Raw genomic sequence first — 124,890 nt, forward strand, 5'->3', positions numbered from 1 at the left:
GAACGTAAGCTTTGTAATTGGACTAGATTGGTCCAAGTTTCTCCTAGCAACCCGTTTGCTGGGAGAGAAGCCAGAGAGGCCAGGAGGAGACAGGGGAAGGGTTAGTTAGGAAAGCGGCTGCCTGGAGCCATTTAGCCCAAGTTCAGGTAGCAAACCTCCCAGGACCTGCGAGCCTCACTGGGGCACAGAGAGCAACGCCCATTTCGCAGGCATGTCCCACGCTCTAGAACTGACATGGCAGAAAAGGCACTGGAAAGGCCGAACACAGACACGGAGAGCAGACCAGTGGTTGCCAGAGAAGGGGCGGGTGGGTTGCACGAAGGTGGCCATAACTTCTAGTTATAAGAAAAATAAGTCCTGGGAATATAATACACAGACGGCATGGTGACTTTCGCTCACAACACTATAGTGTATACAGCAGTCCCCCCCCCCCATCTGTTGTTTGCTTTCCACAGTTTCAGTTACCTCTAGTCAACCGCCATCTGAAATATTAAATGGAAGATTCGTACATTTTAAATTGTGAGCCATTCTGAGTAGCACAATGAGATCTTGCGCTGTCCCGCTCCATCTCGGCCTGGGATGTGAATCATCCCTTTGACAGCATGTCCGTATTGCAGATACTCCCTGCCTGCCCATTCGTCACTTAGTCGCCGTCTGGTTATCAGATCGACTATCTTGGTATCGCAGTGCTTGTGTTCAAGTAATTTTTCTTTTACTTAATAACAGTATCAAAGTATAAGAGCTGTGATACTGGCAATTTAGACATGCCAAAGAGAAGTGTAAACTTTATCATAGCATAGGTATGTATGTGTAGGGAAAAACAGAAAACGTAGGATTCAGTGCTATCTAGGGTTTCAGGCATACACTGGGGGTCTTGGAACGTATGCTCTGCAGATTAGAGGGGACTACTGCATTTTCAAGTTGCTGAGAGAGTAGATATTTTGTTTTATGTAAATCCTCATCTGAGGATATGTTTTCATTGATTTGAGAGAGAGGAAGGGAGAAAGAGAGACAGAGAGAGGGAGGGAGAAAGGGAGGGAGAGAAACATTGATGTGAGAAAGAAACATCAATTGGTGAGAGTAGATCTTAAAAACTCTTATCACAAAAAAAAATTTGTAAGTATATATGGTGACAGATGTTAACTAGACTTATTGTGGTGATCCTTTCAATCCTATATAATAAAAGCCTAATATGCAAATCAATCAAACCATGGAACAACCGGTTGCTGTGGTGCACACTGACCACCAGGGGGCAGATGCTCAATGCAGGAGCTTCCCCCTGGTGGTCAGTGTGCTCCCACAGGGGGAGCACCGCTCAGCCAGAAGCCAGGCTCAGGGCTGGTGAGTGCAGCAGCGGTGGCAGGAGCCTCTCCCGCCTCTGAGGCAGCACTAAGGAGCAGCAAGTAGGCAGGCGGTAAGGAGCGAGGGCTCCTGGACTGCGAGAGGGGTGTCTGACTGGTGACTTAGCCCTGCGGGGAGTGGGCCTAAGCCAGCAGTCGGACATCCCCCAAGGGGTCCCGGACTGCAAGAGGGTGCAGGCGGGCTGAGGGCCCCCTCCTCCCCAGAGTGCATGAATTTTCATGCACTGGGCCTCTAGTATATATATAATCATTATGCTATACACCTAAAACTAATGCAATGTTATATGTCAATTATGTCTCAATTTAAAAAAAACATTAAGAGTGGGGGAAAAAGCCCGGCCAGCTTGGCTCAGTGGTTGAGCATTGACCTATAAACCAAGAGGTCACTGGTTTGATTCCAGGTCAGGGCACATGCCCGAGTTGTGGGTTTGATTCCCAGTGGGGGGCATGCAGGAGGCAGCCAATCAATGGTTCTCTCTCATCATTGATATTTCTCTCTCTTCCTCTCCCTTCTTCCCTGAAATCAATAATAATATATATTTTAAAAAGTAGGGGAGGGGAAAGAGAAGAGGCGTTGTAGTTCCTTGGAATAAGAGTGGGGATGAGAAGTCAATGATGCCATTGTTAACCACTTCATACTGCAGAACCCTCCTCCCCATTGTGTTTGCTGGCTTGTCTGTTTGATACCAGACATGTGGCATTGTTGTCAGTAGAGACGGAGTGCAGGTTCCAGGGTCAGTCTACATCTACATTACTAGTCACGCTTAAGACATACTTAAAATACTTATAAATAGTTGAAGGGGAATATAGTCAATAAAACTGTGATAAGTTTGTAGGGTGACAGATGATTATTAGACTTAGCGTGGAGATCGTATATAAATGTCGAATCATTCTATTGTACACCCGAAACTAACACAACGTATCAACTCTACTTAAATAAAAAAGATAATTGTAAATATACATTCCAATATTTCCTCTCCCTAATGGAGCCTTGGGTGCCTCCCCGCCCACCCCCACCCCCCCCAACACACACACTTTGGAGACCATGGAGCTAAGACATTCACTTACCCAGCACCACTTTGCACGGTGGCAGATAACACGAGAATTGGCTCTGATGGCAGTCCCCACCTGACATTCACTTCATGCTCTTTTAAATCCAAATGGGCACTTTCACACCTGCTGCAAAGCTGAGTGATAAAACATCTGTGTTCTTGGTCTTTTTCTCTTGATTGATGAGGTGGGTTTAACGCGGGATTTTCTCTTAGCTTTTCCTGCATGATATACCTGGTGATGGTCTCTCCCACCAGCCCTGTGAGAGGACAGGCGCTTCCTCAGGGGCATCTGGAATTTGGCCATGGTTGGCCACCGATTCCTTTTCTCTCTCCTGTTGCATTAATTAAGAACAAAGGAGAAGGAAACCCACCCGAATCTGGCTTAAGCAGGAGAGGGAATTTGTTAGCTCCTGTAGCTAAGTAGTTTGAGGGTCTGGGTGTGTCCAGGTAGCTCAAAACGATGTCACGGAGATTTATCATCTCTCCGACTGCCTTTTCCAGCTTGGTTTTCCTCTGTTGGCAGTGTCTCTGTGAGTGGTGGTTCCCAGAAGCTCTAGGCTTATTTTATCCTTGAAGCAAACAATTCCAGAAGAATGCTTCTTGTTCTCATCAATTCCAACAGAAGCTCAGGGATGGGCTTTTATTGGGTTCCCTCGGGTGTCCATCTCCGAACCATTGGCTATGGTCAGGTAAATGTAATGCTTGGATTGGCCAGGTCTTGGTCACATGACCACATCTAGCACTGGGGCTGAAGCACTGTCCCATCACAATGAATGAGAATCCAGGGGAAGGGGCCGTACCTAAAGGGGAGGAGTGTGAAAGCATGAGCTACACCGGCCTTCCACACCTTTGAATGAGGACTTCCCTGATGGAGGCTCAACCACAGGGCTGGAACAGCAGAGCCTTCTGTCTGGTTGGCAGCTTTCTCCTTGCAATGCAATTGTGATGCTAACTATCCAGAGTTAGGTCAGATTTCACAGCTTAAGGGCACAGTCCCCAACAAGAATGCCCTAAGTAAGCGGTTCTCAACCTGTGGGTCGCGACCCCTTTGGGGCTCGAACGACTCTTTCACAGGAGTTGCCTAAGACCATCGGAAAACACATATATAATTACATATTGTTTTTGTGATGAATCACTATGCTTTAATTATGTTCAATTTGTAACAATGAAATTGGGGGTCACCACAACATGAGGAATTGTATTAAAGGGTTGTGGCATTAGGATGGTTGAGAACCACTGCCCTAAGTTAAGATAGCCTTAAGTTCAGGAGTCTCCAGGCCACCTACATTTCTGACCAACTGGCTCCAATTTGGGGGTTACCTGTAGCCCCTTGGTCCAATAATTCATTAGACAATTTAGGGGTTACCAATAGCCCCTTAGGTCCAATAATTCAATAGAACAACTCACAGAACCCAAGGCAGTGTGACACCTATGGTTACAATTTTATTATAAAGAGTGTAAATCAGTGGTTCTCAACCTTCTGGCCCTTTAAATACAGTTCCTCATGTTGTGACCCAACCATAAAATTATTTTCGTTGCTACTTCATAACTGTAATGTTGCTACTGTTATGAATCGTAATGTAAATATCTGATATGCAGGATGGTCTTAGGCGCCCTGTGAAAGGGTCGTTCGACCGCCAAAGGGGTCGAGACCCACAGGTTGAGAACCGCTGGTGTAAATAAAGACCATTGGAATGAAGAGTTACACAGGAAGAGGGCTGGGAGGGTTCCAAACTTTGAAGCTTCCATTTCCTCAAGATTATCACCCTTCTGGTGCGTCGTATATGGTTAGCAACCAGGGAAGCTCGCTGATGCTCCTGGCATTCAGAGTTTTTATTAGGGTTTCATTATGTGGGCGTGACTGATTGAATCATTAGCCCTGTGACTGAACTTGATCTCCCTTCTTTCCCTGACCTTCAGGAGGGACAAACTGACATCACATGACTCAGAGCACCAACCTTCTAATCACATGATTGATCTTTCTAGTATGGCTAGCCCCCAATCTAAAACTATCCAGGTGCCCACTGTAGTCACTTTATTAGCATAAATTCAGGTGTGGCCTGAGGGCCCCACCATGAATAACAAAGGTGCTTCTATTATTTGAAAACTTCCAAGGATTTAGAGGCTCTGTCCCAGGAATTGGGCATAAAAACCCAGACAATTTCTTTATTATAACTAGAGGTCTGATGCATGAAATTCGTGCGTGGGTAGGGTTCCTAGACCTGGCCAGCAATCAGGCCCATCAGGTTCCCCACCTCCCAGCCTCCCTGCTTCCTCCTTCCCTCACTCCCTCAGTGCCCCATGGGCCACTGCTAGTCATCTGCCATGTTCCGTGCCGCCCCCTGGTGGTCAGTACATGTCATAGCAAGTGATTGAACTCCCAGTTGAACTCCCTAGGGACAATTTGCATATTAGCCTTTTATTATATAGGATAGATAGTCTTCTATGCTGGATTCCAACTTCTTCCCAGGCTTGGATATTAACCACGGTCCCCTATTCTTCTCTGCTGCCACCACTTCTAGACCCAACATCAACTTCTGGCTGAGATTTCTAGCATCTTCCTCCCACAGCCTCATCAGAGGACCCTTCTGGGTCTCCTCCTGAACCCCACTGCTCCCTCTTTCCAGCCCCATTCTCTCTTCCTCCCAAAGCCGTAGCCTTGGAGGAGTCCACCTGTCTGTCCCGTCTCATTGGTAACATATGGGATGTAGATAATTTTGACTCAGCTAAGCTGGTACTTATCCCAGGAAGCTTTCTCTAGAGGACACTTTGGCTTATTTTCTTGTGGCTCATGTCTGAACTTCTTTCCTTTTTTTTGAGGAATCTTGCACTTTATGATATGAATCGTCCTCCTCTTATAAAAGTTGAAAAAGTCAGAATCTGCTTTCTCAGCTTTCATGCAGCTTGGATGTGGTCATGTGACTGAGGCTTTGGCAATCAGACCTTCATGTCCTCAGAGGTAGTGATGTAGAGACTCGGTGAAATGAGCCAGGATCAGATTTCATTGCATGTGTCTAAGGACAGTGTTGTGCCTTCCTCGACTTGCCAGGGTGGGGGGCCGGGGGGGGTGGCTTTCTGTGTGCTCCATCTTCACCACTTTGCCTGTCGCCACCTCCATCGTTATGACATGTATTGAGTCTTATTGTGAGTTGTATGCTTTACCCATGCTCTCGCATTGATTCCGTAGTGTTATACCCATTTTATTTTATTTTTAATATATTTTATTGATTTTTTACAGAGAGGAAGGGAGAGGAATAGTTAGAAACATTGATGAGAGAGAAATATCCATCATCTGCCTCCTGCACACCCACTACTGGGGATGTGCTCGCAACCAAAGTACATGCCCATTGACCGGAATTGAACCTGGGACCCTTCAGTCCACAGGCTGACGCTTTATCCAACGAGCCAAACAGGTTAGGGCTCTTATACCCATTTTAAAGATGAGGTATGTGGAAGTGAAGACACCTTCCAAAGTAATGTAGCTTGTGAGAGAGCACAGTTAGGATCTGGATTTTCCCAATCTGACACCAGAAACTTTTCTCTTAACCATCATGCTATAGGACCACTGTCCAAACCTCCTGCATAATCCTGGAGCATAGGGCCTACGTGTCTTTTTACACCTGTGGTCTCTCTCACATACTCAAGCTCAAGCAGATGACAAGGTCTCACCTGGCTCCAACACTCCATGACCATCATGAGCTGCCCTCCCACCTCCCACCCACCAAGTGGCACCCCTTCCTCCCTCAACTCCATTCACCCAGTTGCCACCTCAGGACTTGTTTCCCACTTAACAGGAGTCATTCTCCTCCTTCACACACCTATTCCCATGAACACCTTCAAGTCCACGTCAAGTGGAAAGTTTGTTCCAATAGTCAGCGTTTTGTTTTTTTCCATCTCTGTTTCGCTTTTGGGACTTTGGATGTGAATGTGCCTCATGAAGCGCCTTAGGATGGCTCATTGTCCTCCAACCTCCCCATTTTTTGGTGAGAAGAATTTTACATCTTTGGGAAGGTGTTGGCATAGTTAATTTTGCCATTTGGAAGATTTACATGGTTTAAAAAATGTATTATGACTGAATAACTGGCTCTGACCTCCACCAAAAGATGACCAATTTAAGTCCCAAGACAAAAGCCTCTAAAATAAGTATTTCTCCCTGCGGCTCTTCTTTGAGGCTGGGATCTGGGAGGTGATGTAGTGCCTCCCCCTAGTCCCTAATCTACTTTAGTCGTAGAAGAGCCTCTGTTTGAATAAACGTTCCTTGCCTACCCAAAGTAGGTCTTGTTGCTGCTGGTAATGCTTGCTGCCTGCCTTTTCAGTAGAAGGTTATATTTTGCAGGCAAGCATGATGGAAGCATAATACTAACATAAACCACTAGGTGGTGCTGCAGCTCTGAGAAATAGCCTTGGAAAGTGGCAAGCAGGAGGGTGGAGTAAGTCCTGTGATTTCAGCATCTCCCCTGTGCTAGACAGACAGACACCCATTCTAGACTTGGCTCTGCCACTTACTGCCTGTGTGACTGTTGGCAGATGACCTTAGGTTTTGGTGTCCTTCCTTGTGAAATGGCGATGATAACAAAGCCTACCTCAGAGGGATGTTCTGAGCGTCGCATATGATGCTGCTGGAGTATTATCTAATTTGCAAACTGCGGATTGCTGTGCAAATCGAAGTTAATATGGTGCCAGGAAGCCCTGACATTAGAGCGATCTCTTGGGAATGATTCCAAAAGCAAGATAGCTTTTGTGACCTCCTTGTCGCATGCAGTGAGGGCTGGGGGTCAGTAGGGGTAGGGAGGGAATGCAGAGGCAGCTGAACATGATTGTAAATGATATTATGAGGCCATAATATACCCAGCATGGAGCCCATTGAATAGCAAAAGCTCATTAGTATCTGAATACCACACCCAGATTCCAGCTCCAACTCTTCCCCAGCTAGACATCAAACATTCAGCTCAATTTTATTATCTGGAATTTGAGGATGCAGTGCAGGAATCTGGAGAAGGGAGTGGTAGAGTCAGGCTGGGCCAGTGAGGAACAGAGACTGGGAAGTTGGACTGGGGTGTGAGGGTAAGAGGAGTTACTTGGGAGTAGCTCCCTTTCTGTTGCCAGAAGTCAGTCTCCAGGTGGCCCTACTAGATGATGAGCATCCAGAACAGGCAGAAGCAGGAGCACAGTGTAGACTAGCCTCCTCCACCGGGAGAGCTGGCCGGCCCGGCCCACACTATGTCCGGGCAGTCTGGGGCCGGACGGGGATGCTGATCCGGTTCCGCAGCCAGTTGATGTAATCCTCTTGAGGCATGTGGATAATGTGTTCTCGCACAAACTGCAGGGCGAATACAGCGGCAGCCTCAGATTTGGTCTGAAAGCTAGATTCCTTGGCCTCCCCTCCCCCCAAGATCCTGAAATATTTGTGATTGAGGGTGGTGGTCCAGGATGCCTCCAACCATTCAGCCATTCGGAATGCCTGCAGCATCGTGCTGGGTGGTTCCTTCTAGAAAAAGATCCCTTTCTAGGGTCCTGGTTCAGCAGGCTCATTTTAAGCCTTTTCTGTTGACCCTGAGAAATTTAGGGAGATCAGGAAAACTCAGCTGTCTACATGTTTCTTTCTTTTCTATTCCTTGATATCTTTTTAAAAAGGTAATGTGCCCTTAAACTTATTTTGGTTCATAAACCCCTTTGAGAATTGATGACAGCTGTGGGCTTGCTTCCAGGAAAGGGTTAAGACACAGAATTAGTTTCAAATAGATTCTAGGATAAGACACCCACATCCAGGTTACTGGAAGTTCTGTGAGGTTCTCCCTGGGAGAGGAACATGCTGAGTTTCACTAGCTGGGGCCATGCACTCGCCTCGGAGAATGGGGGAGCCTCCACATCCCCCCTCCTCTTGCCCATTCGGAGATGGCCCCATAACTGGCAGGTTAAAGGTAGATCCCATAACTGGCAAGCGGAGGTTGGACAGTTGCTCTGGAGTTGGTTTTGGATTAGCAGCCTTTCCTGCAGGGCCCCTTGCTTGCTTTTACCCCCACTGACTGCCTGCAAGTTCCTCCAACAGTTGACGTTCTGCGCTGGGGTCTTTGCACGTGGTCTTCCCTCTGCCTGACCTGTCCATTCCCCTACTCTTCTTAGTGCTGTCGTTTCATCATTCAAGTCTTGGCTTAAAACTCACCTTCCCCAGTTGCTCTGATAGGCTAAGATAGGTCCTCTCTACCTTGACCTTGAATGAGTGCTCCTCAAACTTTAAAAAATCACCCAGGGACTCATTGAAATGCAGACTCTGAATTGGCAGATGTGGTTTGGCTAAGATTGTGCATTGCTGAGAAGCTCCCAGGCGAGGTCCATGCTGTTGGTTTGTGGGCCACAGTTTTAGTAGCCAGATCTAGAGGGCTCCTCGTTATGACCGCCAGGTATTTTATTCCCTTGTCCATTTATTTCTGTTTCTCCAGTTTCTCCGGGACGGGGGGGCGGGGGGCGGCATTTACAAAGAACATAATGTCCCCTGGAGTCGAACCACCAAGGTCATGTGACAACCCCTCTTCTACTAGATCAATGGTTGGCAAACTCATTAGTCAACAGAGCCAAATATCAACAGTACTTCTTCAAAATAGACTCGCCAGGCCGAAAACCAACTTCTGCGCATGGCCCACGAAGTTTCAGTCGCACTGTACGCGCGCCTGCACGTGGTATTTTGTGGAAGAGCCACACTCAAGGGGCCAAAGAGCCACATGTGGCTCGCGAGCCGCAGTTTGCCAACCACAGTTGATGATAAGCTCCCAGAAGGCAGAGATCTCTGTCCTTTACGTTGTGTTCCCAGCACTCACATGGTGCCTGGGTGTTGAGAGGTGGTGGGATGAGGGCCCCGGGCGCATGGGGAGGGGAAAGGATGTGGCAGTTACCTCAATAGCCACAGCGACGTCTGGGGAGCACAGTTCCCAGGTCCTCAGATCCTGTAGCACTTTCAGGAGGACGTGGGGCCTGATCCTCAGGTCCAGGTTTTCCCCGAACTTCTGCAGTTTTGCCAGGATCTTTTTGGCGGGGCGGAAATTCTTCAGATCTTCGGGGAGTTTGGACAGAAGATCAAAGTACCTTGGATTTCAAGAAGAGAGGGCACCTCAGGTCCTCCATCTCTCTCTGCCTGTCATGCGATGCCTCCAGGGCAGCATTAGTCTTTATCTGCGGGACTTTCCTCCACCCTAAATGTAAGGGGCCTGCAGATCGGGCACATCTTTAATTTTTAAGGGCAGTAAAAGCTGGAGCACGATCTGCATCTCATTAGAAAAACAAATTAGGGATATACTTTAAAGAGATGCATTTATTATTTTTCTAGAAAAGCTGGCAAGAAAAGAAAGGTAACTGAGGTTTTGAAGTGTCAGAGAGTTAATGGGGCCAGGGAGGACATGGACTCATCTGTGGGGTAGTCTCCAGAGTGCAGGAGGCTCTCACACACCAGCTGGAGGAGGAGGAGGAAAGACAGGGGTGTGGGGAGGAGGGGGGAAGAGGGGAGGGAGATAAAGAGGGGAGGAAGTGTGTGCATGTCCCATGTCTCTGTATGGCGAAGCCTGGCCACAGCTCTGTGTATTTCAGTGGGTTTTGTGAACCTTTCTGATGCCACTGTGGAGTACAAGGCTCCTTTGCTAATCCGTGGTGGAAGCAAGGTGGATTCTAGCCCCGAGGGGGGTCAGGTGTGATCAGGGTTTAAGAGGGTCTTTTTAAAAGAGGGCAGTGGTGGCATCTCTTTCAAAAGTCCCCCGCCCTGATATATAGGTATCCATTGTGGAAAAATTTTAAGAAGAAATTGATCACCGTACATTTTGGGCTCCTGTACGTCCTGTTATATATTTTATGATATATATTTATATATATTTATGCCTCTTTGTAAGCTCCCGTTCCACATTATTAAAATCATGGAAGGGATTCCGGGTACCTTTTTAGACTTTTCTCATCTTACTCTTAGAGCTTGATTTACTCGTCCTGCCAGGATTAGGTTCATAAAATCACAGTTCATCCAACTCCAATTCTGTGCTGTAGATGAGCATAGAGCAGTGATGGCGAACCTATGACACACGTGTCAGAGGTGACACGCGAGCTCATTTTTTTGGTTGATTTTTCTTTGTTAAATGGCATTTAAATATATAAAATAAATATCAAAAATATGTCTTTGTTTTACTGTGGTTGCAAATATCAAAAAATTTCTGTATGTGACACGGCACCAGAGTTAAGTTAGGGTTTTTCAAAATGCTGACACGCCGAGCTCAAAAGGTTCGCCATCACTGGCCTAGAGACTGGGGTCAGGCAGGGGTTTAAATCCTAACACTTCCTTGTTCGTACAGTGGGGATTGATGTGCACCCCTCAGCATTTTTGTGGGGGATACAATAGATAATATACGAACATTGCTCAGGGTGGTGTCCGCCATCCAGTCATCACTCAATTCCTGTGGCTTTTTGTTATACCTATCACCCCTGGGCACAGCGTTCCTGGGACATGCCTGCCTGGTTCTGTAGCTGTAAGGGGTTAAGTTACTTGGGGAACATAGTGATCACCCCGAAGACCTCTGACGCTGTGGAAGTTTTCAGGTTGGTTTGCCTCATCTGCCGCTCCCATAGGGCCGGTGAGTTGGTCCCTGTTTGCAAGTCTGAATCAAACAGAAGATAAACGTGGAGAACAGAGCTGGTCGGAGTGTCTGTGCTTCGGGAACTGAAGGGTTCTTGCCTGACTGCTCTGGAGACAGCCTGTTGGGGGGCCCTGTTGCTGGCCAAGGGCAGCTTTGGGGTGATGCCTCTCCATGATGGGAGAGCTAATGGGATCAAATGGGATTTTGTAACAGCGGCCCTCCCTTCACCCCCTTCAAGGACCGTCTTAGCCGGCTCTCAGGGTATTTACCAGTGGTCTGCAATTTCTTCTGCGTCCCCTTTTACCATGGACACTTTATGTCTCATTTTTGCTATGTCCTTTTGAAAATTCGAGACGAGGACAAAAGAATGGAACTTCTGGAGACCTCTCTCTTCCTGGCGCCTGCATCACAGGTTGTGTGAGAAAGAGGAAGAAGAGTTAGCGCCCTGCCTCCTCCAACCATCCTCGCTGCCCTTTGAGGTCGGACTCAGACACTTTTTCCTGCGTGAGGTTCTTAACCCTCCCAGCCACTATCGGATTTACGATCTGGCATTGGCTACAAGATGACACACCTCTCTCCAAGGTCCTGAAATGCTCTTTTCTTGCTACAGTCAGTAATTTTTTTTTTTTTAAAAATCAGCCTTCATTCTCTCCCTACTTTTGATTGTATTTGCACAGCTTTCTCATCTGTAAAATGAAGGATAATAATGGTTCCTAGCTCTCAGAGGCGAGGATTACAGACTACAATGTGTGTAAAGTGCTGAACTTGGTGCCTGCCAGTCACACAGTGGGCGTTTAACTCATGCTGTTTTCTCTCTTATCCACACTCCTTATCATTTTGTGCATAGGTCCTATCTCTCCAAAGAGACTTTATAAATATAACCATGCCATTCACCTTATATGCATTTGGGTAGCTTCCCATTTTACTCAGAATAAAGTCCTCTGAGTAACTTGCTCTCTGAGGCTCTGGATTCTTCAGCCCCTACAACATTTTCCAACTTTATCCCTACCCTTCCGATCTCTTCTCTCCCAGAATTTTATGCTTTGGCTCATGATCAGAGACTGAGATAAAGTTCAACCTCCACAGCTGAACTGGTAAGGCCTTTTATGATCTGGCCTCTGTTTTTCTCTGATGACCTTTTAGGCAACCACAACCAAGTCCCAGCCACACCTGGCTACTGGTAGTTCCTGACCCACTGGGCCCTCTAGCTTCTGGGACTTTGCTGTTCTTTCTCTGGAATTCCCTGCCTTCCTCCTTTTCCTGTGTGTCTCTCTGGGTTTGAATGCCACCTTTACTGCTTAACTCCTGGGTGGCCTTTGACAAGAGACATCTCTGAGCCCACTTTTCTCATCTACAAAATGGGTCTAATAATAGTACCTACCCCATAGGATTGTTGTGAGGACTTATTGTTGTGAGATAAATACACACAAGGCTCTTACACCATGACTGCTACACAGTAAGTGCCCTGGAAATATTACCTGACTTTATTAAGCTGAAAATAGTGTTTCCTCCAGGACGACCTTGCTGATTGCTGTTGCAGGCTAGGAAGGACGCCCTCTTCCCGTGTTCCCTTAGCCCCCTGCTCTCTTCCCTGTTGGCCCTCCTCACTCTGTGTGGTAATTGCCTGTTTACTTTTCTGTCTCCCTCATTAGAGTGGGGCTCCCAGAAGGCAGGAACCAATCGCCTCTAATCCCGTGGCCCAGAGCAGCCAGTCCATCCAGGCGGAGAGGGCAAAGGGTCACCATGCAACCTTTGTTGGATGGACAAGTTCATTGGAGTGAATGGTCACGGCGGTCAAGGAGTAGGCTGGGGTGGGAGGCAGTTACTGGGTTGTCGGAATAAAAAAGTTTCCAGTGGCCTCCTGGTGCTCTTAAAATCCAGTTCCAAGTTTTAATGATGACATTTGTGGCTGGCTCTGCATGATGCAGCCGTCACCTGCCGCTTCCCTGTCCTCTTCAAACTTTCTATGTCCCTTTCAGCGTCAGGACTTTGTATGCACCTTCCTGCTGCCTGGAATGTCCATCTATCCTCTCACCACCCCGCCAGCTCTTCCTTATCCTGAGTGAGGTCTTCCTGGATTACCTGACCTCAATTAAGTCCCCACGGTTTCTCCCTCTCTCAAAGCACCTGTCCTTTTCCTGTATAGCGATGATTATAATTTGTACCTATATGTTTATTAATTCAGTTAGTTTGTTTCTGCCCATATTTCCCAGGAGAGATGATAAGCTCTCTGAGGGCAGAGAGCGCATCCCTCCTGTACCCTGCTGTAGCCTCAGCACCAGCACACAGCATCGTGTGGGCACATAGTAGGTGTCAGAAGAATGTCCTTTGCGTGAGTGCATCTGCATGTGCCCTTACTTCATGAGGATTTCTATCTTGTCCTGCAGACAGAAGCCGGCCTCCTGGGCCACGTTGTAGAACTTGGCCCTCATGGTGGTACACACACTGGTCGTGCAGTGGATGAGGTCATGGTAGGTGCGGCTGTGGACACAGACAAGAGGGGTTTGGGGGATCAGGGCCAAGAGACAGACCCATGAGGCTGGCCTCTCTGAGACCCACAGTGCTTTGCAGCGGGGATTCCATGCACCCACCGGGGCTCTCCACCCGCCCCTGGAGCCTCCCCAGCATCACCGTGGATGTAGGAAGGACAGATCTTCCCGACAGTATCAGGCTGGTGGTGGCTGCCTCATGAAATGAGCCCACAGCGAGACATCTGGCCACTTGAGCCCAGCAATGTTAAGGACCTTGAGATGAGGATGGAATTTGGAGCTGGGAGATCCAGGTTCAAACTCCAGTGCCACACTTCTTAGCTGCGTGGGTTGGGCAGGACATTTCATGGGCCAGGTGCCAGTCTGCTTCTCTGTAGTATGGGATAATGTTGCCACCTCATAGGATTGCTTTTGAGGAATAAGCAAGATAGTGAATACGGGATGCTTTCCCCAGGGCCTGGCACAGGGGACGAATTTGATGCCATTGCTTGTGTTGCTTGGCATCTTGACCTTGAGCCCCTTGCCCTGGGAGCCCCTGGTCCTTCAGCCGTGTCTGGCTTCCGGGGGCCTGGCCCACACTGGGTTATTTCCCCGGGGAAGATGGAGGGTGTGGTCACCACAGTCCCTCTGGCCCACCTGGCTTACCTTTTGGACTTCTTCTGGATCGGTTGGCTGTGGGTTTCTCCACTTGTACTGCTGGACCTGTCACTGAAACACAGAGGGATGCTTTCAAGTTGCCTGGAGCCAGCTTTTTACGCGAAGGGACGTTTCGGGTCCCCTTGACACCTGCTGGCCTCCAGGATTCAGGTCAGGGACTGGTTCCAGTCACGACACAGGCTATCAAACTCAGTGCGTGTTTTCCCCACCTCTTTGCCTTTGCTCATCCCATACCCTGCCTGGAGCGTCCTTGTTTCTTCTCTCCCTACTCAACTCCCGCAGTGTTTCATGGTCTCCAGCAGGCTCTGCTTGCTCTGACTCCCCTGGTCCCACGTTGGCCGTCTGTCTGCCTGGTGGCAGGATGATGTATTTTCTGGATCCCAGTTTCTTTTGAATAAAATGGGTCTCCAACTTCAGGATAAGTTCATTGTGGACCCTTCCGTCCTCCCGTCTACACCCATGAGCTCTTAAGCTGGGGCCGAGGGCAGACTTGGTGAAGGGATGGTTGAGTCCTCCTCGTCATGTTGTCCTGGGTGTTCCTGACCTGAGACCGCCTCTTCATTTAAGGATTCTCTCCTCTAAATTGGTCCCTTGAACCGAATATCCTCTTCACTTGACTTTGGAGGCAGACAGAACTGGGTGCAGAGCCCAGCTCTGGTCTGTGGGCAAGCAACTCGCTCCGGAATGTCAGTTTCCTCATCTGTACCCAGTCAACTCCTCGTACCATTTTCCCCTTTTTTACGTGGGGGCTGGTTTAATTCTTTGAGTGGCTGCGTCTTCCTGTGACTTTGCCTGGCTGGGGCTCCTGGGGGGTGGGAGCAGCTCCCTTGCTCAAGCCCATCCCTCCTCTGTGCCTTCTCCCAGGTCCTCCTTTGGCGACCCAGGTCTTCAGCTCCAGGGTCTAGCACAGTGATGGCGAACCTATGACACGCATGTCAGAGGTGACACGTGAACTCATTTTTTTGGTTGATTTTTCTTTGTTAAATGGCATTTAAATATATAAAATAAATACCAAAAATATAAGTCTTTGCTTTACTATGGTTGCAAATATCAAAAAATTTCTATATGTGACACGGCACCAGAGTTAAGTTAGGGTTTTTCAAAATGCTGACACGCCGAGCTCAAAAGGTTCACCATCACTGGTCTAGTACCTTCTCTCTCAGCTTGTCTTCCTTTGTTTATTCCAAACGCCTCAAAAATGGACTTGACTGCTCTGTCTGTGTGGTTCTAGAGGGCAAGAATTTCTCATGTCCCTCTGATATGTGACTAATCCTTTCCTTTCGGCCTTGTGACCGCGGGGACTCCTTTAAGGAGGCAGGCCTGGCGTTCTCCCAGACCCCTCTCCATAGGAAAGGTCCTGGCCTTTTCTGCTTTTCCCAGAGGCTCATGGGACTGGGCCTAGAGGTCTTAGGCCTGGCAGGTGGTGGAGCAAATGCTCCACTCAACGAAGGCAGAGCCCCAGTAACAGTACCCAGAAGGCCCTGTGTAGGATTCCACCAGCTGCCTCAACCCTCCAGATGAATTATTTGGGGAAACGTGTTGGCTGTGACCTTCCTCTTGTAGATGACTTTCTTCTTTTCTAGCAGTGTTATTAGCTGTGACAAACAAAGAAACACACAGAAACACAAGCAACAAAAGATCCTTTCGCTTGCCTCGGTCTCCTTCCCCTTGTCTCTCACCGAGTTTCAGCCATCCTGGTCTTCGCTCAATGCCTCTAAGTTGCTCCCTGTCTCAGGCCCTTTGCACATGCTTTTCCCTCTGCTTGGAACACCATCCCCACCTTTCCCAGCCACTCAAGCATAACAAGCTCAAGCATGTTAAATGAGGCATGTGGCCCATCGCCACAACTTTGACATGCTTGTATAGTTCTGATCTCAGCTTAAATGTCAAAGTCCATCTTGGTTAAGACCCTGGTGCTCAACATTCAGCCATAGTCATGATTACAGGGCTGACTCTGGGGGGTTATTTGATAAATGCACGACTGTCCCGTTTATCAGATGGGACCAGCGATTCTTATCCATGGACAGGATGCAAAGAGTCCATAAATGCGGATGGAAAAAAAGTCACACCTTTATTTTAACTAGCCGTGCGCAGGAATGGAAATCACAGGCATTTGCACATCCTATGGCAATTGTGGAGGCTGTTTTGAAAAATCATTTACCCTCGACACTAATCCAAAATTACGGTCATTCCTAGAGCGGCCCCTTGGCCTTGTTACATGGTGCGTTTGCTGAAGAAGCTCACCGATTTACTACGTCCCAGATGCGGCTGTAATATCATAGTCCATCTATGATCTCAGTATAGATTTCTTTGTAAACCTTGGTGATTTATCACTTGCATCTGGAAGGATCCATAGGCTTCCTCCGACTGCTTCTGGCACAGAAAAGTGGCGACCACAGTCCAGACCATGAGATCCACGAGGACAGACTGCAGTTGTCTTGTTTGCTGCGGAATCCCCCCAAAACCTAGCACAGTTCCTGGCCCAGAGTGGGTTCAATGAATATTCTTGAGATGAATGAATGAGATGGGGCAGATCTCCCCTCTCCCATTATAACTCACCTGATTAAGAGGGAAGGACTAGCTCTGTAACACATCCTCCCTACTCCATCCCTCTGTTCTGGGGTCTGTGAACCGTGTGGCTACTTAGTATGCGGTTGTTGGGGAGAAATGCCTGGGTACTCAACCCGGGCAGGGAGTTGAGGGGATTATTTCTAGTGAAGGAGAAGAAAGCTGACCCTCCCTGCCCCCCATTCCATGGTCTGGTGAGGAGCCGCTGTACAATCGCCCCTGTCACTGAGGGGTGCCTCCTGACCACCTGCTGTGGGCCCCAGGCCTTCCTACCTGGATTTGAGGGTGGTCTGCATCTCTTTATAGGCAGAATCACTCTTGGTTTGCTTCAACATTGACGAGATACTGCAAAGCAAGAAGAATCTCTTAATGAGGCGCCAGACCTATGGTGCTCCTGAGGCGGGCATGGTCTGTGGGAGGACAAAGATTCTCTTTCTGGAGCAGGGCTCCTTAGACTACCGGGCACAGGAGTCACCTGGAGAGACTGCCAAGAATACGGATCCCTGGGCCATGCTCCCGGGGATTTGCATATATTAGGCCTGGAGCGGGGCCCTCCCCCGGAAGCTGCATTTAAAACCACACGTGTGCACACACAGACACATGCACCCTCACTTCTGATACGTACGTGCAGGGAGCACATTTGAAACCTGAGAGTTTGTCAGCATACTGTGATGTAATGCCACCGGAAGTGCTTATTAAAAAACATGGTTTCCGCCCAGCCAGCATGCCTCACTGGTTGAGTGTCGACCTATGAACCAGAAGATCATGGTTCGATTCCTGGTCAGGGCACATGCCCAGATTATGGGCTCGATCCTCAGTGTGGGGAGTGCAGGAGGCAGCTGATCAATGATTCTCTCTCATCATTGATGTTTCTGTCTCTCTCTACCTCTCCCCGAAATCAATAAAAACATATTTTTAAAAAATACGGTTTCCTCTGGAGATTCTGATCCAGTGGATCTGGGGTGAAGACCAGAAATTTGCATTTTTCACAAACATCCCAGCTGATTCTGATCTTTGGGGACCTTTGGAAAACACAGCTAGAGGAATTTAAGAAAAGGCTATCGTGCCCTGACTGGTTTGGCTCAGTGGATAGAGCGTCGGCCTGCGGACTGAAAGGTCCCAGGTTCGATTCCGGTCAAGGGCATGTACCTTGGTTGCGGTCACATCCCCAGTAGGGAGTGTGCAGGAGGCAGCTGATCGATGTTTCTCTCCCATTGATGTTTCCAACTCTCTATCCCTCTCCCTTCCTCTCTGTAAAATCAATAAAATATATTAAAAAAAAGAAGAAGAAAAAAAAGGCCGTCTTCCTGGACAATGTTATGATCTGAGTGAGTCTTCTTGCCTCCCAATTGATACAATGAAATCCTAGCCTCCCCCCCAAGTGATGGTTAGGAGTCAGGGCCTTTGGGAAGCCATGAGATTATGAGGGTGGGGCCCTCATGAATGGGATAGTGTCCTTCATAAGAGACCTAGGGAGCTAGCTTGTCCCTCTGCCATGTGAGGTCACAGTGAGAGGACAGCGGTCGGTGAGGCAGAGGGCCCTTACCGGACACCAGATCTGCCCGCACCTCGATCTTGGCTTTCCAGCCTCCAGACTGTGAGATAGAAATGTCTGTTGTTTATGAACCACTCAGTGCATGGCATTCTGTGATAACGGCCCAGATGGACTAAAGACAGAAGACAGAGGGCGCTCCGGCCTTGAGGCTGGGGCCTGGCTAGGTTGGAGCCCCCGGATTCCATGTCAGCCTTGATGGGAGCCAATTTGATGTCTAAAGTGAGGAGGGAATCCTGATTGTAGAGTGAGGAGAAGCCCTCACTGCCTGCGGCCCCGGGAGAGATGGGGAGATTGTCCTCCCGGAGGAAGGAGGAGGACGGGACATTTCAGTGGTTCTTGCTCTGCAGCCATAGTTATGTTATCATTAAAGCGGACACAGAGGCCACGTGATGAGTTTTGTGCGGACCAGATTCTTGTCTGGTTTTGTCTTTGGCGACCTTATGCAAGTCACTCACCACCATTCTTCTATGACTGTGAGGCGGAGCGGTGGTAATGGTTAATAAGTGTGTCTCGTCAAGGTGCAGCGAGGACGGTGGGACACCATGTGTGTGAAATAAAAGTCATGGCCATCACCACCAGCCCGAGCACCGCTGCCACCTGTTGCCTGCTTGCAGTATGCCAGGCACATGCTAATATGTGAAATGCATAAAAACGACTCATTGGAGTAGACATTACATCCATAACAACAATAATAACAATACTTTACCAGGCTGGTATCATTGAATTCTTACTGCAACCCTGTGGGATAGGTTGTCACTGAGCCTCATTTTACGGAATGGGAGTCAGGCTCAGAGCGGTGAAACAACTTGCTCAGCATCACACGGCAGTGAAATGATGAGGACGGAGATGAACCTTCGTCTGTTTGGTCCCAAGGCCAATGCTTTGATGCTGCCCGATCTCATTTGATTAGACGAGGAAACAGAGGTTTGGAGAAAGGCTGAGGGACTTGTTCCAGAGCCTCAGGGTTTGCACCCGTGCAGTCGACTCCAAGCCAGTGTTCGCACGAGGTTACGAGGAGTTCTTACAAAGGGAGGAGGGGCCTTGTAGAGCTAACGGTCATCGTTGTTGTCTCTCTTTAATGCTGAGGAACCAGGCAGACAGGGCCTTGGGGGCCAATGCTGCCTCTAAGCCCTGATGCGAATTGAGGCAGCAGCTGAGAAATTCATCATTGCAAGCAGAGGTGAAGGTGCTTGGTGAACGGTAATTACGGTGACAACAATAACCAATAAGTCATAGCCAGCATCTCAGGGGGCTGAAGGCGATGATGAACCTCTTCTGGTGCCTCATTTACTTTCAGCAAGTAATTTGCTTATTGGGAGGGATCTACACTTGGGAAGGGAACTCCAGCTCTAGCCCGCGTGCTCTCCGAGGCTTTCAGAGGCCAGAAGCTCCGTGGACAATGCTTCCCACCGGAAGGAAGACGCTTCAGGTTCAAGTCTGACCCTCTGAACCAACGCCGCTGGTCGCCGGCTTGAAACTTCCAGGATTCCTGTGACTCCTGGGATAGACACGAGACTCGGTGAGGCGGCCTCCAGGGTCCCAGGTAGGCGCATGCCTCTTCCCATCCATTTTTGCTGCATTTCAGTTCTTTGAAGGTGCATGGTCCCTTGACCAGGTTCGCATATGTGTATGTGTTGCCTAAGGTGTTCTCCCTTGCCACTCCCCAACTCTGCCTGCTAGCTCCTTTTCATGCTGCATTCAAAAATCTCGGCTTAATGTTTATTCTTGGAGGAACCTTCCCTGATCACCATTCCAGACAAGCTCAGATACCCGTATTATTTACTCTCACAGGTCTGAGCTTTCCTGCCAGAACACCACCCTCTGTAATTAGCACACAGCCCATACACTTTCTGAAATATTCACTAACAGAATGAACGAATAACCTTATAGAGAATGGTTTCTGGAATCAGAAAGTTCTGGATTCAAGTTGTGGTCTTACATTCATTCGCTGGGTGACCTCCAGCACGTTCCTTCACCTCTCTGAGCCGCATTCCCTTATTTGTAAAATAAAGATAATAGTACCTGCCTTGTAGGGTGCATGTCAGAACGTGGGGAGATGATACCCATGCGAAAAGCACAGAGCTCTGTGCTGTCGCAGAGAAAACGCTCAGGAACTGGGAATGTTACCGTTCTTACTCTGGTACCCTCTCTGTGCCCAGGGGTCGCGAGAACATACCTGGGTGCTGTTTTTTGCACCTCGGAATCCATCATGATCGTCCTCCGGGCCTCCTCCCGAACCATCTCCAGGAGCTTCTGCAGATCTGACGGGAACATGAGCGCTCACTGTCTGGAGGGCTCCCTTGAGACCGGACTGTGCAGGACAGGCCCCACCCCCAGCCTGATATCGCCTCTGCTTCTCGGGCTGGGGAGCTGCAGAGGGATTGGAGCGGGTCCAGAAGAGGTGGCCACGCACAGCGTTTTGGGAACTAAGTGATGTGTGGAGCTTTAGACACGACTTTCTGGTTACAGGTTTAAAGGATAATGTTCTGTGTAAACTGGGCTAAATGAAATGTATTGTTAACATTGTAAACAGAGACGCTGATGACCACCGGCTGTCTCCCACGGAGGAATAGCTCAGAGTCGCCCAGGTTAGAGGGTGTATTTCTGATCTCCACTGGGGTAAAGCGGAGGGTTCCAGGGGACAGAACAGGACCAGGGAACCCCTGTGTCTCTCTTCATCGAGTCGGGGCAGAAGTGGAGCAGGAGGAACTCTTGACATCTGGCTTCTAGGCAAAGCGTCAGGGCGGATCGGTCAGCTCTCAGGCAGGACTTACTGATGTGGAGGTCCTCGTCTGGCTTGGTGGAGGACGATTCCGTGTCCTCGATGTCCTTGTTGCCTGCTGGCTGGACAGTCACGCTCGGGGGCTCATCCGAGCCGGGGTTCACGGAGATCATGCTGCTCAGCGGGGAGGACCCTGCACTAGCCCGGGACAGGCTGAGTATGGAGCCTCGCCGGCTTGGTTTGCGGCTCGTGGCGCGCTGTGTAGGAGTTTTGAATTTCTTGATCTGAAGGAAAGAGGGAAGAGAGAGGGATTTTAGAAAGGGAGGAAGGCTTGGCCCGTGCGACTCAGCGGTTGAGCGTTGACCCATGAACCAGGAGGTCATGGCTGGATTCCCGGTCAGGGCATGTTCCCTCCTTGGATAAAGTAGGAGTGTGATACAGTGTCCTCTTTGTCTTGACATTGGCCAAGAGCTGGCTGGCCTGACAGAAAGCCCCTCTGCTCCCTGCCACCCTAGGAGAGAGGATGTCCAAGCTCAAGGATAACGCCTCTTGCTGTTTCCCCCTGGCACAAGGCGAGTTCCTGACTGTAGAAACCAGGTGTTTTTAGATCAACGTCATTTTTGAAGACTAGACAGGTTGTGTCCTGGGGGCAGCCTGGGGTCGTGCAGTGAGCACTGGACTCAGAGCCTGGGGACTTCAGGGGGACCTTGAGCAAGTCACTCGGCCTTGCCTCAGTTTCCTCATCTGTGAAACAAAGAGGAGGGACTGGGATGATCTGAGAAGAGCTTTTCATATCTTCCGTGGGTAGGATTTCATTTTGTGCTTCTGAAGTTGCCATTAATTAAAATTCAATTAATAATCCCAATCAGGAAATCCAAAGTGAAGGGCTGACACTCCTGATTAATTGAGAGTCGGGGAATGTGACAGGCAGGCTCAGCATCTCCCTTGCCCTTTATTGAGCTCACTCTCTCTGAATTGACTTTAACCCCAATGCTTCCTCTCTGTTGTTTGTATTCCACTCAAGAGCTGTGTTAGCTCTGACCGGTTTGGCTCAGTTGATAGAGCGTCGGCCTGCGGACTGAAGGGTCCCAGGTTCAATTCCAGTCAAGGGCATGTACCTTGGTTGTGGGCACATCCCCAGTGGGGAGTGTGCAGGAGGCAGCTGAATCGATGTTTTCCTCTCATCGATGTTTCTAACTCTCTGTCCCTCTCCCTTCCTCTCTGTAAAAAAATCAATAAAAAATACATATATTTTAAAGAAGAGCTGTGTTAACCAGCTGCTGTGTCACACCTCAGTAGGGACTGCAGGGATTCCTTATACTTCCTGAGAAGTAGGGGTTCCGCACTGATGGCTCATGGGGGAAACATGTTTAGCTGCCCAAGATTTTACAAATTGGGGAGATTTTTATAAAAAAACTGAGGCTATTGGTCTCTCTTAAAAATGAGAAGCCCTTGGCTTCCATCCTCACGTGGCGAAATGAGCTAATGCTGAGCAGAGGTTCTTCCTGTAGCTGGGCCGGAGGATTCCTGTTGGCCACAGACCTCACCCCCAGCTGTGCTTTCCTCAGCCTTGTTTATTTACTTAGTTTGCCAGGCTCTCATGCACGCTGCCGTCGCACCATAAGCTCTACACAGAGCGAAGAGCATCTCTGGCTGTGTGCGCTGACTACAGCCTCTCTCTCAGTGCTCATCAGACAGGTGGAGAAACCGAGGTCAGGAGAGAAGAAAGGACGTGTCCACTGCCACACAGCGAACTGAGTCCCGGGGTGGAGCGCGGTCTCCTGATTCCCAATTTTGCACTCCCCCACCCCCAGAGTGGACCACGTTGTGGCCTAGGGCTTGACCCACAGACTTGCCCCGGGGAATTCAATTTTGTGAGAGTTCACGTGTGGTGATTCATTCTCTCCTCCTCCAATTTCCCTTGTGTATGTTCCCGAAGGGTATTTGTTAAAGGTTTGTGGTTCCTGCTGCTTTTTCTGTGCAACTCTGGAGACAGATGCACACGCCATCTCCATAGCAACTTTCTGTGATAAAAACCAGCATTCTGACTTCTCAGAGCTATGAACACTCTGATGAAAGAGCAAGAAAATGTCGAGACTCTTTATGAGGACCAATTATAATCAGGTTACCATGGAGAATATGCATTCTGAGACTCAGCATTTCATAAACAGTGCTTAATAAACAGGCTAGGATTAACTCCTGGCTCTGCCGTTACCCAGCTGTGTGACCTCATGCAAGTCACTTAACCTCTCTGAGCCCCTATTTTCTGCTCTTCCATCTGGATCAGAATAGTGCCTCATGGGATTATTACGAGGACAGACTAGCTTCCTTAGCACAGAGCCTGGTCCATTGCAATGATGTTAAAAAGTGGCTTCTAAAAGTTGTATAGCCACAATAATGCTCAGCACTTGAACATTTTTTTAAAAATATATTTTTTATTGATTTCAGAGAGGAAGGGAGAGGGAGAGAGAGATAGAAACGTCAATAATGAGAGAGAACCATTGATGGGCTGCCTCCTGCATGCCCCCCACTGGGGATTGAGCCCACAACCTGGCATGTGCCCCTGACCGGAATCAAACCCGGGACCCTTGAGTCCGCAGGCCGATGCTCTATCCACTGAGCCAAACCGGTTAGGGCGGCACTTGAACATTTTCAAGGTGAGTGTGTGTATTGCTTCCTGGGATCCTTTACTAATGGGAAGTAGACAGGGATGAGCATCATACCCATTTTGCAGGTGAAAGGAAAGGTTCAGCAAACCCTCTAGTTGTATGCTCTCTCAACGACCTTTACATACCTAGTACCATCTGTCATTATTATTGTTTTGGTGCTTTGTTGAGTGGATGAGTTTGGGAGATTTTGGGGTTAAGATTAGTTTTTGGTGAAAAGAACAGACCTCTTGATATTCTCTTAATAAACACATGTTCTGGTTTATAGAAAACCCTGTCTGTTGAATCATTCACTTATTTTCTGTGTGTGTGTGTGTGTGTGTGTGTGTGTGTGTGTTAGAGATAGAGAAGGAAGAGAGAGAGAGAGAGAGAGCTGACTATTATTGAGTGAGTCCATTTCCTTCTGGTGACACCCTATTGAGCAGCGCCATGGCCACCCCTTCCCTTCTCTGTGATATGGTGTCCAGCCAAATGTCATTTCTCCTCTAATCTCCAGATGACTATCTAGGCAGCGGTTCTCAACCTGTGGGTCGCGACCCTTTTGGCAGTCAAACAACCCTTTCACAGGGGTCGCCTAAGACCATCCTGCATATTAGATATTTACATTACTATTCATAACAGTAGCAACATTACAGTTATGAAGTAGCAACGAAAATAATTTTATGGTTGGGTCACAACATGAGGAACTGTATTTAAGGTTGAGAACCAATGAATGTGGTTCTGACTTTCCCTCACTCAGAGAACCAGCTAGAAGAGAAGAACCCAGTGAGAGAGAAGACTGGAGAGAATGCCTCCAGCACAAGGAGGGGCTGGTCACCAGATGGCAGAGTCGCACGCGCCGTCTGTTACCTTGGGTGCCGTGAGGAAGTGCTCCCACCGCTGTACCATGGACTTGTCCTTAATGACTTTCTTTATTGTGCTCTTGCTTCCACCTGGGTCCCTAAGTGAGAAACAGAAACAGCTTAGTGAGTTTTCCAGTTCCAGAGTCTCGGTTTATTTTTTTTTAAATATATTTTATTGATTTTTTACAGAGAGGAAGGGAGAGGGATAGAGAGTTAGAAACATCAATGAGAGAGAAGCATCGATCAGCTGCCTCCTGCACACCCCCTACTGGGGATGTGCCAGCAACCAAGGTACATGCCCTTGACCGGAATTGAACCCGGGACTCTTCATCTGCAGGCCCACGCTCTATCCACTGAGCAAAACCGGCTAGGGCGAGTCTCGGTTTATTATGAGTTCTTTTAAGAAATGCAGTGAACAGATGATGATTGGTGGTTGGTCTCAGTGATTATCCCCACCCACCCTGCCCCCTCCATCCTGTACTTGTGAAGAAGTGGGAGGGACAGTTCTCCATAACTGGTCTTGCGAGTGAAAATCAAAGTTAGGGAATCTGCTGCTTACTCTATCCATCCATCCATCCATCCATCCATCCATCCATCCATCCATCCAGTCCATCTAGTCCATTCCATCCAGTCCATTCAATCCATCCATCCATCCATCCATCCACCCACTCACCCACCCACTCACCCACCCATCCCTCCAATCCATCCATCCAGTCCATTCCATCCAGTCCATTCAATCCATCCACCCACCCACCCATCCCTCCAATCCATCCATCTAGTCCATCCAACCCATTCCATTCATCCAATCTATCCATTCCGTTCATCCAATCCATCCATCCATCCATCCATCCATCCATCCATCCACCCACCCATCTCTTTCTCTATTCCTCTTTTCTCTGCAGAAAGGACTTTAGATGGCTGGGATCCTTTCAGTCATTTGGCTGGCTGTCACCTGGCGTAGACGAGGGCCTTGAGGGAATGAGATGGTTAGACCAGTTTGATGGGGAGAGGCACTGACAGAGGTCTAGAGTTATCAGGGGCTGCAGAGGGCCAGTGGTGGGAGGAGAAGCTCAGATATTGGAGGCAAAAGGTGATCAAGACCAACCTTACTTAAGACTGGCTTCTCATGGCATGGGGAGAGGACCAAAGGCCTTGACCAGCCTAAAGCGGGGGGTGCACTCCTCGCTAGCAGGACCTTGCTGGGCACCTGCCAGCTCATGGCTACGGTGCATGGAATGTGCCCAGACACCGAGGTGGAAGTCAGCTGGGGAGCGGGGTGAGGCTGTGCCTCAAGCTTTTTGTAAGACCTTATGTTTGATTACACAATAAAAAGCCCTCTGAATAATTAACAGTAAAGCTCATTTAACATTGGTTCTGCCTGCCTCTCCCCCGAGTAATCAAATTAGGGAATATTTAAAATCCAGCCAGAGAAAGGAGCAGCAATGCCTCAGTCTTATAAACAGTATTTAAACTGGTGGCACTTCTGAAATCTGATTTAAGGCTCACCAACTGGAAGCGGGGCTTCCTCCTTGGAGCATTTTTACATTATGATCGGAGATATTTACATTACAATTCATACGCCCTTTCCACAGGGCGTTTTGCCTGTTCCCTTTGCTAACACAGCCCCCCACTGGGCCTCTAGCCTTCTTGAAGTTCAAAAGCAACCCCTTCCCCTTTTAAAATTAAATCCGGTCCAAGCCAAGCTTTCAAAATTTTAAATATTCCGGCCGATTGGGGAAGATGGAGGTTTTCTGTTAACACCGACTTCCAAGGCGACCTGAAATCTATTGCAACTTCAGGCAGTGGGCTAAATGAGCTAACAGCAAGCTTCCCAGTGATCTTAATTCCCGGTGCCAGCTCCTGCAAAGCCACTGATGAAGAAAGGGCATGGTTCGACAGAAGCAGCCTCTCTGTTTCATGTTCAGAAGCAAATAAACCAAAAGGGAAGATCAATAGGGGGAGGAAAAGAAAAGAAATAAACCGTCCGAGCTTTGTCGTCCACCGTGGGCTGACTACCCACCTTTCGGGAAAGGGCAAAGCCATTGCTGCCCGTTGTGGTAGCTGGGTGGGTTGATCGTTATGTGGTTCACCAAACAGTCCCAGGTCTTCAGGCTCCTAGAAGTCAGGTGTCGCACCGTGACTTGCTTAGCTCAAGAATGCATGTGCACTTAGGGTGCCAGGCCTCAAGGCGGAGCCCCTTTTCTGGTGAGTGGATGGCGGAAGCTTGCATTGAGATGGAGCTCCTACCAGCCTGGGCCTTTGAGCGACTCTAATGAGCAGAGAGCCCCATGTTGATGACATGCAGGGTGAGCAAGGAATAAACTTGCGTTGTGTGACGCCACCGAGATTTTGGGGTTGTTCATTATGGCAGCGTAACCCTGTTTACCTAATTGATGTCCCTGATTTACTGTCTGTGACCTCAGGCAAGTCTCTCCGAGTGCCAGAACCAGGAAAGTGGTATTACCTTGGTGGTTTAAGAGTCAGGCAGACTGGCTGCCCCCACTGCTTCCTACACGTGTGTTTGTGTAAGTTATTGAGCCTCTCTGAGCCTCAGTTTCCTCATCTGTAAAATGGGGTGGTATTAGCTATGTGGTGAAGGTGCAATGGAATGAGGCTTGCTAAGAACTTGGTGAAGTTCCTTGTACAGAGAACTGCATACAGTTAAACTATTAAGAGCAATATCCCTTTTTCAACAGAGATCTTACTGTGGCTTGGAGGAGGGGCTGTGGGGTGGGGGACGAGATACCAAGGCAGGTCCACTGGGGGAGAGATGGCTATGATTTCTGGACCATAATTTCCACCTGCTGACACTTTGTGGGAGATTCTGTTTGCTGGGAATCCAGGGACAAGGGCACCCAGCACTCTCCCATCTCTTTCCAGCACATTTTGTTCCTAACGTTCACTTGAAGATGTCTGTCCACCGTGGCAATCAGAGTAATTTTTCTCAGATACTTCGCTCTCTTCTGAACCAAGTTTCACCTTCTTCTCTGAGTGGGAAGCCTGTCGTCTGCTTTAGGAGACGTCGTGTGTCTGTGACCCAGATGGAAAGTGGAGGTAACTGCTGATTTTGCACCGGGAAGAGGACAGAGGTCAAAGCTCTTGGGATCACCACGCAGGTCGCCCTGTGCTGCCTCCTGAGTGAGGGGTGCATGCTGATTACCTTGCCCTGCCCCCCACTCCTTAGAGATGCCACTTGGGTAAAGGACTGGGGGGATGTGCAGAGAGGAGGGCAGAGAGGAGGGCAGAGAGGGGGGCAGAGAGTTCACTCAGATGTCACCTCTTGAGCCTTCCCCACCCCACCCCTTCGTCACTGTCACATCACTCTCTCGGCTTCTTCATGACACTCAATATCCCAGAGTATCTTGATTATTACATGTTTGTCTGTGGCCCCTCCCACCTCCCCTAGAACAGAACCTGGAGAGCAGGGATGTTGCCTCTTCTTCCAGTGGCGCCTGAAAACAGCAGGTTTGAGGGGAATGAGGCTTTTCGGGGTGGGGGCGCCTAGCAGCGGAGAACCACTTCAGTGTAATAATTGCTGTTGTGTGTGTTGTTCAGAACAGGCTACACTGCCTTTTTGTAAGAGCGACAGCCTGGCAAACACTGGAAGTTTTATTTCTTTTCTCGCCTTAAGTCTCACAGAGCGAACTGCTCTTCAAACAGGGATTTTAATCTTGAGCAGCTGTCCTACAGGGAGCACGCATGGTGCTCCCAGACCTCGGACTGAATGCTCTATGCACGTTCTCTCAATCCTCACAGCTCTTCTCGGCCAGGAACCCATTTGGTAGGTGAAGAAACAGCGGCCCAGGCATGCTAAGTGACTTGCCCAAGGTCGCATTACAAGGCAGGGCCTGGGCTCATCCAGGTCTGTCTGATGCCAACGTCCTGATCTTCATCCCTCCAATCCATCTAGGCTTTAACACGTGAAGTTGAAGATTTGGGGACATTCTCATGATGACATGAGGATGGAACGTCACAAGTAGGGATTAAGTGTTAAAGAGAAGAGAGATGCCCTTCACCTTTCTTGCTAAGTAAAAAGGTACTTTCTGGCACTTTCTAGGGAACTTAACCGCTCTCCCCACCCCCCTCCACTGATTTGCTAAATTTTAAAAAAATCAGTCTCAGGCAGCGCTGTGCTGGAGCTGGCCTCTTCCCAGCTGCGAGTTCAGTGACACCATGCTGCTCAGTCTGGACGCAGCCGCAGCAGGACTATTTCCACCGCAGACACGGACACGGTCTGACTGTCAGTCATGGCTGCTCCCGCTGGGAGAACCGGTTATTATCCCTTTACCTGCAGACACTGACCCCGAAATGAAACCACCATCAGGAGCAAGTCGATCACTAGAAAACACAACCCCACAAGTACCCTGACTGCCTTTGGGAATCTCTGCTGTCAGGTGTGGCTGAGGTTCTGCCCTGAGGAGTCACAGTAGAACCTGTGTGGCCTTGCAATGTGACCACAGGTAACAGTTCTTTTGGTCACAGTCTGGGCACATTCCCAAAGCCAATCAAAGGAGATAAAGACGGTTCTTTCTGTTTTCTTAGACCCAATTCTGCATGATGTTCTCACCTCAGTTTGGGAGAACGGGCGCTCAGCTGTCAGAGGCAACACATTGCCGCTGGAAGCTGGCTTGGGGAGATGAAATGCTATTAGAAGTCCATTGGCCGAGGGCCCTTTTCTTAGAATCTAAGCAGTCAACTGTGAAAAAATTAGATGTTGCTTTGACCTGGAAATTCGATTTCTCAGAATCTAGCCAACAGAAATATTGCCAACAGGGTTTAAAGTGTGTGCACGGGGATGCTCCGTGCAGCCCTATTTGAAACGCAAAAATTTAAGAGCCATCAATAGAGAAATGGATATCTAAATTATGGCCCATTTGTACCATAGAATACAAGTATCCACTTAAAGGAATGTGGAAAGTCTTTAAAAATGTGAAAACTTGGGCCCGGCTGGTGTGGCTCAATGGTTGAGCGTTGACCTATGAATAAGGAGGTCACGGTTTGATTCCAGGTCAGGGCACATGCCCAGGTTTCGGACTCGATCCCCAGTAGGGGGCGTGCAGGAGGAAGCGACCAATGATCCTCTCTCATCAATGATGTTTCTATCTCTCTCTTCCTCTGCCTTCCTCTCTGAAATCAATAAAAATATATTTTTTTAAAAATGTGAAAACTTTGTAGATACCATCATGAAAAGATGTCCAAAGATGTTGTAAAAGGCGGGTGGGGGAGGCATGTGGAAAGCAATGTGTAATATGATCCCATTTCTGTAAAAATGCATTTCTGTTGTATTTATAAGGGGAAGACAGTGGAAGGACTCACCGCAGATCTTCAGAAGGAATTTCTTCTAAGGAGGAAAATGAATTGAAGATTGGGGGGCGGAATAAAGGCTTTCATATTTTATATACTGCTGATTTTTTGGGAAAAGTTTAATAGGAATAAATTATATTTATTACTTTAGCAGCTTTGTTTAAAGAAAATATTGTGGGAATTGTTTCAAGGCTGTGATTTTCATGAGCCACAAAGATATTTTGGAAATAACTAGGGTGTCTTGGTGGGAGTGGGAGCAGACTCAGGTCTCCCAGACCCCCAAGCCTCCGTTTCATTAGAAGCTCCATTTTGAAAAATTTGCTTTACATTCTTGGGGTTTCCATTTCTTTTAAAAAAGGATTTCTGCTACTTAAAAAGGGGTGGTGGTGGTATAAACCACTACATCAAAGGAAACGACAGTTTTAAATTTATCCCAACCGAGAACAGGGAATCCACTGGAGTCACTGGTCTATCAGTAGATGCATGGCTTGTGTTTCTTGTTGCACCTGAGGTTAGTTTATCTGGGCTTTGGTGCAAGAGATGAAGAGGGTGTGGGTGGGGTGGGGATCTGAGGATAGGGTGGGGAGATGGGTGGTAAATATCCTCAGGGGGAAGGGGTGAATTGACTTCAGAATTTTGTAAGAGAAGACTGGGGCCAATGCAGAATTGGGACCAAGAAGACAGAGAGGACCGCCTTTATCTCCTTTGATTGGTTTAAGCTTATTCGGGTGGGAGTGTGGAGTTCCCACTAGGGGGCATTATTTTATTTAACTCAGCCTTGGATTTCACACAGCACATCCAGTTCCCCAAGTCGGGATTCCTTTTTTGCTCCATTCTTGCAGGGAGCATGATTCTCCTTAAAGGACCAGTGCTTTCCATGCCTGCCTGCCCTTTGTTCTGCCTGTGTGCAGAGCAGTCCTGCAGCAGTGGCCTCCAGGCTTTTGCATGAGCCCACCCTGCTAGTGGGGACACACCCAATACTTTTCTTGGCCTAGACAATATGTGCTGGAGCTTGTGCCTGAGCAAACCCAGCTGCTCCAGGGACCAGAACAACAATTCCCTTGGGTCTAAATGGAGAAATAGCCATCCTATATAATAAAAGGGTAATATGCAAATTGACCCTAACAGCTGAATGACTGGGAATGAGTGGTCACTGTGACACACACTGATCACCAGGGGGCAGATGCTTAATGCAGGAGCTGCCCCCTGGTGGTCAGTGGCTCCCACAGGGGAAGCTCTGCTCAGCCACAAGCCAGGCTGATGGCTGCCAGCACAGCAGTGGTGGTGGGAGCGTCTCCCGCCTCCTCAGCAGCACTAAGGATGTCCAACTGCAGCTTAGGTCTGCTCCCTGCTGGTAAGTGGACATCCCCCGAGGGCTCTCGGGCTGCCAGAGGGATGTCTGACTGCCAGCTTAGGCCCGATCCCCCCAGGAAGCGGGCCTAAGCCAGCAGGTGGACATCCCCTGAGGGATCCCAGACTGCAAGAGGGCACAGGCCAGGCTGAGGGACCCCCTGAGTGCATGAATTTTTGTGCACCGGGCCCTATACACACACACACACACACACACACACACACACACACACATTAGAGGCCCAGTACATGAAAATCATGCACTGGTTGGGGGGTGGGTTCCTCAGCCCAGCCTGCACTCTCTTGCAGTCTGGGAGCCCTCAGGGGATGTTTGAATGATGAACATCCTTAGCACTGCCATGGAGGTGGGAGAGGCTCCCGCCACCACTGCCGCGCTCACCAGCTTCTGGCTGAGCAACACTCCCCCTGTGGGAGCACACTGACCACCAGGGGGCAGCCCCTTCCCCCTGAGGATATTTACCACCCATCTCCCCACCCCATCCTCACATCCCCACCCCACCCCACACCCTCTTCATCTCTTGCACCAGAGCCCAGATAAACTAACCTCAGGTGCAACAAGAAACACAAGCCATGCATCTACTGATAGACCAGTGACTCCAGTGGATTCCCTGTTCTCAGTTGGGATAAATTTAAAATTGTCGTTTCCTTTGATGTAGTGGTTTATACCACCACCACCCCTTTTTTAAGCAGCAGAAATCCTTTTTTAAAAGAAATGACTTCAGAATTTTGCAAGAGAAGACTTGAGAGAAAGGAGACTTGAGAGAAAGGAGAAATACAAGGGCAAAGGGAAAGGAAAGAGTAAAAGGTAGGGAAGAGGAGGAAAAGAAAGAAGAGCAAATAATAAAATATTGTTGGGGAGACATGGTCCAAGAAGAGAAGCGGAGAGCAGAGCTTGGCTGTGCATCCGGTGGGGTGCCCGTCTAGCTGGCCAATGGCCATGGTGTGAGTACTCCCACCAGGCCTGATTGATCTTAAGCTCCCAGTGTGACATCACCAAATGTGGAGCTGGGGGAGATGCACACAGTAGTCTGCCACAGCTGTATGCCCTGGGGCTCCAACCTACCCCTGTTTGGATCTCCCAGAACACACAGGAAAGAAAACTCCTAAAGCAGCCCACCCACCAAAAAACAGACAGGCAGGGGAAGAACGAAGGGGCGTTTCCTCCCCCGCTGCCCAGTCCGTTACTGGTGCAGCCGGTGGAAGGGTTGAGACCTACTTTGTGTTCCAGCAGGTGATCAAGGGCTTCATGGTGTGGTGGGTGTGGTCGATAGTCAGGGCCTCCAGAAGCCAGTGGAGGGCACACAGCTGGCGGAAGAGGGGTTCCCTTCAAAGACGGAGAGAGGAAGCACAGTGAGAGCCCGTCAGAATAACATTCTTCACAGCTGTGCTGGCTCCCGGTTGGAGATGTTGTCCTGCTCATGCCTGTGTACTCCCCATCCATCCGCTCATCAAACCTTTGCAGTGGCCCCAGATGAGGAGCCTGAGGCTCAGAGGAGTTAAGGAACCTGTGCCACGTCACTGGGCTGGTAGGTGGCAGAGCCATGATTTGACATAAGATACCCTATGCCAGTGACTGGGGAGTTGTGTGTGAGAAAAGGAGAGATGATGAAGGGCTACCACGGCTGGAGTTCTTGACTTGGGCAATGAGGGGATTGAAGGAAATTAATATCCGACAGGTATCCAATCGTTCACCTGATGAGAGTACAATAAATACATTAAGAGTGTTGAAGAAGTCTGGAAATCCAGGGAAACTAGTGTATTCACTGTACTTCTCCACCACCCCCAGATTAACAGTTGGACCCATTGCTTTAAATGTATAAATCTTTTGAACACTGAAGGAAAATATATTGATTATTTGAAAATCCAACTAAATCCTGTTTAAAATATGTCTAACCTGTATTTGCTGATTTTGGGGGGCATCTTGTGTTACAATGAGCCAGGCGCTGACTAGGCCCCTTTACATGTGTTATTAATTCTCCCAGCGGTCTGTGGGGGCATGAATCATTACCCACACGTGAGAGAAGAGGAAACGGCTCAGAGAGGCACAGTCATCTTGCTCTAGGTCACACATCTTGTTGGTGACAGAGATGGGATGTGACTAGCTCACTTCATGTCCCCAACATCCCTGTAGGGAGGGGACTGCCATTATGTTCTCCTTGTGGACCAGGGCCTCGAGGCTCAGAGAGGTGAAGCGAGTTGCCCGAGGTCACGCTCGGATTTGACCTCGAGGATTAGTGAGGATTTGAACCCGAGTCTGTTTAACCCCAGAAACTGTGCTTCCCTGGGCCTGGCCTCTGATTATTCGAGGCTCCGACAAAGCCAACGCAGTGGCCACCTGAGAGGGAGGTCAGCAGAGGGTTAACCTGCTGCAGGTTTCCTGGGAAGAGGTGGAGTCCTCACGAGCACCCCCTCCCTCACGGTTTCACCTCTTAAGCTAATGGGCACGCTGCCTCCATTATCAACCCGTGTGGTCGCTCTTCTCTGAAGCTGTGCCCAGCCTTCACCGATGCCCCCAGGGCCCCTGCACCTGCTGCTCAGGGGCAGGAAGGAGTCCACCTGCCCTGCTTCCAGGAAAGCCCCACCGCAGAGGCTGACACCCGCGCCCGGCTCACGTCCCAAGCTGACCCAGGGCCATCCTGGAAATCCCTTCCGGAGGCGATGGTTTCACTCAGCCTGAAGGGGCACGGCCCCCACGCACCCACACATCCCACCTCCCATCCCACGTCCCATCCCAAGGGACTGGGGCGATCGTACCACCAGGCCTTAGGAAGAAACCCAGGGCCAGCAGCTCTTTTTTCTCCTCTGGAGCCCCCTCCTGCCTCCTTTCCTTCCTTCCACAGATTATTTACTGAGCACCCACTATTCCTTCTCTTTTAATATAAAGGACCCGTCAGCCCGCAGCCCTTCCCATTTTCTCTCTCTTCCCCCTTAACGCCACCTTGGCCCCCACCTCCTTTTCGCAGCTCTGGGCACTGGGCCATGCCCAGCACTTCACCAAGAGCAGCAAGCAGCGAGCTGGGTTGTGTGCCTGGCCCTGTGCCTAACACCGCACGTCACCCTCACAGTGTCCCCAGGAGGCTGTAAAAGGCCCTGGAGATCCCCCCTCTTCTGTTTACAACTCAGAGCCCCTGCGGGCTTGGCTTTGGGTTGGGTGAGGTGGGTACAGGGAACGGGGGGGGGGTGAGTAAAGGGAGGTCATTGGGGATGTGGGGTCTGCTTGGTCGCAGGGGGACGTGGGGATGTGAGCATCAGATTCAATTCCGCAGGTAATAGGCACAGGTGCATACCCGACCCTGTCCCTCCCTGTGAAATGCAGGGCATAATGGATGAGAATGCTGACCAGCGTGCACACGCATGCTTCCGAAACCCCTGTGCACAGAACTCCGGAGGGCACCCTGTGGTCAGCGGGCCTGGAGAGCCCGCTTTGTTGAAACCGCCACGCCAGCCAGAGTACGTGTGGGTGTAAGCATCCCCGAACAGAAAACAATGTTTCCCCATTTAGTGAGAGAAATCGGAAGATGCCTGCCAAGGCCTTCCAGGCCCCCACGCTGACTGCCAAGGGCAAACCTGACGCAGGTCACGGGCACTGCCCTCCCCACACAGTCGCTTCCAAGAAAGGCTGCGAGGGACAGGCCAGTCATCTCAGAGCTGTTTCTCATCCCTGGAGACTATTCTCTCTCACCCCTTCAAAGATCAAAGTCAAGCCCGGCCAGCATGGCTCAGTGTTGAGCATCAACCTATGAACCAGGAGGTCACGGTTCGATTCTCGGTCAGGGCACATGCCTGGGTTGCAGGCTTGATCCCCAGTAAGGGGGCGTACAGGAGGCAGCCAATCAATGATTCTCTCTCATCGTTGATGTTTCTATCTCTCTCTCCCTCTCTCTTCCTCTCTGAAATCAATAAAAATAATTTTTAAAAAATAAAGATCAAAGTCAAGTCTCCATTGACATGATTGAACTGATCCTCACAAAGTTAGCTGAGAATTTTCAGCTGGTTTGGGGATCAGTTGCATCGGGATTGAAGGGACTAAGCAGCTCAGTCCACCTGGTTGACATGCTGACTGAGGATGTGAGAACTGACCGCATGCCCTGCCTTTGGCAGACTGATTACAGAATTCCTCGATGCACCACCCCTCCCTGACTTTGCAGTTCCCCCAGCAAGAGGTGGAGCATTTTTCCCTATTCCGTGTATCTGGGCTGGACTGATGCCTTGCTGTGGCCAGTGAAGGTGGTAGAAGGATCACTGTGTCCATTCTGAGCTTAAGCCTCAAGAGACTAGATGCTTTGGCTCTTGTTCTTGGAACCTTCATGCCCATCATGTGAACAGCCTGAGCTGGGATGATGAGAGACGCGGGGCTCAGTCACTCCTGTTACCCTAGCCAACAACCCATCACCAACAGCCTGAGAATGAGGCCATCCTAGATGGGCCGACCTCCAGCTCGCCCATCCGCAGGGTGCACACACATACACTAGCACAGCCAGGGTCAGCCAAGCTGGCCTGGACCAGAAGAGCCACCCAGCTAACCTGTAGACTTAGGAGCAGTAACAAGTGGTTGCTGTCTTAAGCCACCCATTCTGAGGCGGGTCTGTAACACAGCAATAGACTACGGATATAGTCATCAAATGCAGCAGAGCCTTTTGGCAGCCAAGGAGAAGAAAGTGCAGCTTCAGTCGGGGCAGGAGTTAGCAGACTGCTGCCAGTGGGCCTACTGCCTGTGTTGGCAAATAAAACTTTTTTTGGAACACGGCCACATCCATTCATTGTAGCTTTCATACTGCCACGGCAAAGCTAAATAGTTTCAAGAGAGACCATCTGCTCTGCAAAAGCGAAATTATTTATTGTCTGTCCCTTTAAGAAAAAGTTTGCTGATTCCTGGTCTGGGGCATAACAGATGATGATGATGATGATGATGATGATGATGATGATGATAAATATAATGGTAGTAGCCCACCTAACAAACCTGATACAAGATCTAACTTAGGAGCTAGGAGATCAGGATTCCTGTTGAGATAACTTAGATAGGGTTTCCCCCCTCTCTGAGCTTCAGTTTCCCCATCTGTCATTGAAGGAAGATGAGCAAGAACCTTTCCAGTTACTTCCAGTTGATTTGAGCCTCAGTTTGCTCACACCAAATGAATGGAGGGTAGGGCATACATTTTTTCCAGGCTTTCCACCCCCACCCGCTACTCCCCACCTCCCATCCCCGGATGACTGGGATGCAAGTGAAAGCGAGACCCACTGATCTTCACCATTTGGTTTCAGAGGCTCATCCATGGCAGAGACAGGCAGAAGTACAAGGGCTTCCAAGAGACATTAGGAGAAATGGCAAGGCCTGTCGATGTTTTAAGAACATCAGCCTTCAGCTGCCAGTTGGAATGTCCCTGAACAAATAAGTCTATCTAGAAGCCAATCACAATATCTACCAGAGGGAAGTATGTAGGAGGAAAGTGGGGAGTGAGGTGTCAAAAGCTAGAATATTAGGGAAGGGTAGGGATGTGTCCAAACACATGGTAGTGGTGGTGATGGTGATGATGATAGTGATGGTGATGATGATAGTGATGGTGATGATGATGGTAGTGGTGGTGATGGTGATGATGATAGTGATGGATGGTGATGATGATGATAGTGATGGTGATGGTGACGATGGTAGTGGTGGTGATGGTGATGATGATACTGATGGTAGTGGTGGTGATGGTGGTGATGATAGTGATGGATGGTGATGATGATGGTAGTGGTGGTGATGGTGATGATGATAGTGATGGTAGTGGTGGTGATGGTGGTGATGATAGTGATGGATGGTGATGATGATGGTAGTGGTGGTGATGGTGATGATGATAGTGATGGTAGTGGTGGTGATGGTGGTGATGATAGTGATGGATGGTGATGATGATGGTAGTGATGGTGATGATGATGATAGTGATGGTGACGGTGACGATGGTAGTGGTGGTGATGGTGATGATGATGATGGTGATGATGGTGGTGGTAGTGATGGTGATGATGATGGCAGTGGTGGTGATGGTGATGATGGCAGTGGTGGTGATGGTGATGATGATGATGGCAGTGGTGGTGATGGTGATGATGATAGTGATGGTGATGATGGTAGTGGTGGTGATGGTGATGATGATAGTGATGGTGATGATGGTAGTGGTGGTGATGGTGATGATGATGGTGATGGTAGTTGTGGTGATGGTGATGATGATGATGGTGATGGTGGTGGTAGTGATGGTGATGATGATGATGGCAGTGGTGGTGATGGTGATGATGATAGTGATGGTGATGATGGTAGTGGTGGTGATGGTGATGATGGTAGTGATGGTGATGATGGTAGTGGTGGTGATGGTGATGATGATAGTGATGGTGATGATGGTAGTGGTGGTGATGGTGATGATGGTGATGGTAGTTGTGGTGATGGTGATGATGGTGATGGTGATGATGGTGGTGGTTAGTGATGGTGATGATGATGATGGCAGTGGTGGTGATGGTGATGATGATAGTGATGGTGATGATGGTAGTGGTGGTGATGGTGATGATGATGATAGTGATGGTGATGATGATGGTGGTGATGATGGTAGTGGTGGTGATGGTGATGATGATGATAGTGATGGTGATGGTGATGATGATGATGATGGTAGTGGTGGTGATGGTGATGATGATGGCAGTGGTGGTGATGGTGATGATGATGATGGCAGTGGTGGTGATGGTGATGATAGTGATGGTGATGATGGTAGTGGTGATGGTGATGGTGATGATGGTAGTGGTGGTGATGGTGATGATAGTGATGGTGATGGTGATGATGGTGGTGGTGATGGTGATGATGATGGTGATGGTGGTGGTGGTGATGGTGATGATGATGATGGCAGTGGTGGTGATGGTGATGATGATAGTGATGGTGATGGTAGTGGTGGTGATGGTGATGGTGATGATGGTAGTGGTGGTGATGGTGATGATGGTGGTGGTGGTGATGGTGATGATGATGATAGTGATGGTGATGATGATGGTGGTGATGATGGTAGTGGTGGTGATGGTGATGATGATGATGATAGTGATGGTGATGGTGATGATGATGATGGTAGTGGTGGTGATGGTGATGATGATGGCAGTGGTGGTGATGGTGGTGATGATGATGGCAGTGGTGGTGATGGTGATGATAGTGATGGTGATGATGGTAGTGGTGGTGATGGTGATGGTGATGATGGTAGTGGTGGTGATGGTGATGATAGTGATGGTGATGGTGATGATGGTGGTGGTGATGGTGATGGTGATGGTGGTGGTGGTGATGGTGATGATGATGATGGCAGTGGTGGTGATGGTGGTGATGATAGTGATGGTGATGATGGTAGTGGTGGTGATGGTGATGATGGTAGTGGTGGTGATGGTGATGGTGATGATGATGATAGTGATGGTGATGATGATGGTGGTGATGATGGTGATTGTGATGATGATGGCATCTTCCACACATGAACTAAGTGCTCGTATTAATGATCTGCATTTGTCTGCCATCTCATTCTCTGATTTCACTTTTACAATATTTTTCTCTTCAAGTGCACATATCGTGAGCTCCTCACAGGCACTGGGTTATACTTTCTGTGCAGTGTGTGGTGGTGACAGTGTAGGCTCTGAAGTTGGGCAGACTTGCCTTCAGACCTCAGCACAGCAACACACTGGGCTCTATGGCCTTGGGCTTCTGCTCTCTCCCTGCAGAGAGGGGACAGCAATGTGCCTACAGAAGAGGACTGGATGAGGTAACTCCTGTGGAGCAGGCCGTGCGCTGTTATTACTGTGCATACCGTGGGGGCCTAATGCTGTTTGTCAAATCAGTGGACAGTGGACAGTGGACAGAGAAGTCTAGAATTCATTGCATCATGTTCTTTTGCCCCTGGGTATGATTTTGCACCCAGGGGACATTTGTCAATGTCTGGAGACAGTTTTGGTTGTCACAACCAGGGGTTGGGTGCTACTCGCCCCTAATGGGTAGAGGCCATGGATGCTGCCAAACACCCTACAACACCCAGGACAGTCCTTCACAATAAGGAATTACTCGTCCCAAAATGTCAGCAGTGCCAAGGTTGAGAAACCCTGCCTGCCCTACTGTCAAAAGCTTCTATCTCTGTGCCTGAAATCTTCCCACTGAAAAGTGCTAACTAGCAAAAGAGAAAAAGTTGGACTTGAAATTCTTTGGCGTAGACCCAAGGGGAAAAGATGTCAAGGTTTTGGAAAGCCAGAGTGTCCTTCAGAGGGTTGATTAGCCCAGTACACCCTGCAATGATGAGTTCACGCCTGGGGTCAGAAGACGCAGGGCTTCTCTGGGAAACAGCTCTGCGAGTCTTGGGGAAAACCTGTCCCCTGAGCCCTGGTAAGATGTTATCGCACACGCTCTGTGAGGCTGTAGACAGATTCTATCAGGCTTTGCAAACGATTTGACATTTAAAGCGTCTGGCTCCGTAAGGAAAGGAGTGACTCCGTCCCAGCTGATTTGCCACTTAGCTCTAAACCACCCTGTCTGCTTTCTGTTATTTTTATACGCCAATAGTGCTGTCGGCTCTAGGCTCCATGGCCCTTTCAGGAGGACAAAGGGACAGCTGGGTGAGTCATTTCATTTCACTTCGGTTTCGCTTGAGAAGCTAGCGAGGCAGACGAGCCAGAGGGGAGACTGTACTTACACGTGGGACTCAGGTAGCAAGGGTGAAATGATGCAGCTGTACTTGGGGGTGAAAGGGCGGGATATGAGTTCAGCCCCTGCCTTCTTCATCTTCTCATCATCATAGGTGCTGAAGGACAGGCAGAAAGAGAAACAGCCAACAGTGAGCAGCAGTTTTAAACACCTCCCGCCAGGGGTTATTTGGCAAATACGACTCGGCACCAACTTTACGCTGGGCAATAAGTATGGCTTGAGAGATGAGGGTTCTAGATGCAGAAAGTGAACAGAGCATAGGAAAACCTCTCTGCTGCCAGCTGGTGTGGGTCAGTGGTTAGAGTGTCGGCCCACACACCAAAGGGTCATGGTTTGATTCCCAGTCAAGGGCACATATCTGGATTGTAGGTCCGATCCCCAGCCCCTATTGGGGCACGTGAGGGAGGCAGGCAACCAATCAACATGTCTCTCTCACAAAGATGTTTCTCTCTCTTTCCCACACCCCCCCACTCTGTCTTTCTCCTTCCCTCCCTTTCACTCTCTAAAAATCAATGGGAAAAATATCCTTGCGTGAGGATTAACAAGAACAACAAAAAAACACACCAACAAAACAAAGAATCTCTGCTCTCGTGGAGCGCATAGTCTAGTGGAGGAGCGAAGAGAATGAGCAGGATGAATAGGTAAATTGTGTGGTGTTCTAGCATACAGTTGGATATATTTTCTTAAAGGGCCAGACAAGTCTTTCTGACTTTGTAGGACATAGGTTATATGTCACAACTACTTTTGGCATGAAAACAGCCAATGACGGTATGTAAACAACATGTAACGGCAGTGTTCCAATAAAACTTTATTTACAAAATCAGCCTTGGGGGCTGGATTTGGCCAGCATGGCCTCCCCACCCTATTCTAGATAGTGATAAATGCTAGGGGTAGCAAAAAGCAGAGCAGGAATTTGTAAGGGCTGGGAGCACTGGGAGTTGCAATTTTAAGTAGGATGATTGGGAAGGTGTCATGGAGAAGGTGACATGTGATAAAAATCTGCAGAGCATAAAGGAGGGATCTGTTGAGATGTCTGGGGCACAGCATTCTGGAGAGAGGGAACAACATGTGCAAATGTCCTGAGGTGCACCTGGGTTGTAGAGACAGCAAGGAGGCCATTGTGGCTGGAGTGGAGTGAGCAATAGAGAGAGAAGGGGGGGGGGTGGAGAGAGAACAGGCCTTGGGGACCACTGCAAGGACTTTGGCCTTTGCTCTGAATGAGTGAGTGTAAAGGATTTTGAGCTGAGAGAATACATGCTCTGACCTGCATCTGAGAAAGATCCCTTTGGCTGCTGTTTTGAGAATTGCCTATGGTGGGGGCAGAGGAGGCTAAGGGAGGCGGGGGGCACTTATTAGGAATTGTCCTTCCTCCGGGGAATTTGAGGACAATCCTGGGGTCACAGAGTAAACTGAAAAAATGGGACCAGAATCTTGGTCGCCTGATTTCCATTTCGATGGGCTTTTATTTCAACGCCAGAGCTGAGGAAGCCACAAGCAAATACCTTGGCAGGGTCTAATTTTTTGTTTTTTGTTTTTGTTTTTGTTTTTGGATGTCTTCCCATTTATTCAGGTCTTTGTTAATTTCTTTCAGTGTTGTTTTGTAGTTTTCAGTGGACAGGTCTTACACTTTTTTGTTGACTTTATTGGGATGACATTGGTTAATAAAATTATGTAGGTTTCAGGTGTACAATTCTGTAATATGTCATCTGTATATTGTATTATATATTCACCCCCACAAGTAAAGTCTCCTTCTGGCACCATTTTTATGGCAGTGCCCTTTCTTACTGGCTCAACTCTTACCCCCAGTGGTTTAGAATATGCAGAAATTAACCCAGCTTTTACCCACCTTAATCTCTGGTTTTAAGTCTTCTCTCAACCATGATAGTAAGAAAAATTTTACCTCTTGTTCCCCCACCCCCCACCTTTTCAGCTGAAAAATGAGCTTGAGCACAGTGGGAAAGACTGTGGGCAGGCAGACATCTTTGGGGACATGCTTGATTTTCTTTTTTCCCTGCATAGTTTATCAGACTTAAAACTTTTGTCTGACAGAGCTTATCCTGTGGTCTTAGATCCAGAAGGGAGAAAAATAATCCCCTTTGCTTGTATAATACGCAGGATCAAATGCCTTGTTTAAAAATGAACACTTGTACTTCTGTGACTAGAATTATAGAAGCATAGTTCTTAGATGTAAGATGCTTTCAAGTGTGCCTGGAAGTTAAGATTTTTAGCCATGGCCCTGGCCGGTGCAGCTCAGTTGGTTGAGCCTTGTCCTATGCATCGAGAGGTCTCTCTGGTTTGATTCCTGGTCAGGGCACATACCCAGGTTGCAGGCTCAATCCTTAGTAGGCTGGGGATACAGGAGGCAGCCAATCAATGTTTTTCTCTCTCTCTCTGTCTCCCTTCCTCTCTCTCTAAAATCAATAAAAGCATCAAAAATAGTTTTAGCTATAAATCTGAGGATTTTAGGTAATTGAGGCCCAAAGAGATCAAATTCCTTTTATTGAATAATAGGAGCCAACAACCACTGAGAACTTTTCATATGCCAGACTCTGTGCTCAGCATTGTTTCATTTAATCCTCACAATAAACATGGGAATTTGGTATCAATTGTGTGGATGAAGAGAAAGGAGGTTCAGAGAATCACAGTGACTTGCCCAATGGTAATCAGCTGTATGGGGGAAGGCAGAACTTGAACCCAGTCCTGTGCTTAACCACTATTCTGTACTGGTCAGGATGACCTATCTATGTTATTCAATAACCCTTGCCTCCCAATGGCTACATTTAATGGCAGTGATAGCTTCTGGTCATCCTATCTAATAAAAGAGAAACATGGTAATTAGTGTACGTCCGCTACCCTTCCCATTGGCTAATCAGCGAGATATGCAAATTAACTGCCAGCCAAGATGGCGGCCGGCAGCCAGGCTGCTTGAAGGAAACATGAGGCTTGCTTGCTTCAGCGGCTGAGGAAACCAACGTTCCCCACCTGCCTTGCCAGCCTCTGAGCTTGCAGTTTGAAACATTGTTACAAATATAGAAGCTAAACAAAACCCCAGAAACCTGCTTTCAGCCCTCCAGGATCTCAGAGCTGGAGTTGATACAGTGTTTCGATTATAGAACCCAAACAAACCAGATACCTGCTTTCAGCAGCAGAGGCCTCAGAGCTGGAGCCAGAGCTAAAGCTGGCCCAGAATAAAAAAAAAAAAAGAAAAGAAGGAGCAGTTGGGAGCTTCAGTCACCCGCGAGCCTGAAAACAGCTCTCATCCCCTCACCCACACTGGCCAGGCACCCCAGTGGGGACCCCCACCCTGAAGGGTGTGTGACCAGCTGCAAACAGCCATCATCCACTCACCCAGGCTGGCCAGGCACCCCAGTGGGGACCCCCACCCTGATCCAGGACACCCTTCAGGGCAAACCAGCCAGCCCCCACCCATGCACCAGGCCTCTATCCTATATAGTAAAAGGGTAATATGCCTCCCAGCACTGGGATCAGCGGAGCCGCAAGGCCTCCCAGCACCAGGATCAGCGGAGCTGAGAGGCCTCCCGGCACCGGGATCAGTGTGACAGGGGGCAGTGCCCAAACCCCCTAATCGCCCTGCGGCTCTGTGTGTGACAGGGGGCGGGGCCACAACCTCCCTATCCACCCTGCTCTGTTCCTGACAGGGGAAGGCGTCCCAACCCCCTGATCAGCCCTGCTCTGTGCCTGATAGGGGGGAGCTCCCCAACCCCCTGATCGCCCTGTGGCTCTGTGTGTGACAGGGTGCGGCGCCCCAACCCTGCCCCCCCCACGGGCCCTGCTCCGTGTGTGATGGGGTAGAGCCATAACCTCCCCATTGGCCCTGCCCTGAGTGTGACAGTGGCGGCGCCCCAACCCCCTGATCCGCCCTGCTCTGTGAGTGCCCGGGGGGGAGCTCCCCAACTCCCTGATGGGCCCTGCTCTGTGCGTGACAGGAGGCAGCGCCCCAACCCCCTGATGGGCCCTGCTCTGTGCATGACAGGGTACGGAGCCCCAACCCCCCTGATGGGCCCTGCTCTGTGCGTGACAGGGGGTGGTGCCGCAACCTCCCCATCGACCCTGCCTTGAGTGTGACAGGGGGTGGTGCCCCAACCCCCAAATCAGCCCTACCCTGAGCATGACTGAGGGTCGCATCACAACCTCCCGATCTGCCCTGCTCTGTGCATGACAGGGGGTGGTGCCCCAACTCCCCAATCAGCCCTGCTCTGAGCCCGACCAGGGGCTGCACCTAGGGATTGGGCCTGCCCTCTGCCACCCGGGAGCAGGCCTAAGCCAGCAGGTCGTTATCTCCCGAGGGGTCCCAGACTGCGAGAGGGCACAGGCTGGGCTGAGGGACCCCCCCACCCTCCCGAGCGCACAAATTTTTGTGCACCGGGCCTCTAGTCCTATATAATAAAACCCTAATATGCAAATTGACTGGACAGTGGAATCACCGGTCGCTATGATGCTCACTGACCATGATGCAGATGCTCAAGGCAGGAGCTGCCCCCTGGTGGTCAGTGTGCTCCCACAGGGGGAGTGCCGTTCAGCCAGAAGCAGAGCTCATGGCCGGCAAGTGCAGCAGTGGTGGTGGGAGCTTCTCCCACCACCACTGCAGGCAGGCGGTAAGGAGCGAGGGATCCTAGACTGCGAGAGCCCTGGACTATGGCAGGGGGTGTCTGATTGATGGCTTAGGCCTGATCCCCAGGCTTATGCATATGTCTAAGCCGGCAGGTGGACATCACCCAAGGGCTCCTGGACTACGAGAGGGCACAGGCCGGGTTGAGGGGACCCCCTCTCCAGTGCATGAATGTTGTGCACCAAGCCTCTAGTATTTTAATAATTGGCCTTGTACAGCTCATAGAATTCACCAGGTAAGACATAACCAGACTAGTGTCTACAAGAGGGGCGACCTCATGCATATTTAAACCTATTAAACTTTAAGTAAACCATGTCTCTCACCCAGAAACATGGATTGGAGAGGGGAGAATGATGTGTTGTGACCGTGGATTAAAAACCCCATCCAAACGAGGGGAACGTTACAACTGAACAATTGAACAGTCACCCGAGGATCTTTAACAGACGCCGCCCCTCCCAGCCCCTGTTCACTTGCCTGTTACCCTGAGCACAGCTCCTGCACAAAAGAGCGGGTTTATTCCTTCTCTTTATTGCAGGAAAGGCAGCCAGCTGGCCAGTGACTTGGGAGCAGCAGGCCGTGGGCACCGCCGGCTGAGGGGGCGGGGGGCAGAGTTTGTTTGCTCTGAGCGCCTGAGACCCTCATGGAGAGGGTACCCCTCTCGGCCCCACCCCCAATCATTGAGTGCCCTTCTCTGCATCACCTGCCCCTTCAGGGTTCCATGAGGGCACTTCATGGTGGCCGTTGAGTGGCTGGATGGAAGAAGCTCAGGTCGTGATGTGCTTGCTTTTTTTGTTTGTGTTTAATGTTTCTGGCGTTAGGCAAAAAATACCATCACAGCCTCCCTTTTCAGCCCTGGCCTTCCTACCCAGAAACACTGGCTGTAAGAATTTCTCGTGGGCTGATTGATAGGCATATGTCTAACAGCGCCTATTTTTGTCATCCAATGAAGTCCCACTCAGCATTAAAGATCCTGCTCAAAAGCCCTGCCTCTGAGATTCTTGCCAGATTCCCTAAACTGGAGGGAAAGGGCATTGTGAAATAATAGAAAAATACTTGTATCAGTCTCTTCCTCTGGTTTTTGGCACAGAGCTCGCAAGACTCTTGTAATGTCCTAGCACTAGGACCATCTTTTGTTCTAATATTTGGTCTTAGACCTTGGTTTCTGACACACAATTCCTAAATTCATTGGAATTTCCTGGATGACAGGATTGTCTGTTGTTCTAATAAGGCAACTCTTGGTGGGTTCCTGGATGGCGTCCAAAAGCCATGATTAGAAGCTTGGAACTGCCCCAGCGGGTAGCTCAGTTGGTCGGAGCAGCATCCTGTGCACCAAAAAGGTTGTGAGTTCTGTCTCCGGTCAGGGTGCCTGCAAAGGGCAACCAATGGGCGATTCTCACATCAATGTTTCTCTCTCTCTCTCTTTTGCTGGGTCCCTCAACACCTCCTTTCTATCCGTGATCTGTGCCCCATTCTGTCTGCATGAGCTAAGGATCCCAGGATTTTGTTCATGCTGAGTGGCACCGTCCACGGATTCGGGTGTCATTCATTTGGGGTCTCAGGATGCTTTTAACAGATGACCTGAGTCCTAAGGGGAATTATGGTCTCAGCCTTATCCCTAACCTCCAAAATGGGGCTAATAATTACACCTAGTTCATAGGACTGTTTTAAAATTTAGACAGAAAGATGAGCATAAAGCACACAGTAGACCCATTATAATTATTGTTGTGGTTGTTATTGTTAGCTGCTGCTGCTATAGGAGGAACAAGTCATAATGGGTTAGTCTGAATGTGGTCCTCTCTTGCCTAGAGGGAAGACCTTTACCCCCCAAAGAGGGGCGGCTACTTTATTAAATAAACCAACAGACATTTTTTGTCCACCTGCTGGACACTGAGCTTGGACCTAGAGCGGCGGTTCTCAACCAGTGGGTCACGACCCCTTTGGCGGTTGAACGACCCTTTCACAGGGGTCGCCTAAGACCATCCTGCATATCAGATATTTACATGACGATTCATAACAGTAGCAATATTACAGTTATGAAGTAGCAACGAAAATAATTTTATGGTTGGGGGTCACAACATGAGGAGCTGTATTTAAAGGGCCAGAAGGTTGAGAACCACTGACCTAGAGTTTCAGGCAAAGGCCTAGAGCATTGGTGTGGACTAAAGTGAACTAGCATACAGACACATTATGGGAACCCAAAGTCCAAATGGGTTGTGGGAGGTGTTTGGGTTGAAACCCAAGAAAACGGGAGAGGAAAGCATTTAAGCTGGGCTTTTAAAGATAATTAGAACCTTAGTTGGACAAGGATGTAGGGAAGAGCAATGGAAGGCCCAAGGAACAGCATGGGAAAAGGCCTAGAGGCAGGGACAAGCCTGGGAAGGAGAGGGAAAGAGGCACATTTGGGGACCAGCAAGATTTCCTGTGTAGCTCTTGGTGTTGGATATGAGGACAGACACATGTAGCAGAAAATATTCCACTGAATTCCAGAAGGTGAGGGTGGCAGGGTAGGCTGGACCAGACGAAACTAGTCATTAGACACTAGCTGGAGAAGGGTCCCCACGCTGAGATAGCTGCCATCCCTCAGCCCAGCCAGGCAGCGTTCGCTGTCCCAGGTCCTTCCCAAGACCACTACGCCACAGCTACTCTGTCGACTTACTCCAAAACAGTTTCCCTGGATTGGATTTCTGAGATCTTTTTGGCTGGTTGGAACTTGTGTTCCTCTTCCTCTTTCAGTTTCTGAAGTTGCTGTTGCTTCTTTTTCAGTGTATTCTCCTCCCTCAGCATGGCAAAATACCCGCGGCCTATCTTCACAGACCGAATCAGGAAGCTAGAGAGATGGAGACAGAGGAGTTGACTATTAAGAAAGACTGTCTTGCCCTGGCCGGTGTGGCTTGGGTGGGCGTCATCCTGGGCACTGGAAGGTTGTTAGTTCGATTCCCTGTAGGGGACATGCAGGAGGCAGAGCGTGGGGCCAGCGCAGAGGACACCCATCATGTGTGGTCGTCGCGCATGGCCGTGGGAGGGCTCCAGGGACGCTGGCAGACCCAGCCAGCTCGGTGAGCTTTGGGCTCCGATTTCAGTGTGTAACTGGACCAAAGCCTCCACCTTCCCCTGCAGAACTTGTGGCCAATTAGATGTTGAAATGTCTGTGTTATAGATGGAATTGTGTTCCCCCAAAACTCATAGCTGGAAGTCTTAACCCCCGGTACGTCCGAATGGGACCTATTTGGAAATAGGGTCATTGCAGGTGTAATTAGTTAGGGTGAGGTCATGTTGGCGTAGGGCTGACCCCTCATTCAATATGACAGGCAGCCTTATTAAAGGGAGAAATTTGGACAAAGACACGCATGCAAAAAGAATGCCACGTGAAGATGAGGCAGAGATGGGGCGATGCTGCCATAGGCCAAGAGATGCCAAAGATCACCAACAAGCCACCAGGAGCTAGGGGAGAGTCGTGGAGCAAATTCCCACAGTCCTCAGGAGAAACCAACCCTCCTGACACCTTGATCTTGGACTTCTAGCATCCAAACATGTGAGGCAATGCATTTCTGTTGCTTAAGCCACCTGACTGGCAGTATGTTAGGGCGGCCGTAGGACAAGAATGCAGTATGAGCGAACATCTAGTCCTCCGCTCATGGAACAGCCTAACTCTTTTTATTTTCTTTGATGTTAATAACGTCTTGATTAATCAATTTTATAATAAGTGACAGGCGGATGGTCCATGGTGCAGTGAGTCAGAGGGCTTGAATATTATGTTCCAGGCCCTGGGCTGGACACCTGTTATGTATCAGATTCTATGCTGGGCACTTATTCGGTTTCAAGTTCTGTTTAAGGCACTGGCATTGCAAAGGTGACCATATCCTCCAAGAATTCGCATCTTAGTTATCTATTTTTTTTGGGGGGGGGGTCACAATTAGGAGGTTGGTAATAGATTTATTTACTTGACTTATTTTTGTCCTTATTCCAAAAAGTATTAGAGGCAGAAAAGAAAAATAAAAAGGCAGGAAAAACAACAAAATAAAATCAGGCGAGACAAGTATCAAAATCCATGCCACATGATCTAGTGCACAGATTTGGCCCTGAGCATCCTAGTGGCCAATGCAAAGAGGGAAACACAATCCCTCACGTGATTTCTAATGCCCATAAGTTTTTTAAAAAGCTGTTCAGGTGTTGCTTAGCTATTCCTTGTCCTGAACTAGGAAGAGATTTCTCTCAAGGACCTGCACAGGGAGGACACTGTGAAAAGTCAAGCCTGCAACACACCCGGAAATGCAGAGTGATGAATGCTTGTCTTGTCAATAACTCCCAGAAAGAGATAGGGGAGTCGGTGTTGGCCAATTGGAGGAAATCTAGCAAGTTTTCTGGTGGAATTGCAGCCCCTCTTCACCCAAGACAGCCAGACTCCCACCTGCCAGACCTCTGGAAAGACCTATGTGAGAGATGAACAGAGTTGGGGGGAGGGTCTGGACCCTCATGCCAGACACACCAGTCTATTCTGGGAACTTCGGGCTGCAGGATGTCCATTCAGGGAGCTTGAAATGCTCCCCTGGCATGTGTAGGCCCATTTAAAAAATGCTTAATATTTTAGCAAATTCCCATTTAATTCCCTACATTTTCTTCATCTTATTGCTGATTACCAGGCTATTTGTGTGAAGGGAGCTATTTGTAGGGAAGAGCAGTTTTTGCCTTTAAATCCACTCACTCGAGCCTCTTGCTCACTGCTTTTCGCAATGGAAAACTCCCCTGGCTAACATCGCGGGAGGAATGATGGGGAGTGAAACAATTAACTGCGTCAGGCAAGCGGAGGGAAGAAGCGGATTAGAAAATGAAAAGTTTCCTCTACCCAATGCAACTTCCTCTTAACCAGTGCATGAGGGTGGCTTTTATTTTTAAGGGACATCTGTCCTCTGCAGGGGAGTCTGTGTGAGCTGATGAATGAGGAATGTGCCTGTGGCCAATCGGGACACACTCAGCAGGGATTAGCTGAGACGGACAGAGGGCAGGAGTGGGCACCCAGGCTTCACTCCTGGCACCTTCAGGCCTGAGGGCAGGTGTCTGCAGAGGTAAGGCGCGGGCAGCAGCCCCGGATGGGATCTCTACTCTGCTAATCCCTTAGGCAGGTTGTCAACCTCTTCACCTTCACATGGGGAAAGTATTAGTTCTTGCCTCAGAGGGCTGTTGGGAGGGTTAGATGAAACGGACTGTGACATCAAGAGCTCAATTTGGTGCCGAGTACACAGGATTCAGTGACTGGGAGCTATTGCTATTGTCAGTTTACCCAAGAGTCCTGAGAGGTTGGTGTGACTTACAGATGAGGAAACAGGGAAAGGTTAAGTAGATGACGAGGGTCATACAGCCGGAAAGGAGCCAAGCAGGGATTGGGAGCCCGTGGGGCGATTTCACACCGTATCTCTCCACCTGCATGCGGCAAGCACATTCAGAGGAAGCTTTAAAGCTCTAGTAGAGTTTGTGTGTCTCTGGGCCATTGTGCAGAGTTCACCTCTAGGCTTCTAGAAGGAAAATGGTGGCTTACCCTTCCTCTCTGGACCATGCTTTACCTGGTCTAAGGCACTACCTGTGGCACATTAAGTCACCGTTCAGCAAATACTCATATCCGCCCCCCCCCCCCCCCCCCGCCTTTCTTTAGGCTCTGCCAATGTGACTTCTTTGGCCAATGGGATGTTAGTAGATGTGACTTAAAGAGAAGCTTGACATAAGCTTGCTCATTTAGGTCCATGACAAGGAAAGAAACCTCACTATTTCACTAAATCCAGAAGAATGAGAAAGGCATGGGCCCTGACTGGTTTGGCTCAGTGGATAGAGCATCGGCCTGTGGATTGAAAGGTCCCAGGTTCGATTCCAGTCAAGGGCACATACCTTGGTTGTGGGCACATTCCCAGGAGGGGGTTGTGCAGGAGGTAGCTAATCGATGTTTCTCTCTCATCGATGTTTCTAACTCTCTATCCCTCTCCCTTCCTCTCTGTAAAAAATCAATAAAATATATATATATATGGAAAGGCATGGAATAGACCTGAACCAAGCGAATGTTAGCCTAGACCAGTAAAACCCCAGTTACCCTACAGACACATGAGCAAGGAAGAAATACTAAAAATTACAGAGTTTTGGGGACATCTTGTTACACAGCATATTATGGTGAAAATAGCTGACCAATACATCATCCCTTATAAGACATACCATTATTTCATGAACCACGAAGAAGAAAAAAACCCATGCCAGTTACATTAAGTCAGGATTATACATTGCATCTCCAGTTCAGAGATGTTGAAAAGTGCCTCTTAAATATGATAAAATATGGTATTAAGGAAGAAATTGCCTCAGGCCCAAGAAAAGATGGTCTGGAACAGAACTTGGATCATAGAGTAATTAACAGCCCCTTCTGAGAAGCATCTAGCATATCTGGTAAAATATTTGGGCAATTTTCTGATATCCTCTAATCATTAGAGTCTAATGAAATTACGAATTCTTTCTGGGGTGTTAGATTGAACCACATAGGGGGCCCTTCAGACTTGTAACAAAGCTGTTGACCTTTATCTATCCATTTCTCCCTTGAGTGATGCTATGTGGCTCCTTGCTACTCAAAGTGTGGTCCCTGGACCAGTAGCATCCTCATCGCCTGAGATCTTGTTAGAGGCACAGAATCTTGGGCCCCAGGAAGGCCTCCTGAGTAAGAATCTGCATTTTAACGGGACCCCCAAGTAATTCCTATGCACCTTGAAATTTGAGTCGTACTGGTCCAGCCACCCTTTTCCTTCTATTAAAAAAACGACTCCAGAAAGAAATCTTCAAATGGGCTTTAGCAGAAGTCCAATTCCCTTGCTACAAGTTTGAAATAAAACTTGGGGCACATGCTAGGAGTCACCTCATCTCAGAAAGTTCTTTAAGTGTGTCTGCAGGAGACAGTCACCCTTGAGGGCACTCTGCTTGCAATAACTGTCCCACTGCCTGAGTCAGCCTCCATCCTCAGGCTCCTAGACTAGGACTGGAGGTCGTCTAAAACAGTCCCAGTTGTCTTCACGGGGGGCCATGCAAGAAGCTGCGGAGTGCTGGACAGTTTGGAGGCCATGAAGGGAACTTAAGTTCAACCTTTCTATTATGGGGGCATGGGATTAACCACTGCAAATCACTTTGTCAAAAAACAACAGCCCAAATGTCACACACACACACACACACACACACACACACACACACACACACACGCACACATGCGCGCGCACACACCCCTTTGAATGGTATTAAAGCTTTGCATCCAGCTGGTTTTCACTCACATTTTCCGTCTCTGCCTGAAGAAATATGGGGCTATAAAGCCAGGAGTGCTTCCGCGGAGAAGGAGTGACTTTTAGATGAATAAACACTCCTAGCACCCGGTTTCAGGGATGTCCTGCTCTTACAGAAGGGAATTGCCTACATGGGAAACTTTCACTGAACACATTTTACTGTTTTCAAATCATAGCCAATAATTCAGTTTCTCTCCAGTTTGTGGAGGCTGGCGGCTTGGAGAGCCGACTTCATCTGGCTGGCTCCCCCACCTTGCTTGGTCAGCCCACCCAGATATATTGATTTCAGAAGAGAGAGGGCAAGTAGGATGGCCAGAAGGGACCTAAACTGCTATCCTTAAATTCTTGAATTTTCAGGCAACCCAAACAACAGGCAAATTAGTAACGCAGTCCCAGTTCAAATGCACACCGAGCAAATATTTTCGCATTTGAATTCCCGCATTAGAATGCCCTGTTCATACAATAACTTAATAAATCTAGCCCGGCTGCCAAATTGACAAGAAGGTGAGAATCATTCATTAAAATGCAAATGCAATTGAGATGAAGTTTGGAATACATTTATTACAGTAATTGAACTTCAGTCAACTGTAGTCACAACACCGATTTTGAACTGCCTTTCTGACAAAAGGATGCGTTGTATTGTTCACTACCCGCCCCCCACCCCCAAGTTAATATCTTTGTCAGCATCCAAATTAGTCATTCCCCGAGTGCTAACGATTTGCAGTGGAGATCTCACTCTTCTTTATAGGACAAGATTGCTGAGATAAAGGTCAACTGAAAACACAAAAGATGGCACTGGTAGCATATTGTGTATACAGCAAATTAATTGCAAACATATTCTGAGTGCTCAGTGCAGCCATGTTCTTATTAAATCACATTGGAACATCTCTCTCTAACCCGAGGTCATTTGCTAATGGTAACACCCAACAATGGGAGCTTTGCGGAGTCCGATCAAGAGTTCAGGATGGATTTCTCTCCTTTCTGAATGGCTCAGCCCAAACAGAAGAGGGCCTGTTCACGGTTTCCTTTTGGGCCATAAGTCAGGTGGAAGGAAGGAAGGAAGGAAGGAAGATGCGGTGGGACTGTGATAGAGGCTTAGGAGACTTGACTCTCGGTGGGAAAGTCACTTAACTGCTTCACTCGTATTCTTTCTGGCTCCTTTGCAAAACTCGTGTGGCATCTCTGAGTTCTGGGCGAACGTGCACCCAGCAGATGCTGTCTGCGTCGGAAGAAGGCGCAACCTAGAGAGTGGCTTCAGCTGCGGATGCCGCTCTAGGGCGGCCAAAATGATTTATTTTGCCTGTAAAATGGAGACCTTACCAGTACGTTTGTTCCCTTTACCCCCTTCCTACTCACCCCCTTCCTATTTGGCTGCTGAGCAAACTAAGGCTGGGAGAGGTCCGGTTGTCTGACCATAGGGTTCATAGCTGGTGGAGCTGGAACCTAAACCCAGGTGGCCTGGTCCCAGGGTGCTGCACCAGGAAAATGCACGGGCTTGGCGAAGGTCTGCTCTAGCTTTAACTGGTCATCGTTTCCTTGTCTCTCAGTGTCCGTGACTTTGGGTGAGTCACTTTCACCTGTTTGAGATGCACTCCCCTCCTCTGTAAAATTGGGAAATAAATGCCCAGCTCAGGATATTGTGGAAATCACGTATGAGAGGCACTTAGCCTGGTGCCTGGCCCGTTGGAGGTAGTCAGTAAATGGCAGCAGTTATTGTCACAGGCATCGTCCCCCCCACCACCATCCAAGCCACGAATGACTGCGGTTGCAACTCTCTGGCTGTGTCCACAGCCAGGACAGGGGTTCGGCTCTGAGCCCCGCAGGCTTCTGGGAAGGGACACTTGGTTCAAGTGGTGAGCTTAGGAGATTCTCTTCTCTAAGGTGGCGGCCAAAACAGCCCAACTGGACCGCAGTTATTTTGGGATTTGGTAAATGGCCTTACTCGGTAATTCATAAAGGTTTGTGAACCCACTGTCCATGGTGGGTAGGAGAAACGCTTGGTTATCAGGTACGTAATGAAATTTATTAAACTGAAGGGCCAGGGAATTAACCTCTGGTCTGCTGACTAAGAAATTACATGCAGAAAATGTCTAATTACAAGTGGTTTTCTTTTCTGGGTTCTTTATTTAATCTCTAGCTCAGACTTTCACTAAAGAAAATGAAGAAAGAGGAAAAGAAGGAGGAGGAAAAAGAGAGGGAGGAAAAGAGGGGAAGAAGAATTGAAGGAACCCACATCACAGCCTGGTGATGTTTCACAGGGAGACACTGGGAAATGAATATGGGTGTAGGCAAAGTGGGGTGTACATTAATGCCAGACCGCCGGGTTCTAACTCCGACTCCACCAACAGCTGGCTGTGTGAGTTAGGCAGAATAGTTAACCTCTCTGTTCCAGTCAGCAGGAATAACTGTCACCACCACCACCACAGCTAGGAGAAGAGTGATACCATGTGGCAGTGACTGTGAAAAAGCTTGATGGCTACTGATCTCTTCTGCTTCTTAGGATAATCCTCCCAGGCAGCTCTGAGTCTGCCTATGAGCCATTTCACAGTGAGGCCATGGAAGTACAGAGAGGTTCAGGCATGAACCCCGCCCTGGACTGGAAGTCGCCTCTGCTTTTCCCAGGTTGGGTTCAGCACCCTCGATCTGTGCGATCCTGAGCTACTGGTTGACTTGCCTGTCCATGAACTCCCTCCTCCCACCTCCACCCAATCTGAGCTCCTTGAGGGTCAGAATAATTTCTAAATCTTTCCTCTGTCCTTAGAACTGGCACATAGGGAGTCCTCAGAAAATATGTATTGCACGAATAACTAAACCATTAGAAACCCTTGCATTTCCAGCCCTAATTAAATGCATGCGACTTTGGAGCGTGTAACAATGACACCGCCACCCAACTTCGATGTTGTCTTGGGTGGAGTAGGTGTATAGAACCATCTGCGCAGACACTGAATCATCCAAACAGGCTGGAGATGAGTGGTTGCCTTTGAAACATGCATTTTTTTCAGCTGGGAGCGGGACTAGCTGTGTTCTGGAAGAAGTGATCAAATGAAATAGGCTCCCCATGGGCCTCTCAGGAAAGTTATTTCTTTAGCTCATAATGCGGTCTCTCACCCGCCTTATGCCAAAAGGCTACAAGTGGTGTCTAAACCCCCGAAGAGAACGGAGATCCAGCGTTTGCTATCAGGTGACACAGTAGGCACATCTCATGCTCTGGTTGATGGTTCAACCTCCGGGACTTGGCAAGTTTACGTAACCGCACTGTTCACACACACTCTCCCTCATTCACACACCGTCCTGCCTCCGCCAACCTTGTCAACATCCTCAAGTGCCAACATAGTGAGCATGACCCAACGCGGCCGTTTTGTCAGAGGATGCTGACAAGGCTGCCGTCAGCACTGGCTCCCGGGTGCCGCGGCCCATGGCTACGCCTTAACTAATGTGAGTCCGCATTCGTAGGAGGGGCCCGCATCTCTGACGGAAGAACAAGGAGAAAAACCTGCCAAGTGACAACAAACAGCTCTGCATGCATCCCAATTAGGGGGACTTCTGGGAGGCAGCAGCAGCCCAGCACAGCTCCGGTTTCTAGGCAACTGCTCTCAGGAGTTCTGAGCCTCCTTGGAAAGGGAACGTTGGCAGGTCTGCCTTGCAAAGGAGTCTAATGCTCCCCTCACCACCCCCCTCTGGCCTGTTTACCCCATCTGACTTCGCAGCAAATGATGGCTCCGCGGGATGCAGAGCAGCTAGATATCCTGAGGCGAAAGCCTTGGGGAGGACACGGGCCTACAAGTTCGTCCTAATGACAGTCTCTCCTCACGGAGCCCTTTATCCCTGTTATCAGGGCCCTAACACCCCGCACGCGTTATTTCACTTAATCCCTACAGGAGACTCACAAGGCGGCATTACCGTTTCCAAGGTGGGGAAACTGAGACTCACGCAATTGCAGCCACTCTCCTAAAGTCACCAGATAAGATGGTGGGGAGGCCAGCGTCTGCACCCCGGTCTGCCTGACCACTGCCACCCGTCAGCTCGCAGACAGATGGGCCTGGGAGGACGGAGGTGCAGGGTAGCATTCAGAGGCAGCTCAGTGTCAGTTTTCAGTTCGGAGATAAACTGACTTTTTTTTTTTTTAAAGAAGGCAAACCCCACCTCCCTGCAATACCCATCATTACCTGTTGTGCTTAATGGCTAAATGGCATGAATGGGAGGATTCTTCCTCATGGACCCGCCAGTGTGGACATAAAAAATGCATGAGCAGAAAGCGAGGCTTTTGCTGGAGTGCACCGATGATTTGCAGAGCAGACAACAGGCAGCGGAATGCGGCACAAGACCACCAGCCCGTGCTTTTTACCCATGTTCTTCTGCTGGAGCGATGGCAGGGAGGACTTGCGGGAGGCCCAGACGCCTCAGGAGTTTGCAAAGGCGTTCCCACTAATTGTCAGCACCAGGGGCATCCCCGGGGGCTGAGATGCAGAGCCGTGGGAGGGGGTGTGCGGTCCACGGCTTCCTTTCTGACTTCACAGCTTGGTCTTGCCTGTCATCGTGAGAAGATGCTTCTGGTGGCCTCTTGAACATGGGGTGGGGTGATCATCTGCTACTGTTTGTCCTTGTCAGGGCGCATTCAGACAGACCCTAGAAGACGCAAAACCTCTGCCCAGGACCGCAGGCCAGCTCCCTCCTTGCCCCCTCCCCCCAGGGTCTGCTAAGCTGTATCAGTTGGAAACTAGCCTCTTAACTGTCTGGTCCCCCAAATTAGGCAACCTTCTCTCACCTTCCTCTCCCATTGGAGACGTCCTTACCTCATTTCCTAGGTCAGTGCCTGACAGAGAGCAGGAGCTTGGTAAAAGGTGTCTGTAGTCACCTCGCCTTCCAGGTCCCCTCTGACTGTGAGCCTCATGTGTAGATGGTTTTCTCTGCCTGGGACACCTCCTCCCACTCCCTGTATGCCTCTCCTTTGGTCCTTTCCTGTTCGCTCTTCTAGACCAAATAGGCGCAAACGTAGAGATGTAGAGGGTGTAGCTAGTAAAAGGCAAACGAGCCTGAACACACACCTTTTAAGGCTGCGTCTAGTTTGCGAACCACTGTAGACACTCTTACTAGTAACTTGCCTGGGACTTTTCTCTCCCCCTCCCCTCCTCCCAGAGGCTTTAAGATCTTACTTTCATGTGTGTGTGACCACCACTAAAGGGCTGCTTGAGTGTACAACCCAGGGTGCTGTTAACATTGTATTGTACAAGTTGCATTTTGGGGTTACCATTCACCCTGGAGTGTCCATTGTGAAGCGTGGCCTCTGGAATCGTGCAAAGGGGCAGCCCTGCTCTGAACATACACCACCCCCACCCGAGCCTTGCACATGGGTGATGATAGGAGACCTTCAGGAATAGTTCACGGGGTCTCAGGGGCGCTTGGCAGCTAATATGCACTTTGAGCCGTCTCAGGGCAGAGATGGAGGTCAGATTCCCGCTGTAACTAGCTGTTTGGATCTGGCTCTATTGAATGGGTCCCTGCATAAGCGCTTCTGGCTTAAAGAGCGTCTTGCAAAAACAAGGTTCTAGCTGGTTTCTTTACCTTTGCACCCACCTTCTGCCAGGAAGCTCTTGTTTGACGCTTATCCGACTCTTATCGGGATGATTCCTAAAGCTAACCCCCCAGTCAGATGCGCTGAAGGGCAAGGCCATGCCTTTTCTTTAAGTGGGGCCCACAGGCCCCACATAGCAGCACCAAGGCATTCAGAATTTCCTGGCCCCCAAACTCTGTCTGCCCCTGATGTCACTTCAGGGAACACTCTGAAGCATCGTTTGCGACACTCCTCAGGCTGACTGACTCAGGCTGTCTGGTTTGGCTGTCTTGCACTTTTTAGCTCAGGCAGGAGAGCACTGTGAGCATTCTTGCTGAATGTGTTCTCCTTGGTGCGGGAAGTGTAGGGAGGATGAAGCCCAAGGAGGTTTGTAGGGGTCCCTCGCGTCCAGTGGGGTATGGCAAGGCCAGGCTGTGGTGAGGGTTGACTCTGGGGAAACATTCCACTCCGTGTCATTGTCCGTCTAGTGAAGTGATCTATGTAACATATCTGAGTTTCTACAAAACAAAACAAAAACCAAGTATGCTGTCCCTACAAGTTTCTCGGTAAGAAAAGGACCAGAAGACCGTTTGGTTAGACCCCAGCTCCCACAGATGGAGCATGGAGAGGGCACTCCGGAGCCCGAAGGCAACTGCCGTGTGCAGATAGCCTGAGTGTCCGGGAGCCATCTGGTCAAGCCCTGCCTGCCGTATAGAGATTTGAACATTTTCACACTAAAAGGTCTTAAAAGTGAAGCTGTTGACATGGAGGATGTTCATAATCTATTGCTAAATAAAAATCAGGTTACCAAATGGTACACACAGAATGGGGTTTTTATTTGTTAAAAAAAATTACACGTGTCCATATAGAAAAACACTGAAAGGTGTTATGCCAAAATGTGAATAAGAGCTATTCCTGGGTGATGTAATTGTGGGTGGTTCTCCATCACTGATTTATGTAGACTTATCTATATTTTCTAGTTTTTTAAGATTGGTTTATTTATGTATTTTTTAAAAGTTCTTTAAAATATAGGGTTTGTTTGCTAGTTTGGAAACTGAGCATATGCAAACTCTGTGAGCCAACAATTCCACTTTTAGGTATATTTTCACCAGAAGTGCATACATATGTTCAGCAACAACACACACATACGTGCACATGCACACACACACATGCACACGCACACACGCGCGCACACAAACACATGTGCAAGAATGCTCACAGCAGCTCTATTAATAATAACCCCAACGTGGAAACGGCCCAAGTGTCCATCAGTACTAGAACGGACATGTTGTGCTGTCTTCACACAGTGTAACTATTAAAAAACTGAGCGAGAACGGCAGTGTGGTAACTCTCAGAGACACAGCATTGAGTGGGGAAAAAAGGCCAGCTGTACAATTTCACTTATTTTAAGTTCAAAACAGGACAAACTAACCTAAGTTTAGAAATCAGGACAGTGATTTTCTTTGGGGGTGGGGTAGTGACTGGGAGGGGACGTGAGGAGGGTTTTGGGGGGATCTTGGTTATGTTGCCTTTCTTGATGTTGGGTGTGCTCATTTTGTGAAAGTCTGTTGAGCTGTATGCTGAATGATTTGTGTGCTTTCCTGTATTATGTTATATTTCAATAGAAAGTTTAAAAAATTACAGGGCTTAATGCATGCAGCATCTACGCTAAGTGGTGGATTAGTGCTTTATTGTTTAGCCTGTGGTTGCATCCATTAGAGTAATGGCTTGTTGAACAATCCCAATAGGAAGAGATTTAAAATTAATGTGGAAATCCAGCACTCACAGCTGCATTTGCACAGCCTCCACTTATGAACTTGACTTTGCCTCCCCTCCCCCCATCCTGTTGGCTCCAGCTGTGCCGAAAACATAGCCTTCCCAGGTTCAGAATCTGGGATTGGGTGTGACATGCTGGCTGCAGCCCCATGACTGGGGACAGGGAGACATCCATGTAAAATAGTCACTCGGGAACGTGAATGATGTAATGCACACAGCTACCATTTACTGAGCACTGACCGTGGCCAGGCACTCTTCTGAGTGCTTTATGTGTATTCATTTAATCCTCACAACGGCCCTGTGAGGGGGAGAAAGTGTTTTTATAATTCTCCGTTTTGGGGATCAGAGAAACTAGGCAGGTCGTTCATCAGTACGTGGCTTGTAAGTGGTGGAGCTGGGATTTGAACCCAAGAAGTCTGGCTCAAAGCCTGTGTGGGCTCATGGGACAGAAGCCGGCCCTGTGCCTGCTGCCCTGAAGTAGGTTCCTTCCCGGCCCAGCCTACCACATGATCTTTTTAAGGATGCATCTAGTCACCCATCTTCTTCCCTCCGCTCCCCTGAGCCTGATGCCTAGGAAATGCCAGGGGAATTCCGAAGCATGCCTGCGTTCGTTCGTTCAACGGTATTTCTTAATCACCCACTATGCCGTATCCCATATCACAGAAGAAGAAACTGAGGTCTACAGAAGTGAATGGATTTGCTCCATGGCCACCCAGCTAATAACTGGTAGAGCGGGGACTTGACCCCACAGCTGCCTCCAAAGCCAGTGAGTTCTCAACCGTGCTATGTGAGCCCTCCAAGCCCGGCTGGAAGACTGAGCACACTACCTGTTATCTGGGGAAGAATTTCAGAAAACAACATTTTGAGTAGACCCTTATGTGACAAAAGGCTCAAGGGTTCAAGATATTTTGATGCTCAACTTTGATCTTCTAGTTAAATTCCTTATGATGTGGAATCCTCTGAGGCAGCCCTGGCCACAAGGAAAGGGAATAAAAGGACATTCGCCTTCAGTGGAGAGTGGTGCAGGAAAAGCAGAGAAGAAATCTTGCCCTAGAACTATGGCTAACTAGAGGCGTCAAAGACACAGGAAGACACCAGAAACAGAGAAAAAAAATGGGCAGGAAACCCAGGTCACATTCAAGATGATAAAAATGCAATTAACTTGAGCCAGGTCCTCCAGCCCTCTGCAGTGACCTACCCTTTGGGCGTGTGGCTGTGTTTATCGGCTCTGGGCTAAGGACATGGGGCCAAGCATTTGCCTTTATTAATGTCTGCCTGCTGGCTGCAGGGCATGAGGTTGATGTGATGGGGTGGCGGAGGGAGGTGCACTAAGGTCTTCTTTGAATGATTTATAAAGTGCAATTCAGAAGCCTTCACTTTGCCTGCATCCAGGGTATTGGCCAGTATATAAATCCATGATCTTAAATGCTCTGGGGCTTTGGGGCAAGTCTCAAATCCAGGGGAGGGGGCTGTGGGAAGAACCAGGCTCGAACTTCTAAATGGGGACCTTCTGGGTTACAGGCTATGGATGTGGAGGTCCTGGGTGTTGAATGATGAGATGTAGAAGCTACTGAGAACTGTCGATAAACGCCTGAGGTCAACGACATTTTTTCCAGCTATTTACATTCACTAATTAAAACCAGCCTCATTCATAAAGGGATTTGGGTGAGGTTAGTATCCCCCATTATAACACACATCGTTGTCTCCCATTCACAGGAATCTTGTCTGTTTTGTTCCTCGCCCTGCCTCCAGCTTTTTCAAGGATGCCCGCGTCGTACAGCTGGCGATACCTGGTACTCAATAAATATTTGTCGAAGAAAATGAATGTGCACATAAAACAAAGGAGGAGCCATGTCACCCTCAGACAAAGAAAAGAGCTTCTCCCTTGGCCAAAACCCACCCTTGCTCTTTTAATTGCCTGATTTCAATTGTCCACCAAAGGCAGCTAGAAAGCCAAGTCTCAGACCCCATGAGCACGTGCATAATGCGTGCCCTGCCCGGCTTGCTCATCCCTGTGTATTTGCTATTGCCTGGCCCTAAGGAAACATGACCACGGGGAGATCATGGCTTCAAGGTCCAACGTTTCAGTTGTTCGAGTCGCGGAGGTGTTTCTTTTCCTGAAAACACTCGCAATGCAAAGCACCGCAGCGTCGGGGGAAGGGACGTGGTTGGCGTCCGCAGTCAACCGGGTGGAGAACTGGGCATGCGCAGATGCCCCTGTGTGGACCGGCGCAGGAGAAACGGGGCAAGTGAGGGCATAGCGGGCTGCTCGGCCGCCGAACATCTGGCGGAGCCGGCAAAGAGGACAGCAGTTAGGTTTTTATTCTTTTTAGCATCGTGTTCAATTGGCCATGAAGCCAGGGATGGTGCGATTGAATTATAAGGGGGCCGAAGTATTAAATAACATAGTCAAGGTGTTTGGCTGGATTCTAATAGGCGAAGCAGACTTGGAAAACATTACGTGGAAAAGACATCCTCCTCTGTGCTAGTATTTCGCCTCATTTAACCCTGGGAGATGGGACCATGGGGTTTGCAGCTCTTTTCGAAGAGGTGATTCCCCTGGAAAACAGGGTGTTTCCTCTGGAAGGGAAATCGTCGCTTCCTGAAATGTCAGTGGGATCCAGAGAGTGGCCAGCTGGAACGTTTTATTGTCGATTCTTGTTTTCTTGCTTGTGGCTTTTCTGTCTGGCTTTCCCCACGTTCTCCTCCACGTCCAGACCTTGGCCAGGCTAGCCTGTTCCATGAGGATGTTACATTCGAGCTAGTTTCAGGGCCACGGTAAATGCATCTGGCAGGAGAAAGAGACTCAGCTTGCCAACTCAAGGGTGGCAGAAAAGCCACTTCTATATCACCCTTTAGTCAAGCCCCTCTGTTATACTGGGTGAGTGGGAAGTTCAACCCTGGTTATTTTGGGGGCCATGTTCCCAGGAGAGTTTAACTCGGAGTGGACAAGCCAGCCCTGATTTGTAGCGTTTGCTGGTTCCTGTGACATAAATATACCCTTCGTGGCTGATTTTGAGCTACCAGTGTGATGTGAGTGAATGCGGAGCTGGGAAGAAATTTGCGGTAGCCCCATTTATACTCTTCCCATCAGACAGAAATAACCTCAAGAGCATAGATAGCAACAGGGAAATGTATGAAATCATTAGGAAATGATGAGCTTCGAGTTTCTATTGCCTTTGTTTTAATATCAGGTATTTAATTGTAAGTTCACACAATTTAATTTTTAACAATAGCTGTGTCTGATAATTGGCTTGCAAATTTCCTGAAAATTTAGCAGTTGGTTCTGGTTACAAGCGGGCTCACCCCTGCTTGTTGCCCTCCTTGGGCTGGGTCGGGTGAGGCTTGGTGTCTGTCTGGGACTTAACACAGCTCAAAGCATCTCTTGGTACTTCTCCTCTCGGCTCTTGTCTACTCTAACGATTATTGTGGAAATTCTCAGTTCTCAGGCTCTAGAGATTCTGGTCTGTAGCTGGGATCTGGGTTAGAATCATCCACCGCAAGGCTGGTAATATTCAGCTGCTAAGAACTGACATGGTCTTCATGGCTGGGTATGGCCAGGGTCTGTTCCTAGTGATGGATGCCACGGCATGCAGATGGTTCTGTATTCTGGACCTCACCTCCGATCCAGGTTCCCTCGGCACCATTCCTTCTGAAGCCTGGGATATCCTCCAAGCACAGCCATGGGGCTGAGCACAAATCCCGTTGGAGGTTCATCTTCAGCCAGGATGCTGTCCCCACTCAGATAACTCTTGGCCTCCCGACCCTACGTCTTCCCTGTCCCTGGGGCGTAAGGCTTCCCAAGGCATCAGCCCCAAAAGCCCTCCAGCCTGTTTTCAAACACTGTGGAGGCCAGTATGTCCACAACTAACAGAAGAGTCTGAGGGTCCTAGCTCTCAATTCTCCCAGCCACAAACCCTCGAGTTTGGCTTCATGTGAGACTCTGAGACTGAGGCCCATCAGCCCCCTTGAGCCGGGAACGTTCTCTGCAGCATTATCTCGACCTTGGCTATTACGTGTGTGTGGCCAGGCTGTCGTAGAATTCCTCAGACTGACTGGCTTAAACAACAGACATTTTCTCCCCGTTTGGGAGGCTGGAAGCCCAAGATCAAGGTGTCAGTAGGGTTGGTTTCTCCTGAGGCTTCTCTCTCCTTGATCTGCAGAGGGCACCTTCTCGCTGTGTCCTGGCATGGCCTTTTCTTGTGAATTTATATTCCTGGTATCTCTTCTTCTTCTTATAAGGAGATCACTTATATTGGTTAGGGCCCTAACATTATGACCTCATTTAATCTTAATTACCTCTTTAATAGTCTTGCCTTTACAGTCACATTTTAAAATTTATTTTAAAATTCAAGATAAGAATTTTAAAAGGAACACAATTCAATTCGTAACAACTATTGAGTACTTGGAATATGTTTGGCCCAAATTGATACGTTCTCTAAGGGTAAATTATAAAATACACTTGGGTTTTTCATCATCATTTTTCATCACTTTTCATCATGTGTTCAAAGCAGAATGTAAAGTGTCTCATTAATACTTTTTTCTTACTGATTACAGGTTGAATGATAGTACCTCGGGTATATTGGATTAAGTAAAACATATTATTAGAATTACTTTCACCAGATTCACTTTACTTTTTGAGTGCAGCTACCCATGGCTTGCATTATGTCTCTGCTGGACAGCAGGTGCCAGAGACCCCCAGAGCTGACACGGCCATTCCTCCCGTGGTCAGTGGCGAGATGTCATTCTCTGGGGTCCTGTCTTGACCCCGCCCTAGTCCCTTTCACCCTTCCCTTCTCCCCGCCCTCTTTGCCTGCACCTTCCCTCCTCCTGTGGGACTCAGTCCTCCAGTTCCATCAAGTTGTGCTGCGGGACAGGTCAAGGGTGGGGGGCGGCTGGGCCGTGGAGCAGGAGGAGCTTCCGGATGGTGGAGGTGAAGAAAGGAAGCGTCTCGCTGTGGTTTGCGCTGTGGTCTGGCCCGAGTGGGAGACGCTTAGATAAATGGACCTTGCACGCTGCCTGCAGTACCTCCTGAGCATGGCCTTGTGCAGTTTTTGCTAAGAGAGCCTCCATCTCTTTCTCTGCCTTGAGTTGCTTGGCCCAGGGCCCCATAAATGATCCCACCTTGGATCCTTCCAGCTCCCAGGGAGGAGGTAAGGGGAGAGGAAACGAATCCCCTCTCACCCCCTGGGGATGAATATGGCCCTAGATCTGAGTTTCCTCACACTGTCATGGAGGGAAGGGAGTGGTGGGCCGGGGAAGGGCACTGTGTTAAGGCCATACAGGGGGCATTCACCCGGTGCTTCTAACAGCCTCACATTATATTCATTTCACAGGTGAGGACCCAGAGACTCAGGGAGGTTAAATGAGTCCTCCAGTGTCACCGGTGGGCAGGTTGCAGGGCCAGTACTGAGACCGAGCCTACCCAACTCCCAGCTACCAAGCTGTAGACCTGGAGCGAAAAGAAAAGACTTGGAGAGTACAGGGACTCTCTTGAATTGGACTCAGGTCCAGGCGGGAAAGCAGAGGGAATGCTAGGCAGGGGACTGGCACGCACGAGTGGGGACAGAAGTCTGGTACAGGTACTCTTTGGAAAAGTCCAACCAGGAAATGCATCCTTACAGGGTTGCCCTCCTGTCAGTCAGGGTGGGGGCGGGGCACTGGGACTTGGCAAGGACCTGTGGCCGCCACCCCGGAGCCTGATCATCCCTGTCAGGCTGTGTCTGGGTTATTCCACGCTGGGCTCACCCACCGGCTGCGCATCAGGTCTTTTTTGAGGTTCATTACTTCCTTCTCCATATACTTGATGTTCTTCAGTGACTTCTCTGGGACCTGATGGGAAGCCAAGAAGTGAAAGAAAAACACGTTAGTACAACTGCTACAAGTGGATCCAGGCTGCAGGAGGCTCACGTGTTCATCTGAGGTGTCTGATCAGGTTGGAGGGGGTCTGGGCAGCCCAGCGTCCTTTCTACACCAACGAGGGGCCATGTGGGACAGTGGAAACAGCAAGGGCTTTGGAGACAGGCAGACCTGAGCTCTGATCCTCGTTCTGTCCGGTGACTGGCTGTGTGATTTGGACAAATTACTTCACCTCTCTGGGCCTCGGGTGCATCGGCAGAACCGGGGACTAATTCCTACCGTGTTCTGACAATGAAATTAATTGCCAAATTCCCGACTCACAGCAAGCATTTGAAAAAGGAGGCTTCTCTTATCAGTACTATCTTCAAAGAAGAAGTGACCTCAGGATGCCTTGTTGAACTGGTCAGGCTTCACGAGGACCGGGACTTTGTAACATGTCCTTTATTATTTAAACCAGTTTGAGTTGGCTTTTCTGTTTCCTGCAACCATAAAACTGCTCTTTAAAGTACGCTTCCCTGCGTGCCAAGGCAGACTAGTCCTCTTACCCCCTCTCACTTCCCCTCTTGAGACCTCCAAATCAGATGCCCCCTGTCCTGGTGCGTTTTGCAGTGAAGGCAGTGGGATTGGCCATGTTGAGCTCAAGCAGGGAAATCAGGTTGCCTCTTCCTCATCCTTCTCTTACGCACCCCACTCACTCTTTCCTTCAGGACCAGAGTGACTTTCTTAAAATATATTGTGAATGAAATATACTTATGACCAAACACACACACACACACACACACACTCACACTCACACACACTCAAATTTCCTCACCAGATAATTTGAAAATATGTGATCAAAACCCTGCTTGATGTCATCGCCATGTACCCATCCCTCTCATAAACGTCTCGTTTCACCCTCCTCAGGAAGAAACGACAACACTGTCCACATTTCAGGCATCACCCCCCGCCCCCAAATCCTAATTTCAGTTGCCTGGGCACCAGGAATTCACACTGTTGGAATGGAGTGAATCTGCATTGACCTAATGGGTGCCGAGCAATCTAGAGCAGCAAAGCGAATTGTGTCCTCAACTTGACACAACACTTTAGCAGGACAAGAGCCTCCCACACGCCCCGCAATCATGTCAGCATTTCAGTGGATTCTCAGGAAACCGTCTTCATTATGACCATGGTTCAACTGCAGTGTAATAAGCTGGCAGTAATAATTGGCTGACTGAGGGCAGTCTGCTTGTCAGGGCGTTTACAAACACCATTCGATATGGACACAAGTCAGAATTTACAGAGCCTCCAAGAATCCCTTCTCATGGCACTACCACCACATGGACGACAAACAAGCCTTGGAATACATTTCCTTTCACCTGGCAGCTCCAGATCTAGCCAAGGAAACCATGTGTAGGGATGAAAAGGCGCCTGTGAGGATGTCTATAGCAGCCGGGGAGCAATAGTGAACATCTCCGTGTGAGCAGTAGGCACTGGGGGGATAAATGGCAGTCTCTCCAGACAGTGGTATGTGATGCATTTGAATTTGGTGCTAGTATTTATTTATTGTGGCTATCGACGGACATGATACAAAATATGAAATACTTAGATTAGCCGTGGGCAAACTACGGCCCGCGGGCCGGAATGAATGAATAAAATGGATAAATGACTAAAACTAAAAAAAAAAAATGAATAAAACTAAAAAAAAAAAGACCGTACCCTTTTATGTAATGATGTTTACTTTGAATTTATATTAGTTCACACAAACACTCCATCCATGCTTTTGTTCCGGCCCTCCGGTCCAGTTTAAGAACCCATTGTGGCTCTCGAGTCAAAAAGTTTGCCCACCCCTGACTTAGATCATGGAGAGTTTTAAGACTTATATTTATAAAAATTGATAGAAATTTCTAAAACTTTGTATAACCTGACATAAATTATGTTTTAAAACATCGATATATGGCAAAGTTTATGCTTAATTATACAACAAGCTGGAAGGAAATATAACAAGCTGTCAATAGCAATATTATCTCAGGGCATTTGAATTATACATAAATAATAATTTTCAACATGGGGTTATCTTTTTCCCTTAATTTTAAACTAATTTACATATATTACTTCTGTAGTAAAATAATAGTGTTTTTCATGTTTATAAAGCAATTCTGACTAATTCTACCAATATAAGCAAAATGTGATTTTTCAATGCTATTTTAAGTTGAGTAATCTAAATGTCAGAAATGATGAAAGTTAATAGTTTATTGTAATGCACGGTATTAAGCACACTGCTGTGTCTAGGCAGGAAATCGGAGCTCATGCGGGTAGTTCAATTCGGGGAATTTAACTTAGGGGAGCAGGTCCAAAGGAGTTGCAAGAGCTGAAAAGCCAAGTTAGTGATGGCCAGGTAAGCTCGAGATTAGCCAAGAAAGAAGGTTCCATCCACCCCCTCCCCGGAAGCCAGCTGGAAAGAGTGCTGGGAAATGCAGTTCACAGGGACCAGCACCCTGTGGGGAGCAGGAAATGGAAATGAAGGTAAAAAAAAATGATTATAGTTATAGTTTATGCAAATACTTGGCTTCAGGTGCCCACCAGCTATTTTGGGACTCTCAAGCTGGTTTCCCCTTTGCAGATAGTAACTTTGCATATTCCTTATCTTTTGATCCTAAGCCTGAGACCCCCAGAATTTTCCACGGCTTAGACGCATATCCAGAGTTCTTCCTCCCCACTCCGTCACCTCAAAATCACTAACGAAACCCACGTGTCTAGGGAATCCAGGACCCTCCTACTTCTGCCTGCTTCTTTCCCGAGAAGTGTTGTGTGGACCACCTCCTGTTGCATCAGAACTTGTGTGTTCTGTGCCTCACGCCCTTCAGGTCCTTATCGTCGATAAACAACCTGGTGCTAAGTATTTCCTCCCTGACACTGATGAATGTGTCTCCCTACCCAAGTAACACATTTGCAGTTCAACTCTACATTTAAGATTGTATTTTGGTTATGAAACTAACTAATGAACATAGTAGAAAAATCAGGAAAAGATAAAAATTTACGAGAAAATAAATGCCGAGTATAACCCCATCACCATCTCTTTGGATGTCCCTGATCTTGCTCTCTCTGACTGCTCCCGGCCAGCCGGGTGTCATAGAAGCCATCGTAATGCAGCTGACTTCAGTGTTCTGTCCTTGCATCTCCTGAGAGCGCCACTGGCCCTAAGAGCTTCCTGTTTTTCCAATGCTTTGCAAAGCGTGGGGGATGCCTCCATGTTTTGTTTCCTGGAAAACAGAGTTGAATCTCTGGCCTGTCTGCCTTTTTTCTGCAGCAGATGGCCTTTCTCTGACCCATCTGTTAAGGGGTCTTGGGAGCAGGACTGTGAGAAATACCAGGTAAACACTGATATATGTGTGTGTAGGGGGTGGGGGTGCGGGGGGGAGGAGAGAACTCAGACAGACTCATAGTGAAGACTTAGGTCGGGATGATTTTGGGGGGCAGGTATATTCACATTAATATTCATGTGCTGGGCCCTAAGGTGGCTCCGTAGTTAAAGTGTCAGGCCGAGCACCCAGGGACATGGGTTCAATTCCCAGTCAAGGGCACATACCTGGGTTGCATGTTTGATCCCCAGCCTTGGTCAGGGCATGTGCAGGAGGCAACCAATTGGTGTGTCCAATGTTTCTCTCTCTCTTCATCCCTCTTTCCCACTCTCTCTAAAAATCATTGTAAAAAATAACCTGGGTGAGGATTAACAACAACAACAAAATTCATGTGCTGGAAGCGACTTGGTGGAAGGTGACAGCTGAGAAGTGGGAGGTGCAGGAATACAGGGAGAGAGCTTGCTTTGTTGTCTGAAAGGCTCAGGTTGGCACCCTGGCTCTGCACGTAGGTGTTGCATCATCGCAGGCAAGTTACCTACACACCTCCCTGAGTCTGTTTGCCCATCTGTGAAATGGCGCTAAGGCTGTCCTACCAGTAACATTATTGTTCGTCTGTCTGTGTGCTCTACAGGATCCCAAGTGCAGGAGTCCTGGCCGTATTATTCTTCCCATTTCAGAGAGGAGCCACCTGAGGCTTCAAATGGTGAAAACACCACGCTATTAGTAAGAGGCTGAGTCTGGATTTGAACTCAAATTCAAGTGACATCAAAGCACGTGTTCGTAATTCTACCTCATTCTGCCCCCGCCGTAGTGGGGGCAAAATAAGGGAGAGCAGTTGCCAGTTATTAATGTACAGATATTACCTCTAAAGCATGCCCACTGAATTGTGTTAGATTTTAGTCACAAACATTTTTATACGACAAAATCAAGATGATTTGCCGAAGGCCATGGCCGGAAAGCCAATCTTTTAAATAACTGTGGTTCTCTTTTCTTTTATGAAAGACTGTTTCCAACTCATCTTTGTTATTTCTTATAATATGATCTACTTCCTAGAATCAGATTGAGATGGAAATGAATTCCTGCTAAATGTACTTGGGCTGATACAGACATCAGGGGAACAGCTGGGATGTTCTTTCGAGCGGTGACGGGGGAGGGAGGAGCAGGCAGTAGGACGAACACATTTCAGACGCATTATGGAGAGGCTGTAAGGCACAAGGTAGAGAGTTGGTAGACTCCATGGTGAGCCCAGGGATCTTGGCTTGCACACTGATACTTAAGCCTTTGTTGGTGCCATGGCAGTGATGGGCACTTTCCTTCAGGGAGAGTGAAGTGTCTTTGTCATAAAGATAAGGCAGGTACCTACCTATTCCCATGCAGACCCTCCAAGCTGAAATATGATGAAGTATGCTATTGAATTCTTTAAAAAATTTTTAATCCTCACCTGAGGGTATGGTTTTATTGATTTGAGAGAAGAAGGGAAAGGGCTGGGGCGAGATAGAGAGAAACATCCATTAGTTGCCTCCTGTTAGTTGCCCTGACCGGGGGTTGACTGGGATTGAACCCGAGATCCTATCATCTACCTGAGTGTCAGTGTGGTGTATCCCACCATCAAAGGGACCTTTAACTCTTATAAAACACTTCCCATATCTGTCACCAGCAGCATCCACTCTGGCGGAGAACGCCTCGCCTCGTGTGGGGTGGGGAGACTGGGGAAGGGAGCATTGTTTCCATTGTTTCACTTAATCCTCATGCCAACCACGAGCTAGCCTCACTCCTATTTTATTGAAAAGGAAATCCAGGCTCTGAGAGATTAAGCCACTTCTTCAAGGTCACACAGGTAGGAAGAGGTGGGGCTCATTAGCTTGTGTTCCTCGACACCCTCCCCCACCCTATCTAATCCAGGGGCCAGCAGACGGCCTGTTGCTGGTTTTTGTAAAGGGGAGTTTTACTGGAATGGGTTCACTCCCATTCATTTACTGTTGTAAACACGGGAGATTCAGTTTCCCATCTATAAGTGAGGGGAGTGGACTAGAGACAGATGTCAGTCTGGTGGCCTCCATGACCTGTCCAGTCTATGCCGTATTTATACTTATTGGCAGTTCACTTCTACTTTGGAAATCATGATCTTTCACATACACACCCAGCCTTCTAGCTGTGCAACATAAAAAGTTTCAGAAAATGTGGAGCGTGCCGGCTTCTTTGTGAATGGGGTGGGCTGTGGAACGAGGGAATGCCTGTCTCCTAAATTGACAAGTTGTGGAATTGCTACACATCAACATTGTGCTGAGCATTTTGTGCCACCAGCCTCAGTTGCCTCTTTCAGACAGTGACTAACAGACCCATTTGACGGAAGGAGAAATGGAGGCAGCACAGAGGATGTTACCCTAGTCCAGCCGTGGGCAAACTACGGCCCGCGGGCCGGATCCGGCCCGTTTGAAATGAATAAAACTAAAAAAAAAAGACCGTACCCTTTTATGTAATGATGTTTACTTTGAATTTATATTAGTTCACACAAACACTCCATCCATGCTTTTGTTCCGGCCCTCCGGTCCAGTTTAAGAACCCATTGTGGCCCTCGAGTCAAAAAGTTTGCCCACCCCTGCCCTAGTCCCATAGCTGGTCACCTGTCAGAGCCAAGACTAGAATGCTGTTGTGATGGTTAATTTTGAGTTTCAACTTGACTGAGACACAGAGCAGTCATGTATTTTGGCCAATTTGGTGTTTCTTTGAGTGTGTTTTTGGAGGAGTTTAACATTTAAGTTGATAGACTGAGTAGAGCAGATTGTCCTCGCTGATGTGGGTGGGCCTCATCCCATCAGTTGAAGGGCTGAGTAGAGCAAAAGGCTCCTCCCAATAAGAGGGAAGCTGTCTTGCCTGAAGGCCTTTGCGCTAGGGCAGTGGTCGGCAAACCGTGGCTCGAGAGCCACATGCGGCTCTTTGGTCTCTTGAGTGTGGCTCTTCCACAAAATACCATGTGTAGGCGCGCACGTACAGTGTGATTGAAACTTCGTGGCCCATGCGCAGAAGTCGGTTTTCGGCCTGGGCGAGTCTATTTTGAAGAAGTGGCGGGTGTCGGTTGGTTGGGCGAAGGGAGACGTGGCGCAAGCGGGGCCCCGGGATACGCAAGGCGGGGGGAGGCGTGGGCGATGCATGCACGAGTTGAGTGAGCCAGTCAGTCAGCAATCTCATGTGCAGTGGTTAGTGCTAGTCGCGTCTGCAAACCGTGCGCGGGTGACAAAAGTACCTACTCAAAGCATAAAGTTACCTGTATTTTTCCAACCAGCTGCAAATCCTACAGGTATTTTTGTCATCAATTTAAGAATTGTAATTCTTTTGTGTTGGTGGCTTTATTATTATAAAATGAAACATTTTTTAGATGCCCTGTTTGAGATGGCTACAAAGAAGAAGCAAAGAAAAACGGAAGACGAAAACCGTGAATTTAAAGTTGAATTTAAAGTTGAATGTACCTACCTACATAGTTTAAGTTTAAAAAATTTGGCTCTCAAAAGAAATTTCAATCGTTGTACTGTGGATATTTGGCTCTGTTGACTAATGAGTTTGCCGAATACTGGTCTAGGGCATCAGTTTTCCCCCTGCCTTCAGACTCGACTGAAACATTGACTCTTCCTGGGTCTTGAGCCCGCCAGCCTTCAGACCGGAACTTACACTGCCCGCTCTCCCGCTCTCCAGTTCGACAGCGACAGACCTTGGGACTTGTGAGCCTTCGGAATCACATGCACCAATTCCTCATAATACTAGTACATCTCTTTATGTCTGTGTCATATGCATCCTGCTGGTTCTGTTTCTCTGAAGGACTCTAACACATCCAGTCTCCTTGTATTTAGAACTTGGGTCCTCATCTATTAAGCCTCCCAGAAAACACAGTCTTGCTCACGTATCAGAAGGAAAGGTACTATTCTATCGTGTTTTTTTCTTTTCTTTTCTTAAATCCTCCCTGTTTTCTAAGGTGGTGATTGGTTTGTGGAGAGGGAAGATGAGTGTGAAGGCCGGGCACTGGAGAAGCACAGAGAGAGGATGAATGGTCCCAATTAGTAAAGGCGACTCGTATATTACGCAGGGTGTGCAGGGAGCCTTGGGGCGCGGGGCGGGGGGCGGTAAACAAGTTTAAAGGACTGTTTTATTGGTTTTTCTTCCATGGGAGGCAGTGTGACCCCCCCCTCTGTCTCTTCCCAGAAACTTGCAGCGGAATCTACATCACACACTGGTGTGTTGGGGAGGAGGATTGTGCTTGGAGGGGCCTGACAAGGTGTGAGCCAGGGGTGGAGCGACAGACGCAGGGGGAGAATAGGCTGTGGATTCGGAGCCCAGGCCCCTGTGTGACACCAGGTCACACGTGTTCTCTGTACCTCAGGGCTCCCCCCTGGCACCTGCCAGGTCTCCCCTCACATCTGTGAGGGATCTAAGGGCCTGCTCGGTACACAGGTTTTGTGAACCAAACATGCCAAGGAGGTGTCCCTGTCCTTGTCACTATATCAGGAGCCTCTGGGTTTCTACAAAATGGAATCACAAATTACAAATGAAAAATGTAGCATGAGAGAAATTACAAAAATGTTTCCAGAGAAACTAATTAAGGGCAGATTAAGGCTATCAAGAACCCCAAGGTAGACAGCAATGGTAGTGATGCAGCAATGTAACAGTAGGTGGCGCTAGATGCCATAGCTTTCAATCAAGGCCGGCTTTCCCACCTCTCATGGAAATGAAAATTAGCTACCAGCCTCAAGGAGCCCTGGGACTGACCAACAGCCAGTGTGCTCTCCACCCAGTTTAAAACAAGAAAAAAGACATAGAGAAACTTGAATCACATGCATTACTCTCATAAGCTCTTTTGAAAGACTGATATGCGAGGCGGGCAGTCCAGCTGTTGGGCGCCAGTAGCCGATGGGAATCCACACGGGCGGCTGCTCGAGTCCTGGAGGAGTTTCAGGACGCCGGCCCCAGGCTGTGGCCACCGCCTTGCCAGCGGTGCTTCTGTTTAAAAACCACAGCAGTGCCTGAGTCTTCAGCTCCTCCCATGTGCCTAGAAATGCGCTGGGCTAGACATGGCAAACGGACTCAACTCCAGTGCCTGCTTCAATCCGCCCATCAGTAGCGTTGGCCGTCTGCACCCCCTGCAGTCCAGTCTCATCGGAAAAGAGCTCTTGGGTTGATTCGCGATGCCTGCCGTGGCCCCAGGAAGGAAAAGCAGTACCCTGGCATACACCCGCGCTGGGCACTTCACCTGCCTTTTCTCGTCGATCCTCATGACCACCCCAAACGTTCAAGGTTGTAATTATTATTCTTCCCGCTTTTTTTATTTTTTTCTGATTCAGGAATCTGAGACCCATATCAGTTAGATAAGTTGCCTGAGGTCAGCCAGTCTGGTTCACTGTAGGGCTCCCTGTATGACCTTTCACACAAATTACTCCCTTTCTTGAAAGTGAGACAAGCTCCTTGGCGATTCATCCTAGAGAAACGAAACCAGTCGGGACCAAGAAAGCCAGTCTCCTTCTGTGGTGTCAGTAACCTGGTGGGGGGATGTGCAGGGCGGGTTGGGGCCACGGAAGGGGATAAAGCTGACCTCTTTGCAGAAGGCCCGGAGAAACCTGCTCCCGCGGGTCAGTCACTGTCCACTCCAGTTACCACCCAAGAAGCAGAAGCGGAGCCCGGCTAAGCCAGTGGTGCAGGGGCAGAGCCAAGAAGCAGAAGAGCTGCTGGGGCTGGAGTTCCCCTCGGAATGAGCCTCTATGTGACCCCGACGCTGCTGTGATAGTAATTCCATGATGCTGCCGGCAGGATGCCATTTGGTGCCCAGTGACACGGACCATGCCATGAGCCTGGGATGGGCAAGACTAGGTCAACTCTATCTTTTATTTTAAATATATTTTTATTGATTTCGGAGAGGAAGGGAGAGAGAGATAGAAACATCAATGATGAAAGAGAGAGAATCATTGATCGGCTGCCTCCTGCACGCCCCCTACTGGAAATTGAGCCGCAACCTAGCATGTGCCCTTGACTGGAATCAAACCCGGGACCCCTCAGTCTGCAGTCTGACGCTCTAGCCACTGAGCCAAACCGGCCAGGGCTTGACTCCTTCTTAATTACCTACCGTGAGTTAGAAACTGGCTGGACTGTGACACGGAAAAAGGCACCATTCCTGCCGCAAGGAGCCCCCAGGCGACTGGAGGAGACGGTGGGAAACGTAATTGAGCGGCAGTGCACGTTGTAAACTGTGTTTTCTCTCTTCTCTGAACCCCAGCCTAAACCCCAGCCTCCGATGCGCTCGGGGAGCGTGACCCTGTCGCGCTGCAGCTTTGGTCTCTGGCTCAACACCAAGCACCTCCGGGCGGGTTCTCGGCGGTTATTTGTTGAGTGAGCGGACGCGGGGTGGAAAAAAGCTGTAGCATTCGTTGAGTTTTAACTTTCAGACTCAACTCACAGACAAAGCCTGGAAAGCTGAAGTGCGGGTCTGGAGCAGAATGTGGGTGTCCTCCGTCCCGACGATGCACAAGTAGAGGACACGCACCGAGACGGATGAGGTCTGCAAAGTAGGAGGCCAGGGGCTCTCTATGGCGAGCTGGGCAGGAACGCAAGTGTAACAGAGTTGTTTTTCATTTTTAAGACTTTTTTGTTTTTAGTGCAGTTTTAAGTTCACAGCAAAATTGAGCAGAAAGTACAGAGTCCCAATACGCCCCCGACCCGCACCCATGGCCAGCCTCCCCCGTTATCTGCATCCCCCCTCCCCCCGAGTGGTCCATTTGTCCCAGTGGATGAACACTGCACCGCGGCTACACGGACACACCGCCATGCAGAGCCCGTGGGGTGCAGGAGGGTGCGCTCTCGGTGGACGTTCTGTGGGTTTGGACAAATGTATGCCGGCGCGTGTCCGTCGTGATACTCCAGCTGCCCTCATCACATATTCTGAAAAGTGACAGTTAGCCGGTGGAGGAACTTATATTTGGGTGGGGATGGGGGTTGGGGTGGGGATGTGTAAGGTTACAAAGAAACCAGACCCTCTCATCTTTCAGAGCGGACAGTCACTAAATCAGTTGAGATTTAAGTATAAACTGAGAAATTGAGGTAGAACTTAAATAATTCGGGTCCCTGGGAGAAATAATGGAAAGTGTGAGAAGTGGCTGCCGGGGGGTGGCGTTGCGAGTAAGAAGCGGGCAAGGAAGAGGGATGCCTCTCGGTAGAAGACTTCCCTGGCTGGTTTTTCTTTTTAACTTGTGTATCATTTACATAAAAAGGAAATTATAGGAATGCGAGAGCTCTGGTTGGAATTAAAATACAGAGCCCCGCTTTCTTCCCATGAAAATTAAGAGGCATAAATACCCATTCTCATTTCGGAGTCAAGACAAAATTAATTTGGAAAAGAAAATACAGCCAGGGAGCAGAGCGCGCAACCTCGGGAAATTCAGGGAAATGTAATTGAGTAGGAGTTATCTCTTTAATTACTTCTGACCAAATCAATAACGACGCTAGCGGAGAAGCCGCGGCCGCCACCACCGAGTATCAAGTTGCTGAGAAACTAATTGGGGTTCAGCCTTGTTTGGAAAAAGCCACCCGCCTTCCTTCTCAGAGTTGGTAAACGTGGTTCCCGGGGTGAGGAGGGACGGAGAAGCCTGGCTGGCAGCGTGGGGTGGGGAAGAATAAGCTAAACCTGCTTATTATTTTTTAATGTGACGGCCAGCCTGCGCCGAGAGAAAGCAGGGAGGCATGCCCTGGACGGTGTCAAATGCTCATTTCCGTGTTTTCCTGGGGCCAAGCATGGGAGAGCCAGCGAATGAGAGGCGGGGAGCCAAAGGCCGCGGAGGCAGGGGAGCAAGCATCTGTGTTTTCAGAGCACAGGGCTCTGTGCAGGAACTGCAGAGATTTCTGTAAAACCACCGTGGATGTGCCTTAGGCAGGGAGGATCCTTGTCCCAAAGGGTCCTTGCTGGGCACACCTTCTAGATCTTTCTGAGACCTGGTACTTGGGATAGATTAAGATCCTATCTAGAACTGGGATTCAAGTGGGCCCCATCTGCCTCACCTTGTGCAGACCTACCGACCTGACTCCATCAATGTTGGGGTCCCTTGACAATTGTTGGGGTCTTCTCACTTCCCTCGCACACTCTGTGCCTTGCTCCTGGTTCTCCTGCCCCTGGACTTGTCAACGACTCCTCCCCGCTGCCCAGGGCATATCGGATATTCTTTCATTCAAGATAGGCTTCCTGAGCCCACCTGAGGGTGCCAGCCCAGCACTCAGATACCCACGCTCCCTCTCAGAGTCTCACGGGGCAGTCAGACAACTAAGCAAGTTACCAGACACGTTCCAGAGGCTGTGGTGGGAGTGGGCTTGGGGGCTGTGGACACCTCTAACCAAGCAAGGGCAGAGGGGCTCAGGGACGAAGGAAGTGAGGTCTCTGACCAGGCAGAGTCTGGAAGGACTAAGAGGGTCTCAAAGATAAGGAAGGAGGATGGTGTTGCAGGCAGAAGTAAGGACATGTGCAAAGGCCTGGAGGTGTCTTGAACTTGCGACTGAAGATGGCTCAGTCCGAGTGGAGCACACAGATGGGGCAGGGGTGGGGGAGTGGAGAGGAAGGCAGGCAGGTACCATGGGCTGAAGCTGCTAGTAGATTGACCTCTGGACGCTTGTCTACCTGAGACCACTTCTCTTTTGCTTAGGTTAGGCCACGCTGGGTTGGGTTTTCCTATCATTGGCAACAAAAAGGGTCTTGATTGTGATTTTGTTAGTGCATTGCAAGTGTTTTGTCTAGAGGACCCCAAACTATACCCCAGGGGAGTTATACCATTCCCTTGTGGCTAGACGGAAATCCAGGGGAGGTCATTAATGTCAGTCACCAGAGAGCCTCAGAGCTGGGCGATTGCCCATCACAACCTCCCAACCCATGATAGGAATACGGAAACGGCCGCCGTTCACAGAGTGCCTCCTAGCGCCGGGTGCTGCTGTCGGCGTTTTACACGTATGAACCCATTTCACTCGTGCGGCACATTTTGTAGAATCGGACTGTCATTCACTGCATGTCATGGCTAGAAAATGGAGTCACAGGCAGGTTAGTTGCCTTTCCCCAGTTGCATAATAAGCAAGGGACAGAGGTGGAGGGGCAGTTTGGTTTCAAAGTCCGTACCCTCCCTGCTCCACGAACAGATGAGCAACCCAGTCACCAGAGAGGCTGTGGATTTTCCTAAGGTCACAGAGTAAAGTAGCGGGAGGGTCAGGACAGAAACACACAGGTCCTCACTCCCAGCAGGCACAGCACAGCAAGGCCGGGGATGGGATTTGGAGCCACATTGACCCGCGTTCACGGGCCAGGGTCTTTGGCAAATACAACACCTCTTTGAGCTTCAGTTTCCTCAGGCACAGAGCCTACTTCCTAGGGTTGTGATGGAGAGTCGAGGTGCTAACGAGGGTTGGGTCTCAGGATGGAGCTGGTTTATGGGGTCCTCAGTAAATACTAGTGGTTAATGTAATTGTTATAATTAATGAGCTATGTTGTTAACGAAGGTGTAAAATGCAGGTGATTGGCACACGACCATGGGCAAGTCGCTGAATTACTGTGGCCGTGGTCCCATCAGTAAAACAGGGTTATTATCCGCCCTTTACTCATGACACTAGAGCATTACGAGGATTAATTAGAAGTTTTATAATGTGCAGTGCACTTTGATGCTCTATAAACATGGAAATGTGATGGTTGAATATTTATACAATCCCTATTACCGAAGATCTTGAATTGCTTTACTGATGTTAAAAAAAAAAAAATCCAGCTTTCCAAAGGTGTATAAATCTGAGTTGAATAAAAGAAGATTGGGCTTTTATTGTCTGCCACCTCAACAGGACTGGGTGTCAGTGGGCTGAATGCAATGCCAAAGCCTTGAGAATGTAGAGGAGGTGCTTCAGGACTCAGGCTGAGTCTTACCTACAGTGACCACCAGCAAGGAGCACAATGCTTGACATGCAAGCAGAGGATAAATGCTTGATGAAGGGAAGGATGGGTGGATGATGGATGGATGGGTGGATGATGGGTGAAGGATGGGTGGATGATGGGTGAAGGATGGGTAGATGATGGATGGATGGGTGGATGATGGATGGATGGGTGGATGATAGGTGAAGGATGGGTGGATGATGGGTGAAGGATGGGTGGATGATGGGTGAAGGATGGGTGGATGATGGGTGAAGGATGGGTGGGTGGATGGATTGATGGATGGACAGGTGGACAGATGGATGGAATTGTTAACCTCTTGGTGATAGGAGATTAGATGGTTAAGATCCCCAAGTACTTGGGCCACAGTGGATGGGGAGTCATCTCAGATATTGGAGAAAAGGCCACTCAGGCAGGGTGGCAAATGGGAAACATACTTGGCATCGGGCAGACGTGGGCTACCAGCTGTGTGACCTTGGGCTTGGACTGAAACTTCCTCCATTTGAAAATGATATTAGTGTCTGGCTGCTTCGAGCTGGAAGTAACAGGAAACTCCAGCCGCCGTTGCTTAAACTCTAGGAGGTTTATTGCTTCGTGTGAGAGGGCGTCCAGAGCAGGGTTGGCTTACAGGTTGTGCCGTGTCACTGAGCTGCCCGCAGAGTCAGGTCTCCACAGCTTTGCTCTCGGACGTCCTCCTCTCGTGTTTGTAAAATGGCTTGTGGCAGCACTCAGGGTCCAGGCTTCCTTCTCCGAGGCCCCTGGCAAGTCTCCTTTATGCCTCACTGGCCCAAGAAGGCTGAGCTGGCCCATCCTCTGAACTGTCATTAGCCAGGTGAATAAGATCACTTAGGAGCTTATTATACCTACGAATTCCTGGGTCCCCTACAAGACCAGGACCTCGGGGGTGGGGCCGGAATTTCCATCAGGCTCCCAGGGGGGGTCCTGTGCCCACTAACGTCCAGAAACCACTGGGTTAGACGACTTAGCTGGGATGGGCTTTGCTGAGTCAACTCCAAAATGTGGATGAGAATGCCTGCCTTAGAGGGTTGTTATGAAAATAGAAATAATGTAGATCAAGGGCTGGCACGCAGTAGGTACATAGCAGCTTTTGGCTTCCTTCTTTTCTTCCCTTCTCTAGTGATGTCTAAATATTTACTTTTCCACATTGTTCCTCCACGCCCCCCCCCAAGGTGCCAAGTACCCCCCTCCTGCTCTGGCCTCTGGAAATCACCTGTGGACTAATTTATACTAAGGTGGGAGTGACATGGGCTATCACTCAGGCCAGTCGCATTTTCACCCTGAGCACAGGCGTGCAGGCAGTAGGCAAAGCTTAATGGGACGCTTGGTAAACGGTGCAGTTTCAGGTACGGACCAGGGTTAGTGTGTTGGAGAATGTTTTAGGGTGAGGCCACGCTGGCTTGATCCTCAGATTCCACCCACAGGTAACCTCCTACTCTGGCCGCACTGAGGGCACTGAGGGCACCGGTAGACTGAGCAGGATGCCGAGAGGCAGTGCCATGGGCAGAGGCAGCCGTGGGGCGAGGCGGGGCTGAGTCACTGGGGCTGATGGTGTCCCCCTCTGCCCGCCCACCCCCGTGTCCTCAGCCTTGCTGGGGCCATTCGGGAGGGACAGGGCGCCTCTCGGGGCTTTGAGTTGGGATTTGCCAGTCCAGAACCCTTTGAAGAAAAGGAATAGTTAAAAGGGAGAAAAAACCCACTCAAGCAGACACCACCTGAGCTCTGGGCCTGAAAGGCAGCGTTTCCCGACCCAGCAGCTGGCTTGGCACTTCGGGCTCAAAGGAAAAAGGAGAACTTGGCCACTCGTTTGAAGGAACATGATTCTGAACAACTTGCAAAGGTCTCTCAATCCCAGAGAAGGAAAGGGCTTCTTGTGTACAGTGGAGGGCGAGGGAGATGCTGGCAGGGAGACGGGGATTAATGACGTTGGAGCCCTGGCCCCTGACTGGACGGGAGGGACCTTCTGGGCCCCTGTGCCTCTCCTTTGGAGTCACCCACAAACGGGGGGGCAGGGGGGAAGCAGGGGCAGTGAGAGTAGCGAGTCATCTATGCTCCCGGAGCTTCTTAATCCCAAACTGGGGACATGGAGACGTCCTCTGGGATCAAGACAAACTGGGGCCACTTGAATTGATCAAATGTTTATAACCCATCCCCCTATATATCTTTATTAATGTCGTCATCATCATCATCATCATCGTCATCATCATTTTAAAAACTGCCTGTGGATCACCTGGCCCTGGTCCCAGTGCAGCTTCCACCGTGAGACCTGGGCAGGCTGCAGCCTCACTGAGCACCAAGTGCCTCCCTGGGAAACGAGGACGTTCCTAACGGGCCCTCCTTGGTCACAGACGCCATGAGGACCACAGCTCAGGAACTCAGGCCTCTCGCACAGCACCTGGCGCTCGGTGCGGGCCTAATACACGTGGGCGGCTGAGGCAGCTCCGAGCTCTGCCGATGAGCTCCTGGGCCCCCGGGGGCCCCGTCTACACGACACCTGACTGAGAGGCAGCGCGCGGTAAAGCAGTTCACACACAGGAAGGGACCCTCCCGACGGACGACGCGGCTGTGAGGCACTGGTCCCGCCACTCTCCTCCGTAAACAGAGGAAAGGGGGGTGGTTTGATCTTCAAGGTCCCTTCCGACAGGAGTCCCTGAGTCATTACCTCCCCTCCCCCTTGAGAAGAGACGCACGCAGACAAGTCATTGGTGTGGCGATGGGTCCCTCTTTTATGGCAGCATCAGGCCTCATTCCCTCGGTGGGACCGGCTTCCTGGCTGGATCCCCACTCACAGTCCTGCCACTTCACAAGTGTCCTCCCCCAAATTCCTGTCCTCCTGGAGCCTCTGACGGGACCTTACTGGAAATAGGGCCGTTGCAGGTGCAGTGAGCTAAGAGGAGGTTGGGGTGAGCCCTCAACACAATGGCCGCTGTCCATGCTTCCTTCAGGACAGGCAGGAAGGACCCGAGGGAGTGCACGGAAGAAGCTACAGGGAGGTGTGGAGGGGACACGAGGAAAGATATGGACCTGAGTGTCACACAGACATGGGTCTCAAGTCCTCAGTCTCCTGCTTCCTGACGGGGTCGCCCTGGATGAGCCCGTCACCCCCTCTGAGCCTCTTTGTTCTCACCTGTCAGAAGGTGAGGATGCTCTTAACACCTGCCTTGCAGTGCGGTTGTGACCATTAGACGCTGTAAGTCAAGTACCTGGCACATGGCAAGCTGTCGGTAAATGGTGTGTGTGTGTGTGTGTGTGTGTGTGTGTGTGTGTGAGAGAGAGAGAGAGAGAGAGAGAGAGAGAGAGAGAGAGAGAGAGAGGAATATTATAATTCAACAGATATTTTCTGGGGCCTCTGAAGGATATGCCATTGTGCTGAGGTCTTGGGGCTCAAAAATGTTTAGGCCCAAGGTGCTGAGGGCTGTTGAACACTGTTCGCAAGACAGAGAAGTGCGCGGGCGCTCTCTTCCTAGGCCCTTGTTAGTACCTGGCGGCAGCATCTGCCCCAGCTGGGCCACCTGCCCACACCTCCCTCGAGGGCAGGTCCGTGAAATGAGTCCCGTCTTCCTTGCTGGATCCCTTCGCTGAAAGTGTCCCCAGGAGCGGGAAGCCACCAACTGGCATTCCTTCCTCTGGACACCTGCCTCAGTGTGGACACAGGCCCCACGCCCAAGGCCCTTTTCTAACCCCTGGGAGAAGGTGCCACTTGCAAAACCTCCCGGGAACGTGCCCTCCAAGGCGGAGCTGATCCATCACGTTGGTCCTGTGTTTGTTCTGGGGACATTCCAAAGTTGCTTCCTGCAGCCATATTTAAAAACATGGGCGTTCTCCCGTTTAATGCAGGCACACATCTCCAGGAGGTGCCTTTCTGAACCTGCAGTGTAAGTGGAGACTCAGACAACAGGAACGCTCTGTAGGGATAGTGACAGCAGGACAGGAGTCACTGGCAAGACAGGGAATGGCAGCAGGAACTATAAAGTGAGAAGGGTGCGGCAGAACAGCCCTTTATCACCGCTGTCATTGCACAGAGGCAGAAACGGAGGCTCAGATGGCTAAGTAACTTGCCCAGAGACACACAGCTATGAAGCGTGGGAGTTGGTATTCCTGTCCAGGTCAGGCTGAGACTAGGTCCAAGCTCTAACATTGATTCCCGTGCCTGAAGCATTGAGCCATAGCCTGTTCTTCCAGTAACTGGTGGTTAGTGACCAAGGCCTCAGGCCAATAGCTCAGAATATCTCTAAATCCGGAGAGCAGCCCGACGGTGATGGCGTTTAAGAGAAGATAACGCAGGGCGTATACATGACACAGCGGCTGTGGAAACAGCATGACGGTTCCTTACAAGAAATGAAAACTAGAATTACCATGTGGTCCCGCAGGTCCACCTCTGGGTACATACCCCAGAGAAGCGCGTGTGCTTGTAGTCTTGTGGGAGAAGAAGATATGAAACAAACATGGATTTTGTTGTTATGGCAAGTAGCACAATGGAAACGTCTAGAGCAGTGATGGCGAACCTTTTGAGCTCGGCCTGTCAGCATTTTGAAAAACCCTAACTTAACTCTGGTGCCGTGTCACATATAGACATTTTTTGATACTTGCAACCATAGTAAAACAAAGACTTATATTTTTGATATTTATTTTATATATTTAAATGCCATTTAACAAAGAAAAATCAACCAAAAAAATGAGTTCCCGTGTCACCTCTGACACGCGTGTCATAGGTTCGCCATCACTGGTCTAGGAAGTGCAGTATTACCGAGGGACCTGGCCTGCTGATGACACTTGGAGGGAGGATTGGGAGGGTTTCTTTAGAGAAGTGATTGCTAAATGGGGACCCGGATAATGACAACCATGCCTTTAGTCTTCTGGAAGTGGGAGCGGCTTGTGCAGATGTCTGGAGGTGGGAACATCTGGGTGCATTTAAGACACTATCACTGCCAAAGTAAACAACGTGCACATATTTCATCATAGCATCGCATGTAATAACGCGACGTGACGAGTTACCTGAACATGCATTGGTAGGGACCCAGTGACATGAACCATGGCTCGGTAACACTACTGAATCCTGGGCAGCCATTATAAATAATATATCAAGCTTTTATGCACCGATTCCACTAGGCAAAGATCTCCATGGCGTATTCTTTTTTTAAAAAAATATATATTTTATTGATTTTTTACAGATAGGAAGGGAGAGGGATAGAGAGTTAGAGACATTGATCAGCTGCCTCCTGCACACCTCCCACTGGGGATGTGCCCGCAACCAAGGTACATGCCCTTGACCGGAATCAAACCCGGGACCCTTCAGTCCGCAGGCCAAAGCTCTATCCCAAGAGCCAAACCGGTTAGGGCCATGGCATATTCTTAAGTTTAAAAAAGTTCTACATGTGGCAGAACCCCATTTATGACCAACAAAATTATCCTGAAAATAAAGTGTGTGTAAAGATTCATATATATGCATTCATTCCTATAGAGAACGGGTGTGGGAGGAGCCATATAAGAATATTACCTGTGGAGATGGGAGATGGACAGGAAGTGATAGTCAAAGAAGTCTTTGCTTTTTTTTTAATGCATGTATAGCAGTTGCCCTTTTGGCAACAGATTTCATTTACAACTTTTGTCATTAAAAATAATGGACAGTAAACATCCCACATGCTCATTATAGAAAAATCTAGCAAGTGCTAGAAGGTATAGACCGTAAGTTTCAGATGAAGCGAGCCAGAGGTCTTTTGTTTCTTTTTAGCCGCTCTCTCAGGGCTCCTGGGAACAGAGGAGCTTCTCGCAGGCCTCAAACGTTTGCCTTGTGTGTGGTGCAATCACGGGGCAGAGTTCAGCGTTTTTCATCAAAAGCTGCTTGTCTGGTAGACAATGTTGTTTTTCCTCACCTGCCTGAACAAGGCTTTGTGGGAAGTGGCTGTGCAGAGTGAAAGGCTGTATCGTTTGAATGAGAAAGAGAGAGAGAGAGAGAGAGAGAGCACACGCAAGAGCCAGCAGGTAGATGGGGTGATTCTGGAGAATTCTGTATAGAAAGCTGCCCTGTGTCTCCCAACACCAGCTTTCCCCCAAATACCTGGCACCATACAGATTGGACCTTCCGGAGGGAGGGGCGTCAGAATGCTCGGACGGACAGTAATAGCAGAGAAGTGGGCACGGGCTGCGTTGTAATTGCCTTCCTGTTGTCGCCTGCATTTGCCCGGCTCTCATTCCTGGGTTGGGCACCATTCACCTCAAGGTTCCTGTCGTGCGGCCATTAAGTCATTTTTTCTCTGATCCTGTCGTTTCTGCCAGACCCTGGCGGGAGACAAGGGCACAGTCTCCGGCACTGGAATGCCGTCACCTGGTCAGCAGCTGCACAATGGCGTCTCCCCAGACTATGGGCTGTGTCCACCGCCCCCCTCCCTCCCCCCCCCCCCCCGCCAGCGAGTTCATCCTGCTGAGGGAGCCCCGCTGGCACTGGTTTAGGAGGAGAGGTCTGGAGAACAAGGTGGGAAGCGGGGGGTGTGAAGAGAAGGGAAAGAGAATGGTGGCCTAGAGGAAACCGTTTCCTGACAATCAGGAAGGATGCTTCTCTAAGAACGTCGCCTATTCCTTTTACTCCCCAGCAGGAGAGAAAAGCAGAACTTCCCCAGACAGGGTCTAATTGTCATCGGAAATAAATGGTTGAGAACAGGGCGATTCGGGGGCTGCCGACCACACAAAGGTGAGGTGGGAGGGCTGGTCCCCGTGACCAGTTTCCAGCAGCTGGACTGTGGCCGAATAGAGGATGCCGGTCAGCCTGTGACAAAGCACCAAGGAACCGAAGGCTTATCTCCACTTTGGGGGTCAGAACCCACTCATCCAACAGATACAGGTGGCTGCTCTGGGGATATCAGAGGGAGTGAAGCCAGTATCCCAAGCTGAGCAACCAGTGGCAAAGAGATGACCAAGCCCAGAACCAGCACCTCTGGAGACCCCCCACACAGGCAGGCAGAAGCCAGGGCGGGTCCTTGGATGAAGTTAAGTCATTGGTGTTGGTGTTGGCCGGGATGGCACGGCCGTCTCCTCCCGGCTCCGGCTCCCTGAGCTGTAGTGAGCAATTTGACTTTCAGCCTTGATCGGCTGACAGTGACTCCGAGTATTAATTTCTTTTCGAGCTGGAGTACGTTACAGCCAGCGGAGGGGATGGAGTGGGAACCACCGGATACAGAAACCCGTAACCGGGCTGCTTTATTAGCGGTAAAGCCGTGGTGAGAGACGAGGCCGGGCTGTGCCCCTGTAATGAAGCAGACGCCGAACCCCCAATGAAGTACCTTTCATTTTGCAGCCGGGCATGTGACACCTTTCTCTCCCTCTCCCTCGTCTGCATGGGATCTCTTTAAAGATGTCTCTTTAAAGCAGCCAGACAGAGAGATGACAGAGAAACCCAGACACCCAGCTCTCTCATCGGCCTATGAAACGGTCACCCATCTCATGCACGGGCCCTCCTGTATGGCTTGTGTCTTTTTTAGGCTGTGTTTTATTCAGGGATCCGAGGTCAGCAGAAATAGAATGCAGTCACCCAACTCAAGTGAAAAATAAAGGAAGGAATCTAATGGCAGGGAAGCTCAGCTGCCTGCCTGTCTCTGGGGCTCTTCAGAAAGGCTCAGAGCTGCCTTTTCCGCATGTCTGGTTCTTTATTCTTCCTCTCAGCATCCCGGCTCCTTCTGTTCCCTGACGGAGCCTAGAAAAGCTGTGCCGAGATGGTGCTCCCGACCGTGGGGATCATCGGATACTCGATGGCTATCTGGATCAGTGCCCAGAGTCCAAATTCCCAGGTAAGAGACTCTGATTGGTGCAGCCTGGATTGGGCGCTTTCCTCTGTCCAATCGTGTAGCTTGGAGGGTGGGGCTCTGGCTGTGGAGCTTCCCAGCTCAGAAGCTGGGAACGTGTGGCTGGATCCAGAATGACGGCTTGAGAACTTCCAGAAAGGGATGCTTTGGTGGCAAAAGCAGATCTGGACTCCAACCCCTCCCATATCCCGCACATCAATCACCGTCCGCATCTGGACGCAGGTGAGTCGCTGTGCATCACGATGGCAATTAAATCCGCCTCTGATCGTTCGCACACTTCACTGTGAATACTTTCAGGGGAGACCTGGTCTGCATCACACTTCATTGAGGGCCCACTATGTGCCAGGCATTATGTGATTATTAGAGTGTCTGGTCGCAGACTTGCAGCGGGGATGAAGTAGGATGCTGACCCACCGCTGCCACGCTGTCCTGTGCCTTCTCTTTAATCCTGTCGTCAGCAAAGCCAGGAGCAGTGCCCCCAGTCAACCCTCACTGATGGCAGTGGGGCTGCCAGTGGCTCCAGACGCAAGCCCTGGCCATTCCTCAGTCAAGCCCAGTCCTCCCACCGCCTCCCTGGGTGCCCAGCCCATGAAGCCTTTGGGCGTCCTCCACCTGGAAAATGATGTCCTGTATATCATCACTTCAGCTTAATTGCGAGAGGCTTGGAGGACACCCCGCACAGGGTGCTTTTACACAGGCCTGTTAGGTTGGCATATGCGTTTCATGATCTGTGGCCATCCGCAGGCACGGCTATTTTTAGTTTCCTAGCAAACGTTTGGACTGGCTCCTGTTACGTTGTTTTTTCTCCCCTTCATTGCCTGATTGGCCACTATCTGGTGTGACCTCGCCAGGCCCAGCTGGGGGTTTCCAGAATGAATGGAGGGCGGCTGGATAAAGCAGGTCGTCTGACGACTGTGCCCCTCCGGTCCTGGCCCCACCAGGATGCATTGGCTCTGGACTGAGCATTAATTATTACCGACATCTTAGATGAGTGGCTTGTCATCAAGTACAGAGGGGGGGTGTCATCCTGGGCCCGGCTCTCTGCGCATGTCCAGCGAGCCCGCTGCCTGCTGCTTGACAAGCCTGTGTCAAGCTTGGCCCGTGCATCGGGCTTTGCCTGTGATGTTGTCCGGGCTTGTGCTGGGGAGTTTGGCAGCAGAAATCAATTTCAGCAATGCACTGTCACAGGTTGGAGGCAGATAACATTTCAGCCATGTCCTGGGAGGCAGGTGCAGTATTTGTGAAGAGCGTGGACAGACCTGGGTTCAAATCCCATCTCTGACACTTATGAGCTCTATGGCCAGTTACTTAACCTGTTACAAAGATTAATCGAGATACTTAGCACAGTGGCTGGCAGATAGGAAGCATTTCTTTATGCTCCTTGGCAAGCATTTAAGAGCCGGTGTTCACAGTTAGTTACAGTTGATGTAGGAGAAAATGTGTCGAGGTGGAATGGAAAGACTTTGAAACCAAACTGCCTGGGTTTGATTCCGAGATTTCCCCATTTGCTTTGGAAGGAATCACACTAAATAGCTAATGACTCCTGCTTCTGGGGTAAGAGCCGGTCTGGGGTGATGGTCACAGATATTCTGATCTTATTTGTAATATTGTGACTGTTTACGAGGTTTGTGTGTTTATGTTATAATTTGTGCATGTAAGACACTGGGGATAAAAAGGAAACAGAACTGGTTACTTGAGTTTCCCAGATGTCTGTGGGCCACAGAGACGAGGTTTTATGATATTTGGAAAGTCATGCTGCGTCTCCGTCTCCGCCTCTTGTGACTTGGGTGGAACACTGAGGGGATAGTCCCCATGCAGCTAGTCTGGTGGCAGCCCGCAGACCCTCCTGGGCCCAGAGCACAGTAAAATCTTTCTCTCGCCCCAAGTCCTTGCAGCTACAGACCCCACTGCCTACGGAGTGGCCCCTTTGGGGAGTACACAGGGGCAATGGCTTGAAGGGTAGGCACCGAGGGAGGATTGAGAACGAGCCGAGCAAGGCCAGCATCCTGCACTGCCGTCTGCCTCGGGCTCAGGGCAGTCCCCTGAGTTGTTTTTTTTTTTTTTTTTTATCTGTTTGCCTGATAAGTTTATTGTCTCTCTTCTGGAAAATCTTCATAGAAAATTATGGTTTGGTTTATTAGCTCTCAGCAGCCCGCTCCTGAGCTCTGAGGAAGCTTCCTTTCTTCTGAGCTACCCGATCTTTCTTCTGGGCAAGAGACATTTGGGGACGGTTCCCCCTCTTCTTTTTAACTTCTTTCTTAGGCGTCTTCTCAAAGACTGGGTTCTCTCCTATAGCAGCATGAGCTTTCTCATACATCGCCTCCATCGTGTCTGGAGTTACATTGTTCTTTATATACGGAGAGAACCGTTTCTTGTAAGCATCTTCATCTTCTCCCATTAGATAACGCATATAATCTGCAACGTTCTGGCCCATGATGTGCTTCCAATGTACTTCTGCATTGAATTCCTTGCTTTCTGAATCTTAGCCAGGGAATCGTTTGGTACTGTGAGGCATAGACAGGCCTCCATCCACAGCTCCCTTCAGGGCACCCCAAACTTTGTTTCCAGTGGTAGTTCTGGCAAGCCCTGCGTCCAAGTAGCAGGTGAAGGCACCAGGTTGACCATCGATGCTTTCCACATTATATTCATCTCCAGTCACCTCCACCTGGCCTTCATAGATCTCGTCCATGCAAAACTACCGAGACCCCTACGGGCCAGCAGCAGGCCAGGACAATATGCTGCAGCATAATTTGTCAGGCCAACCTTCACACCATACTTGGGGAGTTCATGAGCATACGCTGCACAAAATATCGTATCTCCTTCTATACGGGCATAAGCGATCTGACAGATGATGTCTCTGTTGGTGACGCGGACGATCATCCTGTATTTAGGTGTGTTGTACTTATTTTTATCCTGGATGACCAAGCGTTTCCGGGCACAGCAATCAGTTTTACCCTCTCGCCATCTTCTGAATTTCACTTGGAATCGCTTGAAGTAGGCCTTATTCTTGACAACTTTCCCAAACCCCATCCTGCGGAAGAGAGACCCGCGGCCGCGGCTCGCCACAGACCTGTAGGCCTAGCCTAACTCTGGTGGAGAAATAAAGACCCCTGAGTTCTTTGAGAGCAAAGCCTTGGAGCTGAGGACACTCACTGCGGACAGCCCAGCCGCTGACAGAGCCGTGGGCCTGGCCATTTCTGCCCAGCGTGGGACTCCGCCTGCGGCAGCCTTTGCTCTGGAGCCTCCACCGGGCGGCGGAGACCTTCTCAGAGCGGCACTGCAGCCGGACACTCTTTCCACACAGTCCCCATCCTCCCCTTTTCCCAGGTGTCCGACCTCCTCACGCGTGGTCTCAGGGCTTGCCCTGCTTAAAACCCTCCCCCCTTAAACTATCACGCGCAGCAGCCAACAGGTCTCTTGCCCTCGCACAACCGTCTCAACGATGGGAATGCTGCTGCTTCCCCAAGGACCCTCGTGGACGTGGCTGCCTGTTCCTCCGGCCACAGTGAGCCAGTTCCTTCGTTCTGCTGTAGTGGCCGCCTGCAGGCATTCCTGGGAAGGCGGACAGGAGGAAGAGCCCCTGGGGAGTAAGGCAGCTTGGGAAAACCCAGTCTTCAGCTTGGGAGGGATACTCTTCACCGGGGTAACAGCAGATGGGCGTCTTCGGAGGCAGGTCGTCATGAGATACAGAGGACGTGTGTCCAGCGTGCGGATCTGGGCGGGGGAGGCGGTGTCCGGGCCCTCTTCCCACACAGTCACATTCCTTGGTAGAATGTGACCTTCCCGCCTGATCACCACTTTGCTCTTTTTTGCCACAGGAAAGCCAGGAGAAGAGGCATTTTTTAGGTGACAATAGGCAAGTTAATTAGGCGGCTCTCCATGCCCCAGACTTTACCTGAAGAGCCCTGAGGGAGGGGTGGTCAGTGCAGGAAGGAGCTGGGGACTTGATTCCTTTTGAAAACTGGCCCCCAGCCCCTCCCCACCCCCACACACCCCACATTCCACGTGCACCAGGAGCACATGAGATTCAAATGACATCAGAGCTACTTCCCTGAAAGCTCCACTGCCGTCCACTCTACAGAAAAATGTCTTCATCGTGCACAGGGAGCTGTTCGGGCCAAGGAGGACACTTTCCCGGCTCCGAGCCCACACCCATGATCCCGACTGAGTCAAACCCAGCCCTCAGCGAGCTCCCCAGAGCGCTCACGCAGAGCCTCGGGGACACATCTGCTTGCCGCGCTGAGGGGCGGGGCCCAGGAAAGAAGGCCAAGGGGTTCTTTCAGGGGAACCAGCTGGAGTGAGTCAGTGGGGACAGAACAATGGTGTACGAGCTTGGGAGAGAGACCGTGTGTGTGTGTGTGTGTGTGTGTGTGTGTGTGTGTGTGTGTGTGTGTAAGAGCTGACTGTGCCATTCCCTTCCCGTCCTGTGCTCCGTGATGTCACATGGGGCATGGAGATTAGTGACAGTGGGAGTATTTGTAACAGAAATTGGCAAGCATTACAAACTCGGGTTTTGGGGGCAAAGATTTCTGGCCGTATAAACCCGTTCCTGAGACGCATTATTCCTAAGCCCTGCCATCCCTGAATAGCATTTCTCATCACAGCCTTTCCTCCCCAATTGTAATCATCCATGTGCAGGGTGGGCAAAAGTAGGTTTACGGTTGTGAGTATGTGAAACAGAGTTTATTCTTGTACTACTATTTATTAATTATTGTATTGTTTTCCATACAGATAACTGTAAACCTCCTTTTGCTTCAGCCTGTATTTATTATTTCTACAATGTCTCCTTTCCTAGCACTACCACGTACTACTTCTGAAGTGGGGCAAGTTTTCTCATCTATAAAATGGGGATAAGAAGAGCCTCAAATCTTACAGGGTAGTTGTTTCGTGGTTGCCATGGAGGAGTGGTGAAATATATTGTGTTTAATGTTTTAATATAACTCGTCTTCACAGTTACCCAGGGACATAGATATTGTGATCCACACGATGAAGGGGAGCCCCCAAGATGTTAAGTAACTGGATGAGAGTGTCACAGCCAGTAAGTGGCAGAGGCAGGACTTGAACTCAGGGCTTTTTGGGATTCCAGGGCCTGTGTCTAACTCCTGCTGCAGCATCTGTCTTCTCCCTCTGGCAAGTCAGCTTCCCACTACTCAGCCCTGGGCAAGCACAGGTGTTCTGCCAGGAGCAGACAAAGATGAAGTTTTCCTCATTTCCTTCAAAGAAACCTTTCTTGCCTCAAAGAGAGAACAAGAAAGGAATTGGTTTAAGTTCATTTGGAATTCCGAGTTCATTATCCACGCCCTTAAACCTGTCTAGATGACAAATGCAATGTGGAAAATGTACTCCATCACCCGCATTTGGTCTCTGCAATATCATAACGGGTCTATTTTAGAAACATCTGGATGGCTCGGAGAGGGGCCAAGCCAAGCTTTTCTTAATGAGGATTTGTGGACGTGAAGGGGGACCCCCTCCATTTTACCGATGAGCAAACCGAGACCCCCCAACTTTGTCTAAGGTTATATGAATTGGGGGTTGCAGAGCTGGGGTCTTGTGGACATTGAGAAAAAAGATGAAAAAAAGACACCCACTAAGGAGGGCTCCTAGTTGCTAACGGGGCTCAAATAAAAAAGCAGAGCCTAGCAGCCGTTTCTGCACGGGGGCCGCTCACGCTAACTGCACTTCATAGAGAAGCTTCTACACTAAACTGCCTGCTTCTGTGCCAAACTGCTGCCCGTTCTGGGTTTCTACCATCTGAGCCAGCCCTGATAAAGGAGTTCCTGGACCAATAGGACTGAGACTTTCCCCATCCAGTCAGAGCTCGGCATCTCCAACCAATCAGAGTGGCTCTATACTGACCAATCAGAACAGTGCCTTTGGATCAATCAAACTGTGAGGATTCAGAGTCTTCATTTGCATGAGAATGGACCAACCAGGGACCAGGGGCGGGGACTTCTGTCCATATAGCCTAGCTCCCCTCTGGCACCAGGAGCACTCTTTTCCTTTTCACCAAAGGATGGAAACTGCATCTCCCCATCTGAGCTGAAACACCAAGGACAGAGCACAAAGCAGACCCCGAAGAGCAGAGCTGCCCAGCCAGAGGGGCGTGATCCCAGAGCTGCCAGGCCCAGAGCCGCTCTACAGCCATGCTGTGTTCATGGCAATGCTGTGTTCATGGCAATGCTGTGTTCACGGCCATGCTGTGTTCGTGGCCATGCTGTGTTCATGGCCATGCTGTGTTCATGGCCATGCTGTGTCCATGGCAATGCTGTGTTCACGGCCATGCTGTGTCCATGGCAATGCTGTGTTCATGGCCATGCTGTCACAATTGAGCTGCTTTGCACTGAATCAAGTTTCCTTCTTCACTGGGGATTCTTGTTGGTGTGCAGTTGGCACCAACAACCATCGGTTGACAGTCTAAACCAGCCGTGGGCAAACTACGGCCCGCGGGCCGGATCTGGCCCATTTGAAATGAATAAAACTATTGAAAAAAAAGACCGTACCCTTTTATGTAATGATGTTTACTTTGAATTTATATTAGTTCACACAAACACTCCATCCATGCTTTTGTTCCATTGTGGCCCTCGAGTCAAAAAGTTTGCCCACCCCTGGCTAAACTCTTACGAGTGTGGTTTCAAGCCCACCACACTGCTTTGACTTTGGCAGAAATTGCTTAATATGGTGCGAGGCACATGGTCCCACATGAATAAGCATGTGAGCAGTTTGCCGCGCGCTTCTCATGATGTGCCTTAACTCTGATAAGCAGGGCTGGTCTGATGAAGACCCCCATCTGCTGCTGAGGGAACTGAGGCTCAGAGAGGTTAAGGAACTTCTCAGGATCACAAAACAGCGGGTGGAGCTGAAGGGGAGTGGAACCCAGCTTTGCCTTAGGTCCGTTGGCCACAACCATCTCCTCTTAAGCACCAGGATAAGAACCACAATTGTTTGCAGATTATGTGCTAGGCTTTTTTTTTTTTTAAATCCTCACCTGAGGATATGTTTGGTAATTTTAATATTTTTCTTTTAGGGAGAGAGAGAAACACTGATTGGTTGCCTCTCATATGAGCCTTGACTGGGGATCAAACCCACAACCTAGATATGTGCCTGACTGGGAACTGAACCCGCAGCCTTTTGGTGGATAACGCTCCAACCGAGCCACCCGGCTAGGGCTGTCTAGGCATCTCATGACTGGAACGAAATTGGAGGCGTAGTCTGAGCTCCCCATTTAGCACTGGGGAGTAAAGGTTGCTCTGGGGTTGGGTCAAGGTCAGTCACCTTGCTCGCATTTCAGTATTTTATAGACACCGGCGTCCACTCTGCAACTTAAACCTGACATTGTCCTCTCCGCCTGATTCCAAATTTTCCAGAGGTCACATACAATCATCATAATCTTTTGTGGTATTTGGACTCTGTAGATAAATCCCTGCAATTTTCTTGATTTAAGCCCCTCCCCCCCTGCTCCCACTGACCACAGACATCCCTGGGGGGCGGGGGGGCGGGTCTTGCATTTTTTTGTTAATTATCTCAAGTACCTATTTTGCTGATTTATAGGCACAACCTCACAATCTTGTTCTCCTAGAGAAGGAATCAATTCTCTAGTGACAGCTGCTTAATGAAGAAATATGAGGATGTTTCCAGAAATGGAGCCAGGCAGGGACCGTCAAGGCACCCAACCTCCAGCTATGAGGCTCTGGCTGATTACAGAGCTGCCCACATGCTTGAAACCAAACGGGTGGAGCGAAGTGTTTGCGCGCATGCCCCACCCCACATCTGCATTTCAGCTTCCCAGTCCAGGCTGATGGTGCGATGTCACAGACGTCGCTGAGATGGGCAGGGAGGACGGAATGCTCCACCCAGGAGGCCCCTTTAAGTAGATTTCAGAACCTTCAAGTACCATTTTTAAAGAGCTGTGCCGAAAAGAACCTTCTGTCACCCATCCCACTGTGATTCGTGTCGGGACTGCTGCCTCGTAAATGAGGTACAAGGTGTCACCTTTGCTGCGGACTTCTTTTCACAACCCACTGTGACATCCTGGATCCGTTCCCAGACCTGAGTGACCATGGCAATTCATTATCATGACAACTTAAACCATGTCCCAGACCAGGAGGGTCCCAGCGGCGCAACTTTGCCAAGAGCTTTGCAACAATGCATGATTGTATTTCACATGCTTTTCTCAATTCATTATGGATACTGTGGGTTAGAGAGAAATTGAACTTCAAAATTGGAGTGTGTTGTTTGGAACTAAGTGCAGGGGTGGGCGTGGGATCAGGCAGAGGGTGGGCAGGTCTCTGCAGGTTCAGGCAGGTGGAGTGACCAGGGTTTCTGATGGGGTCTCAGGCTGGGTCTGGCCTGGCCTTGCTGGTGTTCGATAGAGAGGGGCCGGTAAACGTATAGGAGTCCCCAGGCCGACGCCACTCACTCGTACTCCCTGCCTGCACCTGGAAGGCATTTAACTTTGAAATCCTTGCTTTCAGGAAGTGGATCAAGAGACAAATGTCTTCAGAACAGCAGCAGCACTTATGCATGCCCTTGGCTGACCTCTGGATGACATTCATTCATTCATTCATTCATTCATTCATTCATTTATTCGACAACCATTTACTAGCATCTACTTAACGCCCTGGTGCTGGGTACCGGGGAGGGAGAGGACAATAGTAATGAACACTTGGTGATGGTTACTACTCGCTTCAACACTGACCCACTGATCATCATTACGATCCCCTAAATACTAGTGCTGTCCCCCTTTTGTGGATGGGGACTCGGAGGCTCAGAGAGGCGAAAGGACCTGCCTGTGGTGGCGCAGCTGGTGCGTCCGTGTTCTTAACCACCACACGTCACCCTCCTCTGGCAAGACTGATGCCCGATGCCCGGGGGAGCTCACGTTAGCTTTCCAGGACTCGCTGGGCTTGGCACTCTCCTGCCTCTGAACCTCATCTGTTCCGCAGGTTTGAGAAAACACAGTGAGATGCAAGTGTTTCTTACTCCAGTGAGACAGACAGCTCCTCCCGCCCACTGAGGGATGCCATTTGTCAGCCCCCCACCCCCCACCAAATTGTAATTTTCACCCCTTGCTGGACTTAAAGGGAGGCTGTTCGGCTGCGCATTGTAAATCTTTTTAACACCTTCCCCAGTGTCTTTCCAAATATGGCGACTTCTCAGGCCTGGATTTCACGTCTGTTCCTCCAGCTGAGGCAAGAAAGGCCCCATATAAGGCCAGGCCCGTGTGGCTTTCATCTCCTTGTACAGACGCGCCTGAATTCTGCAGCCGAGGCCAGTTCCGTCGGCTGATAAGTCATTCGTGCTGGGAGGCTGACACTTCACCTTTCCCCAGTTCTTCCTCTGTCTCCGAAAAGAACAGGTTTTGTCTTTCTCTCCCTCCCTCGCTTCTTTCTCCCCTCAGGATGCTCATTAGGAAACATGAGAGGAGAGGAGGAAAAAGAAGGCCGAGTGACCGGGGTAGCACGGGGTCAGGACAATAAGATGGCGAGTAGGTGCGGTTCGCCGGACGGAGGAACAGGTGCAGCTCCGCCACGTTAACTGAGCGCAGGGCGTCTCCATGGAAACCCAGGTTGGGCACACTGATGAACTCGCGTTAATTACACGGAAATCTCCGCACTGGAAAACGGTGCTCCGGTCGCTGCTGCTGGCAAACCGAACTCCAGGTGGCTTCTGCCTGGTCGCAGATTCTAAGCTCAGAGTCTGAGGGTGTGATTCTTAGTGGTTGGCAGGAGTGATGCCCTGTGCCTCTTCCCCGGCCACCTGGTCTGTCCCCGCAACCCCCCTGGACCGCCCCGGGACCCAGCAGCAAAAGGGTTAACAGGTGGCTGGAGTCCCTGCCACAGTGATGGCGAGATCTTCATACCCTTTACTCCTCCTCAGCCATTACTGGGTGGGAAAAGGGAGGCTCAGGCAATAGCGCCAGGCGAGGAGGTGGCAGGTCTGGGGCTGGAGCCCAGGCAGCCTTGCTCTAGAGCTCCCTCCTCACCCCATCTTTCCCCTCCCCCCTCCTCCTTCTTCCCCTCCTTCGCTTCCTCCTTCTTCAGCATCTTCACTGTGAAATGCTATGCGATTCACACACCATCCGACTCATCCATTTAAAGTGTACAGGTCAGTGGTGTTTCGTATATTCACAGATATGTGCCACCATCACCACAGTCCATCTGAAAACATGTTCTTTTGCTGAAAAAACAACAACAAAACCTCTTCAGATATCAACCCATTATCCTAGTCGCCCAGCCCCTGGAATCTCCCAGTCTTTCTGTCCCTATAGATTTTCCTATGCTGGACATCGCATATAAGCAGAACGATACAATATGTGTCCTTTGTGTCCAGCTTCTTTCGCTGAGCAGACTGTTTTCAAAGTTCATCCATGTTGTAGCAGGTGTCAGGACTCTGTTTTTTTTCGTGGTCAAGTAATATTCCGTCACGTGGATGTGTCACACCTTGTTTATCCATTTGTCAGCGGATGGACAGAGCCCACATGTTGACCTCTCCAGCGTATAAGCTTACTGAAGGTCACAGTCAAGGGCGAACTCAGGACTCAGACCCAGGTCTGCTCCTCAGCTCATGCACACAGGCACTGAGATGGATCTCTCGTTCCATATGGTTGAGCAAAGATGTGACGCTCCTGCACGGCAGACTCAGAGTGTGGGGTCCCTGGGGCTGTCGGATGTGGGATTACCGCATAGGAAGGGAAAGCTGTGAGTCACGTGGAGGGACCTGGGAGAGCAGAGACTTGAGGTACAAGGCCTTGTGTGAAAGGTGGGGGTGGGCTGACTGCAGAGGGCGGGACCCTGAGCCTCTCTGTGCGTTTCCTCTTCCGTCATAGGGAGATGACAACAGTGCTCACCTGCAGGGTTGTTTGGGGCTAAATGAGTTCATTTTTGCACACGTGGTTGGACTAGTGCCCGGCTCACAGCGAATACAGTGGGAGTGTCTGCTGCCACTTCTGTCATTACCGGGGCCATCTCCCGGGGTGGCTAACCTTGGTCCCACAGGTGCACCCTCGCTGCCCCACTGTCCTCGCTGTGGACCCCCGTGTTCCTGTAGATGAAATCAGGAGAACGGGCTCATTCTCTGCTGGCTGACTTCAGAGAGCGCTGCTGAGCCATGAAGGCGCCACTGGGAGCTCCCGTACTGGGTGCTGTCTGCAGGTCATTTGTTCCCTTTTATGGGGATGTTGGGGTTCTCTCTGACTACTTACATTTCTTCATGGGGGCTCCCCCCACACTCCCATCCTCAGCACAGTTTCCCTGTCTGCACCTGAGTGGGGCTTCTCAGGACCTCTGTCGGGGGCAAATGGGGTTCATCACCCTGTGCCCACCCTTCACTGCCCTACGAGGTGTGGGTGCAGGATAGAGCAAGGTTAAAGCCAAGGGCTTCCTGGACCAAGCCATCGAACCTCTGTACCCCCAGTTTTCTTATCCTGTCATGGGGATGATATGCTAGAGGAGGAAATGAGCAGGTTCATGAACAGCAGTGAGCCTCTGAGCTCGGTGGGCGCGTGTTCGGTGTCACAGTTCCTGCGAGGCCAGGACCCCCAGCGGGAGGCCTGGTCTTTTAAACATTGTGATCGCAGCCCAGTGCCCTTCCCTGACCAAGCGGACTAGGGGGGCTGCAATTTGTGAGTTTACTGGAGAGGGACTGGCTCTGATCGCCATGGCTGTTGGGCGCCTGCCTGTGTGTTGCCCATCAAAGCAAGCCCCTGCCAGCATCCTAATCACACCCCCCTCCCCCCGTTACTGCCACGCAATCCTGTGTAAAGGGGAACGGATGACACGCAGACAGCACCCACGGTGAAAGCTCCCGCTCGCTTCATTGTTCAGGCAGCGTCCTCTGCTCGCCGCTTCTGAGAACAGGAAGTTAATTGGCAGGGCTGTTTATCTTACTTGGCTTAACCTGTAGATCCCCTCGGCCCTTTAATTTGCAAACATCTCTCGGCATTTCTCTGATCCCACTTTCTTCTAGCGCTTGCCTCTGACCGCAAACCACACACACACACACACACACACACACTCACACACACACACAGTCTACCTTTGTATCATGTGACATAGTGAGAGCAAAATGGGTGGGATTTGATCAGTTTGGAAAGTGAGATCTCTTTACTTGCATTTATAAGTGATTAAGTAAATACAAGTGAGGAAATACAAACAATATGCTTGTGTTTCCTTTTCTCAGACGTTTACCCATTTAATAAGTAGGTCTATCTTCTTCAATGTCCATTCGTGCCAGGGGCATGTGGACCCTTCTCTCATCTGTTGCTTCCTCTCCACCCCCCTGAAGTCACCTCACCAGGGGTGGCCTGGGGTCAGGAAGGAGCATGACCCTTGGCCGCAGACAGGACTGCTGGGTCAAATCTCGATGTATCAGTAATGGTATCGCCGGGACAGTCACCTCATCCCCCCGAGTCTCAGGCTCCCCGTTGGTCAAATGGAGCTGAGTATGCTTGTCGTGGTGGTCCTGAGGATTATGGGAAATGCGTTTCTGAGAGTCTCTCACAGCCCCTCTCACTGTGGAGATGTCCCGCGGCATCCTCGTTTTGTCTGCCTTCCACGTCCGCACGTGTTCTGTTGTCCTCCAGAGCCGGCCTCAGTCTTCACTTCGCTCACACCGGTCCTCCCTGGTTCTCACTTGAACGCCTCTCCGGGGAGCTTTGCTGGAAGCCCTGGGCTAAGCTAGAGGCGCTGCTGCTGTCCCTCCCGTGCCAGCCTGTGCCGGCCTTTCTGCATCACTCCTCGTGCTGAGACGATGTGTCCCATGCGACTCTCCCTCCAGGGCTCACCCAAGGGTGGGGGCTGTGCTCTGCCCACCAGGCTGTGTCAACTACAAGACGCGCCAGCAAAGTTCTCAGAGCAGTTCAGATGTTAACAGGAAGAAAAACTGGAACCAACCCACATGTCCAGCAACAGGCGAATGGGTAAACTTCGATGTGTTCATACGATGGAACACAATTCAACATGAAAGGGACGGAACAGCTGGTATTTCCAACAACATGGATGAGCCTCAAAGACACACGGAGTGGAAGAAGCTACAGGCAGAAGAACAGACCCGTGTGATTCCATTTGCAGGCTTCTCTGTGACTCTAGGTGGCACGCCTGCCTCCTCAGAGCTGCTCAGAACCGGGGGCTCTGCTGGTCTGCACTGCCCTGCCTCCTGAGCCCTCGAGGGGAATTCTTTGGCTTGGGCTCCGTTGGCCTGAAACCCACGTCTACGTAAAAGCAGCGGGTGCCTGGGTGCTTTGTGGTGCTGGCTGAATCAGCAGCAGCAGCACGCGGCTCATGCACGCTTTCCACACAGCTGCGCCATTTCTGCCTTGCACCCCCTGGGCCTTTGTGGCATCCACGCTGTTCCTTTTATATCCATTTGAAGCCAATTCTATGCTTTGTTAAGAACCAGGCTTTGTAAAATGAAGGAATTAGCTGCAACGCCATGGCCTGGTCTATATTAACCAATTGTAACCCGATATCAAGTTCATTATCAAAACAACCCCCCCCCCTTTGCCCGAACCCCTAGGCTCTGTGTCTAGCTGGAAAGAAAGCCTCCCTTTTCTTTGTTAAAGCCGGAACACCAGTCTTCAGAAAAATGGCAGTTTATGCTGAAAAACCCCACACACCCTGACCTGAAACTGCAGGAATTGCGGTCGGTCCTGCCATTTGCAGCTGGAGACACCCTCACACTCCTCTGCTTTTGGTTTAAAACATTCCCTGGGGGAGGAAACCAAGATGGCGGCATAGGTTAACGCCGGAGATTGCTGCCTCGAACAACCACTTCAAAAAACAACTAAAAGACGGAACGGACATCATCCAGAACCACAGGAAGGCTGGCTGAGTGGAAATTCTACAACTAGGAGGAAAGAGAATATCATACCCAGACTCAGAGGAGGCGCAGTGCTGAAGTGAAATACTCAGGTGCGGAGTGCACGCGGAGCAGGCTGGAGGCGGAGGGCGCTGTTGTTGTTTTCAATCGGGAGGGAGTTTCAGACTCTGAGCTCCAGATCTGGGCGAGTCTCTAGGGAACCAGACTCAAACGGGAGAAGCGGGACTGTCTGGCTTCGGTCGGAATTCGAAGGCAGCTTTCTCTCCGAGGTTTGCAGCGGTTGCTGGGACTCTGTGAGGCAGAGCCCCTAGGGATGGAACTGAGAGCAGCTATAACTGCTTGCTCCGGCCCGCCCTGTAGATCCCCGGGGACCCGCCCTGCCCAAGCCCTGCGGAGAGCCATTTGCCGGATAGCCTCAGGCAAAGGCTAGATTAGCACCGCCCTAGAGATCCAGCACAGAAGCTCTCCCACTGCAGACACAGCTGACTCTCAGCCAGTTAGCCTGGAGGTCAAATCACCCCCAGTATTGCCGACAACAATCAAGGCTTAACTACAACAAGACTGCATACAAAGACCACTAGGGGGTGCACCAAGAAAGCATAAAAAATGCGGAGACAAAGAAACAGGACAAAACTGTCAATGGAGGATATTGAGTTCAGAACCACACTTTTAAGGTCTCTTAAGAACTGTCTAGAAGCCACCGATAAATGTAGTGAAATCCTTAAGAAATCTAATGAGACCCTCGATGTTATGATAAAGAACCAACTAGAAATTAAGCATACATGGAGTGAAATAACAAATACTATACAGACTCCCAACAGCAGACCAGAGGAGCGCAAGAATCAAGGCAAAGATTTGAAATGCGAAGAAGCAAAAAACACCCAACCAGAAAAGCAAAATGAAAAAAGAATCCGAAAATACGAAGATAGTGTAAGGAGCCTCTGGGACAGCTTCAAGCGTACCAACATCAGAATTATAGGGGTGCCAGAAGATGAGAGAAAGCAAGATATTGAAAACCTATTTGAAGAACTAATGACAGAAAACTTCCCCCACCTGGTGAAAGAAATAGACTTACAGGTCCAGGAAGCGCAGAGAACCCCAAACAAAAGGAATCCAAAGAGGACCACACCAAGACACATCATAATTAAAATGCCAAGAGCAAAAGACAAAGAGAGAATCTTAAAAGCAGCAAGAGAAAGACAGTCAATTACAGACAAGGGAATACCCATACGACTGTCAGCTGACTTCTCAACAGAAACTTTGCAGGCCAGAAGGGAATGGCAAGAAATATTCAAAGTGATGAATACCAAGAACCTACAACCAAGATTACTTTATCCAGCAAAGCTATCATTCAGAACAGAAGGTTAGATAAAGAGCTTCACAGATAAGGAAAAGCTAAAGGAGTTCATCACCACCAAACCAGTATTATATGAAATGCTGAAAGGTATCCTTTAAGAGGAAGAAGAAGAAGAAAAAGGTAAAGATACAAATTATGAACAACAAACATGCATCTATCAACAAGTGAATCTAAGAATCAAGTGAATAAATAATCTGGTGATTATAATAGAATCAGGGACATAGAAAGGGAATGGACTGACTATTCTTGGGGGGGAAAGGGGTGTGGGAGATGCGGGAAGAGACTGGACAAAAATCGTGCACCTATGGATGAGGACAGTGGGTGGGGAGTGAGGGCGGAGGGTGGGGCGGGAACTGGGAGGAGGGGAGTTATGGGGGGGAAAAAAGAGGAACAAATGTAATAATCTGAACAATAAAGATTTAATTTAAAAAAAAAACCAACATTCCCTGGGCCACTCCATTATCAGTGTTGTCTAATGATCGCTCTATTTACCTAAAGTCCCACATTACAGATCAGGCCATTGCCATCCAGGGCGGACGAGAACAGCGATGACTCTGAGTCTGTGGGATGCGATGGCCTGAAAGGCTGCCTCCCTGGTGTCCAAGTGGCCAGGCTGTCTCTAGGGGTTTTGCTTTCTCTTTTGAAACAGATGGAATTGTTACAATAATTAAAGAAGCTGAAAGGAAGTATAGAAAGAGCTAGCACATAGTAAGTGCATTTATACAAAGGGGAAGGGTGGAGAGAGACAGGGAGGAGGTGGAGGGAGAAGGGAGAGTAAGAAGAGAGAGAAAGGAATTTAGAGAGAGTTTTTTATTTTTCCTGAATCAGGGCTGGCTGCCTAGAGGTGTCTGACCTCTGATACCCCCCCCCCCCACTTTCATTAAGGCCCCTACCATGGATTAAACACAGGTCTTTTCCGGGCTGTAAGTGGCTGTCTTCCTTCACAGGCAGACAAAGGGCAATGGGGTTTGACGTCCTTTCAAGTCAGTTTGCAGTAGGACTGCGCTCTAATATCACAGAGGAGGAAAAGGGACACTGTTTGGTGAGTAGCCAGGAGAAGGCTGATTGGATGCGACGTCTGTGGACAGCGTGACGTCCTCCCCACAATGCTCCTAGCTGCTGGTGAGCTCAGAAGGTGTGGGCGCTGAGCAAGTCCGGCCGTGGGAGCGACGTCTGCAACTGAGTTTGGATGCTTGGGAGGGAAGCCAGGCCTCCTCCCGGCAAATAGTGCCGCTCTGGGTATTGTGGGGAGGAGGGGTGGGGCAGAGAATGGGTCTTTGGGGCTTGGCTTCTCCATCACACACGTCATTTTGGTCTCTGAGCCTCAGTCTTCTTCTCTGCAAAATGGAGGTGATTACACCTTCCTCACAGGGTATCAAGGTAGTGTTTGTAAGTCACCCGGTGCACTGAAACCTCAGTTAATGGTAGGATGACAAGACAGGTAGGATAGTAGAGACCAAGCAGCCAAGATTCTGCAGGCATCAAACTGCAGGTAGCTCTACGAGAATACCCCCCCCCCCACCGCCATTCCCAATTCTTACCACTTGAAAAATCTACAATTATTCATATGGAAAGGACAAATAATACAAAAATGAATAAATAAATCATACTACAAGAATAAATTGTAAGCCTACTTTTGCTTATCCTTGAATATATTTATATATGTAAAAATCTAATATGCTAATTATCCCTCCAATCATTCAACCGTTTGACCAGTTGCTATGACACGCACTGACCACCAGGGGGAAGATGCTCCGACTGGTAGGCTAACTTGCTGCTGGGGTCTGGCTGATCGGGACTGGGTGAGATGGGCTGGACACGCCCAGGAGCCCTCCCACGGTCCCTCTCCAGCCCTGATTGTGTACAGGTGGGGTCCCTCGGCTTGGCCTGCACCCTCTCGCAATCTGGGACCCCTCAGGGGATGTTGGAGAGCTGCTTTCGGCCCAGTCCCCGAAGGCCAGGCAGAGGGATCCCACTGAGCCTCTAATATATATATCTCCCCATGAATGTTGGCATTATATGACAGAACGTGGCAGGGAGGGCGCTGTGAGGATGTCCATAAAACACTAAGAGGTGGAGTAACGATCATAAATCCACCTTGGTTACTATTCTGAATCCAGCCTTTCCGGGTATTATCTTGAATCTTCACAAGATTCAATTACAGGTGAGAAAACTAGGCATCAGAAAAGTGAAGCAGAGACATGGAGGTCACGGAGCAGGCAGGCAGCAACAGGGCCCAACCGATCCATGGCCCAGGCGCTGCCAGTCAGCCTGGCGTGAGTTTGTCTGGTCAGCCAAGGAAACTCAAGAATTATCTTTTACTGAAGCAGTTTCAATCTCACACTCTGGAGCTGCAGGAAGATGGGCTGTTTATTGGTTTGGGGAAGAAAGGGGGAAGGTGAAGAGGCTATTTGGGGTTACGGAATGGTCCGGGCTTCAGACCCTGGTTCCCATGGACCTTGTGGCATGCTCCCCCCCCCCCCCCCCCCACCTATCATTTCCTTCCCCTCTGAGGATGGCAGATTCTCGTTCTCTCAGATTCCTTGCTACCTGTTAATAAGCATTGCTTCCTGTGTTCTGAAAGGCCTCTTTTGAAAGGTCTAAAAATATCAGAGAAGCAGTTTGATTAGCAGAGGATAAAATCAGCTCATAAGCGATGGCAACATAGGCGACAGTCATGTGCTAATTGCCACTGGGGCATTTTCCTCAAGGGCTCTTGGAAATGCAATGTTTTAGTCATGCTACCCTTTTGGCTGGCTTTGCCTGAATGCATAAAAAATGATCAGCGTGAGAGTCATCATCGCTGGAAATGTCAGTATTTAAATGTTGTAATCTTGATATTTGGGAGCCGATGGCTTCCCTCCCTAGTGGAACCGTGAAGAGATAACATTTAATGAGCACTTACTATGTGCCAGGGGCTGTGCGTGGCATTATCTCAATGATCCTCCCAACAGCCCTTTGGAACAGGAACTCATTATTTCCATATGGAAGATAAGGACACCGAGGCACAGAGAGTAGCTTGCCCAAGGTCACAGACATAGCAAGTATTGGGATGGTATGCATAGTTATGGAGTGCCCAGCATGTTTGGGGGGTATACCTGGGATTAAAACATTTGTGGCTCTTGTCCAAATGGAATTTACAGTTAACTGAGGGATGTGTTGTTGCCTCACTCTATATGTAGAGATGTCCTCAAGAACATTGAGCTTCTACCTGGTGCCAGGCACTGTGCTAGGCTCTGGGGATAGAATCATGAGCAAGGCATGATGGTCCTCTCCCTCAAGGAGCGCCAAGTCTAGAGGTGGAGTCAGACAAAGAAATAGGCGACCATGATGCAGGGTAATATATTTGTGTGTGTATGTTTAGAAAAGCTGTTTAGAACTTGGATTCAGACTGAATCCATTTAACTAGATATTTGCCCAAATTACTCAACCCAATTAAGCTGTTTACGGCGATCAACATCTCAGCCAGAAACTCATTCCTCATTAGCTGGGCCTGTCGTCCTCTCCGTTTTATCCAGCAGGTCTTGGCAGTGTACTGACCCACGATCAAAATATGCTTTTCTTAGAAATGTGACTTTGATTAGAAATGGCTTATAAATCTTCACTGAAATGAGCACAATTTAGAAAGATGAGTCTAAGCCATGTATAGAGTCCCCCCCACCCCCACCCCATCCTTAGCTGTGTTTCCCTTTCAGAAAAGCTCGCAAGCGTATTTTACCAAGAGCTCAAGAAAATCCAACTGTCCTTGTCTGCGGTCATGGACACAGCCACGCTCTTGTTTGCATCGCCTACAGCTAAAATTGCCAGTTTCTTCTTTCTGCCGGAGACTCTCAGAGGTACACTTTAAAATCTCACCCAGGGACGCCCCTTGAGAGAGAGAGACTTGTCTATTGCCCCTTCTTACTGCAGCGAGCCAGGCTGGACATAAGAGCATAGAGGCTCTGTCTAGTTAGCTGGTTCTGGATTCAAATCCCATCTCCATAACCTACTTTTCTGGGTTTCTCAGGGCAAGTTAAAAACAAAACAACCTCTCTAAGACTCAGTTTCCTTACCTCTATAAATAGGGGTAATGATAGCACCTGCCCCGCAGGATCGGGGAGTTGACTTTAATAATACATGTAAAGCAGGGAAAGACAATATCAAGCTTGCATTGAAAGAGAATGGGTTGGCAGTAGGTCAGACTGAAGGTAAAGAGGGCAGTTAGGGGACAGGTGGAATAGTCCAGGCTAGAGACAAGTGCCCTGGACCAGGTAGTGAACTTGGGGAAGGAGGAAGTTAAGTGACTTGTCCAAAGTCATCCAGCTAGTTAGCGAGAGGGCTGGGATTAGACTGGCAAGGGCCATGTCCATCCAACAGCTACCCTGAGGGGTGATGGAGAAGGCGTGGTCAAGAAGAAGCTCAGGTTTCTGAACATTTGGGTACACAATTGCATTATTTATTTACTAGAGGCCCAGGGCACGAAATTCCTGCACAGGTGGGGGTCCCTAGGCCTGGCTGGCGATCAGGGCCAATCGGTACCAGGCCAACTGGGGCTGGGCCAATTGGCGCCCAAAGGCCCTGGTGGGGTTGGGAGAGGAGGTGATGGTTGCCGGGCCGGGTGCAGAAGGAATGGATGCTGGACGCTGACGCCACCATCGTCGGCACCCCGCCATCACCTGGTTCCCCACCTCTCCCTCTCCTACTTCCCTTGCTGCTGCGCCGCCACCGCAGCAGGCGGGTGGTGGGCTGATCAGGGCCTGCTGGCTGGGGGGAAGGAGGTTGGCCACCAGCCCTGAGGAGGGAGCTGGCTCTCGGCCCCCCGGGAAAGGGGCCGTATCTGTCATCACCCACCCCCCAGTTCCCTGTCGCAGCGGGCAATTGGGACCTGCTGGTGGGGGGGAGGGACCACGGGAGGTTGGCTGGCCGGGGGAGGTTGGCTGTGGGAGTGCACTGACCACCAGGGGGCAGCTCCTGCATTGAGTGTCTGCCCCCTGGTGGTCAGTGTGCGTCATTTTGACCAGTCATTCCTGTCGTTCCAGTCATTCTGGTCATTCGGTTGTAATGTTCCCTTAGGCTTTTATACTACTACTAGAGGCCCGGTGCACAAAAATTTGTGCACTCAGGGCGGGGGGGGGGTCTCTCAGCCCAGCCTGTGCCCTCTCACAGTCTGGGACCCCTCGGAGGATGACCACCTGCTGGCTTAGGCCCGCTCCCTGGGGGATTGGGCCTAAGCTGGCAATCAGACATCCCTCTGGCAGCCCGGCAGCCCTCGGTGGATGTCCACTTGCTAGCAGGGAGCAAACTTAAGCTGCAGTCAGACATCTTTAGCGCTGCTGAGGAGGCAGGAGAGGCTCCCACCACCATCGCTGTACTGGCAGCCATTAGCCTGGCTTGTGGCTGAGCAGAGCTCCCTCTATGGGAGCGCACTGACCACCAGCGGGCAGCTCCTGCATTGAGCATCTGCCCCCTGGTGGTCAGTGTGTGTCATAGTGACCAGTCATTCCCAGTCTTTCTGCTGTTAGGGTCAATTTGCATATTACCCTTTTATTATATAGGATATAGATATGGGGACTGTCTCATCATCCAGTCAGCATTCCACGAGGGGGAGGATTCAGGATGTTAGTTGTCATCTACTGCTGTGGTTCTCCATGGGGATGCGTTTGCCCACATGGGACATTTGGCAATATCCTGACACATTGTCACTGCTGGAGATGCTACTGACATCTAGCGGACATAGGTCTGGGATGCTGCTTGACACTCTACAATGGACAGGACAGCCTATTGGCCCCAAATGTAGCAGTGCCAAGGCTCAGAACCCCTGCTCTGTGGAAAGGCAAAGCTTTGCCCTCACTGGTGTGGCTCAGTGGATAGAGCGTTGGCCTGCGGACGGAAGGGTCCAGGGTTTGATTCTGGTTCGGGGCATGTACCTTGGTTACAAGCTCCTCCCCGGCCAGGGGCCCTGGTCAGGGCTCCTGCAGGAGGCAACCAATCGATGTGTTTCTGTCACATCAATGTTTCTCTCTGTGTTTTCCTCTCTCTTCGACTCTCCCTAAAAGTCAGTGGAAAAATATCCTCAGGTGAGGATTAACAAAAGGAAGGAAGGAAGGAAGGAAGAGGGAGGGAGGGAAGGGAAAGGAAATAAAGAGAGAAAGAGAGAAAGAGAAAGAAAGAGAGAAAGAAAGAAAAGACAGGAAGAAAGAAAGAAATGTTGCTGCCGAAACCGGTTTGGCTCAGTGGATAGAGTGTTGACCTGCGGACTGAAGGGTCCCAGGTTCGATTCCGGTCAAGGGCATGTACCTGGGTTGCGGGCACATCCCCAGTGGGGGATGTGCAGGAGGCGGCTGATCGATGTTTCTCTCTCATCAATGTTTCTGACTCTCTATCTCTCTCCCTTCCTCTCTGTAAAAAATCAATAAAATATATTTAAAAGAAAGAAAGAAAGAAAGAAAGAAAGAAAGAAAGAAAGAAAGAAAGAAAGGCAAAGCCTTTGAGAATTAACACATTAGCTAGAACCAAGATGGCGGCATAGGTTAATGCCGGAGATTGCTGCCCTCGAACAACCACTTCAGAGATATAACTAAAGGACAGAACAGACAGCATACAGAACCACAGGAAGGCTGGCTGAGTGGAAATTCTACAACTAGGAGGAAAGAGAATATCATACCCAGACTCAGAGGAAGCGCAGTGCTGAAGTGAAATACTCAGGTGCGGAGTGCGCGCGTGGAGCGGGCTGGAGGCGGAGGGCGTGGTTGTTGTTTTCAATCGGGAGGGAGTTTCAGACTCTGAGCTCCAGATCCGGGAGGGAGTTTCAGACTCTGAGCTCCAGATCCGGGTGAGTCTCTGGGGACCCAGACTCAAACGGGAGAAGCGGGACTGTCTGGCTTCGGTTGGAACTCGAAGGCAGCTTTCTCTCCGAGGTTTGCAGCCATTGCTGGGACTCTGAGAGGCAGAGCCCCTGGGGAAGGAACTGAGAGCAGCCATAACTGCTTGCTCCGGCCCGCCCTGTAGATCCTCGGGGACCCGCCCCGCCCAAGCCCGGCGCAGAACCATTTGCCGGATAGCCTCAGGCAAAGGCTAGATTAGCACCGCCCTAGAGATCCAGCACAGAAGCTCTCCCACTGCAGACACAGCTGACTCTCATAGCCAGTTAGCCCGGAGGTCAAACCACCCCCGGTATTGCTGACATCAATCAAGGCTTAAAGGCAACAAGACTGCGCACAAAGACCACTTGGTGGTGTACCAAGAAAGCATAAAAAATGTGGAGACAAAGAAACAGGACAAAACTGTCAATGGAGGATATTGAGTTCAGAACCACACTTTTAAGGTCTCTTAAGAACTGTCTAGAAGCCGCTGATAAATGTAGTGAGATCCTCAAGAAATCTAATGAGATCCTCGATGTTGTGATAAAGAACCAACTAGAAATTAAGCATACACTGACTGAAATAAAGAATATTATACAGACACCCAACAGCAGACCAGAGGAGCGCAAGAATCAAGTCAAAGATTCGAAATGCGAAGAAGCAAAAACCACCCAACCGGAAAAGCAAAATGAAAAAAGAATCCGAAAATACAAAGATAGTGTAAGGAGCCTCTGGGACAGCTTCAAGCGTACCAACATCAGAATTATAGGGGTGCCAGAAGATGAGAGAGAGCAAGATATTGAAAACCTATTTGAAGAAATAATGACAGAAAACTTCCCCCACCTGGTGAAAGAAATAGACCTACAGGTCCAGGAAGAGCAGAGAACCCCCAAAAAAAGGAATCCAAAGAGGACCACACCAAGACACATCATAATTAAAATGCCAAGAGCAAAAGACAAAGAGAGAATCTTAAAAGCAGCAAGAGAAAGAAACCCAGTTACCTACAAGGGAATACCCATACGACTGTCAGCTGACTTCTCAACAGAAACTTTGCAGGCCAGAAGGGAATGGCAAGAAATATTCAAAGTGATGAATACCAAGAACCTACAACCAAGATTACTTTATCCAGCAAAGCTATCATTCAGAACAGAAGGTCAGATAAAGAGCTTCACAGATAAGGAAAAGCTAAAGGAGTTCATCACCACCAAACCAGCATTATATGAAATGCTGAAAGGTATCCTTTAAGAAGAGGAAGAAGAAAAAGGTAAAGATAAAAATTATGAACAACAAATATGCATCTATCAACAAGTGAATCTAAGAATCAAGTGAATAAATAATCTGGTGATCATAATAGAATCAGGAACATAGAAAGGGAATGGACTGACTATTCTTGGGGGGGAAAGGGGTGTGGGAGATGCGAAAAGAGACTGGGCAATAATTGTGCACCTATGGATGAGGACAGTGGGTGGGGAGTGAGGGCGGAGGGTGGGGTGGGAGCTGGGAGGATGGGGGGGAAAAAAAAAGAGGAACAAATGTAATAATCTGAACAATAAAGATTCAATTAAAAAAAATTAAAAAAAAAGATGATTCTAATCTTTCATTAAAGGCTTTCTTATTGGAAAAAAAAAAGAGAATTAACACATTAAACCTTTCTGGTTATTGAACACTTTAGTGGGAATTCATGGAGGAAAGTCCTCCCTAATTTGACAACCCCACAGGATAGGTAAACTCTGTGTATGGAGAGAAAGTATTAAAAGGTTGACCTGGAGCTCGGTGGGGGAGCATTTTGTCAGACATGGTACCAAGAAGGAAGTTTCTTGCGGGAGAACGGTAACATGCACCGATCCCCGATGTAACATTTCTTCCCAGGGTAGAAATTATATAACATACTAGAGGCCCAGCACATGAAATCACTCACGGGCAGGGTCCCTAGGCCTAGCCTGCGATCAGGGCCATCTTCTGCCTGCTCACCAGTCCCCAGTCCTGCCGCCACCACCCACCTGGTTCCCCGTTCACCATCCTGCGATGGGAGCCTGTGGGCTGGGGGGAGGGACCAAGAGGTTGGCTGTTCCGCCTGCTCGCCAGTCCCCAGACCCGCCCCACCGCCACCCACCCTGGTTCCCCATTCACCATCCAGCGATCGGAGCCTGAGGGCCTGGGAAGGCGGGGAGGGACCGAGAGGTGGTCAGTGCACCTCATAGCGACTGGTCGAGCAGTCGTTCTGGTTGTTACACCGTTATGGTCACTGGGTTTTTATTATATAGGATTTTCTCTCCAATGGAATTGTGGGTTCCTTGGGAGAGGACCCCAGACATCCATCATGGTAGCTGTTCAATACAGACCTCAGAAGTGACCCTGACTGTGTACCAGGCTACCATGGGCATTGTTTTCTGTGATTTCTGCCACTGAACTACAGCCCACCATGGACCCTGTGATTCCCCATTCCACAAACCACCATAGCTATGTCACCTTCCCACTCTGTGAAATCCAGAAACCCCAAGGCCCTTGCAGCCTTGCAGATCACTGGGCATGGCCAATCTTCACGTGATTAAAAAGGACTACCGATCCATCGCATACATTCCAATTTAGGCAGAAATGCAGTAGATCAAAATGGAGCCCCGTAAAAATTTCCTCGCAGTCTGAAAACGGGAATTGAGAAGGGAAAATGCCACCATCTCACGATCGAAGGTATCCCATTACCAGCAATGATGGCTCTGAATTTAGCTGTCGGAAAGATCTCCGAGGGAAATATGTTGGTTTGTTCAGTCTAAGAAGGGTTTAATTGGCTTCTGTCAGCTTTTATGAAAGTGCTACTTGCCACTGAACCCCACATGGATTCTGCAGCTTTTGAATTTAACAGCTGACAGCTGAGTCTTTGCAGGCTGTGGAAATGCTGAACGCGGGTCAACAATAGGTCTCTGCCTATAGTTGTGCCAAAGCTTGTCTATCCCAATTTCTTCAAGCACCGCCCCCTCACCCCCTAAGCAGTGCAAACAGATGGAGGTCATAGGAACAAAGAGGGGGCCCCGTCCACAGCCCCAGCTCTTTCTTCGTTATTTCCTGTAAGTGTATATGTTTCATCGCTTCCAGAAGCAGGCTCCGCAGGGCTGTCTTTGTTTCACTGCAGTATCCCTAATTCCTAAAATCATGCTCGGCATGTTCCCGGAGCTCAGTAACTTCAGGGTGGGGCGAAAGGTTTACCGTTGTGTGTATACAGACAGTGCTTACTCTGGTATTGTTATTTATTAATTATTGTATTATTTTCCCCATGAACAACTGTAAACCTACCTTTGCTCCACCCTGTGTTAGTTGAATGAATGAGCGTTCCCACTGGGGGCTTCTAAAGCCTTCTCCCGGCCCTCACAGCTCTCTGCCGGACACCGGACACCGTGCCGTGTTTGTAAAGAACCGCGATGGGCACGCGCGCGTGGGATTCCTCAGCGGTGGTTGTGTAGAGCGGGGGATGGCTCTCTTTTCAGGTTACTCTCTGTCACGGGGTTGCTTGGGACCCCCAATGTCTGAGTTCTTGTGAAATCATTTGTGCCATTCACTGCCGGTGGGTCAGTCTGATACTCCCCTTCAGCACCTCCCCTTCAGCCTGCCCCTTGCCACTGCTGTCCAGAGTCATGTCACGTACCCACTGTCCCCGCCAGTCTAGCCGTTAGAGGAGGCAGGTGTCACTATTCTGGCAAATGAGACATAGGAAATGGGCTGCAAAGGTTCCTCCAATGCCTCTGTTTGCTTCGCAAAAGGGACACGCATAGCTTTTACTCTTCATTGATTGGCTGCCTCTCGCACATGCCCTGACCAGGGATCGAACCTGAAGCCTGGGTAGGTGCCCTGACCAGGAACCGAACCCGTGGCCCTTTGGTGCATGGGACAATGGCCAGCCAACTGAGCCCCCGTCCAGGGCAGGAAGCTCCTTTCTGTCTGGGCTTATAATGACAGAGAGATAGACACTTCAGGTACCAAGAGACGGTGCTTGTATAAAGGATTCTGCGCCTTTCTACGGTTTTGGCCAAATCTCGTTTCTGCATTTCCATTCTAGGATGGGCTGTTCTAAGTGCTCCCCCCCCTTTTTTTTTTTTACTTTTCCAAGGAGGAAAATGTGGGTCCCTGTAGCCATGCACGCCCTGCGCCCTCCCTCCCCCACGGCAGCCCCATTAGACGTCTCTGTTGCCCCCTGGGAAACAAAGGGAGCCGGAGCCCCACAGACGGATCCAGCAGGAGAAGACGTTCAGGCAGAGCATTTGCATCCATCACTCCTATTCCTTCCACTGAAAAATCTACGCGTCGATGTTGTCCACGGCGGGCGCCATTGTTTAACATCAGTGATGATGTCACGACTTCCACCTCTGGAGGAAGAGAGTGGCTCACTCAGAGGGCGTCAGGGCCCATTCCGGGTCTTTTCCCAAGCGGCACCTGTTATGCTAATGCGTGGCAGACTCATAGTAAGTGACATTCCTCCCCAAGAAGCCAGATCTTCCCCCAAACAATTCTCACTGGACAGTTACCTGGCTGCCTGGCCTTTGTTATTCTCCTTTTATATGTCACTGCCCCCCCCCACCCGCCCCAACAAACATAAACTACTTGAAGCCAGTGACTGTGCTTCCCACCTTCTTTTTCTATCCCCAGTGGCGCATGCTCACTGTCACTGAGTAGCACGTCGAGGCAGGGAGGGTTTGAGTTCTGGAGCCAGACAGAATGGAGTTCAAGTCCCTGCCCTGTTCCTTGCCGGCAGGTGAGCTTGGGTCAGGGGCCTGTCCCCCCTGAATCCGGTATTGCCATCTCTCTCATTCGGAGGTGACAGTTCATACCTCACGTATTGTAGATGGTTCTGAAATATCACACGTGAGGACTTGCTCAGAGCCTGGCACGTGGTGAACACTCAGTACGCGCCAGCTGTCATCCTCGCTGTCACCACCACTACAACTACTGGTTTGATTTGCACCAGAAGTCGATCCTAATCTCTACATGTTTCCCTGTGGCTCATCAGTTTCTAGTTAGCCTGGTTTCGATTAATCAGTGCTTTATAGTCGCTCAAAGAGTTGAAATTTTTAAAGGCACGAGCCTTTAGATCTGCACAGGGACACCTGGAGGTCTTCATGGTTCCCGAGAACATGGTGTGGAGGCAGCGGGATTTCAATGAGTCGTTGGCGTCTGAAGTCCTAGTTTATCCAACAGTTCCTCCCTGACCTCCACCCTCGTCCCAAGAGAAAGATATCATTCCAGCCTCTACATCTTCCTCTACTTTCTTCTTCTCAGATGGACAACTCTATTGCACTTACTCAAATACATGGCTTCTTCCTTTCTCATATCTCTCTCTCTCACTCATGGGCGTGCACACACACACACACACACACACACACACGAGTCTGAGTGAGCTGTCCTTCTCTGAGTTCCCACAGCACCCAATGATACATCCCCAGCACATCATTAATCACCCAGCATTATAACTGCCTCTTATACATCCTAACCCAAACATGCACACTATAGATTATCAAATTTTTAAAGGCAGATCTCATTTGTTACAAGAGCACGGTAGCAAGGGTTCATACATGTCGGCCAAATTAATGAAAGTGCAATGTAACTGACATCGAGGGTGTGCTTGCTATGTGTCAGGAGCTGTCCTAGGAGCTTTGGGCGCCTCAGTTCATGCTCACAGCAATCCCACGAGGAGGCACCAGGATATCCCCATTTTACAGATGGCAACACTGAAGCAGAGAAGAGCTGCAGTTTGCCTAAGGTCACAGGGCTGGTAAGAAGCAGATCCAGGGTTCAAACCCAGGCTCTCTGGGTCCATTGCTCATGCTCTCACACTCACCTTGCTCCTCATCCTCTCCCTCATTCCCCTCTCCCCACCGCGGACCGGGGAAGTTCAGTCCCAGAGGGGGCTGCTTGGATGAAACCCACTTCTGTGCAGGAAGACCACATCTTGCAGAGTGAGCTCACTATTAACCCTTAGAAACTAGAGGCTCGGGAACACTCGGGGCTCCCCTGTAAGCCCGGCTGAATTTTAAGCTTTCTTTTGTGCACTGACTCCCTCCCCAGGATTTTGGGTGAACCACAGTGGGCCAGTGTGGCCTTTGACCTCTTCCCTACTGTTCACCTACCTTGGCCAATCAATGGTGATATCAGGGTTTGTGGATACAATAACAACACGCACTTAACGAATACATAACTGGTCTATCCAGTTAGGATCATTTAAAAACAGAAACCGTTGACTCTGGTCATTAAAGCAACAACAGTATTTCATGTCACTTATACACATTATCAAGTGCTAGTATCATGCTAAACACTTTCCATATCTTCACTTATCCTCACACCGTTTCTGCCGAGTTGATGTTCCTGTACTCACTTCACAAACACGGAAATAATGGCTCAGGGATGCTAACCAACTTGTCTAATGTCAATAACAGGTGAAGAGCGAAGTCAGGCTTCAAAACCCAAAGTGTGGCATCCGCGCTTGGCCCGGAAGAGAGAGGATGTCCCAGTACCTGGAGCCAGCCGCGCTCTGAAAATACTTACTGCAACGCCAGACCTACAGTCCATCTTATTGTTTTCTTACGTTCTGCAGTGTCACTACAGGTTGATCCCCTCATTTTGGAATGATGGGCTGATGGGATGGCCTAGCCCACCATTCTGGCTGCCATTGTCATTCTTTATGAGAAACCAACCATTGATAGCAACAGGGATGTGTCGCGACCCTTCAGCTACACCAGGACTCTCCTCTCTCCCCGTCCCTTGTTGGTTGGAGGCTAATTCCTATTTCAGTTGGTATTGAAAACGTGTTCGGTTTTGGCAGAGAGGGGAGACTTACCTGTGATGGGGGCTCTGAGGCGTTAACGGCCCGGAGGGCCCCCGAGTTGTGGGAACTCTGTATCTTCTTAGGGGCTGGTGTCTTGGTCATCTTGGCAGTCCTTCAGGCTTAGCCTGTGTCCCCAAGGGGAGAGATTTCCAGAATCTTCTACCTCAGCAGCCACCGGTGTGCGAAGCTCCAGCAATTTCACCCTCTCAAGTGCCAATTAGAGGCTCCAAAGAGGTTTCCGACCCATGACTAATGGAAAGCAAGTCAGGTGGTTTTCCCACCAACAGGATAAGGAAGTCCAGAGGGAGCAGATAAGGAAAGTCTGTAATTATTCACTGTTTAGAAAGTTACAAACTTTTAGGAGCTTTCCCCCTCTTTGAAAAGGGGTATCTTTCTCTCTTATAAACAAAAATAAAACCTGAACTAAAAAAATAAACTCCACTGATAAGTCTGAGGGGGGGCCCATCGAGGGGCCTCCAGATCCCTGTTTTAAGGCGGCTCCATGTGCGGCTCGGCTCAGGTTCCCATTACAGGGAGAGAAAACGGCTGAAAACCACCGGGCTGGGCCTCTCGGTTGCCTAGCAACGAGACGCCGTTGAGGGCTTCCTCATTGGCTGGGATTGGTGGGGGCGTGGTTTCGAACTCCGGCTGCTGGGATGATGGCCAGGGAGCCACATTCTCCAAACTCTGGTTTCTCCTCCTCTTAGGCCTGAGGACCTCGACCCTTTTTAACTACAAGGACTTATTCCTTTCCAACTCTGTGCTGTCCTGCCCCATTAGTGATTCCTTGTGTCTTGGGTTGGGTAGCTCAGTGTATGCCTTTAGCCTCGCAATTACCTTAACCTGAGGGGCCTATTTCTCTTCCTTTATTCACCTGACAAACTCCTACTCATCCTTCAAAGCCCTCCCCCCCCCCCCCACACACACACACACCTCGGCAGTGTGTGTGCATGACATTTACTGAGTGCTTAGAATGTACTAGACCCTGCTCTGTTTTACATGTACTAACGCATCCTCACAAAACGTCTTTAAGGAAGGTATTGTATGACTCTGTTTTATAGACTAGGAAACTGAGGCCAGGGAGACTGAATGACGTGCTCAAGGTCTCACACCAAGTGCCCGAGCTGGTATTCAAAGCCAGACTGTCCGATTTCTCAAACCCAAGCTCTTCACTGCCTCACAGCAGGACCCCGGGTAAGATGCCTACTTTTGCTGAGGCACCTACTTTTGCTGAGGCTTGGCCTCCATAGCTTTAAACGGGGAAAAGGACTTGACCCCAGGCCGGCGAGGATTAAGACAGATAATGTATGCAGAGGCTGAGCACACGGGGAGTCCTCGTTAAGTGGCCACTATCATTATCTCCTGACACCCCTCCCCAGGAAGAACCCGTCATGCTTACAGTGCAGTGTTCATTCACAGCAGATAGTAATACTAATATTTATTGATCACTCGCTCTGTGCCAGGCGCTCTACAAAGCGCTTTTCGTACATGAATTTATTTAATCCTTCCAATAACCCTGCGGGGTAGGTTGCCAGCTTGCCGAAGATTTATTACATGTGCTCTCATTTGCATGCTCTATCCTTGACATTATTTCACAGGGATCAATCGGACCCGTATTTTATCTCTCAGCCTTGAACTGCTGAGGATTATGATGTCATCGTGGCTGCATGGTGACTTCACCTGCCCGTTAGAAGGCCATCTGCTGCAAGATGACCCTCCACGGAATACAGAAGACAGATCCACACAGCTCCCGAGGCGGGCGCTTGGAAGTCTTTATTTTCTAGCCTTTGTCTGAAGACTGAGTCTGACCTGATTTCCCCGGGAAGTTTTGCCCCTTCCTGCTTCCTCTGGGGGCAGCTTAGCAATCAGCAGGGTCTTTCAGAAGGATGCAGATAAAAGGAATCACGTTCAGAAGATGGGGCTGGGGCGGGACAGGACAAGAAAACAAGACAGAAAGAGGCATGTTTAGCCCCAGCTGAACAGACAAAGGGCTATATTCACGTGGCTTTAAGGGACAGACATGGGGAAGAAAGACTCAACTAGTTCCATAGGAGCCCAAAGCATGGGAAGAGGGTTTGGCTCAAGATGAGGAAATCCACAGCAGAGCATTGTTTTCAAAGGCATGAGCCCTGGAGTCAGGCTGACTGGGCCCATGAGCAGCCTCATTGATAATCTCAGAGGACTAAAGTGGGTACTCCACGAGAAGTACAATGCCTAACAAAAAGGAGGCCTTCAATAAATGTCAACTCTTACTTTCTTGTTATTAATACCCACCTGTCGGAGCCATGTGAGAACTGGAAGTAGAAAGGGCTCTGGAATCAAGACCTGTGTTCAAATCCTGGCTCTGCCACTTACTGGTAATGAGCTCTTGGTCAAGTCTCTTCACCTCTCCCTACACCCCTCTGGGCCTCCCAAAGAAACCACTTATGTCCAAAATCTTGTTCCTGGGTCTCCGAGCCTCATTGTCATCATCAGTATAAGTAGTGATGGTTATGCCTGCCTTATAGAGTTGGGAGGACTCGGTGAACGGATGACTGTATACAGCACAGTACCCAGTAAGGGCTCAGGGCATGCTGGTTCCCCTCTCTGTTCACGAAGGGACCTGTTCCATAGGGAGAAATGTGCTCCCCAGCCTAGAGGTGTTCCACCGAGTAAGGTCACATTCTGACCTCCTGGGGGTTAGGACCTCAATCTATGAATTTGGGAGGGACACAGACCAACCCATAACACTGAGCTAATGGCACACACAGTGTTGGATAGATGTTGCTGTGTATCCCTCAGAGATTTCAAACATCCCAATCGTCTCCTGTGAAATTCTGTGGCATTATGGGGTACCTTGATGCATAGTTTGGGAACCATGGGGCTATAAGAATGTTTTCTGTCTTTGAGCTGAGCAGCCTGGATGTGCAAGAAGTTAAAACCCACAGGAGTAGACATGAGGCTAAGACAAATGGGGGGGAGGGGTGCGGATAGATATCTCACCTCCTCGCCTGTCAGGTAGCGCATTTCTGGAGCGTGTTCTGTACTCCTCCAGACGTCCCCTTCAGGACTGACTTAGGGGCCGCCCTAGTGCCTGCTCACCAATGACCCAGCTTTGGCTTCTTCCCTTTTCCTGTTTCACCCCCCTACGCCCCTCTGAAGTCCAAAATCTTGTTCCTGGGTCTGCTTCTGGGGCGACCCTGAGATCAGTGCTGTGTGGGATCACCAGGGAGTGTCCCCTTCCCTCATCTGCTGCATGAACGTGCCACCTCCTTTGGTGACCGTGCCCATGGCCGTCATCTTGCCGCTGCTCTCATGGATGTCTCGAGGCGTTGCCTGATACTCTCCACATTCCCTCAACACCCAAAGGACAGCACGTCCGCGATGCAAACACATCCCCCAGCAGCGAAATATTTGACAACCAAAGAGACGACGTGATTGTTTAATTCTTAATTCCTGGTTGATTTATGCAAAATATAGACTGAGAGACGTGAAGTGACAGGCATCCTCTCCTCCCAGTTTGCCAAAAGGCAAGGCATTAGAAAGAGACGTGTCGAGTAGAAGAAAATGTTTGGAATGTGGTAGCTGAAGTGAAATATCAAAATCTGCTCAGCACTCGAGTTTCAGTCAGTGATACATATGTTTGGCATTAAAAACCTGTTGGAAAAGTCATCATTTTAAAAAATATCTTGAAAGGACTTTCCTGTGTGGCATCTGGCCCCCGGAGCACTCCTTCTGGGTATTTTGACGGAGATGTCAGCATTGGGTTAGGAATTATGGAGCCCAGGGCAGAGTAAAGCTGGGGGCGCCCCTGGCCCCTGGAAGCTGGCAGCCTCTTGCTGAATTGCTGCCCAGATAAAGTAAGGCTGGCTAGCGTGTATTGGCACCACCTGCACGCGTTCCTGTTCCTCCTCCAATGAAAGGAGGGTTACTGCTTGCTTCCTTGCCTCTTGGGGGCTCTGTGGTTCCATCTCACATTCCTACCCCATCCTCAAACCACACCCCAAGAGGGGGAGGTGCGTTGGGATTTGTGTAAACAAAGGAAGAACAAGTCATGTTAACCTCCTGCTCCTCCTCTTTCCCTTTATGGGGTCCAGGAAGGAGTGGGGCTTCCAGGAATGTTCTCAGTGAATTTCCCACTGGAAACCTAGAGTGTGGTCCACGCAGTTTTCAGCGAAGGTGCTTTCCGTCGTCATGTGCCTTACGTCACAGCTTGCTGGGTGGCCGGACGGGCTGGAGCTATGGAATTATTCATTCCAATTTTACAAAGGTGGGAATTGAAGCTCTTGGGTGTAGTGTTTTGTTAGTGGTGGAGCTCGCCCGAGAACCCAGGCTTCATGATTCCAAAGTGAGGGATTTATTTCCGCCCTGGGTCATCCTGTCCTGATGGTCTTTCACTTCAAGGTGTGTGTGCGCGTGCTCAGTTAAGCAGAACGACCTGGGTTATCGCTGCAAACCCTGCTAGACAATTGGGATTTCCACGCTACCTGGGAGATGTTGACTTCTCCAGCCTTTGGCGGGGTTGGGTCGGGGAGCACATAAAACATCTCAGTTCCCCTCACAGGTAGGAAAACTTGCCCCTGCCAGGTGTTCCCATGGATTTCCAACTTGCTCATAATTTCCTATTCAGCCCACGCTCTAGCCTGCTTCCCACCAGGTGGAATCATGTCTCCCCAGAAGATACGTCCAGGTCCTAAACTCTGCTGCCCGTGAATGTGACCTCATCTGGGCAGAGTTTTTGCTGCTATAATTAAGTTAGGGTGAGGTCATCCTGGATTAGGGCGGGCCTCCGTCCCATGACTGCTGTCCTTACGAGATGATTGAAATTTGTGAATAGAGATAACACACAAAGAGAACGCTGTGTGACCACAGAGGAAGGGATTGGTTGATGCATCTACATGCCAAGGAATGCCAGGGAGTGCCAGCAACAACCAGAAGCAGGAGAGAGGCAAGGAAGGGTCCGCCCCCAGGGCCCTCAGAGAGAGCAGGGCCCTGACAGTGTCGGACTTCTAGCTCCAGAACCAAGGAAATACATGTCTGTTGTTTTCATCCTCTCCTTCCCCCTCCCCGCCCCCAGTCAGTGGTAATGTGTTACAGCAGCTCCAGGAAGCAAACACCCCACCCATCTTGCTCCAGCTCCATTTCCCTCTCCACGCAACTGGGGCTGTAGGAGAAGGCAGCACACCTCTGCAGGGTCAGCAGCTTAAAATTAAACATTAGGCATCAGTGAATTTTCAATGAAGTAAAAGTCAAGTTCCCAGGTGACTCTGACACACAGGTAGGAACCCCTGCCACACACCTGTTTGTAAGCTGCTTTTTCACATAATAAGCTATAAACATCCTTCCATTTCTATAGATGCATATTTTTAAACATGGTTTTTAAATGAGTGCTCACTAAAATGGAGTTCCAATTTTATGGCTCTCCAATAGTTTGTCCAACCAATTCCTTTGTTTTGAACAGGACCCCGTGTATGCCAATCCTGGGTCTGCAATCGGGTGGTTTCATTTGGGTGGGAGGATGTTTGGTTGGTTACATAGACCTAAGATCAACATTAGCTGATTAGCCACCTCTCCACCTGGTGTCAGGACACACAGCCAAGGCCTCATGAGTGGACACTGAGGACATTGGCTGTCCAGAATCTGCACTTGCCCTGGGGAGGAGTCCTAACCTGCTCAGATCACAGGGGTGAGCTTATCACCAGGCCCAGCCAATAGAGAACCCCATTCCACCTGGTCTCAGTGATTGGCTGAGGTAAGGATGTCAGCCCAGTTAAGCCAATCAGAATTGTTTCAAGGAAAGGGCTCTTCCTTTCAGGTCCTGGCGCCAGAAGAGTGTGAATTGGGCTCTGTCCTGGGACACTGTTTTGTGCCACAAGGAAAAGTCTGTGTAAGAGAAGGAAATGAGGTCACGCAGAGAAGCAGATTAAGAGAGAGAGATTGGTTTCTGATGGAATGTGTTTGTGTGCCTGGACCCAGGTGGGCTCGAGGCTGGCACCATCCAAACTCCATTTATGTGAGTCCACGAATAACAGTGCGTTGCTGTGGCTGTGGTCGTTGTTACTGTTCATAAGTTGATTTGAGTCCATGTTTTGTCACCTGCATTAAAAAGAGTTGACCAGCTTCATTCTCTTCCACCCGAAGGATTATTTCCCTTCCCAGTCTCCCAAAATCTTCTCTCACACAAGAGGTGGGCCATTCTTGATGGCAGGATCATGAGACTTGGACTTGGGGGTGAATTTAGCTAAGAGGCAGTGGGGAGTAGGGGGAGAAATAGGTTGTAAATAAGTCTTGCTTGTACCTTCAAATCAAATACCGATAATCGGGGCTGCTGGCATGGCTCAGTGGTTGGGTGTCGACCTATGAACCAGGAGGTCACATGCCCGGGTTGTGGGTTTGATCCCAAGTAAGGGGCGTGCAGGAGGCAGCAGATCAATGATTCTCTCTCACCATTGATGTTTCTCGCTCTCTCCCTTCCTCTCTGAAACCAATAAAAATATTTTTTAAATCAATTAATTGGGAATTGGTGAAATTAACAATGTTACAGTCTCCGTTGTTAAAAAGAAAAAAAAGAATGAGGTGCTTCACAAGCACTGTGGTGAGATGTCACCACGGGAAGAACAAGGAGACGGTCAAAGGGGTCTGCCGGGGTCCCTGAGAGAGTTCAGTTGCAGGTAAAGGCCAATCCTGGGACCCAGCGGGGTGTGAGACTCTGCGAGGCAGGCAAGCGTGGGAGCTGGTACCAACTCCAGACCTGACGGGCAAAGGGGGAGCAGTTAGCAGAATGAGGAGGGCCTGTGCCGAGGGCCGCCCAACAACAGAGTGGTACCTTCTGAAGAGGGAAGCAGCCGACCTGGAGGGCGCAGAGGGACAGACACCCAGAGCCCACTTCCCTCTGCCTTCTTCCCACTGCCAGTGCCTCCAATCCCGTGGGCAAGGCCCCACTCGAGGCCATGCGGCCAGGGAGCCCAAGGATGCAGTCCATACAGGTCACCCTCTAGGGCAGTGATGGTGAACCTATGACACGTGTGTCAGAGGTGACACGCAAACTCATTTTTTTGGCTGATTTTTCTTTGTTAAATGGTATTTAAATATATAAAATAAATATCAAAAATAGAAGTCTTTGTTTTACTATGGTTGCAAAGATCAAAAAATTTCTATATGTGACACGGCACCAGAGTTAAGTTAGGGTTTTTCAAAATGCTGACACGCTGAGCTCAAAAGGTTTGCCATCACTGCTCTAGGGGCGCGGAGCATGTGGAAAGGGGTGGGGAATGGAGTGGACAGAGGTTGTGCCAATAGAAAGCATCCAGTACAATCTTCAACATCTGTTCAGTTTAAAAAGCAGAAGAGATGAAAACAAGGTACATCATGTGCTAACTTTTTATTAAAGAGAAAGAGGGGGGAGGGAGAGAGAGAGAGCCCTGCGAAGGAAGCTGTGCCAGTGGCCACCTTGCAGTGGGGACCATGGCACTGGGGACTTAGAACAGGAGAGTGTATGAGCCAGGGCCCAGCAGGACACAGGTTGCCGGCTCAGATCACGGTGGAATGAGGAGGGCGTGTGTACAAAGGGGCCAGGACACAGGGGTGGGTAGAGTGGGACAGAGGACAAAGCACAAACCAAGGCCCGTGGCCATTTCTATGGACTGAGGGGAGGGAGTGGGTACCACCCCTGAAGGACAAAGATCACGTCTTGAAAGCACCCTTGAGAGGACCAGGGGTTTGTAGTCGAGAGATACAGCCTGTCTGAGGCAACCTGGCAGGAAGGATGCCCCAAACACACCCTGCTTCTTTGCTCTGATAACGCCTCTCATTGGCTCAACCCACCTACCAGCCAGAGGCCATGGGAGCCTGTTGGTGCAATGGAGGTAGAAAGCGGACAGGAGGAGGTAGGCAAGCAGATCCCCGGCATGAAGTGTAGCTGACTTTCCTGGGTCGCCTGTTGTGCTGTTTGAAATGTTTTTCTAACTCATGTGCATGTATGACTTTAAGAATACACAGGTAGAAGTCAGTGTCAGTTCTTTCCCCATTTTGCACATAGAAGCAAAGAGAAAAGTGCTTTCCTCTGAAAAGAACAAAGCTTAGCGTTCTCCATGGGAGCAGTAGATCATTGCCGAGACAAGGTTGAAATGTGCATTTATTTGTGTTTATCTGACCCCAAAAGCACTTCTTCCCCAGGCTGCATGTCTCCTGGCTCTTCTGAAAAGTGACAGCTGAGAATTTTGTTCACCACTATTGTCTCCTCTTCCTCTCCCTCCTTTCTCTCCTACCAACCCCCACCACTTCCCCCCTGTAATTTCTTTGTGTAACTTATCATTTTCAACTCACAATTCAGCTAGCCATTTGGGAGGCAGTCTGCCCACTGTTGCCTTCTTCCAGGCGTCATTGTTTGGACAGTCTGGATGGGGTGGCCCCATTTTTCAATTTCCTGACAATATCTCCCTTGAAGAGACTCTCTCGGCCTCCTTCTCTCTGGCTTTGTCCTCTGCATGGTGTCCAAGGACAGCCTCCGAAATCACAGCGGATTCCTGCCTCAGTCCCCCGACTCCTGCCACTTGGCTAGAAACTGTCTTTCTTTCCTTTAGCTTCAGTGACACTGCTTTCCCCATCACTTCCACTCTTTCAAACAGGTGTTGAGGCCTATGACATTTGGAATATATAATAGCTACATTCTAGAATCTAGCAGATACCTTCCTAAGACAGTAGCTTAAGAGAAGAAAAGGAACTCACTGATGTGGAAAATCCATTCGGAGAATTAGCATAGCCTGCCACCCCTAGCTCCCACCAGCCCCACCCCTTACGATGTTTTCCGATTTTCCAAGTTTTGTTTGCAAACTTCTTTCTCCCACTGCAGAATCGGGAAATTAAAACCAGCCAAAACAGCATATATTCATATATTTAGGTATAATTTTTAAAGATATTTTTACTTTACTATAAAAGTAAGCTGGAAGAAATCTTTTTAAAAAAAATATATTTTATTGATTTTTTACAGAGAGGAAGGGAGAGGGATAGAGAGTTAGAAACATCAATGAGAGAGAAACATTGACCAGCTGCCTCCTGCACACCCCGCACTGGGGATGTGCCGGCAACCAAGGTACATGCCCTTGACCGGAATTGAACCTGGGACCCTTGAGCTTGCAGGCTGACACTCTATCCACTGAGCCAAACCGGTTAGGGCTGGAAGAAATCTTTGACTGTAGAAGTGACACATCTGTTTTTTAAAATTAGTTAACACAAAAAGTATACACATGGAAATAAAAAACACCACAATCTCTCCACCCAGGGATAATAATTTAGCCTTTTGGTATACACAATTTCATAATTTTTCCAGATACAACAATAGCTTATCCCTTCTGTGATTTGACAAAAATTAGGTCACATTAAATATACTAATTTTTAACTTGCTGACATCTCTCCCTGTTAGCGAGTGCTGATTTTCACCCTTAGCGTTCACATCTTTGATCCCACAGTGAAAAATATATTTTAAACTCTGACCCAGTACAGTGTACGTGCAGTACCTCTATATTTGTAATTGAAATGAAAGTTTCATGAACCACTACTCACCTCTATTATGAATGATGTACTCTGTTATTTTCTGTTTTGTTCGCTTTCATTTTTTAAAAACGCTGGTTATGACTACATAAATTGATTTCCAGGCCCACTAATGGGTTGTGACTTGCATTTTGAAGAACAGTCTCCTAGGCCCCAGTTTTAATGGCTTTGTTGTATTTTGAACCTCAGAGTTTTAAAGTGGCAGGAGCATAGAGGGGGCCTTGCCCAGCCTCTCCGTTTTATATGCAGAGGAGTGAAGAGTGTGTTTGTGGATAGCTGGCACAAGAACTCCCCGAGGGAAGGAAGGGGAGCTGCTGTGGGGTTGGTGCTGCAGTGGGTGTGGCTGAGCCGCTCTGCCCCAGGCGTAAACAGGAATTTGGAACGGAGCACATGAGCCTCCGGGTAGAGGGGCCAGGACCTGAGTTAACGAAACAAAGAGCTTCTAGAAACACGCATGTCTAATATTGAATTTATATTGTTTGTGTTGCTAT

At 49.5% G+C, this 124,890-nt stretch overlaps 1 protein-coding gene and 1 pseudogene across 1 annotated transcript; both read right to left on the reverse strand.

The window, feature by feature from the left end:
• Positions 1–7,631: 7,631 nt before the first annotated feature.
• On the reverse strand, positions 7,632–114,996 carry CCDC60 (coiled-coil domain containing 60). Its single transcript, XM_059676716.1, has 14 exons — positions 114,884–114,996; positions 64,869–64,948; positions 47,151–47,321; positions 39,854–39,961; positions 32,410–32,517; positions 24,526–24,616; positions 21,063–21,294; positions 20,465–20,549; positions 17,007–17,078; positions 14,154–14,216; positions 13,378–13,500; positions 11,289–11,420; positions 9,304–9,493; positions 7,632–7,733 (listed from the first exon to the last, which is right to left on the reverse strand). The coding sequence occupies exons 1-14, from the start codon at positions 114,971–114,973 to the stop codon at positions 7,632–7,634; spliced, it is 1,647 nt and encodes a 548-aa protein (XP_059532699.1). The 5' UTR covers positions 114,974–114,996.
• On the reverse strand, positions 88,131–89,151 carry LOC132222095 (large ribosomal subunit protein uL18-like; annotated as a pseudogene).
• Positions 114,997–124,890: the final 9,894 nt, after the last annotated feature.

This window comes from Myotis daubentonii, chromosome 19 (genome assembly GCF_963259705.1).
Source record: "Myotis daubentonii chromosome 19, mMyoDau2.1, whole genome shotgun sequence".
Lineage (NCBI taxonomy): Eukaryota > Metazoa > Chordata > Mammalia > Chiroptera > Vespertilionidae > Myotis > Myotis daubentonii.

What these genes read in the sequence shown, in the direction of transcription:
- CCDC60 (XM_059676716.1), bottom strand. Translation starts at nt 114,973, where the DNA reads ATGACCAAGACACCAGCCCCTAAGAAGATACAGAGTTCCCACAACTCG. An exon ending in GTGCAAAAAACAGCACCCAG is followed by an intron (nt 17,079 to 20,464) that starts GTATGTTCTCGC and finishes CTTGCTTTGCAG; the next exon opens with TATCTCGTCAATGTTGAAGC. An exon ending in CAGACCACCCTCAAATCCAG is followed by an intron (nt 14,217 to 17,006) that starts GTAGGAAGGCCT and finishes TCTGTGTTTCAG; the next exon opens with TGACAGGTCCAGCAGTACAA.